Here is a 144,179-nt window from a genome sequence, read left to right as displayed (position 1 = left end):
CAAATTAACAAAATTAGAAATGAAAATGGAGAGATCACAACAGACAACACTGAAATACAAAGGATCATAAGAGACTACTACCAGCAGCTCTATGCCAATAAAATGGACAACTTGGATGAAATGGACAAATTCTTAGAAAAGTATAACTTTCCAAAACTGAACCAGGAAGAAATAGAAGATCTTAACAGACCCATCACAAGCAAGGAAATCGAAACTGTCATCAAAAATCTTCCAGCAAACAAAAGCCCAGGACCAGATGGCTTCACAGCTGAATTCTACCAAAAATTTAGAGAAGAGCTAACACCTATCTTACTCAAACTCTTCCAGAAAATTGCAGAAGAAGGTAAGCTTCCAAACTCATTCTATGAGGCCACCATCACCCTAATTCCAAAACCAGACAAAGATGCCACAAAAAAAGAAAACTACAGGCCAATATCACTGATGAACATAGATGCAAAAATCCTTAACAAAATTCTAGCAAACAGAATCCAACAACATATTAAAAAAATCATACACCATGACCAAGTGGGCTTTATCCCAGGAATGCAAGGATTCTTTAATATCCGCAAATCAATCAATGTAATACACCACATTAACAAATTGAAAGATAAAAACCATATGATTATCTCAATAGATGCAGAGAAAGCCTTTGACAAAATTCAACACTCATTTATGATTAAAACTCTCCAAAAAGCAGGAATAGAAGGAACATACCTCAACATAATAAAAGCTATATATGACAAACCCACAGCAAGCATCACCCTCAATGGTGAAAAATTGAAGGCATTTCCCCTGAAATTAGGAACAAGACAAGGGTGCCCACTCTCACCACTACTATTCAACATAGTGTTGGAAGTGCTGGCCACAGCAATCAGAGCAGAAAAAGAAGTAAAAGGAATCCAGATAGGAAAAGAAGAAGTAAAACTCTCACTGTTTGCAGATGACATGATCCTCTACATAGAAAACCCTAAAGATTCTACCAGAAAATTACTAGAGCTAATCAATGAATATAGTAAAGTTGCAGGATATAAAATTAACACACAGAAATCCCTTGCATTCCTATATACTAACAATGAAAAAACAGACAGAGAAATTAAGGAAACAATACCATTCACCATTGCAACAAAAAGAATAAAATACTTAGGAGTATATCTACCTAAAGAAACAAAGGACCTATACATAGAAAACTATAAAACACTGATGAAAGAAATCAAAGAGGACACAAACAGATGGAGAAACATACCGTGTTCATGGATTGGAAGAATTAATATTGTCAAAATGGCTATTCTACCCAAAGCAGTCTATAGATTCAATGCAATCCCTATCAAGCTACCAACGGTATTTTTCACAGAACTAGACCAAAGAATTTCACAATTTGTATGGAAATACAAAAAACCTCGAATAGCCAAAGCAATCTTGAGAAAGAAGAATGGAACTGGAGGAATCAACCTGCCTGACTTCAGACTCTACTACAAAGCCACAGTCATCAAGACAGTATGGTACTGGCACAAAGACAGAAATATAGATCAATGGAACAGAATAGAAAGCCCAGAGATAAATCCACGAACCTATGGACACCTTATCTTTGACAAAGGAGGCAAGGATATACAATGGAAAAAAGACAACCTCTTTAACAAGTGGTGCTGGGAAAACTGGTCAACCACTTGTAAAAGAATGAAACTAGAACACTGTCTAACATCATACACAAAAATAAACTCAAAATGGATTAAAGATCTAAATGTAAGACCAGAAACTATAAAACTCCTAGAGGAGAACATAGGCAAAACACTCTCCGACATAAATCAAAGCAAGATCCTCTATGACCCACCTCCCAGAATATTGGAAATAAAAGCAAAACTAAACAAATGGGACCTAATGAAACTTAAAAGCTTTTGCACTACAAAGGAAACTATAAGTAAGGTGAAAAGACAGCCCTCAGATTGGGAGAAAATAATAGCAAATGAAGAAACAGACAAAGGATTAATCTCAAAAATATACAAGCAACTCCTGCAGCTCAATTCCAGAAAAATAAATGACCCAATCAAAAAATGGGCCAAAGAACTAAACAGACATTTCTCCAAAGAAGACATACAGATGGCTAACAAACACATGAAAAGATGCTCAACATCACTCATTATTAGAGAAATGCAAATCAAAACCACAATGAGGTACCATTACACGCCAGTCAGGATGGCTGCTATCCAAAAGTCTACAAGCAATAAATGCTGGAGAGGGTGTGGAGAAAAGGGAACCCTCTTACACTGTTGGTGGGAATGCAAACTAGTACAGCCGCTTTGGAAAACAGTGTGGAGATTTCTTAAAAAACTGGACATAGAACTGCCATATGACCCAGCAATCCCACTTCTGGGCATACACAGTGAGGAAACCAGATCTGAAAGAGACACGTGCACCCCAATGTTCATCGCAGCACTGTTTATAATAGCCAGGACATGGAAGCAACCTAGATGCCCATCAGCAGACGAATGGATAAGGAAGCTGTGGTACATATACACCATGGAATATTACTCAGCCATTAAAAAGAATTCATTTGAACCAGTCCTAATGAGATGGATGAAGCTGGAGCCCCTTATACAGAGTGAAGTAAGCCAGAAAGATAAAGAACATTACAGCATACTGACACATGTATATGGAATTTAGAAAGGTGATAACGATAACCCTATATGCAGAACAGAAAAAGAGACACAGAAACACAGAACAGACTTTTGAACTTTGTGGGAGAATGTGAGGGTGGGATATTTGAAAAGAACAGCATGTATACTATCTATGGTGAAACAGATCACCAGCCCAGGTGGGATGCACGAGACAAGTGCTCGGGCCTGGTGCACTGGGAAGACCCAGAGGAATCGGGTGGAGAGGGAGGTGGGAGGGGGGATCGGGATTGGGAATACATGTAAATCCATGGCTGATTCATATCAATGTATGACAAAACCCACTGGGAAAAAAAAAAAAAAAAGAGTCTATATGATCAATCATTGTTCTTGGTACACTTATGTAAATAATCAGGCCAAGTTTATTGAAAGCAAATTTATTTTGTAAGCAAAGTAGTCTTAATCTGGCTACATTTGGTAGAAGTTTGCAATATTTTTGAGAGAAAAATTATGTTTCAGTAATATGTGTTTGTGGATATTTTAGTATTAATTGTCTCTGAGGTTTTGGTATTTATCTAAACTGGGCTAGATCCTAAATTCTTCTAGTTACCTCCAATATGTGGCTGTGACTCTCCAAACTAATGTTTCCAGTTTTTCTCCTTGAAATCATTGAGAACTAAAATTGCCTTTTCCCCAAAGCCATACAAGCTAAAATTATACAACTTGATATAAACCCCAGAGAAATCACTGTCACTGTCTTCATGTATAGACAATCCTCATGACTCTTGGTGTATGAGACATTCAGAAAGTTTACCTAAACATCCAATGACAGCATCAGAGACATTTAAAACTGCAAAAGATGCTTTGAACTTGACATTTAGAGATCTTTTTCCCCACTGGACTTGGTATCTTATTGAGATCTAGATTGCAACTAATTATACTGATAAAAATTCTAATTTGTTTGTTTAAATGTTGTTGTTTTGTATCTCATGTTGCAGTACTATGATGCCCTCCACAGGAATAATGATAGCTCAGTGTCTGGTGATGATTAACTACTCCTATGAGATTCCTCCTGACGAAGATTTATGAACTTCTCCGATTTTGAGTGCTGGCTAAGACTCACTTCCTGGATGGTTCCTTGTTGCTCACCTGTGGCCATAAACTCTCTAACAGCATACCTTTCACACAGCCAACTCTTTCTCTCCTCCACGGTATATGCCACTCTGGGAACGAGCCTTCTCAGTGCTGGGAATTAGATGCCAAATAACTAAATGGTTGATCATCAATGCTTTCTAAAGGAAGATTTTAATCAAAAGGGAAAAATGTGAAAGGAAAATAAAGCTGGAGTCAGTATTGCTAAGAGCGCCTTCTAAAATGCATCTAGAAGGCCATCAAGGATATGTGGCTTATGCACACATCTCAGTCTGGATGGAACCCCATCTTTTGAACACTTTTTGTCTTAACATAAACATCCAAAACAATGTTCCAGAAACTCAAGATACTTATTGGACCCTTACCCTAAATAACTCATGACAGCCTATTCCTCAAGGAGAAATATTTCCTTTCTTGTGTCAGATTACAATCTCATAGCTCTTGCCTTTATAAGCCCCTGAAGCCCCTGATACTTACTCCTTCCTACAATACTCTTAAGGTTTTAATCCAAATCTGTGTCTCTTGAATTGCAATTCTTAAGACCCAAAATAAGCTCCCTTCTTATTTGTAGCCTTCTGTGTTTGTTGGTTAACAGAGGAAACTATAGTCAAAGGTTGCAGTTCTTGAATGCTCTGCTGTGCTTAGTCACTCAATTGTGTCCAACTCTGCAGCCTCATGGACTGTAGCCCACCCGGAACCTCTGTTCATGGGGGTTCTCCAGCAAGAATACTGGAGTGGATTGCCATGCCCTCCTCCAGGGGATCTTCCCAACCCAGGGTTTGAACCCAGGTCTACAGCAATACAGGAGGATTCTTTACCAGCTGAGCCACCAGAGAAGCCCAAGAATACTGGGGGGTGTAGCTTGTCCCTTCTCCAGGGGATCTTCCTAACCCAGGAATCGAACCAAGGTCTCCTGCATTGCAGGTGAATTCTCTACCAACTGAGCTACTAGGGAAGCCCCGCAGTTCATGAATACATTGTTCTAAATAATGTTATAGATGATAGTCTGCCTAACATGATTTGGTCTTGAGTTAATTGATATTTAGTCATATTTTAGCTATAAGTTCTGCTGTGTTCCTGTTTGTATACTTAGTGTGAAACTATCCATTTTCTCCAGAGGCAATTCTCAAATTTTAAAGGCTTGTTATTCTGCAGTTGGAAGCAGGCGGTTAAAAAGTTCAGCAAAGTCATAGCCAGGAGAAAAGTGCAATTTGTATGCCTGGTTAGGATATGGATGGGTGATTCTTATCCTACACATAAAAGTAAGTGAAGTAAAATAAAATGGGCCACAGAAATTGTTGAACCAAGTAAATGTCATCCATGACTCCTTGTCAGTCCTGAATATGGATTATTTTCAGAATAAAAATCTTCTTTTTATGTTTTTAAAGAGTGACATTAAAAAGATGAGACACAGAATAAAAGATGAAATAGTATAGACAAATTAAACTAGGGCAAAATAAGTCCCTTCACCTATGATAAAGGTTTTCAAATTTTAACATGCACCAGAACTCTCTAGGAAGTTTATTGAGCATGCAGATTCCTGACCCCACCATATGGCTTAATAGATCTTGGGAAGACTCAGAAATCTGCATTTTTAAGAGACATCTAACTATTCTTATTCAGGTAGTCCAGAGATCATGCTTGAGAGACAATGAAGCCATACAAGAGGGGATTAATGTTGGCAGATGCTAATATGGCATTTCTTCAGACAGTGAAACTTATAGAAGTTGGAAAGACAAACCTGAACACAGAAACTTTGGAACCCATTTGTTGACTAAGGCTTGTATATTGTTTTATTCCTTCTGACTTATAAAAATTATATTCAGGAAAAGCAGAGAGCAGCAACAACACTCTACACACATGCACATCTATAATTTCTAAACTAAATATCTTCTACAAATATATTCTGAGATGCTTATTTCCTCATTAGTAGAGGAAATGTCCATAAATAAACCTTTGACCTTTCTTACTTTCTTCACATCCAGAATGTATAGAACAGTCCGAACTCGAGAACTGACAAAGGACTTTCAGTTGAGCCTTACACTGCCCCAAGACTGAGAGAAGCTGCAGGTCTTTTCTTCCTTTCCTTTCACCTACCTCTGCTTTGACCAGACTCTCCTGTCTAAATCCTTTGAGGCAGATGACATCTATAAGCTCTAATCTGGTCCAGTCTTGACCCCATTTGTTTGAAATTAGCAAGATGTGAACGGATTTAGATTCCTACCTCAAACCAGCAGAATTTAATGTTTAAATCACCTTCCATTTACTCATCATAACTTGAGTGCTACTCAGTATTTGAGTGCCTACAAAGTGACACATATGGTTTTAAGCCCTGGGATACATCTGTGAACACAATAGAAAGACTCCTGACCTTGCAAAGCTTATCTTCCAGTAGGGAGACAGTCAACAAGCAATAAACTTTACCCAGACAGCAATTGTTAAGAGGAAACAAGAAAACTAGAGCAAGGGACATCTATGTATATGTGTGTGTGTCTATGTGTGTGTGTGTGAGTGGTGGCATTACATAAGAGTGGTCAGAGTAAGCCTTAAGAAAGTGAGAATTGTGCAAGGATTAAAAGGGTGAGAGGGAGTTAGCCAGAGGATATTTATGGGAAGAGCTACAAAGAGCAAAAACCCTATGACACAGATGTGACGTGTGTGTTCAAAGAACAGTCAGGAAGCCAGGGTAGCTGGAACAAATTGAACAGGTGGATAATAGAAGAGGATAAAACCAGAGGTAATAATGGGGAAAGTCAGGAATATATTCAAATTTTTTGTCTGATTTACCAGGAGATTGGAGTTGACATCAGCTGAGGGAAGGAGGAGGCATGGAGCAAGTTTAGGGAATGAGGGGAAATCAAGAGGTTTGTTTTGGAGATGCTGGGTAGGCACTTGAGTATGTGAGCTTGGAGTTGAAGAGAGATTTAAAATATGGGGATTGTCAGCATACAGATTTTATTTAAATATACAGGACTGCCTGAGGTTATCAAGATGTAGATGAAGATAAGATTCAAAACCTGATCTCTGCAGTGCTCTAAAGTTAATAGGATAAATTAAGAGAACCAAATAGAAGAAGAAACTGAGAAGAAACAGCCAGAGTAGTATGAAAAAAGAGAATGTGACATGCTGGAGGGTATGAGGGAGAGGTAGGCAGGTCAAGCTGCTGACAGGTTGAGGCCTGAGGTCTGATCATTGTAATTAATACCAGTGAGCTCAGCCGGTAAAGAATCCACGTGCAATGCAGGAGACTCTGGTTCGATTCCTGGGTCAGGAAGATCCACTGGAGAAGGGACAGGCTACCCACTCCAGTATTCTTGGGCTTTCCTGGTGGCTCAGCTGGTAAAGAATCTGCCTGCAATGCGGGAGACCTGGGTTTGATCCCTGGGTTGGGAAGATCCCCTAGAGAGGGGGAACAGCTACCCACTCCGGTATTCTGGCCTGGAGAATTCCACAGACTGTATAATCCATGGGGTCCCAAAGAGTTGGACACAACTGAGTGACTTTCACTTTCACTTTTCACTTTGACAAAAGCAATTTTGGTGGAATAATGGGGTTAAAGCCTGAAGCAGGTTCAAGGGGAATCAAAGGAAAGCAATTGGAGACAGTAAATATAGACAATTCTTTTTAGGAACCTTGCTACAAAGGGAAAGGAAAAGAAAAGAGGCAGTTGCTAATAAGGAGTTAAATGAGATGTTTTTATGGCTGTCATTGTGTCATAGGCTTCCCTGGCGGCTCAGATGGTAAAGAATCTGCCTGCAATAAGGGAGACTTGGGTTCAATCTCTGGATCAGGAAGACCCCCTGGAGAAGGGAATGGCAACCCACTCCAGTATTCTTGCCTGGAAAATCCCATGGACCTAGGAGCCTGGAGGGCTACAGTCCGTGGGGTTGCAAAGAGTTGGACATGACTGAGTGACAGACACTTTCACTTTCACTTTTATGGCTGAGTTTTAAATGGGAGAAATATAAACATACTAGCATATCTATTAAGAATGATCCAATAGAGAGGAAGATCAATAGTATGGAAGAGACAAAAGAAAATTAGAGTGATATCCTTGATTAGATGAAAGAGGCTGGATCCCTCAAGTACAGAGACTGGCTTTGTAGAGCGTTCAGATAGTTCATCACGGTAACAAGCAGGAAAGCTGAATATCTGGGAGATGATGCTGGTTGGAGGGTACAAGAGATGGTGTGAGTCTAGGGAAGTTGTCTTCTGATGCTTCAATTATCTCAGTGCAGTAGGAAATAAAATATTCCCTTGAGATTGAAGAGGAGGATGAGGTTTTGGGGTTTCAGAAGAGAGAAGGTGTGAACAATTTGCTTGAGAGAGTGGGAGAATGAGTGAACTTGTAATAAGAGTTACGATTGCCTGCAGCCAGTAGGGACCCAATTGTGATTCCTGGTCATAAATTTAAAGTGCAACTTGTCAAGAGTTTGTGGTTTTTCTCCAGTCATATTAAGTTACATACTCAGGTGCAGGCACAGAGTAGGCTTTCAGCTGGATTTAACTGATGGAGAAAAGTGAGCTGACTCTCAAGAGGAGTGACTGAAGACAATTAAATGGTGGGACAGTCTTGAAAGGTAAGCGCAACATGAAGGGAACCAACAATGGTGCAGAAGCATCCTAGGGATAGCAACATCAGAGAGCTGTTACCACCCCAAGGCTGAAAGCACAAGAGGAATAACAGTCATCAGAACTTTCTGAGCAGTATGGCTGCAGGGAAAAGGCCTGCTGATCTGAAACTGTGGCCTAAGAGACATTTAGTCACTGCCGAGCTGCAGACTGTTACAAAGGGGGCAGGGAATTAATACCCCTACTTCTCTTTCTCCTGCCCTCCATTCTCTTGCCGGTGCCTCTCATTGGCTAAACCTAACTAGTAGCTAAGGGATGAGGAAGCCATGTTGAAGCATCTATAAAGGGCAGCTCCCAGTGCATGGAGCAGAGTGTACAAGGATGCAGAGGGGATCTGCAGAAGCAAACACAGGAGAGTACCCAGTCTGACCAGAGTTGTGCTTCGGCCAGATGAGGACTCTGAAGGGAGAAAGAGCAAGGGAGGCAAGTCAATATGCACAAGAGTCATTATAATGATTGAATGTGGGATTCAGGTATAACCTAAATCAAATCCCTTACCATTATACAGTGGAAGTGACAAATAGATTCAAGGGGTTAGATCTGATGGACAGAGTGCCTGAAGAACTATGGACAGAGCTTCATGACATTGTAGAAGAGGTGGGGATCAAGACCATCCCCAAGAAAAAGAAATGCGAAAAGGCAAAATGGTTGTCTGAGGAGGCCTTACAAATAGCTGTGAATAGAAGAGAAGTGAAAGGCAAAGGAGAAAAGGAACGACATACCCCTTTGATTGCAGAGTTCCAAAGAATCGCAAGGAGAGATAAAAAAAGCCTTCCTCAGTGATCAATGCAAAGAAATAGAGGGAAAACAATAGAATGGGAAAGACCAGAGTTATCTTCAAGAAAATTAAAGTTACCAAGGGAACATTTCAGGCAAAGATGGGCTCAATAAAGGACAGAAGTGGTATGGACCTAACAGAAGCAGAAGATATTAAGACGAGGTGGCAAGAATACACAGAAGAACTGTACAAAAAAAGATCTTCATGACCCAGATAATCACGATGGTGTGATCATTCACCTAGAGCCAGACATTCTGGAATTCGAAGTCAAGTAGGCCTTAGAAAGCATTACTACAAACAAGGCTAGTGGGGGTGATGGAATTCCAGCTGAGCTCTTTCAAATCCTAAAAGATGATGGTGTGATAGTGCTGCACTCAATATGCCATCAAATTTGGAAAACTCAGCAGTGGCCACAGGACTGGGAAAGGTCCATTTTAATTCCAAGCCCAAAGAAAGGCAATGCCAAAGAATGCTCAAGCTACCACACAATTGCACTCATCTCCCACGTGAGCAAAGTAATGCTCAAAATTCTCCAAGTCAGGCATCAACAGTATGTGAACTGTGAACTTCCAGATGTTCAAGCTAAGTTTAGAAAAGGCAGAGGAACCAGAGATTAAACTGCCAACATCCACTGGATCATTGAAAAAGCAAGAGAGTTCCAGAAAAACATCTATTTCTACTTTATTGACTACGCCAAAGCCTTTGACTGTGTGGACCACAACAAACTGTGGAAAATTCTTAAAGAGATAAGAATACCAGACCACCTGACCTGCCTCTTGAGAAATGTTTATGCAGGTCAGGAAGCAACAGTTAGAAATGGACATGGAACAACAGACTGGTTCCTAATCGGGAAAGGAGCACGTCAAGGCTGTATATTGTCACCCTGTTTATTTAACTTATATGCAGAATACATCATGAGAAACCTTGGGCTGGATGAAGCATAAGCTGGAATCAAGATTGTTGGGAGAAATATCAATAACCTCAGACATGCAGATGACACCACCCTTATGGCAGAAAATGAAGAGGAACTAAAAAGCCTCTTGATGAAAGTGAGAGAGGACAGTGAAAAAGTTGGCTTAAAGCTCAACATTCAGAAAACTAAGATCATGGCATTCAGTCCATCACTTCATGGCAAATAGATGGGGCAACAGTGGAAACAGTGAGAGACTTTATTTTGGGGGGCTCCAAAATCACTGCAGATGGTGACTGCAGCCATGAAACTAAGATGCTTGTTCCTTGGAAGAAAAGTTATGACCAACCTAGATAGCATATTAAAAAGCAGAGACATTACTTTGCCAACAAAGGCCCATCTAGTCAAAGCTATGAATTTTCCAGTAGTCATGTATGGATGTGAGAGTTGGACTATAAAGAAAGTTGAGCACCGAAGAATTGATGCTTTTGAACTGTGGTGTTGGAGAAGACTCTTGAGAGTCCCTTGGACTGCAAGGAGATCCAACCAGTCCATCCTAAAGGAGATCAGTCCTGGGTGTTCATTGGAAGGACTGACGCTGAAGCTGAAACTCCAATACTTTGGCCTCCCGATTTGAAGAACTGACTCATTTGAAAAGACCCTGATGCTGGTAAAGACTGAAGGTGGGAGGGGAAGGGGACGACAGAGGATGAGATGGTTGGATGGCATCACAGACTCAATGGACATGAGTTTGAGTTAACTCTGGGAGTTGGTGACCAACCGTGAGGCCTGGCATGCTGCAGTGCATGGGGTCGCAATGAGTCAGACATGACTGAGCGACTGAACTGAACTGAACTGTTGGATTCAAAAAGATAAAGAAGGACAAGAAGACGTGAATGGCATGAGGGACAGTGAGAATATAAAAGAATTGCCATCTGGTGAGGCGGGAATATAGTTGTCATTCAGGTAGCAGGAGGAATGATGGGAGGTTAAGGCAGGTGGTGATGTTCAAAAAGTGAGATGGATGGAATTGAGATTTTTAAAAATTATTTATTTACTTAATTAGTTGTGGCATATGGGATCTTCCTTATAGTGCATGGATTCTCTAGTTGTGGTCTACCAGCTCAGTAGTTGGTGGCACCTGGGCTTAACTGGTGGCGTGCAGGCTTAGTTGCTGTATGGTATGTGGGATCTTAATTCCTGACCAGGGATAGACGCTGCATCCCCTTCATTGCAAGATGGATTCTTAATCACTGGGCCACCAGGGAAGTCCTTGGAATTGAGATTATGCAGGAGATACAGTTACTGATGACAACAAATTCTAGATGTTATGATGTGAGTGAGTGGCTGGGTTAGGGTGAAAAACGAAAGCATCGCCATTATTTCAGAGGTTGAACAAGATGGCAGAGGAGTCGATGGACGTGGAATACATCTCTCTCCATGGATACATCAGGAATACAACTTCAGACACAGAAGTGAATACAGAACACCAGCTAAGAACAGACAGGAGTACTTGATCAGTGGAAAAGAATATACATAGAACCACCCAAAATTCGGTAAGACAAACAACTAAGGGGAAAAACAGGAGTGTTAGTTGGACTGGACCTGCCCTCGGCGGGTGGGGGAACTGAAGCAGGGGTCTGATCCCCACATCGGGGCAATTGTCTGAGTCAGAGGAGAAACATGTAAGAGTGAGGCAGCTGATCTGTGGCAGCCTAAATGGAATGAAAATCAGACAGTCCTTGTCACAGCCATACATACCCCGGACAGGGACGCAAGTCCCCTAGAAGGCGCAGTGGCTGGGAGGTGGAGTTCAGGGATTGTGGAGCAATCCCAGGGTGAGGGCTGCTGTTGACTGTGGAGAGACAGAAGGAGGGGATGTGAGGGAGGAGATTGTGAAGGGAAATGCCTGTGGAGGAAAGCCCCGTAGCCATGGATGCAAGGCAATGCTGCTGAGTCATGCGTAGGGGGTGAAGCCATCACTATAGCCTCTCTCATCCCACACGCCAGCATCAGCAGCTAAACAATAGAGAGGCTGGCCCATCAAATGCTTGATGCACTGAAATACAGAGTAGGACCCCAGCCAGGGGACCCCTCTTTGTGCCTGATGTGCAGAACAACAGAGAAGGACCCCAGGCAAGGGAGACCTCTAAGTGCCTGAAATGCAGGGCTACGGAGAAAGACTGGCCAAATAGGCCTTCTGATTGCCAGCTTCAAGAGGCTCAACAAAGACTCTGATGAGGCCATAACTCCTGCAGTGAAAGCACTCCGTGTCCCTGCACACTTGGCTCCGCCAGGGTCTCTGCAAGCCAAGCAGCTGCACCACCCTCACGCTCAATTCTCACTAGGGCAGAGCTGCCTCAGGCAAAAAAATGTCAAGGGTCTATGCGCACAGGGTCGCTTCGGTAGTGTCCAACTCTTTGCGGCTCTGTAGACTGTGGCCTGCCAGGCTTCTCTGTTGGGGCGGGGTTGGGGTGGGGGGATTCTCCAGGCGAGAATACTGGAGTGTATTGGCCAATACTGGTTGACATACCCTTCTAGAGAACTATGTTTCTTGCTGCCCTAGCCGCCAACTCCCCAGAGTACCTGTACTGCCAGAACCCCTGCAACCCAAGGAGCTGCAGCACCTCCACACCTGGCCCTCACAGGGCAAACCCAAGTCCTCCAGGGCAGCCTCAGGAGCAAACCCCAGTGAATGACCCACATACAGAGGTGGAAATAAAACCACAATCAAAACCCAGGGGCAGTGTGACTAAGGAAGAAGACCCAAAACCTTCCCACCAGCTGTATAAGCTGCAGATTAAATCCACACAATCAACTGGGCAGACTCTGTCTCTATGGAATATATAAAAGGTCATTGAGAGCTCCCACAAAAGATGCACTAGTTCTGATGGCTGTGGACATCGGAGGCAAGAACACACAGGAGTAGGACCAGGTTAGAATCTGAGCTGCCCCCACAGCAGGTCCAGACATCAGCAAAGCTTTGGAGGGCATCCTAGGGAGGTGAGGTGGACTGTGACTCCCAGCGAAGGAAAGGACTCTGATAGCAGTGATTCAAGAAAAACATTTATTATCCTTATGTTTTGACTTGTTCTGTAGATTCTTTGGATTTTTTTTCTTTTGTTTTCCTTTTTTCCCCCCCTCTGGTGTAGTTGTTGATTTTATTGGCACTATGAAGTCTAATTAAGCTTTTGAGATTTGCTTTTTTTCCCTCAGTCACATTTTTCATTGTTGTTACAGTTTTGTTTTCATTGCTTTATTCCCCATTTGGCACTTTGCTCTAGTTTTGTTTTCCAGTTTGTACTTAAGTTAGTTTTGTTCTTAACTGGTAAATAAAAAATTTTATTTCCTTTGTTCACCGGGTCAATATCCTGTCCTTTATTTTTGTTGGATTGTTTTGACTTTGCTCATGGGTATATATGTATATGTGTATGTTCCATTATTTTAATTATTATTTACCTGATTTTGTAACTGCCATTTTTCTGGGGTTCATCTTTGGTTTCTTGTTTTTGGATATTTGTTTTAATCTCACTTAATGCCATAACAAACCACTTGTGGAATGTTCATTCCTGACCAGAGATCAAGCCCTGAGCCTTTGGAGTGGGAGCACTGACTCCAAGACCCTAGACTACCAGAGAACTAACCCTAGGGAGTATCAAATGGTGAGAACTCACACAAAGAAAACCACTTGAATGCAAGACTGGCATCACCAAACCACGAGTAGCACCCTGTGCAGAATGCCTCATCTAAACAACAAACAAAACAAAAATACAAATCCAATCATCATCAGAGAGGATTACCACCTCACTCAGCCTTGTCTATCAGAGGGAAAACAAACACACAAGCAAAAACTCAGGACAAATCTCACCCTACATGAAGCTTTCACAAACCACTGGACCAACCTTAGGAGGGCGGAAACCAAAAGGAAGAAAGAATTCAAGCTTGAAGCCTGGGAAAAGGAGACCTCAAACACAATAAGTCTAAAAAAGTAATGAAAAGGGAGAGAAATACTGCACAAATGAAGGGACAAACTAGAAACACAGAAGTCCAAATAAATGAAAAGGAAATAGGCAAACTGAAAAAGAATTCAGAATAATGACAGTAAAGATGATCAAAAACCTTGAAAACAAAACGGAGAAAATGCAAGAATCACTTAATAAAGACCTAGAAGAAAGGAAGAATAAACATACAGAGACAAACAACACAATCACTGAAATTGAAAATACTCTAGAAGGAATCAATAGCAGAAAATCTGAAGCAGAAGAATGAATTAGTGAGCTGGAAGATAAAATGGTGGAAATAACTTCTGAAGAGCAGAATAAAGTAAAAAGAATGAAAAGAACTGAGGATAGTCTCAGATACCTCTGGGACAGTATCAAATGTACCAACATTTGAATTATAGGGGTCCCAGAAGAAGAAGAGAAAAAGAAAGGGTATGAGAAAATTTTTGAAGAGATTATAGTTGAAAATTTCCCCAACATGGAAAAGGAAAATGTCAATCAAGTCCAAGAGGCACAAAGAGTCCCATACAGGATACACCCAAGGAGAAACATACCAAGACACATACTAATCAAACTAACAAAGACTAAACACAAAGAAAGAACATTAAAAGCAGCAAGGGAGAAGCAACAAGTAATATACAAGGGAAACAACATAAGCTTAACAGCTGATCTTTCAACAGAAACTCTGCAGGCCAGAAGGGATTGGCAGGATATATTTAAAGTACTGAAAGGGAAAAATCTACAACCAAGACTACTGTGCCAGGCAAGGATCTCATTCAAAATTGATAGAGAAATAAAATTCTTCTCAGACAAGCAAAAGTTTAGAGAATTCAGTACCACCAAACCAGATTTACAACAAATGTTAAACAGATTTATATAGTCAAGAAACACAAAAGAAGAAAAAACATCTACAAAATCAACCCCAAACAATTAAGAAAATTGCAATAGGAACATATATATCAATAACTTCTTTAAATGTAAGCAGATTAAATACTCCAACCAAAAGACACAGACTGGCTGAATGGATACAAAACAAGACACACGTTTATGCTGTCTACAAGAAATCCACTTCAGACCTAAAGACACATATAGACTGAAAGTGAGAGTATGGACAAGTATATTCCATGCAAATGGGAAGCAAAAGAAAGCTGAAGTAGCAATGCTCATATCAGACAAAATAGACCTTAAAATTAAGAATATTACAAGAGATAAGGAAGAACACTACATAATGATCAAGGGATCAATCCAAGAGGAAGACATAACAATTGTAATTATCTATGCACCCAACATAGGTGCACCTGAATACATAAGACAAACATTAGCAGACGTAAAGGGAGACATTGACAGTAACACAATAATAGTAGGAGACTTTAACACCCCCCTCACACCAATGGACAGATCATCAAAACAGAAAGTTAATAAGGAAACACAAATCTTAAATGATGCATTAGACAGATGGATCTCATTGATATCTGCAGGACATTCCATCCAAATGCAGAAGAATACACCTTCTTCTCAAGTGCACATGGAACATTCTCCAAGATAGAGCACATCTTGGGTCACAAATCAAACCTCAGTAAATTTAAGAAAATTGAAATTGTATTAAGTATCTTCTCCAGCCACAATGCTATGAGACTAGATACCAATTACAAGAAAAAACTGTAAGAAACACAAACACATGGAGATTAAATAACACGTTTCTAAATAACCAACAGTTTGTTTCTTCAACCAACTGAAGAAATCAAAAGGGAAATAAAAAAATGTCTAGAAACAAATGACAATGAAAACACAACAACTCAAAACTTATGAGATGCAGCAAAAACAGTTCTAAGAGGGAAGTTTATAGCAATACAATCCTACCTCAAGAAACAAGAAAAACATCAAATAAACAACTTAACTCTACACTTAAAATAACTGGAAAAAGAAGAACAACAACATTAAAAAAAAAAACCCAAAATTAGTAGAAGGAAAAAATCATAAAGATCTGAGCAGAAATAAATGAAAAAGAAAACAATAGTAAAGATTAATAAAACTAAAAGCTGATTCTTTGAGAAGATTAAATTAACAAACCTTTAGCCAGACCCATCAAGAATAAAAGAGAGAAGAATCAAATCAACAAAATTAGAAATGAAAAAGGAGAGGTTACAACAGACAATACAGAAGCACAAAGGATTATAATAGACTACTATGAAAAATGATATGGCAATAAAATGGATAACCCGTAAGAAATGGACAGATTCTTAGAAAAGCTCAATCTTCCAAGACTGAACGGGAAGAAATAGAAATTATGAACAACCCAATTACAAGCACCAAAATTGAAGCTGTGATCAAAACCCATAAAACAAAAGCCCAGGACCAGATGGCTTCACAGGAGAATTCTATCAAATATCTAGAGAAGAGCTAATGCCTGTCCTTCTAAAACTCTTTCAAAAAATTGCAGAGGAAGGAACAATTCCAAACTCATTCTATGAGGCCACTATCATCTTGATACCACAACCAGACAAAGACAACAAAAAGAAAGCTACAGGCCAATATCACTGATAAACATAGATGCAAAAATCCTCATCAAAATTTTAGCAAACATAATTCAGCAACACATCAAAAAGCTCATACACCATAATCGAGTTTATTCCAGGGATGCAAGGATTCTTCAATACACACAAATCAATCAATGTGAGATACCATATTAACAAATTGAGAGATAAAAATCATATGATAATCTCAATAGATGCAGAAAAAGCATTTGACAAAATTCAGCACCCATTTATGATTAAACCTCTTCAAAAACTGGGCACAGAAGGAACCTACCTCAACATAGTAGAGGCTATATATGATAAGCCTACAGCAAACATTATTCTCAGTGGTGAAAAACTGAAATCATTCCCCCTAAGATCAGCAACAGGACAAGGGTGTCCACTTTCACCACTGTTATTCAACATAATTTTGGAAGTCCTAGCTACAGCAATCAGAGAAGAAAAAGAAATAAAAGGAATCCAGATCAGAAAAGAAGAAGTAAAGCTCTCACTGTTTGCAGATGACATGATACTGTACATGGAAAACCCTAAAGATAGTATCAGAAAATTACTAGAGCTAATCAGTGAACTTACAAAGTTTCAGGATACAAAATCAATACAGAGAAATCACTTGCATTTCTATGTACAAACAATGAAAAATCAGAAAGAGAAATTAAGGAATCAATCACATTCACCATTGCAACAAAATGAACTATATATCTAGGAGTAAACTTAACCTAAGGAGACAAAAGAACTGTACATAGAAAATTATAAGACACTAATGAAAGAAATTAAAGATGACATAAACAGATGGAGAGATATTCCATGTTCCTGGGTAGGAAGAACTGATATTGTGAAAATGACTATACTATCGAATGCAATCTACAGATTCACTGCAATCCCTATCAAATTACCAAATGGCATTTTTCACAGAACTAGAACAAAATATTTCACAATTCATATGGTAACACAAAAGACCCAGAATAGCCAAAGCAGTCTTGAGAAAGAAGAATGGAGCTGGAGGAATCAGCCTTCCTGACTTCAGATTATATGACAAAGCTACAGTCATCAAGACAGTATGGTACTGGCACAAAAACAGAAATAGAGACCAAGGGAACAAGATAGAAAGCCAAGAAATAAACCCATGCACTTATGGGTACCTTACTTTTGACAAAGGAGGCAAGAATATACAATGGGGCAAAGACAGCCTCTTCATTAAATGGTACTGGGAATACTGGACAGCTACATGTAAAAGGATGAAATTAGAATGCTTCCTAACACCATACACAAAGATAAACTAAAAATGGGTTAAAGACCTAAATGTAAGACCAGAAACTATAAAACTCTTAGAGGAAAACATAGGTAGAACACTCGATGACATAAATCAAAGCAAGATCCTCTATGATCCACCTCCTAGAGTAATGGAAATTAAAAAAAAAAAAACAAAAAACTAAGCAAGTGGGACCTGATTAAACTCAAAAGCTTTTGCACAGCAAAGGAAACTATAATCCAGGTGAAAAGACAACCCTCAGAATGGGAGAAAACAGGCAGCAAATGAAACAACTGACAAAGGATCAATTTCCAAACATATACAAGCAGCTCATACAGCTCAATACCAGAAAACCAAACAACCCAATCAAAAAGTGGGAAAAAGATCTAAGCAGACATTTCTCCAAAGAAGACATTCAGATGGCTAACAAACACAAGAAAAATGCTCAACATCGCTCATTATTAGAGAAATGCAAATCAAAACTACAATGAGATATCACCTCACACCAGTCAGAATGGCCATCATCAAAAAATCTACAAACAATAAATTCTGGAAATGGAGAAAAGGGAACACTCTTGCACTGTTGGAGGGAATGTAAATTGTCACAGCCGCTATGGAAGATGGTATGGAGATTCCTTAAACAACTAGGAATAAAACCACCATATGACCCAGCAATCCCTTCCTAGGCATATACCCTGAGGAAACCAAAATTGAAAGAGACACGTGTATCCCATTGTTCATTGCAGCACTATTTACAGTAGCAAGAACTTGGAAGCAACCTAGATGTCCATCGACAGGTGAATGGATAAAGAAGTTGTGGTACATATACACAATGGAATATTACTCAGCCATAAAAAGGAACACATTTGAGTCAGTTCTGATGAGGTAATGAACCTAGAACCTATTATCCAGAGTGAAGTGAGTCAGAAAGAGAAAGATGTTTTTAGTTTTAGTTGTACTCTAACACATATATACGGAATCTAGAAGAATGGCACTGAAGAACTTATTTACAGGGCAGCAAACAGAGATGGAAAATAGATTTATGGACATGAGGAGAGGGTGGGATGTGTAGAAAGAGTAACATGGAAACTTACATTACCATACGTAAAATAGATAGCCAACGGGAATTTGCTGTATGGCTCAGGGGTTCTGTTTCAACCTAGAGAGGTGGGATGGGGAGGGAGATGGGAGGGAGTTTCAAAAGGGAGGGATATATGTATACCTATGACTGATTCATGTTGATGTTTGACAGAAAACAACAAGATTCTGTAAAGCAATTATCCTTCAATTAAAAAACAAAAGCATTGACGGTGGAGAGGTCAAGTGACTAAGAGGCCTGATTAGGATATATTCCTAGACCATCACTTAGTGTTATCACACATGACATCCGGGCCCTCCTGTTGCTCTATAAATTTCTTAGGAATAACTTTAAAGGGAAGGTAGAGAACCTATATGAAGCAGATTGTAAAATCTTTCTGAAAGATATACAATAAGATCTACATAAATTGAGAGATATTTTTGTTTTGGATGGGTGGAAGTCTTGGGCTCCAAAATCACTGCAGATGGTGACTGCAGCCATGAAATTAAAAGACACTTGCTCCTTTGAAGAAAAACTGTGACAAAACTAGACAGCATGTTAAAAAGCAGAGACATTACTTTGCCGATAAAGGTCCATCTAGTCAAAGCTATAATTCTTTCAGTAGTCATGTATGGATGTGAGGGTTGGACGTAAAGAAAGCTGAGAGACCAAAAATTGATGCTTTTGAACTGTGGTGTTGGACAAGACTCTTGAGAGTTTCTTGGACTGCAAGGAGATCAAGCTAGTAAATCCAAATCAGTCCTGAATATTCTTTGGAAGGACTGATGCTGAAGCTGAAGCTTCAATACTTTGGCCACCTGATTCAAAGAACTGACTCATTTGAAAAGACCTTGATGCTGGGAAAGATTGAAAGCAGAAAGAGAAGGGGATGACAGATGATCAGATGGTTGGATGGCATCACCAACTTGATGGACGAGTTTGAGAAAGCTCTAGGGGTTGGTGATGGACAGAGAAGCCTGGCATGCTGCAGTCCATGGGATTACAAAGAGTCGGACATGAACGAGTGACTGAACTGAAGACTCAATATACTTAAAGTCTATTCTTAATACTCTAAAAAATAAGATTAGTGTACTGCCATTCCATCATGAATTCCAAAAGGCTTTTAAAAATCTAGGAAAATTTATTTTAGAATCAAGAGGCAAGATTAAGTATCTAAAAGTAACCAATACTTTTTTAAAAGAAGGATTAAGAGGGACTTGCCTTCCCAATTATTAAAGCATGAAATGACTGTAACTATAGTTGATAGCACTGTGTTGTGTAATTGAAATTCACTAAGAGAGTAGAACTTATCTGTTTTCTCTTTCACACACACAAAAGGATAAATATTCGAGGTGATGGGAGTGTTAATTTACTAGACGAGAAGAATTCTTTTGCAATGTACATATATGTTTACTCGTGATGTTACACTTTAGATATATTACACTTTTGTCAATTTTACTTCAACAAAGCTAAAAAAGGAAAAATGTCATAAGTAAATTCAAACTGTTTTTAAAATAAAAAATAAAACAACTGGGACTTCCGTGGTGGTATAGTGGCTAAGACTCAATTCTCCCAGTGCAGGGGGCCCAGCTTTGATCCTTGGTTGGGAAACTAGATCCCACATGCTGCAACTAAGAGTCCTCATGCCTGCATGCCACAACTAAAGATCTCATGTCTGCAACTAGGATTACATGCAGCAAAGTAAATAAAAAATATTTAGAAAATTAAAAAATGTTAAGATGGTAAATTAGAAAAGAACAACTGTAAATTAGATGACTTTAGCATAGGACTAGAAAATTGATGGGAAGAATAGAAAGCCCAGAAACAGATCAAAGTATACTTGAAAACTTAACAAAAAGTGGACAGAGTGGTTTATATGATAAGTGGTACTGACTTACCAACCCATTAATCTATATGGAAAGTTATATCCCCACCTCTCACACACACAGATTTACTTCACATGGGTTGAAGACCTTAAATATTCTAAACAAAATATGAACACCAAACACATTAGATGAAATTTTAAGAAGATATTTTTATTACTTGGTATTAAGAGAGAATTTCTTTATAAAGTCTAGAAATACAGAAAAACCTAAAGCCATTTAGTAAAAATAGCTATATTTGATTATATGAAAGCAGAAAATAAAAGGATTCAATATATCACAAAGTCCCAAAACGAACACAGCAGCCTGGGAATATTTTACAATACATGTAATAAATATTTTGCAATACATGTAATAAAGTGTTCCTTTGTTCTTTTTTATAGGAATCAATTTTTAAAATCCTATTGGACAATTGGTAAAGAATATGAATAGGCTTTTCATTAAAAAGGAAATGAAAACTGCTAATATATGAAAAAATGATGAATTTGATTAACAGTTTAGAAATTTAAAATAAAAACAAGATCCTATTTATTGGTTACAACTTGGCAAAACTTCAGAAGTGTCCCAGTATCAGACTTCCTCTGGTGGTTCAGTGGCTATACCTCTCAGTTCCCAATGCGGAGGACCCAGGTTTGATCCCTGGTCAGGGAACTAGATCCCATATGCTGCGAATAAGACTCTGCATGCTGCTACCTAAAAGCCAGCATGCTGCAGTGAAGACCCAGTCCAGTGAAATAAATAAATATATATATATTTTTTAACGTGTCCCAGTATCCAGTTCTACTGAAGATGCAGAAAAGGGACAGATATATATTATTTGTGAGGAAGTGGATTATTATAATAATTTAGAGAGTAATTTTTCAATTTCTATTAAAAATAAATAAGCACAGACTTTTCAGCCCAGCAATCTCACTTTTGAGATTTTTATCCTAGAGAAATAAAACATGAATTGTCAAGGACGTGCAGTCTTACATATTTATTGTAGTCCTGTATATACTGGTAAAAACTGTAAAAATCTGTATGTCCATCATTAGGGGAAAGACTGAAAAAAATTATTTCTCTGGCTTTTCCATACCAGGAATTGCTATGAAATTACTCACAGAATGAGTTAAATCTATAGGTACTTTGTTGAAGGGATATCCAAGCTCTACTGTTAAGTGGGGGAAAAAATTAGATAATGTACTTTGTATTTACAGTACAATATATACTATTCTAAGTTTTGGTTGTTGTTTTAATTAAGTCATTTAATCCCCCAGGAAGCCTATGGAATGGTTCTGTCATTACTACCCCAAAGGCAAAACCAAGCATCAAAATATTAAGTAACATGTCTGAGCTTGCAGAGCCAATACATATTTTTGGAATCTATGTGTGTAACCGCCATACTTAAATGTGTATTTCTCATGCTTAGTACTAGTCTAGTGGTCTAAAAACAAATTCAGCCCCACATCTATTTGAGATCTGTATGAGTGTAAGGAAAAAGTATTAATTACTACTGCCTCAGAAAGCAGACTATAAGAGAAGATTGTTAATTACTTCTTAATGCATCTGTACAAAGTTTGCCTTGTTGCAAGGAGGTGCTGATAATTTTTAAAATAGCTATCAAGAAAAATATTTCAAGTTAAATTGAAAGATTTTGTAAAGGGGGAGAAAAACACATCTGGAAGCATAATACTGAATGCTGAATCTAATTATCACACTTTAAGGAGGAAAATGATATCATGTAAACACATTAATTTACTCATTCAACAAATATTTATTGAACACCTACCCTGTTCCAGTTGCTGGGATTACAGCAGTGAATGAAATAGACATAACCCTGCCTTCTATGCCGTGGATGAGGAAATGGCAATCAGCTCCAGTATTCTTGCCTGGAAAATCCTATGGACAGAGGAGCCTGGTGGTCTCCAGTCCATTGGGTCTCATAGAGTTGGACATGACTGAGCAACTGAGCATACTTGCACTGCCCTCTATGAGTTACATTTCAGATAGGGACAGACATATCTTAAACAAATGAACAAAATAAAGCATTTCAGATGGAGATAAGAATTCTAGCAACAAAAAGAAAATAAGATAAGTGATGTAGGGCAATGCCAAAGAATGTTCAAACTATCACACAGCTGTGCTCATTTTGTATGCTAGTAAGATCACGCTCAAAAGCTTTCAGTAGCATATGAACTGAGAACTTCCAGATTACAAACTAGGTTTTGAAAAGGCAGAGGAACCACAGATCAAATTGCCAACATTCACTGGATCATAGAGAAAGCAAGGAAATTCCAGAAAAATATCTACTTCTGCTTCATTAACTACATGAAAGCCTTTGACTGTGCAGATCACAATGAACTGTGGAAAACTCTTAATGAGATAGAATACCAGACCACCTTACCTGTCTCCTGAGAAATGTGTATGCAGGTCAAGAAGCAAGTTAGAACTAGACATGGAACAATGAATTGCTTCAAAATTGGGAAAGGAGTACAAAAGGCTGTATATTTTTACAGCCCTGTTTGTTAAACTTATATGCAGAGTACATCACATGAAATGCCTGGCTGAATGAATCATAGGCTGGAATCAAGATTGCAGGGAGAAATATCAACAACCTCAGATATGCAGGTGATACCACTTTGGAAGGACTGATGCTGAAGTTGTAACTCCAATACTTTGACCACCTGATGTGAACTGACTCACTGGAAAAGATGCTGAAAAAGATTGAAGGCAGGAGGAAAGGGGGACGACAGAGGATGAGATGGCTGGATAGCATCACCGTCTGGATGGACATGAGTTAAATGAAGAGGAACTAGCCTCTTGATGAGGGTGAAAGAGGAGAGTGAAAAAGCAGACTTAAAACTCAACATTCAAAAAGCTAAGATCAGGCTGTCTGGTCCCATCACTTCATGGCAAATAGAAGGGGAAAAAATGGAAGCAGACAGATTTTCATTTCTTCGGCTTCAAAATCACTATGGACGGTAAATATAGCCATGAAATTGAAAGATATTTGCTCCTTGGAAGTAAAGCTATGAAAAACACAGACAGCATATTAAAAAGCAGAGACATCACTTCGCTGACAGAGGTCTGTATAGTCAAAACTATGGTTTTTCCAATAGTCATGTACAGATGTGAGAGTTGGACCATAATGAAGGCTGAGTGCTGAGGAATTGCTGCTTTTGAATTATGGTGCTGGAGAAGACTCTTGAGAGTCCTTTGGACTGCAAACAGCTTAAGCCAGTCAATTCTAAAGGAAATCAAGCCTGATAGTCACTGGAAGTCTATTGGTGAAGTCAAACCTCCAAATACTTTGGCCACATGATATGAAGAGCTAACTCACTGGAAAAGACCATGATGCTGGGAAAGATTGAAGGCAAAAGGTGAAGAGGGAGGCAGAAGATGAGATGGTTTGATAGCATCACTGACACAATGGACATGAATTTGAACGAACTCTGAGAGATAGTGAAGGACAGGGAAACCTGGTGTGCTGCAGTTCATGGGGTTGCAAAGAGTCAGATGCGACTTAGTGACTGAACAACAATATAGAGTGAGGTAGGAGTGTTAGATGAGTTGCTATTTTTAAACAGAATGGTCAGAGAAGGTCTTAGAGAAAGAGATCTGAAAGCAAAGAGGTTAACTTCCATGTGGATAAGTATGAGAAAAGTATAACAAGAGAAAGAATCAATTCAATTCAGTTCGGTTCAGTTCAGTCACTCAGTCATGTCCGATTCTTTGTGACCCCATGAACTGCAGCACCCCAGGCCTCTCTGTCCATCACCCACTCCCAGAGCTTGCTCAAACTCATGTCCATCCAGTCGGTGACGCTATCCAGCCATCTCATCCTCTGTCATCCCCTTTTCCTCCTGCCTTCAATCTCTTTCAGCATCCGGGTCTTTTCCAGTGAGTCAGTTCTTCACATCAGGTGGTCAAAGTATTGGAGTTTCAGCTTCAGCATCAGTCCTTCCAATGAATATTCAGGACTGATTTCCTTTAGGATTGACTGGTTGGATCTCCTTGCAGTCCAAGGGACTCTCAAGAGTCTTCTCCAACACCACAGTTCGAAAGCATCAATTCTTGGATGCTCAGCTTTCTTTATGGTCCAGTTTTCACATCCACACATGACTGCTGGAAAAACCATATCTCTGACTAAATGGACCTTTGTTGGCAAAGTAATGTCTCTGCTTTTTAGTAGGTTGTCTAGGCTGGTCATAGCTTTTCTTCCAAGGAGCAAGAATCTTTTAATTTCATGGCTGTAGTCACCATCTGCAGTGATTTTAGAGACCAAGAAAATAAAGTCTCTCACTGTGTCCATTGTTTCCCCCTCTATTTGTCATGAAGTGATGGGCCTGGGTGCCATGATCTTGGTTTTTTGCGTTGTTTTAAGCCAGCTTTTTCACTCTCCTCTTTCACTTTAATCAAGAGAAAGGATAACAAGTGCAAAGGCCCTGAGGTCAGAGCATGCCTGATATGTTTAAGGAACAGGGAGGCCAGATTGGGGTGGATAGATAAAATTTAAAAATACCATAGAAAACCTCATTTAGAGAAGGACTTCAGCTTTTTCTGTGAGTAATACAGGAAGCCACTGGAGAATTTTAAACACTGATGTGACAGCTGCAACTTCAATACTTTGACCACCTGATGTAAAGAACTGACTCATTGGAAAAGACCCTGATGCTGGGAAAGATTGAGGGCAGGGGGAGAAGGGGATGACAGAGGATGAGATGGTTGGATGGCATCACCAACTCAATGGACATGAGTTTGAGCAAGCTCCAAGTGTTGGTGATGGACAGGGAAGCCTGGCATGCTGCAGTCCATGGGATTGCAAAAAGTCGGACAAGACTGACCTATTGAACTGAACTGTGACTGGTCATTAACTTATGATCTGAAGGATATTTAGTTGGCCATTTCAGTTTGAAGGCAATACAGTATTTGCCATTCACTCCACATAACACACACAAACACTGCAGTGTCTCCTGCAAGGGCATTATGTGAAAAGAGGATGTGGCCTAGGAAGGTTTCCAGAGGATTCTGAGAGGGCCCTGAGTGGGCTTGTTGGGGGTACTTGGAAATCCTGTTGTCATTTGTGTGGGCCCTTTCTTACAAAATGCATTGTTCTGTGTCATTTGTTTTGTGGCTATCTTGTTCAGAGAAAAGAAACTCTGGAAAATTGATAAGGATATTTCATCATCGTTTTTTGACTTTGAATGAGGGGAAGAAGGTCCCCCAGGACTACCACCACTCCCCTCCCCAAAAACCCAAAAGAACACAAAATCCCCAGGATTTTCATTTTTTAGAAAGCTCAAAAAGCTCAGATCATGTATTTTATAAAGTGTGTGTGTGTTAAGTCACTTCAATCTTGTCCGACTCTGAGACCCAGTGGACAGTAGCCCTCCAGGCTCCTCTGTCCATAGGATTCTCCAGGCAAGAATACTGGAATGGGTTGCCACGCCCTCCTCCAGGGGATCTTCCCAACTCAGGGATCGAACCCACATCTCTTATGGCTCCTGCATTGGCAGGAGAGTTCTTAACCACTAGTGCCACCTGGGAAGCTGAGGCAAACTTAGTGTCTGAAGTCGGGTTCCCTAGAAGCAAATTCTAAGCAGAATTTGTGTAGGAATGCTTTATTAAGAAGTATTCTTAAGAAGAACCCTCAGGGGGGTCAGGGAGTAGGACTGGGAAGGGAAGGAGTCAGGGAAGAAACTGGGCAGAACTGATCACAGATGTCTGAAGGAAAACTGCCCTGGCCCCCAGAGGAGCTATGCAGAGAGTAGGCATCCACATCAGGCATCTGATTCCACAAGGTTACAAAGCTGTGGTACGTCACACCTGCCAGTCATCACTCATACGCTGTGGGAAATGGGGAGATTCTGCCTCCTCAGGCCTGTAGGCCACACAGAGGGCTCCACCGCAAGTCTCTTAAGAGAAAAGATCTAGGAATAAGGACATTGTGTGCCAAAGAGATCTTTGGAAACTTTCAATGAAAACTAGATTTCACACTTTCCTTTCCACTCTTCTAAACCTTCATGCTTTTCCACAGGAAAACCTACCTATACCTCAGATGTAAACTTTGATGTGTGAAAAGTGAAAAGTAAGCTGCTTCCCCAGGCTGAAAAGACTGCTTCTCAACTACTGAGAAGAGCCATCTTCTCAACAGGCAGGGACAGTACATTCTATTTCCTCTGACATCCAGTTTCCAAGTGCTGAGATAGTCATATAGACCTAGTTTTTTCCCAAAGCCCGAGAAGGAAATAGGTACCAGCTAGTGGTCAGAGACCTATCTCGTTCTCAGATGTTTTGTTTGATCTATGTAATATGTTTGAAAATTGGACTTTCCATATTTGTCCATAAAAATGTATCAAAAATTTTGCCCACAAAAAAAGTATCAAAAATTATTTTGTGTCCAGAGTGTTCATATTATGAACAAGAGGTTGAGAATCAAAGATAAAAAATAATCCATGCTTGAGGGAACAGTGAATATGGTAACATAAAATATCATAACAGTGGTAGGAATTTCACATCTTAGAGTTTTCTTAATAGAAGTAATAAGCTCAAGGTAATACACAGCCAATCTGAAGTAAGATAGTAAAACCAGTTTAAAAGGCATTTTTAGGGACTGGCTGTTTATCAGCATTTTAAAAAGAATGAAAAGGTGGCAAGAATACACAGAAGAACTGTACAAAAAAGATCTTCATGACCCAGATAACCACAAAGGTGTTGTCACTCACCTAGAGCCAGACATCCTGGAGTGTGAAGTCAAGTGGGCCTTAGGTAGTGTACTATGAACAAAATTAGTGGAGGTGATAGAATTCCAGCTGAGCTATTTCAAATCCTGAAAGATGATACTGTTAATGTGCTGTACTCATTATGCCAGCAAATTTGAAAAACTCAGCAGCGGCTATAGGACCGGAAAAGGTCAGTTTTCATTCCAATCCCAAAGAAAGGTAATGCCAAAGAATGTTCAAATTACTATACAATTGTACTCATTTCACATACCAGCAAGATTATGCTCAAAATCCTTCAAGCTAGGCTTCAGCAGTACATGAACTGAGAAATTCCAGATGTACAAGCTGGATTTAGAAAAGACAGAGGAACCAGAGGTCAAATTGCCAACATATGCTGTATCATAGAAAAAGCAAGGGAATTCCAAAAAAAATCTACTTCTGCTTCACTGACTATGCTAAAGCTATTGACTGTTGTGAGGCGAGAGTAGGCCTTCCTACTTGGTAAGATTATCAGGCCACCTGGATACAACCAATTAGCTTTCGCTTAACACTGACCGCTGTTTGCCAATTAGGACCAATTAGCTTTCACTTAATACTGACCGCTGTTTGACAATTAAGAAATTAGGAACGGGGCAGAAACCGCCAGGAAAGTCCCACGCGTGCGGAAGTTTTGACCAAGGAAATTGCTTTGCAAACGTGTAACCAATCCGCTTCTCACCCTACAAATTTGTGTAACCGCTTGGGCTCGGGGTTCTCTGACCCGCACCACTGTGTTGGTTGCGGCAGAGAGTCCTGGCTTGAGTCAGTAATAAACTTCCCTTTCTGCGAGTTGCATTGTCTTGGAGGCCTTCTCTGTTCCCGCTCGGGGATTCGGACATCGGGTATAACATTTGGGGGCTCGTCCGGGATCCCTTTACCGGGGGAAGAGAACACTTCCAGGACAGAGGGGAAGGATAGATAATAGCACCGGTGCTCAGGAAAACTCAGGGGGCCCGAAAACCCAGCACTGTGTTGCCAGCTGTCCATGTGTTTGTCTTTGGCTCTCCGTGTTTGTGTGTGTGTGCCGGCATTGTCTCAGGCAGGACAGGAGAAGTCCAGTGTAAATCCGGGGCCCTGCTGTGAAGCAGGAAGGTGTCTGGCACAGGAGAAAGCTTTCTATCTGGTGAGAAAACTCAGGGGGCCCGAAAACTCAGCACTGTGTTGTCAGCTGACGTTTGTCTGTCCGTGTGTTTGTCTTCGGCTCTCCGTGTTTGTCCGTGTTTGTGTGTGTGCCGGCATTGTCTCTGGTCTCTTTCTGCCTTCAACTCCTACTCTCTTCAGGAGTTTCAGTGAACAGGCAAATGGTTGTGGGCGCAATTGATGAGTCCTGGCCAGGGCTACACTCTGGCGGACTCTGAAGACCCTACAATAAGTGAGCCTCAGTAACTAGAAGCCCGACCAGGTGAAACCCTCCTTTCACTACGATTGTCAGCAGCTGTTGCACCACAGAAGAATGGGAGCGAATTCTGGCAGAAGCGCGGAAACGGGTCCCAGGGGCCGACGGGAGGCCAACCGCCCAGCCTCATCTCGTGGACGAGGGGTTTCCTCTGTTGCGGCCTAACTGGGATTTTGAGTGAGCGGAAGGTAGGGAGCGTCTTTGAGTGTACCGCCAGACTCTGATGGCAGGCCTGCAGGCCGCAGCAAGAAAGCCGACAAATTTGGCAAAGGTAAATTTAGTCCCACTGAGAGCCCGTCAGCCTTCCTAGAGAGGCTGATGGAAGCTTTCAGGCAATATACACCTATGGACCCCCAGGCTGAGGAGTCACGTGCTGCAGTTCTGTTAGCGTTTGTAAATCAGGCAGCCCCAGATATTAGGAAGAAATTACAAAAGATAGAGAGATTGGGAGAACAGACGATACAGGATTTAATAATAGGGAGACCCCAGAAGAAAGGGAAGAACGAATTCAACGGGAGGAAAGGGAATTAGCTGAGAAGATCAGGAAGGAAGATAGAGAATATAGAATGAGGGAAAACCGGAAGAACCAGAGGGAGCTAGCCCAGATTCTTTTTGCGGGGATAAAAGCCGGAACAGAATTGAGGGAACCTCGAGACCTCTGGGCGGGAGAAAAACAGAAAACAAAAAGGCAGGCCCTAAAGAAAGATCAGTGAGCCTACTGCAAAGAACAGGGGCACTGGAAAAACGAGTGCCCTAAGAGGGACCCGAGGAGAGGAACGACCCAGAGAGAGAGACTCTCCCCTGGAACTCGAGTTCTATATGCGGGGGAAGACAGTGACTAGGGGAGTCAAGACTCGGCACCCCTCCCCGAGTCCTGGGTATATGTTGGATAATTGCAGTCATGAGGAACTGGAAAATTCTGCTGAAGATTACATGTTAGATCTGAGGTGTGGGGACCCTGAAAATCTGGAATGTTTTCCTATTAGCCTGTCAAATGTAGGCTTTGTACCTCTCTATGGTGGAGCTCAGACCCAGAAAGTTACTTGCCACCCAGAGGTCCTTCTGCTACACAAATAGCCCGGCAAGAGGTCACCTGTTTGGGGTATAAGATCAGGCAGGGGCAAAGGTGGCTAACCCAGGCCATGAAGGAAACAATATTGCAGATACCAGAGCCCAAGACCCCCTGCCAGGTGAGAGAGTTTCTGGGGACTGTTGGATATTGCAGACTGTGGATCATGGGGTTTGCTGAGAAGGCCTGGCAAAACTGGACTTGGACTGAGCCAATGAAACAGGCTTTCCAGACACTCAGATGGGCCCTACTAGAAGCCCCAGCCCTTGCCCTGTCTAACCCAAATAAGTCATTCCAGCTGTTTGTAGCTCCTTGATTGTAGCGAGATACTGGCTGAGGCCCTGGCGGCATGAAAAGACTTAACTGATGTACCCCTAGACAACAGTGAGCTAGTATGGTTCACCGATGGGAGCAGCTATGTAAAAGATGAGCAAAGGAAAGCTGGAGCTGCCACGGTAGAAATACGGCTCCGCGAAGTTTTATGCACTGTGTGGCTTTGGTGGGGTAAATGCCATAGGCAGGTGGACCCACAGAAGTACAAGGGTATTCTTAATGGATTTTCAGTTAAAAGGATGGTTTCCGTGGTTTGGCCAAAGGATGGGCCCCGACCCTCATTGGCTACTCCCTGCAGGGGCTCTGCAAGTTTGGCTTTTATGACATGCTTGGAGAGGAGAATGCCTATCTATGGCGCACATCACTGTATTTGGCTGCCTCTGCCAGTGCTGAATTCTTTGCTGACAATTAACTTGGACCCGCCTCCCACAGGGGTTCAAGAACTCCCCTAATGAGGCTCTGAGTGAGGCTATGGAAGTTGCTAAGGTTCAAATTATGAGACAGATACCATACACCATGATGAAGTTTGCCTGCTTTGAACGTACTGTTGAAGCATTGTACAAGTTTGTGGTTCCCAAGCCCCGAAGTGAATGTTCAAAGCCAGAGCAGCTGGTTGTCACATTTGTGGCAGGTTACATAGCTGGAGTCTTCTGTGCCATTGTTTCTCACCCTGCCAATTCCGTGGTGTCTCTGTTGAATAAAGAGAAGGGTAGCAGTGCCTCTCAGGTCCTCAAGAGACTTGGATTTAGAGGTATATGGAAGGGACTCTTTGCCCGTATCATCATGATTGGCACTCTGACTGCACTACAGTGGTTTATCTATGATTCTGTGAAGGTCTACTTCAGGCTCCCTCGCCCTCCTCCCCCTGAGATGCCAGAGTCTCTGAAGAAGAAGCTTGGGTACACTCAGTAGATAAATGAAAGCAAATATGGACTGAATCTGCGTGTTGATCAGTGTTTGAGGAAAATGCAACTGGACGAGAGATAATCCAGGCTTGCAAAGCGTGCCAGCTGATGAGGACAGGGAAAAAGCAGCACACGGGAATGAGGTACCTAGGGGAAGAGCCAGGGCAACACTGGGAGATAGATTTCACTGAGGTAAGGCCAGGCAAGTACAGGTATCGCTATATGTTGGTTCTGGTAGATACCTTCTCGGGGTAAGTGGAAGCCTTCCCCGCTAAGGGAGATCTTAGAGGAGACAGTGCCTAGGTACGGGCTGCCAGTGACAATGGGCTCTGATAACGGACCTACCTTTGTGAGCCAGATTGTACAAGGGCTGGCCCAAGCTTTGGGGATGAAATGGAAATTACATTGTGAATATAATCCCCAGAGCTCAGGACAGGTTGAGAGAACAAAGTTGGCAATAGAGACTGGCAGGGACTGGGTGACCCTCCTTTCCTTTGCACTCTTTTGGGCGCGTAACACCCCTTATAAGAGATTCTGTATGGAAGACCCCCTCCTGTGTGTATTAGAACCTAGATGGAAAGGCCCTTATGTTGTTCTCCTTACCACTCCTACTGCTGTCAAGGTCGACGGGATTGGACCCTGGGTTCACTGCAATCACGTGCGGCAAGCCACACTGGAAGAACAGGAGCAGAATGGAAGGCGAGTCCTCACCCGTCAAATCCTTTGACTCGTCCGCCGGGAGGTCTCCTAATTCTCCTGCTGATTATCGCAGGAGCTGAAGCTGTGTAACCTCTTGTGATGGGCCCTGGGAATGGGATGTAGGAAACAGAGATTTGGTAGCCCTGAGTGTGGCACAATCCACAGGGCCAAGTACCTCAGATATGGGGGCAATTTAACCAAGCTTCACTATCTCTGCAAGGCCAAGAGCTTTCCTCCCTATGAGCCGCTGTAGATGCAATCAGTCACTTAGAGAAGTCTTTGACTTCCTTGTCTGAGGTGGTAGAATCTATGGCAAAAGTGAGAGAGGGACTGGCACAATGAAAGAGAGAACAGGAAGACCAGCAGAGATGGTTTGAGTCTTGGTTTCAACACTCCCCCTGGCTGACTACCTTAATGTCCACCCTCCTGGGTCCACTTACAATGTCAGTGGCCTAAGATAGAAAAGAGGAAGATTCCTCTACTTGAACAACAGACAGGGGGGAATGTGAGGTGAGAGTAGGCCTTCCTACTTGGTAAGATTATCAGGCCACCTGGATACAACCAATTAGCTTTCGCGTAACACTGACCGCTGTTTGCCAATTAGGACCAATTAGCTTTCACTTAATACTGACTGCTGTTTGCCAATTAGGAAATTAGGAACGGGGTGGAAACCGCCAGGAAAGTCCCGCGCACACGGAAGTTTTGACCAATGAAATTGCTTTGCAAACGTGTAACCAATCCTCTTCTCACCCTATAAATTTGTGTAACAGCTTGGGCTCGGGGCTCTCTGACCCACACCACTGCATTGGTTGCGGCACAGAGTCCTGGCTCGAGTCAGTAATAAACTTCCCTTTCTGCAAGTTGCATTGTCTTGGAGGCCTTCTCTGTTCCCGCTCAGGCATTCGGACATCGGGCATAACACTGTGTGGATCACAACAAACTGTGGAAACTTCTTAAAGAGATGGGACTCTCACCTTCCTGCCTCCTGAGAAACCTGTATGCAGGACAAGAAGCAACAGTTAGAACTTGACATGGAACAACAGACTGGTTCAAAATTGGAAAAGGAGTACATCAAGGCTGTGTATTGTCACTCTGCTTATTTAACATATGCAGAGTACATCATGTGAAATGCCAGGCTGGATGAATTACAAGCTGGTATCAAGATTGCCAGAAGAAATACCAACAACCACATATGCACAAATGATGCCACTTAAGTGGCAGAAAGGGAAGAGGAACTAAAGAGTCTCTTGATGAAGGTGAAAGAGGAGAGTGAAAAAGCTGACTTAAAACTCAACATTTAAAAAACTAAGATCATGGCATCTGGTCCTATCACTTTAAGGCAAATAGATGGGGAAAATGTAGAAATAATTCAGATGGTGACTGCAGCCATAAAATTAAAAGACGCTTGCTCCTTGGAAGAAAAGCTATGACAAACCTAGACAGTGTATTAAAAATCAGAGACATCACTTTACTGACAATGTTCCATATAGTCAAAGCAATGGTTTTTCCAGTAGTCATGTATGGATGTGAGAGTTGGACCATAAAGAAGGCAGACCACTGAAGAATTGATGCTTTCAAGCATCAAGTGGTGCTGGAGAAGACTCTTGAGAGTCCCTTGGACAGCAAGGAGATCCAACCAGTCAATCATAAAGGAAATTAACCCTGAATATTCATTTGAAGGACTGAGGCTGAAGCTGAAGCTCCAATACTTTGACCACTTGATGCAAAGAGCTGACTCATTGAAAGGGATCCTGATCCAAGGAAAGGTTGAGGACAAGAGGAGAAGAGGGTGACATAGGATGAAATGGGTGGATGGCATCACTGACTCAGTGGACATGAATCTGAGCAAACTCAGGGAGATAGTGAAAGACAGAGAAGTGTGGCCTGCTGCAGTTCATGGGGTTGCAAATAGTTGGACACAATTTGGGACTGAACAATAATAACATAAAAGAATGATAGAATAAGATTGCTAAATTAAATATAAAGCTTTTGAGGTTTTATTTTGACTGGGCAGAAGTAATTTGCTTCTCAGACAAAAAACTATAAATTAACACTTAACATGTGATATTTAAAATTATTATTTCCAATATTTACACATTATATATATAAATTATGCATTTCATATATAAATATGCAATTACATATTATAAATAGCATATGTAAGTATATAGTACATATTACATTTAAATATTACAAATGTAATTATGTATATGATAATAAGCTATGGACTATCACAAAATCTGGGCCTATATAGTCAGTAGTGGATTTCCCTAGTGGCTCAGATGGTAAAGAATCTGCCTGCAATGCAGCAGACCCAGGTTTGATCCTTGGGTTGGGAAGATCTCCTGGAGAAGGGAATGGCTACCCACTCCAGCATTCTGGCCTGGACAATTCTATGGACAGAGGAGCTTGGCAGGCTACAGTTCATGGGGTCACAAAAACAGTTGGACACGACTGAGCGACTAACACACATAGTCAGTAGTACACATTCTTATAGATGATTAAATAATCTGTGGGTGGCACTGATAAATAATGTCCCAGTCTGATATCATGTCTTTCTTTTCTTTGTCTTATTTTTAAGTTTTGGATAATTTTGAAAATATCTCTGGTTATACCACTATAGATTTTTATGATTAAATTGGCCTGAGGACAGACTCTAGCATAAATCCTCTGGAGAAGGAAATGGCAACCCACTGTTGCCTGGGAAATCCCATAGACAGAGAAGCCTGGCAGGCTACAGTCCATGGTGTTGCAAAAGAGTCCGAAAAGACTTAGCAACTAAACAACACCAACAAATTCACAAAATATATAAAAGCTACCCATCCTGTTTTGGAACTAGCTATGAAGAATCAAGCTTTGGTTGAACAAGACTCTTCCAATTAAAATTTTCTGGTGCATAAGATCAGAAAATGTCTCTAATTTCTATCTGGAATGTGGAGCTAGGCTAACTGGGAGCCTGAATATGAAAAATAGGGAGGTGGGGCTGGGTTTACTTGTGGGGAAGTGTTAACATAAGGACTGTTCAAGAGTATAGTATGAAGAGACAAATAAACAGCCTAAGGGAAGCAGAAGCAGTGAAAAAAGAGAGACAGGAATATGAACTGAGATGAACAGATGAGAATCTGTTAGTATATTAATCATTTATTTTTGTACCTTCCTGTGAGTTAGAAAAATTCAAAGATGTGGAATTGATGGGCAAAAGTTAAAGAGTATTTACAATATTAATAGATATTGCCAAATTTATCTCTAAAAAGTTTGCAACAATTTACACTGTCATCAGTTGCATATCAAAATGGCTGTTTCTTACATCCTTACCAGAATTACCTTACTGGCTTTAATCTTTGCCAGTATGAAAGTAAAATTTTAAAAGTTATATAAATGTTCTAAACTACATTTATTTACCCATGAGTTAGATTATAAGATTGGGCACCATTTCAAGTGTTTATTTCTTTTTCTGGTAGCTCCTTTTTACATTTTGGTAGCCCATTTTTCATGGGGATTTAAATTGTTTTCTTACTGATTTTTAAAAGCTTTTGATTCATTAAGGAGATTAGCTCTCTGCTATGTAGCCAAGGACTGGGTAGGCAGAACTTTAAACTGTTTCTTTGTGAATACAGTTTAGCAACTTTCAAACAAGAAAAAGTCAATGGAATGAATGGCCTCTTTAAAGTTCTAAATAGGAGCCAAACATACAGGCATCACCTCAAGGGAGAACTGTACCGGAAACATTTTTGTGGTTTAGTGTGACTGTTTGAAGCCAAACATCCCTTGAGGTATTGAAACAATAACAGTTAGAAAGTCAGGCAAATTGGCAGAGGCATCACAAAGAGAGGATTAATTTTGCTACCAGTACCTTCTCTTTGGAATTTTACTCCTTTTAGAACCTCGCTCATAGATTTCCTAAAGGGGAACTCACCATGAGGGACATACAGAATGGAGATCTGGCATCAATATCAGGTTTAAATACCCAGTGGGGTGGAGGAGGGAGGGAAAGAGTTGACCCTGATGCCCTGTGCAGTCGTAACTGGAGTCCTGCCTAAGCCAGACAGCCTGGAGGGCATGAGTTGGGAACAAGCTTTGGCAAACTGCTCTTCCTTGCTTGGGCTCCCAAGGTGACAGTCACCATAGCACTGCCCGCACTAGCCATCCTTCCTCTGTGGCTTCAACCCTGTGAGTCGTGGACCAGTGAGTGGTTGAGGCAGGTTAACAAGCTGTGCAGTGCCAGTGTTCAACAGCGACACCGTGTGGCGGCAGCAGGAACTGCACCGCAGTGGGATGAAAGCCTGCTGTGAACAGATTAAATTCACTTGGAAGTTCGCTTTTGCCTGGAGTTTGGAAGCAGGTACTTCCGGAGCTAAATGCCTCAAGGGTTCTTGGACAATTTGGAATGGGGACTATCAAGAAGGAAGCATGGAACATCCTGGTAATACAATCAAGGGAATACTTTGAAAACTTTCCACCTCAAATTTGAGAGTCAGGTCATAGTAGTCGCAACTGGCAGTGTAGCAAATGTTAGTTTCATCTATTTGAATTTTTTTTTCTGCACTTTGCTACTTTGTAAGTCATAGAGAGTTAAAAAATATTTATAGCTCAGTTACCTTCTTTGTGACCTCTGCATTTTGTATGCAGAAAGGGCTTCCCCTCTCCAAGATATTGTATATATAAGGTACAGACATCTGTGTGTTGTTTAATCATGTCCAGCTCTTTGCAACACCATGGACTGTACCCCACCAGGCTACTCTGTCCATAGAATTCTCCAGGCAAGAATACTGGAGCGGGCGGCCATTTCTTTCTCCAGGGGATGTTACTAGCCCAGGGATTGAACCCGGGTCTCCTGCATTGTAGGCAGATTCTTTACTATCTGAACTATAGGGAAGTCCCACAGATATATAGATAGTGATAGGAAAACTCTGAAAGGCTTTGGAATAGGCAAAAAAGTTTACTGGCTGTCCTTTCAGTGGAATACTACATAGCTCTTTAAGGTTTTCTGGAAGAATAATTAAGATAGAATGGAAACCATTAGTTACCTAGTAAATTAACCACAGCTTTTCAGTCTCATTATTAAACAGGTTCTATGATTCTTGAAAGTTGTCTGAGGCCCTGCTATAAGCTCCAGGTCAAAGTCTGGATCTTTAGCAGGCATTGAAGAAAGTAGGGCAAACCACTAGTATGACCTAAATCAAATCCCATATGATCATACAGTGGAAGTGACAGATAGATGAAAGGGATTAGACTTGGTAGACAGTGGCTGAAGAACCATGGATGGAGGCTCATAACACTGTACAGGAGGCCGTGTCCAAAACCATACCCAAGAAAAAGAAATGCAAGAAGCAAAGTGGTTGTTCAAGGAGGCTTTATAAATATCTGAGGAAAGAAGAGAAGCAAAAGGCAAGGGAGAAAGGGAAAGATACCAAACTGAATGCAGAGTTCCAGAGAATAGCAAGGAGAGATAGAAAGCCTTCTTAAATGAATAATGCAAAGAAATAGAGGAAAACTATAGACTGGGAAAGACTAGTGATATCTTCAAGAAAATTGGGAGATATCAAGGGAACATTTCATGCAAGGATGGGCACGATAAAGGACAGAAACAGTAAGGACCTCACAGAAGCAGAAGAGATTAATAAGAGGTGGCAAGAAAACATGGAAGAACTATACAAAAAAGGTCTTAATGACCAGAATAACAACTATAGTATACTCACTCACCTAGAGCCAGCCATCTTGGGGTGTAAGTTCAAGTAAGCCTTAGGAAGCATTACTACAAAAAAAAAAAAAAAAAAAAAAAAACTTGTGGAGGTGATGGGATTCCAGTTGAACTTTTAAAATCCAAGTGCTTCATTCAATATGTCAGCAAAGTTGGAAAACTCAGCAATGGCCACAGGACTGGAAAAAGTCAGCTTTCATTCCAATCCCAAAGAAGGGCAATACCAAAGAATGTTCAAGCTACCATACAATTATGCTCACTTTTTATGCTAGCAAGGTTATGCTCAAAATCCTTCAAGCTAGGTTTCAGAAGTACATGAACTCAGAACTTCCAGATATACAAATGGGCTTAGAAAAAGCAGAGGAATCAGAGATCAAATTTCCAGCATTCATTGGATCATAGAGAAAGCAAGGAAATTCCAGAAAAACATCTACTTTGCTTCATTGACTAGGCTTGACTATGCTAAAGCCTTTGACTGTGTGGATCACAAAACAAATTGTGGAAAATCCTTAAAGAGATGGGAATACCAGACCACCTTACTTGTCTCCTGAGAAACCCGTATGCAGGTCAAGAAGCAACAGTTAGAACTGGATATGAAACAACAGACTGCTTCAAAGTTGGGAAAGAAAAAAAAAAAAGTTGGGAAAGGAGTATGTCAAGGCTGTGTATTGTCACCCTGCAGAGAACATCATGCGAAGTGCAGGGCTGGACGAATCACAAGTGGGAGTCAAGATTGCTGGGAGAAATATGACAACCTCAAATATGCAAATGATACCACTCTAATGGCAGAAAGTGAAGAGGAACTAAAGAGACTTTTTAATCTTTAAATTTATTTATTTGTGTTTAAAATTTATTTTTTTTTAATTGAAGGATAATTGCTTTATAATATTGTGCTGGTTTCTTTCTGCCAAACATCAACATGAATCAGCTATAGGTAAAGAGCCTCTTGATGAGGGTGAAAGAGGAGAGTGAAAAAGCTGGCTTAAAGCTCAGCATTCAAAAAACAAGGATCATGGCATCTGGTCCCATCACTTCTTGGCAAATAGAAGGAGAAAAAGTGGAAATAGTGATAGGTTATAATTTCTTGGGCTACAAAATCAGTGCAGATGGTGACTGCAGCCATGAAATTAAAAGACACTTGCTCCTTGGAAAGAAAGCTTTGACAAACCTAGACAGCATATTAAAAAGCAGAGGCATCACTTAATGCTGACAAAGGTCTGCATAGTCAAAGTGGTTTTTCCAGTGGTCATGTATGGATGTGAGAGTTGGACCATAAAGAAATCTGAGCACTGAAGAATTGATGCTTTTGAACTGTGGTGCTAGAGAAGACTCTTGAGAGTCCCTTGGACTACAAGGAGATCACACTAGTCAATCCTAAAGGAAATCAACCCTGAATATTCATTGAAAGGACTGATGCTGAAGCTCCAATACTTTGGCCACCTGATGCAAAGAGCCTACTCATTGGAAAAGACTCCGAATCTGGGAAATAATGAGGGCAAAAGGAGAAGGGGGCGACAGAGGATGAAATGGTTAGATAGCATCACTGACTCAATGGACATGAGTTTGAGCAAACTCCAGGAGATAGTGAAGGACAGGGGAGCCTGGAGTGCTGCAGTTTACGGGGTTGCAGAGTCAGACACGACTTGGAGAGTGAACAGCAACAGCAAAGCAAAGACACAGAGGCCCATTGCGTCATGGAAAAGGACCTGCCAAGTATATTAGACTACTGATACTTCATAGAATAGACTTTGCTGTACAAGTTTCAGGGCTGACGTTACTTAGATAACTTTCAAGCTGTACCTGTGAAGTGAGTGTGACTTCCCATGACTCCTTTTAGTCCAGGAGCAGATAAGTTTATGTCAGCAGAACCTTAAACCAAGATCCAGCAGAGCAGAATTACACAGGATGGAAGGCACTAATGAGGGAAAGTTCTCTGTGGTTGTGTTGAGACTGTTTTAATACTCTTTTCCGGATGAACAAGGAAGTCATTTCTCTTTCTTTTTAAGCTATCTTTAATCTACATTAATTCACTAGACTCTGCTTTTGTAAAATGAAGTCAAACTCATTGATCTTCCCACCATCAATAAATTAAAAAGCTCCGAGTTCTTTTACTCTTTCATAGCAGTGTATAGTTATTTGCATAGCTTCCTTTCTACCAGTATATAATTGAAAAAAAAATTGTATATCAATTTCTGGGAAAAAATTGTTATCAATTTCTAGGAATGTATTTGTGAAGGATGTTCCTTTAACTGAATACCTTTAGTGAACATAGGTTGATTTTACTTATGAGGCCAGTGCCAACAAAGCCATCCCAGGAAAGCTGGCCTAGCACCATCCTTGTGAGAAAGGGCACTTTCTAGAAGACCAGGCTCCTTAGCAAATCTGGGAACTCACATAGAGAGGAATTCATTCAGATTTATAGGCAACTTGGGCAAAGTATGGTGGAATTCCTTGGGCTTGATTTCCTAGTCTTGAGAGTGAAAGTCACTCTGTTGTGTCCAACTCTTTGTGACCCCATGGATTGCAGCCCTCCAGGCTCCTCTGTCCATGGAATTCTCCAGCCAAGTATGCTGAAGAGGGTAGCCATTCCCTTTTCCAGGGCATCTTCCCAACCCAGGAATCGAACCCAGGTCTCCCGCATTGCAGGTGGATTCTTTACCGTCTAAACCACCAGGGAAGCCCTTCCTAGGCTTGAGCTGGCAAATAATAGAGACTTTCACAAGTGCAATTCAGAGCTCCAGTAGTTATACAATACAAACCCAAGAAAGCCCTTTTGTTGTTTAGTAGCTAAGTCACGTTCCACCTCTTTTGTGACCCCATGGACTGTAGCCCAGCAGGCTCCTCTGGATTTCATAGGCAAGAATACTGGAGTGGTTTGCCATTTTTCTCCTCCAGGGGAATCTTTCAGACCCAGGGATGGAACCCGAGTCTCCTGCATTGGCAGGCATGTTCTTTATCACTGAACCACCAGGGAAGCCCAAGAAAGCCTACCTGGTTAACTGACACCGCACCTATGTGAATTATCAGGTCAAACCTAACGAGGCCATCTTTTATTAATGACAAAAAATAATCTTAGAGACGTTTATGGTCAAAAGGGGGAAAGGTATTAAGAAAATTGGAAAGAATTTGAAGTTTTAAAAGGAGCAAAAAAAATTAGTAGGTTTTCTGTGCAATACTAGATGTCCCTTCTGAGTTCTGCTTCTAAATGAATTTTGCTCATTTTTTTTTGTCATTGAGTTTTCATAACCCTGTAAATTGTAGAAAGCTGATGGAGACCAAAATTATTATTGCCCAGAGAAGCAAATGAATTCTGTCTGATGGAGATGTAATTGATTTCTCCCTGTGGAAAGAACCAGTTTTGCATCTTTTAGCAAATTCATTTCAGCATCCCTGGTTGCTCATATATGTGTCTTTTCTTTGAATTCTCCTTGGAACCAGTTTAAAACATTTCATTTGTTCCTTTATTAATAATGAGCTAGATAAACATTTTGGCACTTGACTACATTATATGAGAGTCATAGCACTACATTTGTAAAAAAAAAAAAAAAAAAAGACATATTTACCTGTGTGTCTTAAAGTCTTTTAGATGAGCATTTTTTTTTAACATATAAGGGACAATATAAGGATATATCTTTATTATCTTCATAAAACTAAGTCATTTTTTTCATGATTTATTGAGTATCCCTTATTTTCCCCATTAATTTGAAAGGCCACTTTTCTGATGTTGTGTTCTCTATTATAAATCTATTCATTTCCACATCATAAGTCTGTTTTAAGTGCTATTGCTTTATAATGCATTTTGATAATTTGGCAGGTTATTTTAATGTTTCACTAACTACTGAAGAACAGATTGTCCTGCCAATTTGGATTAGTCTAAAATTTGAAATAATGAAAGATAAAGCACTAGTATACAAAAATTGGCTCAGTTATTTGGGCCTCATCAATTCCTTCTCAGACTATGCTAATGAGACAGAATCTAATTATAAATCTAAAAGGTAAGCAAGCATGTCTTCTTACTTATCAGTAAGTCCATAGTTAATTCCATTTTGGAAGTCCATAGTTTATTCCATTATGGGTTATTCTCCCCATACCCAAACAATTATGTGTAAAATAGGGCAGAATAGAACATTAGCATGGAATGGTAGTAGAAGCAGTCAGAGCATTAACAGTACAATAGGACCAGACCTTTTGATTCATAACAAAACCTGCTCATATTCTAACGCACTTTTACAACTGCTTGGGTTTGAAAGTGAAATGACTCATGCCCTTTGTCCCTGGGGTTTTGATTAATTAAGAAACAGAAACAGGAGGCACATAAGGATGAAAGTATCGGCCTTATTGCTAATGAAGCTAGGTTGGAGTCCACAGCTTGGACTCCAAATTTCTACCTTGAGATCCACATGGGCACGAAGGTGGCCCTGCAGAAAGAGCTATCTCTTGGGCAGCCCAGCGAGGGTCAACAGCAGCCTCACACTCAGTCATATCTTGAGGTGCAGGTTGTTTCTACCTAACCCTGTCCACAGATAAATGCATGCATCAGACTATGGCCATCTTGCCATCTTGGTCAGATAAACTTTCCTAAAATCATGGGGAGGAGCCAATGATGGACAAGGGAAAAATCAGGCTATAGGAGCTTTCCCATCAATAGTTCCTGGAGAAATGGATGTGTTGATAGGATTTCCTATTTTATAAGTGGTTACAATGTGGGCAGAGAAAGACTGGAGTCCCTCCTACAGGATGGCATAGAAACTGATACTCATAAAGATGAACTTGAGTTTAAGAAGAAAATATTATGTTCAATCTACTCTGATTATGAAGGATTGGAGAAATGTAATATGCTTCAGATCAGATAGATTCCTATTGGAAGTATTTTTCTTTTTTTTTAGAATCCTCATTTGTCTTTAATCACCGAGTTTTAGCTTTTACAAATAATCTTAGAACAATGCAGTGAACTGAAGTTTGGGGGAACCACTTCTTACTGGTACATGAAGAACTATTCAGATCAGTTCCATCGCTCAATCATGTGACCCCAGGGACTGTAGCATGCCAGGCTTCCCTGTCCATCGCCAATTCCTGGAATTTGCTCAAACTCATGTCCATCCAGCCGGTGATGCCATCCAAACATCTCATCCTCTGTTATCCCCTTCTCCTCCTGCCTTCAATCTTTGCCAGCATCAGGGTCTTTTCCAATGAGTCATTTCTTCTCATCAGGTGACCAAATATTGCAGTTTCAGCTTCAGTATCAAGTCCTTCCAATGAATACTCAGGACTGATTTCCTTAAGGATTGACTGATTTGATCTCCTCGCAGTGCAAGGGACTCTCAAGAGTGTTCTCCAACACCACAGTTCAAAAGCATCAATTCTTTGGCATTCAGCTTTCTTAATAGTCCAACTCTCACATCCATACATGACTACTGGAAAAACCGTAGCTTTGACGAGATGGACCTTCGTTGGCAAAAGTAATGTCTCTGCTTTTTAATATGCTGTCTAGATTGGTCATAGCTTCCTTCCAAGGAGCAAGCATCTTTTAATCTCATGGCTGCAGTCACCATCTGCAGTGGTTTTGGAGCCCCCCAAAATAAAATCTCTGTTTCCATTGTTTCCCCATCTATTTGCCATGAAGTGATGGGACTGGATGCCAGGATCTTGGTTTTCTGACCAAACATGGTCCACTAGAGAAGGGAATGGCAAACCACTTCAGTATTCTTGCCTTGAGAACCCCATGAACAGTATGAAAAGGCAAAAAGTTATGACACTGAAAGTTGAACTCCCCAGGTTGGTAGGTGTCCAATATGCTACTGGAGAAGAGTAGAGAACTTAGTCCAGAAAGAATAAAGAGATGGAGCCAAAGCAAAAACAATGCCAGTTGTGGACGTGACGGGTGATGGAAGCAAAGTCTGATGCTGGAAAGAACAATATTGCATAGAAACCTGAAATGTGAGGTCCGTGAATCAAGGCAAACTGGAAGTGGGAAAACAGGAGATGGCAAGAGTGAACATCAACATTTTAGGAATCAGTGAACTAAAATGGACCGGAATGGGCGAATTTAACTCAGATGACCATTGTATCTACTACTGTGGGCAAGAATCCCTTAGAAGAAACGGAGTAGCCCTCATAGTCAACAAAAGAGTCTGAATTGCAGTACTTGGATGCAATCTCAAAAATGACAGAATGATCTCTGTTCATTTCCAAGGCAAACCATTCAATATCATGGTTATCCAAGTCTCTGCCCTGACCAGTAATGAAGAACTATTACATGCTCAATTTTCTGTAAATAATTCAGCTGGTTGGAATAACATTGTCACAGGAACAAAATTATTTTTAAAGCCATAAACAAACACGCATTTCTGCTTACTAGTAGAACTGGAAGCATTTTTTAAAGTTTGGACACTTGAATATAAGCTTCCATGAACTCTCAGTGTCCCAAAACACTGACAAGTGTGGCAAATCTGTCTCCAACAATCCCAGATAGTGAGTATAGCAGGTACCCAATTACCCCCCTTGCCCTTTTAATTAGTGTGTGTGTGTGCGCGTGTGTGTGCGTGTTCAGTCACTCAGGTCCAACTCTTTGCTACGCCCTGGCTCCCCATCAGGCTCCTCTGTCCATGGGATTATCCAGGCAAGAATACTGGAGGGGATTACCATTTCCTCCTCCAGGGGATCTTCCCAACCTAAGAATCAAACCCCTGTCTCCTGCACTGCAGGCAGATTCTTAGCCATTGAGCCACCTTAGTATTGTACCCTAGAAGGAACACAAAAATTCATAAATGCTTTATTCCACATTTTAATGTTTAAAAACTATGTTAACAGAGCAATTATACAATAGAACTTCTTACATGTCTTTATTTACACCACATCCTGGGGTGGGGGGAAAAAAACCTATGTGTTTAATCAACCATGAATGACAAAGTTTTGTGACGGGTGACTCACTTAAATCATCCATCTGAAATCATTGACAAGGTTTTACATTAGTAAATCAGTGGTGTGCTATAGGTAGATGAAGTCTAGAATACACTGAACTCTAGAGAGTAGATTACATACCAGTGATCAAGATTCAAGTGTTTTTGGGGCAAAAATTACTTAAGACATCCTATGTTGGCGTGGACACTGAAAAGGGAAACATGCAAGACTTTCCAAAGTTTGATAAAATAATAGTTCCTTTTTTCTTTCTTTCATATTTGTGCTCACAGTTAATATTCAGGTCTAAGATTCAGGTCTTTCCCTTTCAAAGAGACCAAAGTTTGGGAAACAGAAATTCAATTTTGGAAAAAAAAAAAATTCCTCTTCCCCAACTTCTGTTTTCATAAATACTGTGTAGTAGTATCAGTGTTAACGCTGGAACAGTATTGCGAAGAAACAACTCATTATTTTGGGTATTCTATTTCTATATAGCAATAATTTGGGTCTAAAATGTTTCTTCTTATTTGTAGCTCAGAGAACTAGCTTTGAAATAATTAATCTTAATACCAGTATAAGAAATCAACGTAACATTTCTCAGACATTTCTCTCTCTAAACAAGTAAGATTTGTAGGTTCCAAGTTTACATTAAGAGAACTATGTTACCTGGGAGAGAATGTAAATTTTTCTAATTGCCAAACAAAACCACTAATATTAATGAAGACATTTATTCTTGATATGCAGATACTAGTGACTTCTATTTCAATGTGGATCAACAACTTCAAAAATATACAGCCTCCTATTTATTTACAATGTATTTACATACAAATGAAGTATTTCCTACAATAAGCCTCAACTGCATAGATTCTTCCTTTTAAAAACACAAATTCAAGCCTGTATGCACATGGGCCCAGTTTCACAGTTCTTCCTTACAGAAAACTCTAAAGAAAGAGGTCTGAGCCCTGTGAATTTTACATGCTTTTCAAGAACTTTCCCTTTAAGATTTAGTGGTATTTTTCAGCTGTCAGCCACCCCGTCCCCAATTTTTCATCTGAAAACCTTAGATCATTATAAATAATTCACTGTATTTTAGAGGAATGGTGTTCTGTTGCTAAAAGATTCTTAGATTTGCCATCCCTAAGGAAAACATTAACATCCTTAAATGATATAATCTCAATCTTTATTTTGAAAGTGGGTAGAAGTTTACCATGAACTGGAATGGAGGAATCATATTCTTAAGGTTTACAGCCTAAGCCTCAAGCCAACTTACATTGAAAAACAGAGGGAAACTGATGGCTTTTGCACTAAAGGCATAAAATCAAATACCTGATCATTTCATCAATCTCCTCCCCACCCCCGACCCAACAAGATGTGCCGTCCAGCACTCTGACCCGCTGAAACACAAGTGGAGCGCTAACCTTGTCAAAGCAGTCTGTAGCCCCTTTCAGCAGAGAACTCCCTTTAAAGGGAGGACAGGATTGATCATCACATGATGAACCCAAACATTCTAGAGAAACTTCTGACCTAAATTCAGAATTTCCTCTAACAAAGGGTATATCTTTTAATTGCTTTCAAAAAAGAAAAAAAAAACAACACCTAAAACACCTCATTTTCATTTCTTCACAGCTGCCAAAACCGTAGCCTTACTGTGTCTCAGGCCACGTGCAGGCAGCCTTATTTGCAACGATGCACCTGTACCCGCATTTCCAGTGGGAAGGCGGCTGCATTCCTCCCCTCCCTAAGTCCTGGCTCCCACTTCTTCTCCCTCAAGTCCCAGGAATCACCATCTGAGAATGACAGATAGGACTAGTGGGGAGAAAAAGGAGAGACGAATTTGCTCCGTGTGGGTCTCTAACTTGACCTGTGCCAAGATCATTGAGCAGTTTGCTGGACCTCCACCCTCATAGTTTCTGATCTTATTTGGTCTGGACTGAGGCCTAAGTACGTGCATCCCATCGAGTTCCCAGGTGATGCTGATGCTGCTGATCTGGGGATCCCCACTTTGAGGAACACTGACTTGGAGGCTTGAATCCAACTCTAGACAAAAGCTAATTCTGGGGTGACTGTCTGAGGTGTCCTCTGAAATACTATGACACCTTATCACAGCCATTAGTCCACCCCAAGCCCCATGGCCATCACCCATGTATGTCTTTCTCAACAGGGTCTGCAAATATGAGAGGAAAGGTGGGTAGAGAGGTTTTTACCCCTCTTTGACTACTGGGCAGTTAAACTATGGTTTCCTAGCACTAAATCCATTAAAAGTGCTGTGTGCTGGCTTCAGCGACTGGCATGCAAGAGAAGTTATGCAGTGACATCATTTATGGTAGTGGGAGTGAAGGAGATAAACTCCAGGAGCAAAAGGTTCTACAAACAGAAGCAGGCAGGCCAGGCCTGAGCCTCCAGAGAACAGAAGGGGTAGCAGTGGAGAATGTCCCTGGTGATGTACGGCCCACCGGAGGACCCCTCATCCTCCTTAACCCTCCTCTTCCTGTGAGGTCTCTGGTTGCCCTGGACCTGGTCCCCTTCCTTTGCTGGGGACCCAGCTGTAGGCCACTCTGGGCACTTCTAATTGGTGGCTTACTCTGGTGCCACCACCCAACAGGCAGTGTGAGGTTGGAGCGGTTGATCCAGATTCCACTAACAGCACGAGGGACGGATTCTCGGCAACTCTGAACAAACATCTGCTAGGAACAAAATCAGATTCATTGCTTAGATTCCTTAGCAATCTTGCTAATACAGTATCCTGTTTCAGCTAAATGATGAGTTTAGATCATCTTTTCTAGGTGGCCTGAGGGCCTAACCATCAATGTATAACTTGATTTCTGAAGGAAAATACATTCCAGGTTACAAACAACCAACGGACAATTCTACACTATACTCTGCCTGTAAGTTGGGGTTCTGCACTAGCTTATAAACTGGGGACTGCCTATGATTAACAAGACTGCATTTCTTCCCTGTACATATGCTGCTGTCCTCACTTCCAATAAGTAACATGAAGGAAATTAGGGATTTACAGTGTGCTATGTTATTACAACTAGAGAACAGGTCATACCCCAAAGTGTGAACCTAGCACTGTTCACTGGTGCTGAGGTCCTATCTACCCAAGGAAAACGTGCTGCTCCCAAAGGCCTGAGGTATAAAATTCCTTAGTCTACTCACATAGCAGAAAAACCTGTACAGCACTTGACTGTGTGATTTAAATTCTACCTAACATCTGTGGTACATGTATTTTTGGCGATGGGTTCACTACTCTGAACAAGAATAATAAGAACAGCACACTTTACAGCTAATCCCACACAAATGATGAAATTAATCACTGACATCTGACAAATTACACTAGGGTCTATTATATTCAGTCAACAATAAACTTAAATAAACATACAAAGAAGATTTTAAAAACCTGTAGTAGTGCAGACGTCAACAAGTGCCTCCTGTAAATAAGCATATTTTAAATAATAAAAAAAAATCCCTTGTTCTGACACATAAAATCCAGAGATCCAAAAATATCACTACACATCCCAAGACCTAATGATAATCTTCTAAACTGACTGTATAGGCAGAAAGTGAATTTTTATAAGTTAATGAAGAAAACAGGAAGTAGCCTAATAAAGCTTGCAAATAAATTTGTATTTTTTTAATGGAGGGTCATCCACTAGCTAGCTATTACATGATTGGGTGCCCCAGCCAAGCTCCAAGGGCCAGGCATCTTGTTTGGTTGAGTTTCTCTTCTGCTTATCTATGAAAGACTGCTGAGAAGGACAGAAATGGCTGTGGGTTTCACTGGGTTAGGAATTCATACATAGGTAGGTACTCATTTCTAAACACCTGAACTCTGATGTCTGTGGATATAATTCTGGAGCATGACATTAGAAGCTATGATGATACTACTAAGACAGGCAGAAAATAAACTTTCCTTTTCCCCCAAGAGGATCAGGAATGATCTTGATGCTTGCTTTCTGTATGGGATGTTAGTCTGTCAAGGGGAGGGGACAGTTCCGTGTTACTCCCGGTAAGTGTGGAGGCCTCCGGGGATCTCAGTGCGGGAGGAACAGAGCCCAGAGTTAAGTGCCTCGAAACTCTGCCAAGAGTCTGTGGTTAGAGGCTACTTATCTCTGGATAAGATATCTGTTCAGTGAACTGACGTGTTTGTTGAGTTCAACCAGGATGTAGATATAACACAAGCCCTGTTTCAAGAGACTAGGTCACAGGGTACACATGCTTCTCATTGTGTGATACAGACAATCCAAGCACAGGTGATGGTCCAGCATAGGGGGGATGTGGTGCTGGGTTCCTATCCTGTCCCCAATGCCTTTTCAAGCTACCGTGCCCCGAACTTCTCTTCTTTTTCAATCTCTCCGGAATTTCCTTCACTTGCTTTTAGGAGAGGGGCTGGGGTAAGAGTGTCAGCGACTCTGTCCCGATGTGGGTCACATCAGGTGGGCAGTGACGGCCCACCCTTGACCAGGGATGAGGAGAGGGACAGCACTGACACCAAAGTCCCCATCTTGGGGGAGAAGGGTACACCGTGCTTTCATCACACGCTGTCCTCAAAATCACCTCTGAAGGCTCTTTCTCTTTTTTCAAGACTGGATGGATGGCTAGTGGAGAAGAAATAGGAATGAGGCTTATTTAAGGTACAAAAATCTTGTATTTGCAATAACCTAAATTTATAGATACAAAGTGTTAGTCGCTCAGTTGTGTTCACCTCTTTGCAACCTCATGGACTATAGTCTGCCAGACTCCTCTGTCCATGGACTTCCCCAGGGAAGAATACTGGAGTGGGTAGCCATTCCCTTCTCCAGGGGATCTTCCCAACCCAGAGATGGAACCAGGGTCTTCTGCACTGCAGGCGGATTGGGTTCGCTTGGTGGCTCAGACAGTAAAGAATCTGCCTGCAATGCAGTAGACACCAGTTCGATCCCTGGGTCGGGAAGATCCCCTTGAGAAGGGAATGGCTACCCACTCCAGTATTTTTGCCTGGAGAAGTCCATGGAAAGAGGAGCCTGGTGGGCTACAGTCCATGAGGTTGCAAAAAGGTGGACATAACGGAGCAACTAACACTTTCACTTTCATAGATATAAAACAAATCTTTTAAAGACCCCCCCTAAAGTACCTAATATAAAACAGGACTTACTTTCCCTAGATCACCCTTGGTTAGAAACACATGATTTTCTGTGCAAAAAGCTCATGGACATGAGTAGAAGCTGCTGGGTTTATAATTTAAGAAAATGTTTTTCCCCCTTCAACAATACAGATGTAGGGCTGAAGGCTATCTGCATCTGAAAAACATTTCCTCATGCATTTTGGACAATCTTTTTGTAGGACTCTTGCTTCTCAATTTGTTATAAAGGTGTTGTGGGTCTTTCCCAACAAAAGCTGACTCAGATTATGTAGAGTAACTTTGACACAAAGAGGGAAACAAAACTTCATTTGCTAGATAACCCAGATGTGTAGTTCAGTATATTTACCAAGGTAAGAATCATTCCCACCCCTTTCTGAGCTGAGCAGAGAAGGTCTCTGCACAGAGTGGATGGAATGCCAGCGAGGCCACGAGCTGCTGAAGCTCGCCTGCCAGGTGATCAGAGCTGCCTCAAATATTGGGCATTCTCTGATCCAACAAGGGTATGTGCCCTGTGACTCTCATCTGATTATCCCTATGTGCTATATTAACCAAAATAGGCAAATTATTTACGAAACCATTTTTTTTCTGTAAAGCAAAATAAATATATACAATTCAAGATTCTTTTCTCTGCTAAAAAGGTACAGATATTATAAGCTGAACATCAGTAGGAAAATTATTTCAGAATCTGGATGTACAATAAATAAACACGATGGGTGATCATGTCTTCAAAGTTCTAAGAGACGATGAAATCACAAAAAAATAGTAGAGTGAAAAACAATCAACTGTGAAAAGTACTGGAAAATATGATTTTGCATGAAATTTGGAACCAAAAAAATCCACAATCCTTAAAATTGATCCCCAATCCTGGAGGGGCAAGAACCATGAAAGAAACAGGTCTCTTGTTTTGCTACCAAAGTGTTATTTCATTGTGTATCTTGTAAATTCCTGTTTGCTTCTGTAAACTTGCAAAGGAAGTGATGAAGGGTTGCTGATGCACGGTAACTTGACTGCTTCTTTTTCTCAGCTGGTCTCAGTGGCCATTTGATGAGTAGGCCCAGTCGTAGATGACCAAGGGAATGCTTACCAGGGAAAACAACACCCCCAGACCCAAGAAAAGGGCAGCCTGGAGTAACAGAAAGGCAAGGGTTATTTTCAGGGAAGCAAACATTTCCCAAACACACCTGGGAGAAAACAAAAATGTTTTCCCTCTCTTTTTGTGTCCCCTCATATTTGGTTTGTTACATCTATTACCAAACTGTGAGATTCTTTCTAAAGTTTTGTGCACCTGATTCTCCAAGGATGGGAACCTAAGAAAAACTAGCTATGCAGAACCATCCTCTGTATTCTGCTCTTTGATTTCATGGTCATCTTAGAGTGAATCTGCTCTACAACTGACTGGGTATTACTCTTGCTAGCTTCTTTCAGACTAAAGATGAAAATGAAAAAAAGAAAAAAGATCATCCTTAGAAAACATACAGGTCATTTCATCAACCAGCCTAGTTTATCACTGGCAGGTAAACATTTGTTTGAAAAAGTGTTAAAAGGATATCTAAAAGCAGAGTAGATTTGATCAAGTGAGACAGGAAATGGGTATACAAAATTAAGTGATTTCAAGGGTTGATGAAGGCCCAGGGGGCAGGTCAAGAAGTCTAAAATCTGGAGAACACAGCTTATAAATTGCTTGGCGTTGGGGGTTTCCAATGAGCTGAAATTCAGGGAGAAGGATGAAGCGGCATGAGAGCCAGGGCAGGCCAGACTGGAGTCTGGAGGAGGAGACAGAGTTATGGGAAGGGGAGGGGGCGGAGAGTGGGCTTGAGAGGGCTGCATCCAGGCTCACCATCACCGGTCTGGTGTAACTCCCAGTGAGCCCCTACATGGACTGGATCTCTTTGTCTAATGCTATTTGGTAGATCCTCCCAGCGGTTTTATAATGGGAGCAAGGCTGGAGGGGCCCAGAGAATTCATGATTAGTAGGTCTCTGCCACTGTCAGACTGAATCTTAAGTTTACTGTCAAAATTTAGTCAAAAACCTCCAAGAAAACATAAGTCCAGGACCAGAAGACTGCTCCTTCCTCTCTATCCTCATGAAGCCCCCACTGATCAGATTTAGAAGGATTTGAGATTTACAGCTTTAGGGATTGTCCTGTTGGGGAAGCAGATGCTCCAGTGGCATCAATGATGCTTCCTCTAAATACACAGGGATGTTCCCCCGTGCCTACACCCCCTCATTGGGGTCTGTTGACTCAGGTAACGTGTGCGATTGGAGTGCTTACACTATCTGGGAGGGCGGCTGAGAAGCCTTCTCCGAGGCCAAACATAATGGTGCTCCAGAAGGTACTCATGTAGCAGCCACTTCACCCCTGCTCCCCTCACTGTCTCCAAGTGCACCACCTTCAAGATGCCCTTGAGCTTCACCAGACCTGGAAACAAGAATTCCAATATAGAAAGGTAGTTTCTGAATCCAGGTCTGTTGCTCCAAAGCATTTCTGTCAAATTATAAAAAGACTCAATGCTAACTTAGCTGTTTCAATTAAGGCACTGCAGGTTCCCTGGGCTGAAGGATGGAGTTACAGGACGAGGGACTATACAGAAACAGTGGACTGCAGAAAAGTTTTGAGCCCCTTTCCACTTCAGATCTTGCTAATAACAAGGCATCACCCTGGAGAGACACAGGATGATAAATGTCTAATCTCTTGGCTGGCCACTCTGACACAAAAGGAGCAGAATCTGAAGATATTTTGAGGGAATGGAGAAGATCCTGATATGATATTTTAAATCTCCCAAATGAGCAAACACTAGGATGGCTGCCTCCTTTTGAGGTCACTGTAAGTACTAGATGGTGAAGATGGACTATTTATCTGGCATAGTTCAGTGAAAAACAAATTAGAAAAATGAGAGTGGCCGGCATGAGACATACCCAAATTCGTTGAGTTCCCTTATCTCCATCTTGACTTGTGATTTTTAAATAAAGAGATGAAGGAAGAATGAAAATAAGCATATTGGCAGATGTAACACCTGGAAAATAAGAAAAATTGAGGTTATCACTGTGAAAGCTTAACTTTCTAAACAGCTATCATGGAATAAGCGGCAGGTCAGAAAGCCATACCAACGACTCCAAAAATATCCTTCATGGAGGGTATGAAGATCACCAACAAGTTGATAATAACCAGGAGTATGAAGGTCACCAAGACATGACGACATAAATTAAACTTTGTTTTCTTAGCCAGTTCAAATAAGGAAGATCGAACCTGCAGAAAAAGAAAGCAAAAGGTTCTGCATGCCTCCAGCTGATGACTTTCGTGTTTCTCATCAGTTATGGACGGATTGGGGTGCAGGCATTTGGACTTGTTCAGGCCACACCTCGTGAGTTTTTAGATGGCTTAATCGTCTGGGAAGCCAGAGGGCTAGACATAAGATGGAAAGTCCTTTTCTTTATGAGTAGGTAGTTTTCTTTTGCAGGGGGGACAGTTTCTATTTTATCTACGACTGAGCACTCTCTTCTGGTCCTTCTATATTCCCGTCTTGGATGACTGGGATTCAAACAGTCTATCTACATTTCTCTGTAAGGAAGAGGGATAGATTAATCAGAATTGATTCATCTGTCAGAAGGCTACTCTAACTCACTGATCCCACTTTCTTTCCAAAGACCCTCGAGATCCTTCCTGAGGCAGTTTCAATGATGCAGGAGTTTCCACAGCAGCCTTGTTCTGCAAGTGGCTCCTGAAGGCAGCACAGAAGAGGAGCCCTCGGCTTTTCTCAGGTTGCACTGAGGCCTTTTACTCACCGTGAAAAATAACACGGGCACGGTGAGGATGACGGCCACGATGACTGCCAGCCGTACCGTCAGGATAAGGAGGTCGTCCTTACTCTGATACTTGTGGAGGAGGTCGGGCTGCACTCTTTCTAAAATGAGGCGGAATGTGAGAGGGCATTAAGACAAGACAAAAGCATTATCATGGAGTGAGGGGTTTTCTGAACCACAGAAGATCTGTAAACTAAAGGCGGCAAGGAAAGCAATGTTCTGGGAGCTGAAGTGTCTATTCAACCATTTATAAAGTTGAAGAGCAAAAATCCCCATATGAGACGTGCCCCACCTGTCCATACCTGCAGCAAAAAGGAGTGTAAGAGTAATCAGAAATTAAACAGAGTGGGGAGCTTCACTGACACTACTAAACCCAGGAGTGAGCTGAGGTTAGAATACCATACGGTTGAAACACAAAGCCCTTCTTCATCTAGATTCTCCTCAATTTGCTGCCACTCATACAACAATGCCCAGTGGCCTCAGTCTCACTGAGTGGGCTGCAGGCCACTTGGAGCCTCTTTCAAAGTCTTCTGTTATCACTCAACATCCAAGCAGAAGTGCCCATGGAACTTCACTGCTGCAAGGAACTCATTCTTCACTTCCAGATACGTTTTCCTCATAAAGCTTATATACCACTTTGAACTTTTTCTTAACACTGAACTTCAGAAAGTGTCATTTCAAAGACAATCAAAGCTAGAAAGGCAGTCACTGAGCAAGAAAAAGCTCACTCCTGCCTTTTTTTAAAGAATAACTGCTGTTTTTTTAAATATCTATTGTTATTTATTTGGCTACGTCAAGTCTTAGTTGCTGTGTGTAGAATCTTTAGTTGTGGCATGTGGGCCTTAGTTCCCAGACCAGGGATCAAACCCAGGCCCCCTGCATTGGGAGCGTGGAGTCTTAGCCACTGGACCATCGAGGAAGGCCACTCCTGTCTTTTTTTAATCGATGACTGTACAGCAGTTAGTTGTAATTTGGATGTGCTCTGGAGAGGAGCTAAGCTCAAGGTCCTTCTACTCTGCCATTTTGTCTTCAACTCAAAAATCCACTCCTTTGACAAGAGATCGTTCCCTTCCCATCTCAAGGTTCAGGGTGTGGAATTCCAGTTCCATTTAACAGTCTGGGCCAGAGACAGGTCTCAATTTTAGAAAAAGGATCCTAGATTAGAATAAAAATCTCCTTAGTTCTAATTTCCTTGATTCAAAATTCATAACCATCTAAAATTAGCTGAGCTTTTTTCCTTTGACCTAAGAGTATTGAAAGGCTTTGGTATTCTATTCTATGTGGGGGAAAAAATGGATTTGTTGGAAAAAAATCATAGCTTGAACAAGGCAACAGTGAGACCAGTCAACTAATACTAGGCTCTCTCTCTCTTTCCCTCCCTTTACCCACCCCCAAGCCCTGCAACTCTGCAGGAAACTTGAGAACACCATCTTTATGCAGAAATTAAAAGTGGTATTTATGGATTCATTAGACAATGCTCTTCTCCACTGCTTGTGAACATGGTAATTAGGGAATTCCCTGGAGGTCCAGTGGTTAGGACTCAGTGCTTTCACTACAAAACTACGGTCCCACAAGCTGTGAGGCTTGTGGTAATGGTAATAATACAACCGTATAATCAGGGAAGCCTTTCCAGGCTGAGTTAATCATCTCAAATGTGTTTAAATTTTGAGACATTCGTGTTTATGAAAAAAAAGTGCCCCCAAGAAATGTGATTTAATAGAGAATGTAATGTGAAATGTATGTATTCAAATTTAAACCAGGTCCCAAACTGTAATGATAATGAAAGATGTTGAATAAAATTGCAGGATGACTGGAATAGGAGAGGATGAAGAAGCAGTAAGGTAGACTATTCATATAGGGTCAATAAAAGTTACAAATGAAACTTCGTTCTTTTTCAGATTTCATTTAACTCTGTCATTGCTTCATATTGAAGCAAAGCTCCACCTGCCGCTGAACAATCAGGTGTTTTATTATTAATTGATGCTCTGTGTCGTGAGTGTAGCACTCTACTCTTTCTCACTTTCAAAATCTGTCTCTGTCTCTCTTTTCTATTAATGGAAAATTACCCAGTTCACAACAGCAATTAGGAAAGCCTTCTCTGATATAGTTCTAAACCTTCCATAGTAAAAGTGACATGCTTATAAAATGCATTTTTTTTAAGGACAGTATTAGGAGAAAAAATTATGGTATATTGTTTCAGTAATTATTCTATTGTATAGTCAGCATGAATATGTAAAGGAACCACAGCCATTTGCTTTAAGCAGAAGAGAAGATGAGTAAAATCAGTGGATAGATTTGTTGCTTTTGGGGGTTATCACACTGAAATATCAGTACATATTTTGATACTGATTTTTACTAATTTACTTACTAATACTTATATTTAGGTACTGACAGAAGATACTTACCATAGAATGTCAAGTAGCCAAAAATGGCAGTCAAGAAATACATAACAAACATGGCGAAAAAGGAGATATTTGAAACCATCTGCATCTTTTTCTGTGATCGACTAGAAACAAAGAAAAAGAAATTTGAAAAATTAAAAATCATATTATTGAATGTAAGCACAAATATTAACCCTGAAGAATGGAACTTAACTTTCTATCACGCTTGGACTGACTTGACCTGCTGTAATTACCCCCAGTAATTACAGCAAATATACCAGTTTCCAGTAACTTTCTTTACACTGATTGGGTATTGACAGAGAAAGAGCCATGGAACAAACAACCCCTTGAATGTTCTTCCCCATTCTTCTGAAAGATATTGAGTTCTCATCTGAAGGGCAGAGAGTATTTTTTTTTTAACATTTGTTTGATACTATCTCCACACTTAGGATGTACAGGAAAAAGGCAGAATAAGTTCCAATGCTATTCTCCTGGCTCCAGAGATCAGGCGCTGAGCTAGAATTTAACCTTGGGAATTTTGTCACTAAAGCTGCTATTTAAGGTCTGATTTTCCCATCGAATAGCCTCAGGGAGGGTTTCCCAGGTGGCTCAGTAGGTAAAGAATTCACCTGCAATGCAGGAGATACTGGTTCCATCCCTGAGTCGGGAAGATCCCCTGGAGGAGGGCATGGCCAACTGCTCCAGTATGCTTGTCTGGAAAATCTCATAGACAGAGGAGCCTGGCAGACTGCAGTCCACGGGGACGTAAGGAGTCAGACTAAGCACGCAGGTACTCAAACAGCCTCAGGGAAGCCTGTATGTCTCCACAGCAGTGAGTGCCCAGGAACTCACAGCTGGGATAATGAAAGGCTCTCTCTTTCTCTCAGGTCAACTTTATCCTGGGAGTTTGCATGAACCTCTAAGTTTCTTTAGCTGCCTAAACAATTAATCTCCAAGACTTGTACTCAAGAGTATGCCACCAAGCAGCATGACATTTGACTGTGTCATAACAGGAAGCATGGAAAACAAGACAAATTGAGAAGTATCCACATAAGAAAGCTTCAAACTAAAAGCAGAACTATTAAGTTTAAAAGATGCCAGAGACATCTTTTGTTTAATTATCTTATGTTTAAATACCTTAAATATAAGATCATAAAATAGGAGTAATGTATGCATAAATAGGTAGATGTAAATACTTCAAAACTTAGTCATAAATCAATTTAAAATGAAAGAGGACCAATCATGAGTGAATTCAATCCTGAATAACATCACCTTTCTTTCAAAATGGAAATAGATAACTATACTGTATATCTTTTCTGAGCTTAAGACTATGCCATGATGCCTATTTCAAGAAACAAGAAAAATCTCAAACAATCTACCCTGACACCTACAGAAACTAGAAAAAGAAGAACAAAGTCCAAAGTCAGTATAAAAAAGGAAATAAAAATGAGTGGAAATAAATGAAATAGAAACTAAAAAGACAATAGAAAGGATCAATGAAACTAAGAACTGATTCTTTGAAAAGATAAACAAAATTGACAAACCTTTAGCTAGGCTTACAAAGAAAAAAAGACAGAAGGCCCTGATAAATAAAATCAGAAATAGAAGAGAGTAAGTAGCAATAGACACCATAGAAATACAAGGGTGTATTATGAAAGTTATATGCCAACACATTGGACAACCTAGAAGACATGGACAAATGCTTAGAATCATATAACCTTTCAAGACTGACTCATGAAGAGACAGAAAATATGAATAGACCCATCACTAGTACAGAGATTGAAGCAATCATCAAAAACCTCTGGAAAAACAGAAGTCCAGGACCAGAGGGCTTCACTGGTGAATTCTACCAAACATTCAAAGATTTAACACCTGTCCTTCTCAAACTCTTCCAAAAATTTGAAGAGGAGGGAATGGTTCGTAACATGTCATGAGGTCAGCATCTTTGTGATACCAAAACCAGAAAAAGACAGCACAAAAAAGGAAAATTTCTGGCTAATATCTCCAATGAATATAGACGCAAAAATCCTCAACAAAATATTAGCAATGACAAACCCACAGCAAACATCACTCTAAAGAATGAAAAATGGAAGTTTTCCCTGTAAAATGAGGAAGAGGACAAGGATGCCCACTCTTAACCACTCTTATTCAACCTAATAAGAGAAGTCCTAGCCAGAGCAATTAGGGAAGAAAAAAAACAAAAAGCATCCAAACTGGAAAGAACAAAGTCAAACTGTCACTATTTGCAGGTGACATCATCTTATACACTGAAAACCCTGAAGACTCCACCAAAAAACAATTAGAGATAATAAACAAGTACAGTAAAGCTGCAAGGTACAAAATCATACAAAAATCTGCCATGTTTCTATATGCTAACAATGAGATAACAGAAAGAGAAATTAAGAAAACAATCCATTTACAAGTGCAACAAAAAGAATAAAACATCTAGGGATAAATTTACAAGGATGTAGCTCCAGAGAATAGAGTAGTGGTTACCAGCAGGGAAGGGGAAGAGGGAGGACAAGACGGGTAGAGGAGATCCATTGTGTGGTGATGGATGAAACTATATTTCTGTGAGCAGGACATATGTGTATGGAAGTAGAAATATTAGGTTGTACACATGAAACCTATAAAAGTTGTAAACCAGTTATCTCAAAAAAAGTGACTATGGCATGACAAATATTTTTATGTAGAAAGTCTGATAACAGTAGGCTAAGAAGAGAACCCATGAGGGAATTCATAAGCAGTCCTTTCATTTTCCTTAGCAGAGCAATCAAAAACAAATCCATAATCACTGTAATAGTTTAAAATGAACAACAATATTCTTCTGTCCAGGTTGTGGTCTTAACATTCATTTCTTCATGCCTGATTTACCAGCCTTTTCCAACTAAACCAAAAGGCAAATCACATTCAGCGTATTCAGTGGCTCACAGATCAATCTGAAGATTACCATTATTCATTTGCAAACTAATCACAAGTAATATAAAGCAATGCAAACACTTGAACTCTCTTGAGTAACACAGTATTTGAAAAACCAAATTAATAAGAAAAAGCCCACATAATAAATGCTTTTTATACATTTATGGCCAAAATACATGGCCACATATGTATAATGCAGGTTTGTGTCTTGCTCAAGAATGACAAAGTAAATGTTGAAGCTGGGCTGTGGAAGTTCATGATATGAGTCCATTTATTTTGATACAGCACTTGCCTAGTAACGAGGGGCTGTAAAATGATTCAGTCTGCAAAAAAAAATTAAACAAATCTCTTACTCTTTAAGCTCACTGTAAATTGGCAGGACCGACGGGTGGCAGACGAAAGCGAATGCAATTGTTGGTAAAGCATACACGGTCTATTTGAGAGGAAAAAATAAACGTTATGGAAAGGCATTTTTACCATAAAAACTGTAGAGCCCCAGTAATTCTGAGCTGTCTTTTTATCTGACAGCCCTTCAGAATCCTTGGATTATTTGGTTATTAGGGGAGCTTTGATATCTAAAATAGGAGCAGCTTTTCTAAGACAGCTTATCTAGCTTGAGACATCAGACACTTGGCAGAGAGGGGTTTTACAGCCAGGCTCACCTACAGAGTATTTTACTTCCTCCAGGCATTGCGTCACCTGTATTTATGTGGCACTAGCTGGTTACTAGCACTTTCCTCTGTTATTTCACTGAGTCCCCACCCACAATCCTGAGACAGACCAGTGCTATTCTCCTGGCTCCCTCCAAGACAGGCGAGGCAACACAGCCAGAACATGCACCTTCATTTCACTGCTCTGTGCTTTGTAACAGGGTGCGTCAGTCAGGCTTAAATATGGCATCTAAAAAGAAAATGACTTTCTTAGAAGAAAACTACTTCACTACTCTGGTGTACCTTTAAGAGTTTAAAGAGAACAAGTGAGAGATCAATCTAAATTAGCTTCTTAGAAAAAGGTAATTCAATATAGTAACTTCTTATGCAAAAAGAAGCTGGCAGAGAAGGGAAAAATAACATTTCTCATGCCATAATTTTGCCCAAGCAAAGTTATCAGGCACATTCTAAGAAATCCTGTAAGATACACAATAGAACCATCATTTTACAAATGGGGTTGACAATTTGCCTGAGGATTCAAATCCAAGCCTGACTGTTTCCATAGTCCACCCTTCCCCAATATGTTGTATGAATGTTCCTTAAGTGCCAGTTTGTGGTAGGGTCTATATTTCAACTGTACAAGCTGGGGAAGTTTGAGGTATTCCTTTCTGTCACCACGAGACAGAAGCAGTGAGCTGTGGGATGGGGATGGGTGGGAGGGAGGCTCAAAGGAAGTGGGTATACATATAGTCAGGACTGATTCAAGTTGTTGTATGGCAGAAACCCACACATTGTAAAGGAATTATCCTCCTATTAAAAAATTAATTTTAAGAAAAGAAGAAGCAGTGGGCTAAGGATGTTATTAATCTGTTTTTAAAGAACTATAAGAAATAGCAGAGCTGAGATAATTGTGCAGAAAGAGGTTTTCACAGAGAATACTTTAGGTTGTTCTACACTCAACCAGGTAAAAGGGAGCATGAAACACATGATTTGTGTATTTCTTCAAGGTCATTAAATGGACTGTGGCATTTGAAAACTGTGGTACCCTGTTCCTTTGAGAACAAATGCATCAAAGACAGTTTAATTAAAACAAGTTTAAGAAACACAATGTCCTTTTGTAAAAACACTCCTATTTTTATATCTAAAGGACCAAGAAACTTACCTTTGAATTGAAGGTAACATATTTTGGTGTACACATGTCTGCATTTGTTGAATTAGGACTTGTTGAATTTAGCTCTGGAACAAAACAGGGAATTTGAAATTTCTTGTAGATAACCTGGCATTAAAAAAAAATAAAGGAGAAACAATCAAACTTTATCAAATAAAGCCCAATAATGTATAACTGTTACACAGCATCATACTATGGCAAAACCAGGCCAACCATTTCAACCAGCACTTACCACAATTAGGAAAAAAACCATACAGCTCAAGGAAAATCCACTAGTATAGCCAAGATAACCTAAAAAGAATTTAAAGAATTATTACTATTATTTTATCCATCACCTCTTTCAATGCATTATTTCAAGCCCAGTTTGCGGTTCCAATAATATCCATATGTGCTAATATGAATATAAGATTTTCTATTTGATAGGGCTATCTTATTTGGCAAAAAATGGTGACTTCAAAGTAAAACAATACAGTAGTATGTGCTCTGATTCCAGTTCTGCCTGACACACTAGAGAATGCAGATTTCCAGAATCCAGGGGAAAAGAGCCTCCCAAATTTGGCTATAAGTCTCTGCTGCTGCATTCTAATGAATTCCTATAGCCAAATCCACTTACTCCTTGATCCATTCAATAGTTTTTGACTATGTACTTATTGTGTACATACTGAATATGCACAGAGGAGAGGAAGTGATTTCTAGGGATAAACTGAGCCCCGAGGCACTCGACCTTGTTCCCCTTAGAATGCCTGGGAGATCTCTAAGCACTGTAAGCTCCAGAAAGGCAGAGTTAAGTGGTCTCTGGGGGCTGCACGGTTCTCACCTCTGTGGGGGAAGAGTCCTTCTCCACTAGCACTAAAAAGAGCTATATGTACACAGAAAAGCTTGAACACAGACTCAGAAACCAGAAAATTAAGTAGCTTTAAAAAAAAAAAAAATCTACTTATAGGTCTAACAGAACAGCTACAGAGGTGTGGTAAGAACTTGAAATGTCTCCCTTGAATGAGCCCAGAATTATAAGGAAATGCATTTCAGAGGCACTGAACTGGATAGAGGTCTGGCTGCATTATTTCACACATGAAATTTTCATAACATCAGGGATTCCTGTCTCAAAATATAAGCACACACGCAAAAATGTCAAAACCAAGTGGATACGGCTTAGTGATTATCTACCACTTTTCATTTCTCTCTCTCCCTTCAGGGAGGCAAATCATTGAGACTGGTTAGACTCTGATCATTTAAGACTGATTCATAATATAATTTTTGTCTGTTCACTCAGTCTTGTCCTACTCTTTGGGATCCTATGGACTGCCAGACTTCCCTGTCTGTCACCATCTCCTGGAGCTTGCTCAAACTCATGTCCATTGAGTTGGTGATGCCATCCACCCATCTTGTCCTCTGTCGTCCCCTTCTCCTCTGGGTAAAAATATAAGCCACTTTCTGTCTGTATTAGATGTGAAATTTTGTCCATCTAAACAACCAGAGTGTGTAAGACCTTCTATGAGGAGAATTCCATTTTTTGGACTTTGGGCTTTTAGACAGAGCATTTTCTGCTGCTGGCCCCAGGACCCCCTTTACCCCTCCATGGTTTAGTAGAGGGACTGCTTACAAAGTCACATACGAGCCAGTGTTTTTATCCCCTCTTAAAGTCATGCCTCATTAATACTTATAATTTTTTACTCAATCTTTACCCTGCAAGTCAAAGTAGGGAGCAAAGCTGTTTGTTTTTATTAGGTTTCTGATTCATCTGAGTGCTGTAGAGACTGTGATAAAAGCAAGATCTTACCTAAGTTCTTCAAGAGACACAGAGGGAGAATTATGCCAAAGGTAACTACCACCACCAGAAGGCGGCCATCCACGTACCAGGCTCTGAAAGGCATTTAAGCAGATAGCCACATTTTCTTAGAGAGTGACTTTTTTCCTCAGGTGTAAAATTTCACAATATTTAAAAAAAAATTTATTATTACTAATGTTTACCATTAATTGTAATTTTTATTCAGTTTTATCCAAACACTTTAAGCCAACCACTAGTCATTTACTATCATCTCTCTTTCCATGTGACTGAGGAAGAGATACTGCTTTTCCTCTGCTCTCCCCGACTGGCTAAGCGTGCCATCCCTCTGAATTATTTATATGACTTCAAAGCTGAATGCCCACATTACATTCTGTCAGATTACAACTTGTCTTATCAATTATTTAAAGAGAAAGTTCATTTTTGCTTGGCTTGGTGAATATTGTCAAAAAATAAGTCACCACAGGTAGGCATTGCTTTCTCCCTAATCGCTTGTATTTGACCTTGAATCCTGATGCTAGAACACTAGGAACTCTGGCTTCTACAATTCTCCCTTGAAAGAAGACAGAGGAACTAAGACTGACAAGAACTGCTGAACAGAGGTAGACAAAACATAACGGTGTGCCAAGTGCAGAGGCAACATTTTCCAAGGTTAGCTACATCTTTAATGAGGTTGGCTCATGTCAATTCTGCTCCCAAAATGTTCTGTCTCTTCTTTAGGGAAGAGTCTTGGGTCTTAATTTTGCATGTTCTATTTCAGCGTTAAAAATACTCCATATCTGTTCTATTTCACAGAAAATAGATGTTGATTTCAAGCTCTTGGGAAGTTGCAGGACTTAGCGTCTTAGCACGGCCGATTAATCTATCTTTTAAATGCTCAGATTCAAACGGTTCTCCTGGCTTCCTTCATTAATATATCCCCAGAAACAACAAACCAAGAAAAAACAGCCTAGGAAAAATTCTGTTTCTGCAGTCTTAATAAAACAAAAACTTAGGTTATTAGCCCACATTTCAATTAAAAACATTTTAGTTATCTTTTAAACAGCAGTCTATAACTTACGAAAATTCCTCTTCCTTTCCCATTAGAAACTTTATGGCAGAAGGTAGCTCATTTTTTACTATGAAGAGGTAGCTCAGCATTGCTAGAAGAAAATGAGAACATTTTTAGAAAGAAGATACTGAGGCTCATGTTGCAAGCTATACAAAAGGTGACCAAACTGTCTCTAGACCAACCTTCAGTAGGACATAAAGATGACTATAGACACTGTCCAAGTACCCCTGGTTCTAAGTGTAAGTGGTTATAAGTGACTACTGTCTCAGCTTCACTTTCATTGCACAATTTTAGCAATGAAAATGATACTGCTTGAATTATGTTAAAATTCATGTGGCCACCCAACCACTGAGATTAGAAAAAATAGTAATAACATTCACAACTTTAATGCATAGAACAAACAATATTTTTACCTCCAGTGTTCTGTAGGGAGGTGGCTCCAAAGATGACGAGTTTCCCTGTGGTGCCAAAGACCTGTTCTCCCAGCTTTTCATAAACCATGCAGCCTGTTTAAAAAACCATAGTTGAGAACAGAAAAAATGATGAGTTTCCTACATTAAAAATAGCCAAGATTTCACCATTCTATTGGCTATTTCCCAAGTTACTGTGTCTTTATCAAAAATCATATACATAGTCTTCTTGGCTTTGCAAAGATTAAGGCATTCTCAGTACAAAACAATAACAACTTGTTGACTTTTTTTTTTTTTAACTTGTTGACTTTTTAAAATGTCAGATATGACCACCATTTTTTTTTCAGGTTGGCTACAAAAGCATTACAAGTAAATGATTAGGTCATATGCCTTATTTTTATTTTAATTATCTCAAAAATCTCCCTACTTTACTGGGGGGAAATTCCTACTCTAATTTTATTCTCATGTCTGGTGTATATCATTAAAATAAAAATTTGATTTAAAAATAAAAACTGATGGCTGGAAAGAAAGGTTCCTTTTGAATGAATTACCTGAACTGATGAGGCTAACAAGGAATAATAATATTCCAACAATGCCTTGTGGGTTCTAAATATAATAACATAAAACATGTAATAACCACAACATTAGAATTTTGATCTTTATTTCAAAGATTTGACACTCACAAAAGAAAGCAGCAGATAACTCTTTCGAGAGAATAATTTGGCTATAGCAAAATTCTAAAGTCTTCAACCGGCTCATCTCAACAAATACTAAAATGTTAAACCGTTCATTTAAAAAATGGCTTTATGTTTCTTTGTAACAGTTCAGCTCACATTTTTCAAAAGGTTCACAGAAAGAAATTGGGTTAGACTATAATTAAACTTTTGTTTATTCTTTCATAAGACTGATGTTTAAACTAGACAATGGTTAGATCCACAGTTTATTACAAAATGTTCCAGTTAAATGGAGTCATCTATATACAGTAATGGTTGGCCAATGTGGTTTTAGCTAACGTAAAAGTCAAAGTATTACAAACATAATCCAGTGTCCCAGGAATAGAAAATAAACACTTCAGGTATAACACTGCCCAGAGAACTTGAAGTCTTTTCACAGCACACTGACGCCCACATTGCTTGGGAGTCACATTTTCTCCTTGGAATATGCACAAAAGAGAATGAAAGCTCTGTTTATTCTTAAAACCTTGGAGCCTATAATATAAAAGCATGGGATCCTCGGTCTGAATTTATAAATACTTAAGGAAAAACCAAGGTCTTTAAAATGAAGTCATCTTAAACTAGAAGAGCAAGTATATTTGAGGATTCTCTTTAAATTTCAATGTTTAAAAAATAAATAAATAAATAAATAAATTTCAATGTTATTTGCTTACTATTCATAACAAATGCATTTATATATTCCTGTATTTACTCTAAGTAAATAAGTAAATACCACTATAGGTCTTCCAGCGACAACAGGTCGAAGCACTGTTTTTCTTTAATAAACAAGATGTTGAACAGGGAGAGTATCATTTGTTCAAAATGTCACTGTGAGAATTTATCACTCTGGCTTTACAAACAGCTTACCTGTTTCCTTTGAACAGATCAACAGCAGGTTGATTGAATATATAGACAGCAGTGTTACTGAAGTCAAAAGTACCCTAAAGCAAAGAAAATAAGTCTTGTGATAACTATAAAAACTCTAACCTTAAACTCTAGAAAGGTCAAGGCTGATTTATAGGTTAACACTATTCACTGATAGGACCCAAATACTGGAACCTATTAGTCACACCCTCCTTAACATCTTCAATGGAAATGTTCTACCAAGTAAAGAACTGCTCATTGGACTGTAACTCCAAGAATTCAAATCTTTTACGTAATTCTGAGCTTAAATATAAATGGCACTCTGGGATCATTTCAATGGAGGTGACTTTTAAAACAACACTATGAAAGAAAGCTTTTGTGGTCTATGGTACACTTTCTGTGATATCTGAGAGGGGAAGTGTGAGAAGGGAGGGGTGGGGGCTGAGAGAGGAAGGCATGAAGCGACCTTATAGGTCAGCGACATGACTTTGGACACCTTGCTTGAGGTCTCCCATTCCTACATTCCTTGCCTATAATATAAAGGCAAATGGTGTCTAGGGTTCTTTCCATCTAATTACTCTACGGCTATTTTTGAATCTATAAATTAAACCACTGAGATAATTCACTGTTTTTTTGCTCCCAGTGTCTCTTAAAAGAACCTCCTTTAATGGATGGGAAAATTCTGACAATCAACTGTAATGAAAAGACTTTGTTGAATGATGAACTCATGTCTTTGTTTTAGTACATCTGGCTCATTGCCAAACCTTCCTCAAGAAAAAGCACAGTTAAAAAATGATGTGGGAGATGACATAGATTTCGGAATCATTTGGTTAAAACAGACATAAGAACTGCAAATAAAGCTTATTTATTAACAAGAACAAAATTCCAGTCTCCGAGATGAAACCACTCACTTCCTGATGTTGGGAAAAATGTCCCGGAAACAACGCATTCATGCAACTGATTCCATGTCTGAGTAATTAAGGCAATTATTTTTCTGGCAAGTACTGTTGGGCAGTGCTGGGCATCTTGTGCAGTTCTCTCTGCAAGGGCCTCTTCCCAGACCACCCCACATCCCGCACACCTGCTGAACCCCTGCTCAGATGTCACCTCCTCAGGTGCCTGCCCTTGCCCCAGGCAGAAAGACAGCTTCTGAGCTTTCCCCTGTCTTGCAACATTTTGTTTTGCCCATGTTTCAACCATGGGGAGATAAATGCGGCGGGGGGCAAAGACAGTCAAGGGCAGAGAAAATGAACGGCCAGAGACTGGCCAGAAAACATGAAAGAGTGACAGGGCTCGGCAGAGGTAAAACAAATACTGGGAGAAATATCAGAAAACCTAACCCTTTGGGTGAAGGTACAACTGACCGGCTAATAAAGGGAAATTTATGTATGACTGTAAGGAAGTGCATCTGGATATATACTGACTCAGATCTCGGAGTAAGAGGGTGAATAAGAGGGTAAGTCCCTTATTACTTATTCTGGTTGAGGGACATGAAGAGCTGAGAGCAAGCATTTATTAAGCAATGGAGCAGCTTTGAGATAAGCAGCGGAACATGACTTGATATGCCACAGAGTAAGACACAGGACACAACTGTGCTATGATCTTTGTTTCATCTTGGAAGATAATGTTTATGTTGAGGAAGCAGGCCTTGAGTTTCACTCAGAGTTCACTCACGGTGACACTGAACCCGAAACGGCAATTTCCACATGTGCCTGCGCCAGGCCACAGAGGATTTATTTCTGTGTGGCACAGCGAGCTTGGGCTTCCCAACTGGGGGCTGAGTGGGCAGAATTTGAGGATTAGCCTTGTGCTCTTCTGGAGTGACTGTGTCCTCTGCTCAATTGACTCTCATGGGACTGAGCTGGGGAGAAGGGTGCATGTTACCACTGGCCCCAAGCTATTGAGTAAAGAGCATGACCTTTCAAAATACGTACCTTGTAGGAGGCATAATTACAAATGTCTACCTAATGGTTAACCAAAGGCCCTCAGCAGAGAAGAACTGGGTCTTCAGAAGCAAAAGAAAGATTCAAAGGAAACATCTGTTCCCCCAGCTAATAACCCCGGGACCACGTGGTGTTCTCGGACCAGCTGTCTCTTTGCCTTTCTTTCGGGTGGACTTTCTTTGGAGATGATTCACTTGTATCAGGGCTCCCCTGGTGGCACCAGTGGTAAAGAACCGGCCTTCCAGTGTAGGAGACGCAAGAGACTTGGGTTCGATCCCTGAGTCGGGAAGATCCCCTGGAGAAGGAAATGGCAACCCACTCTAGTATTCTTGCCTGGGAAATCCCACGGACAGAGGGGCCTGGAGGGCTACAGTCCACAGGGTCATAAAGAGTCGACACCACTGAAGTGACTCAGCACACACGCATGCATATCGCTTCCTTTTCTTTTCCAAGTGGGAGAAAAGGGCTGATCAGGGAAGATTTCAGCAGGAAACTCAGCTATCTTCTTCCCCACACTTAACACTGGCAAACTGACATCATTTCCACAGTGATGATAAGCCCCTTGCTCCCATATCTGAGAGCCATCAGGCCACAACCCCAACCAAATGACCCCATGGTAAGTCTGACAGCCAATCCCTGAAGACCCCTTCTCCATCCCTTCCAACACATACACCTTCCCTTCCAAGACTGAAAGCTAATATAGAGCAAAAAGCTTTTTCTAAGTTGTCACTAAGAGGCAACTTCTGTATATATTAAAATTCTAAGACTGCTTTAGCCTGTAACAGAATCTAGCACTAATGGGATTAAAACTTAGAAAAATTCACCTCCCTATTTAGATTCTTAGAAGAAGTGATAAGGTATCTAATTAGTTATCACAGATCCCAGAATAGGTTAAGAGGCTCCAGTGGAAGCTGGCGTCTAAAAGAAAGAGCAGGAAGAATGACTTTAGATACAAAGATGACTTATTTGAACATTTATTTTGAGCATATCTGTGCCCCTATTTGGGCTTTCCTGGTGGCTCAGTCAGTAAAGCGTCTGCCTGTAATGTGGGAGACCTGGGTTCAATCCCTGGGTTAGGAAGATCCCTTGAAGAAGGAAATGGCAACCCACTCCAGTACTCTTGCCTGGGAAATTCCATGGATGGAGGAGACTGGTAGACTCTGGTCCATGGGGTCACAAAGAGTCCAACACGACTGAACGACTAAACCTGTGCCCCTATTTGTCCAAGTAAACATCTGGACACATAGTTTGGTTTCCTGGAGGAGAAACATAAACTGGTGTTCCTGAACTAAGAGGAACAGAAGTGATTCATGTTGTTCATTTCATCTGGGCGTCATATAAGCTTTCATGCTGCTATGCGTGTGCATGCTCAGGTGCTCAGTCGTGTTCAACTATTTGAGACCCTGTGGACTAGAGTCCACCAGGCTCCTCTGTCCATGGAACTTTCCAGGCAAGAATACTGGAGTGAGTTTCCATTTCCTACTCCAGGGAATCTTACCGACCCAGGGATTGAACCCGCATTTCTTTGCATCTCCTGAGCCCGCAGGGGGATTCTTTACCATTGCGCCACCTGGGAAACCTTTCCCATTGCTAACCACTGACCAAAAGTTTTCATATGGCTGGGGCAAAAGCTGCCTACTGAAAAAGGCCTGTTTCAATGGGAAGCAAACCTCAGCCCCAGGCAGTTGGCAAGGTATGAATAGTCCAGACTGACGTTCAGCCTGAAAGAGGAGGGGATCTAGAACATGACTGCACACAGGCCCTGGGGAAGCAGTGGAGGGGGGTCAGTCTTGTGAAGAAGGCGGTTAGGAATTTTGAGAACCCTCAGGCATCAGCGACACTTTGTAAACATGCTGCAGGGACATCCCACTAGATTGTCTGTCCCCTGAGAACCAAGAGGCTGGTTAGGAAACAGAATTCTAGACTCCTGGACTCGGGAGAGACCTTGAGAGACTACCCTGCCCAGCTTTTCAGCCAGGATGGGAAACCTCTCTGCTCTGTGCCAGCACAAAGGCATCTAGGTCTGCCAGGTCTTCTGTCAGGAGACACAAGTTCAACGCATCCTGATTCTGGAAAGTACTGCGCACTGGAATTGCAGCTGGGCTGAAAGCAGTGCTGCAATTTTCATCCTGGGTCCTTATTTTACCCTCCAGACCCACTTGAATCTACTTGAAATCTAACCCTTCTTCCAACTCAGAGTCCATCTAACGGTGTTCATTTTACAGTGCTCATTTTAAGACGGTGCTCGTTGACTTGAACATCTCTAGTACTTTCAGCTGTTCATCCATCCTTTTTAATGGCTGTGTGCATGATGGTCTCACATTAGTTTTGGTCCAACAAGTGCAAAGCACAATAAGATTATTAATCTGTGTTGTACACCCTGCTTCTTTTAAGGCGACCTATTTTGGTTTCCATTTTTACGGAAGCAGGTCACACTTTTCATTCTTATTGAGTTTCTGGTAGGAACTGCTGTTAGGCCAATCTTCCTGGTTCCATCCTGTGCACTTTTTGAAAAGTCAAGTATAAGGGTCTGCACTTATTTTCATTACCTTTTATCTTTCCAGTCTCCCGTTATTTTTTAAATTCTTGATCCTTTTTGCTTATGTATCAATTACCTCGTCCAGCTTCCTATCTTGAGTCTGCCTTCATCTACGTCTTCACCCAAGAAGACTCAAGCTTCATCCTGAGTGTGGTTCTAATTCTGAATGGAACAAGACCATCTGGAAAGTGGCCCCTTGTCCAGACAACTGTTCCAAGCAGACATCACCCCTGACTTCTCATCTACTCTCTCGTCCCTTGTGTCTAATTTATTGGCAAGTGTCTGATCGTTTCTGCCTCCAAAGTATAACCCCAATCCATACATACAGTTCTTTTTTTTCCTATCTCCACATCCACTACTCAAATCCAAGTCTCCATCATCTTTAATTTCTGGGCAGCTGTGATAATCTCTGTGTCTCCTTTTTCTTGATTTTCTTGGATCCAGCAGCCAGAGGAATCTTTCTGTTTTATTGCTTTATTATGTGTCTCTGCCACTGGACTGTAGGACAGGCCATGATGGTTTAATTCATAGCCATGGCCTGTCCTAAGGCTTCCCTGGTGGCTCAGATGGTAAAGAATTCACCTGCAATGCTGGAGACGTGGGTTCAATTCCTGGGTTGGGAAGATCCTCTGGCGAAGGGAATGGCTATCCACTCCAGTATTCTTGCCTGGGGAATTCCATGGACAGAGAAGCGTGGCAGACCACGACCCATGAGGTCACTAAGAGTCAGACACGAATGAGTGACTAAGTGCACTCATGGCCTCTCCTATTTACCTATACTTACAATATCAAACACAGCACACAGCAGACTCTTAGCTAAGAATAAGTGACTTCACAAAAGTTAGAATCTCATTTTTAAGTCATGTGAGATTCTGCCAAATATCTTACAAAAATCAAGGTACACTCTGCTTAAGCCAGTCCTGTGACCTACCAGTTCATTCTTCTTAAAACTTTTATTGGAGTATAGTTGATTTACAATGCTGTGTTAATTTCCACTGTACAGCAAAGTGAATCAGTTATACATATACATGTATCCACTCTTTAATAAAGATTCTTTGCCTTGTAAGTCATTACAGAGTATTAAGAAGTATTCCCTGTGTTACCAGTTCATTCTTCAAAAGATAAGTTAGTTTAGCATGACTATTTAGGATATACTTATTTGCCCCATGGAGCAATATTTTCTGCAGTAATTCCACATAAATAAGCTATTTAGTAATTTGCTCTGAAATGATGTTTGGGCTCTACTTTTCACCACTTTTGAAACCTGGGATGAAATTTGTCAATTTTCAGTCCTCTGGCAATATATTTAGAGATGTTTTTCCTCTATTTGCTGCAAGAAAATTTTGTCTCACACGTTAAACAATGAACACCTAAACATCTATTTTAAAAACATTTATCTGTCATTGTTTGAAACATATTTATAGGACTGTGATTCTTTGTTCTTCTATAATATATACAAATATTATATGACTGTTTTAAAATTTTTCATTTTTAAAAATATTTTTTGCTAATGAAATGGAAAGCTGTGACAATAAATAGAACCAACGCTTAAGATGATTGAAATGTTCTATACCATGGCTGTAGTGGTGATTTCACAACTGTATTTGAGTAAATTCATCCAATCCTACATCCTTTAATTTAAATTAGGAATTTTATAAGGTATACCTTCAAAAAAAAAGAATAAAACCCAACCTCATAGCACTTGAAGGCAGATGAAACTATCTTTTTAACAGCCCTGCTATATAACAAGAAATCATATGACATCCTCCAACCGAGCGTCAGAGCCCTTGAAAGAGGTGAAGATGAAGCAGCCCGCACTGCTGTGGATCCTGAAATAGCTCAGATGGGGGTGTTCAAGGCTGCCAGGCAGGTGAGGGCTTTCAACTTATCCAGGCCCCACTTCTCTCAAAAAAGAGAGAACCCTTACCAAGCCTCCCAGAAGGACTCTCCCTGCCCTCTCCCTTGCCAGAGTTTGAAGCAGTTATTCTCAAGCTTCGAGTCTATCTGAATCTCCTTAGGTTCTTGTTAAAATGAAGATTCTCAGTCAGCAGGTCTGGGGTGGGACGTCAGATTCTGTATTTCTCCCAAGCTCCCAGGTAAGCTGATGCTGCTGGTCCATGGACCGCACCTGGAGTAGCCAGGATGTAACGCTATGAGCTCTGGCCCCCTGGCGTGTCCACCTCAGTGTTTATTTCTCACAACCTCTGATCCAGCGCCACCACATCACCTGCCACACTGTCTGCTGGTGCTCAGCGTGATTACCTGGGACATGGACCCCACTGCTGCCCAGGTGAGACTTGGCTGAAGGGAGGCATTTACAACTGAACCAGTGCCATTCCTGTGGGACCCTGACCGACTCTCAGTGTGAAATTGAGTCCTGTCTGTTTCCTTTGGTCGACTTCATAAGGGTATTAGGGCATGACTTACTTCACTAGGATAAGTATATTTTAAATTATTTTTAACTTCACATTCCTCCCCAACTGCCATGTCCTTTCTTCCAAAGGGGCCCTGAGGTGGACCACACTATCTAGTTCCCCCTCTTCTATCTAAACCTGGTTGAGAGTATAAAACCTCTTTAAAAAATAATGTCCAGAGATGCCTGTTTTATTTCTTACCGGGTGATGGCATTTCAGGCTGGTGACATAAAGCAACAGACTTAGTATAGCAACTACTTTTGTACCTCTTTAGTACAAATCCACAAGCCAGCTCAGCAAGGAGCAATGGTGTCCACACCTAACTGGGAGGGCTAGGTATGGGGGTGGGGGTCAGGGAGGGGTTGCGAAGCTGGATCTTCCAAGTAAAGGTCTTGGTTGGCAGGGTGCTGTGACTGGAATCAAGGGCTAGGCCTGAGATTGTTTGAGAGACCCTGACACCTGGCTGAGACAGGCTGAAACCCTGTGAATTTCTAGGCCTAGTCCTCCAACCCAAACCTTAAGAGAGCAGTTATTATCTTCCTTTTTGTAGTCAGTTCAGCCCAAGCAAGGAGCTGAGCTGGTCCTAGGAAAGTGGATCTGGGGCCTATTTTTGGCTGACTTGTCCTCTGCCTGCACTCCCAACCGTAGGGCACTGCCCTTTCTGCAGGTTCTTAGGAAAAAGCTAGGCTTCTGGTAATTTCCTGTCTCTTTTCAGTTCTGCTTTCAGAAGAAAAGAGAACATGGGGGTAACCAAGGCTGGGCACAGGCATCTCGGCAGAGCGCCGGCGGCCCTGGGCCCAGAGCCACGCAGAGTCGAGTAGTGCTCTTCTGGGAACACAGGGCCAGGGCACCTTCCTGGGAGGATGTCCAAGGGGAAGAATTTACTAACCACATTCTACACTAGTAGAGGCTGTTCATCCGAGAAGGCAGAGGCTGGGAGAACATCAAGATCAAGGAAGAAGAGCTAGAAGGGAGGAATGAACAGCTCTTTTTTATCACAAAGGAGGCCATGAAAGTAAGCAATTACTAGGTGAATCATTACTGTAGCTCCTCTTCTTTCCTCACCAGAAAAGAACACCAGCTTCCTGTGAGATCTGGAGAGCCCCTGCCTAAGAACCCAACGACAAGCTGGTGTTTTTCTCTCAGACCAAGTCACTCAGGAAACGATGCTCTTACTAGCATCCCTACACTCAGGCCTCAGGCGGCTGCGGACGCCTCTCTGTTCTGCATGCATGTGTCTCTGAGCTGTGGGGCTCTGCGCATGCATGCGGACACCTGCGGTGGAGTCAGAGCACCACTGCTCTGGGACTTGGTACCTGCGGAAGCTTTCTTGAATTGAAAAATATTCTGACATTCTAACGTTATTTTATCACACAAGTATCTCTGTTTCTATATCCTTTGCTATCCCCAGTGCCTAGGAGAGTGTCTGGCACATAAAATGTACTAACAAATATTTGATGAATAAATGAATTATTTCCTTAAAAAAATATAAAACTTTGGTCATCCTCATCATTAGAATAGTCCACATGAAAACTCCTTCGCTGGACAGAAAGTGGTCTTTATTACTCATCCTGCTTTTACCTAACATCGTGTCCCACCAAACCGCAGCCCCTCACTCCCAAACTCACAGACAACAGACATTGATTGAAGCAGAATATTTGCAAGAAGATGTAAAACCCCAGGACAAGGGGATTGAACAAAGTGTAGGAAAAGCTCTGTTTCCTGGCCAATCCTCTTTCTCCAGTCCTTCCCTGTGATGCTGGCCTCCCTCAAGCTCTCTTCTACCTCCCACCTTTCTTCCACGTTTCCAGGCTGTCTCCACTTTCCCCATTTTCTCATTCACCTCTCATCTCCACGGACTCTCCCCACTCTTTCACTCCACCCTCAACTCTTCATATAAGAAATATCTCTATGAAGTGAATTCAGCTCAGTCACTCAGTCATGTCCGACTCTTTGCGACCCCATGGACTGCAGCACACGAGGCCTCCCTGCCCATCACCAACTCCCGGAGTCCACCCAAACCCATGTCCATTGAGTCGGTGATGCCATCCAACCATCTCATCCTCTGTTGTCTCTTTCTCCTCCTGCCCTCAATCTTTCCCAGCATCAGGGTCTTTTCCAATGAGTCGGCTCTTCACATGAGGTGGCCAAAGTATTGGAGTTTCAGCTTCAACATCAGTCCTTCCAATGAACACCCAGGACTGATCTCCTTTAGGATGGACTGGTTAAATCTCCTTGCAGTCCAAGGGACTCTCAAGAGTCTTCTGCAACACCACAGTTCAAAAGCATCAATTCTTTGGCACTCAGCTTTCTTTATAGTCCAACTCTCACATCCATATTTTAAAATACTGCTGAAGAGAGCAGAATGCCTGCTGGGGATGAAGGAAGGGCTGGAGAGCCCAATGAGGAAGAATTTGAAATGTCATTCATCTGTGTGGTCAGGGAGCTCAGGTTCAGTGCTTTCCAGGCCAGCGTGACACAGCACCAGGGGAGGAAGGGAGTTTCAGGCGTGGGGAAGTGAGGAGTTTAAGTGAAGGGCTGTGACATCTAAGCTCGACAGGGCAGGAAGCACAGAGGTCTTAAATGACATACAAGGCACAGTTGGGAGTATCCAAAGGAAAGCCCCTGGAGGGAAGTTGAGGAGGCTATGGTCTGAAGCAGGATGTCTGGGGGGTACGTGCAGAGTGGGTGGTGCAGTATAGCTTCTGGTCTGGGGAGTGATGCCCGTGGGAGAGGCTTATGTGGAGAGGAAAGGGCACACAGAAGAAGTTTCTTTTTGATGAGAGCTTAAATGGAAGAAGACACACGCCTGAAAATTGGGAGAGAGGGACAAGCTGTTCTAATTCACGAGGAAATTTTAAATATTTTGAAAAATTCAAAATTACTTTTTACGTAACAAATGCACCTCCTAGAGCTTTCACTTACTTCAGTGAGAATCCAGGATAATTAAACACTTTGTTGATCACTGCCAACAATAAATTTATATTAACAATAAGACCCTGATGCTGGGAAAGATTGAGGGCAGGAGGAGAAAGGGACGACAGAGGATGAGATGGCTGGATGGACGACAGAGGATGAGATGGTGGGATGGCATCACCGACTTGATGGACATGAGTTTGAGCAAGCTCTGGGAGTTGGTGATGGACAGGGAGGCCTGGTGTGCTGCAGTCTGTGGGGTCACAAAGAGTCAGCTGCAACTGAGCAACTGAACTGAACAGAACAATAAATTTAAATATTCACTCTGTCAGGCCCACACTAAACACTCTTAATAGCATTTTACTTATGAATAGTACTATTACTACCTATTTTACAGATAAGGAAACTAAAGTTCAGAGATATTGAATATTTTATCCAAGGTCACAAAGCCAGCATCGTAGCCCTCAAACTCTGGTAGTTGAACTCCAGAGTCTTTATCCACCATGCTTTACTGTCTGTCAAAGTCAAATGTCCACAGAAGAATACCAGGGTGAAAAGCAAGACCCTAGCAGAAGACAAAAAAACTTAGATTAAAATATATCCAAGTATTAATAGCCGAGCTTGTTTTAACAGACTTTGAGTGATTTTTTAAATATTTTATACATTTTCAAAACGGCCTTTAATGATTATCTTACTTTTACAATAATAGTATTAAAATAAAAAATATAAAGAATCTTTCAAATGCCAGTATCATTATTCCAAACCCTTTTTTGGGGGGTGTGCATCTGTTTAAGCCCAAAGCTCATTATTATAATCCCTATTTAATTTAAGGAACTCATGAAATACTTATGGAAAAGAGCAGAAACATCTAGCTCTTCAGTCCCGAAATGGACTTCTTAGTCACTACATTCTGATTAAATTTCAACATTCTGAGGGTCAGAGGACCAGCACACTAGGATCTGGTAGCATGTGATTATTTGTAATATTTACAAAGTGAACAAGAGAATTAAAGGGAAGGTTTTTAAAGGCTGGGCAGGGAACAGGTGAGGATCAATTCTTTGTACAATTCCATTACTTTTCTTGTAGGCAAATATAAATTCTGCGGTGCAAAAGTTCTTTTAAACTAGTCTCACTGTTGATTAGGTACTTTGCTTTGTCTAAGGCAAGGAATGTATATCACTGGTGATCAAATCAAATAATATCTAATATAATCCTAAAAAGAGAGAAGTATTTAAAAGAGATATGCAGATAGAAATAGAGTTTACCAGTTTCGTTGACGCTTTTGAGAAGCTAAGAAAGTTAGCAGGAGGTCTGGGTTTAAATGAGGAAGTTGTACCAGCAAGAAAAAAAGCCATGTGCCACCACCACTTCCTGTTTTTTGCCTATAGTCGTTGATAGAAGGCTGCGGGTTTTGTGGGTGCTCCATTTTTAACTCAAGACATGGCTTCCTTCCTCTCCTTCCATTCCACAAGGATCACTGGCTTCCCTTCTCCTCAAACCTAGATCCTTACCTTTCAAAATGATGCCGTCTTTATTACACTCCAAAGATGTGACCCCTGACTGACTAAAGAATTCCATATAACCACTAGGTAAAGAGCCTGCTGTCCTTGACGGGCTGTGTGGACTTCCATTCCAGTAGGAACGGTGCAATACAGGCTCAATTCACACTTTTTCTGTTTCCAAGGTAACCACCCATTCACTTAAGGTGAGTTAAGAGGAATAATACATCATCGTCGCCCTCCCATCCCCCCTCCCACTCCCAACTGGTGTCATCCTGGGCAAGTTACTTGGCCTCTGTAAATCTTAGCTTCTTTATTTGTAAAATGGGATGATAAATAGAATTGTTACAAAGATTCCAAGAAACAATGCATACTTTATAAGTATCTTCATTTTTTTAACTCTTAAAAAAAATTAAGCCATTCTCGTCTAGCAAGCCATACAAATAGAGGCTGCAGCTGGCTTTTGTCTGTAGACTATGGTTTGCCGACCCTGATCCCGATGTAGATCCCGATGTAAATCACAGGCACAGTATGCCTGACAAAAGGTAGAGCCTGGGGCCATAGAACAAAGCCAGACTACCTGGCCCACACTGGGGCAGTTTTCCAATCTACTAAACTACCTACTACCCTGTGAGTTCAAGCTAATCTGGAAAACCCAAATTTCTGGACTATTTGGACCTACTGTGTGACACATCTGTCTTACTGTAACCCAGAAGAGTAAATGTTAAAGGCATTCTATGCATCATGGCCATGAATAGTACTGTTAAGACCTCAGACAGTTTAGTTAAGCTGCTTCATGCAGACTAAGAAAAACACAGGGCTCCAAAATGGGGCCACACTGTAGTCCTTGGGTAGCACCAGGGCTCTGGATGCAACTCAGCATAGGAAGATCTGAGTGAAGACTCAGTGTACATGCTGCATGTTTATGTACACGTGCACAGTCACACACACACACTGCACACCACTCCTATTTCTCTGGGGCCAAGAGAATTGACTTCTTGGAAGCCTTTATCAGACACATCTCAGATGATTCATCAACTAAGTATAACTGCTCAATTTTTAAAAACAGTGGGTGGGACCTATCTCTTACACTTGACAACTCCTTCTGTTTACAGAATAGGCACTCACTTTTAGCCCAACACTAACCCGTTTCCTATTTCCCCATTTCTGAAAAGCTTCCTCATCCAGTGAATTTCAATAGAGTTCAAGGGCACTGCTGCTGTCCTTTCTACATGTATTTCAAATGCTGGCAAGCTTGAATGTGCCACCGCTCCCCTTCCAGTATCATTATTCCCAAACAAGAGACTCTGAGGCCAATAATATTTGCTGCCAGCTGAAGGACAACAATTTTCTCTTCAAATCATTTCTAAGGAACAGAGACCATAACTCAAAGAATTTTGAAAACAAGTAAGTGACTGACAAGATGGAAGATGAGTGAGCCTCTACCCAGGGACCTCCTAGGATCATCAGAAGAGCAGCATTTCCTATTGACTTCCTCTTTATTGTGCCTGTTTTGATATCACAACATCCAATTTGGTCTTTCCTTAGGAGCAAAGAACTGCCTGCTTCAGAGCCCCCAGAGAAGACAACTCAACATTTACCAGGAAAGACTTGATAAATATCACACAGACCATCTTTGTTATGGCTAAGAGCAAAATTATCATCTTTGGTGGGTGTGATTCAAACTTTTAGGAATATATCTAAATGAATAAAGCAATGACAGTTCAAGATCATGCAGAATATTTGCAAAGGTACACTGCAGTCTCACTGCAATTTGGTAAAATTTGCAGAAAAAGATTGAGAGACTCCAGAGAGCTATGCTGAGGCAGTTGTTTAAGACAGCAAATCTGCTGATAGAACAAGAAGCCCATATTTGTGACACGACAGTAATGATCAAATAACCGTAATACATGAACAGGACTTAGGGCAATGTGTTGATGAGTCTGTTGTTCTAATTCCATTTCTGCCTACCCCTTATGCAGGCTGAATTGTAAAACACTAGAGAAGGCATCTGGTAGTCTGATCTTGGCTTATAGCATTCCTCATTTTTAAGATTTATCTTTACTGAATGGCTATTTACTGATTTGTTTGCAAACACTGTGATTATAGACAATAGTGTGTTGCATCTTTCTGGTGGAAGGATAATGATAACCCTCTACAAAGGTAAATATTAAGAGAGGGACTTTACCTACAATTGGAACAAACAATCCACCACAAAGTGAAGGTAATTGCTATAAATTGACAATGAAAATTACCGTCCTTTCTGCAAACAGCAATTTAGCAACAAATGCCCTTTTAGCAACGCAGTGCTAACCTCATACAGTATTTCTTAACAGTCTCTATTTTGATTTTTCAAATGAAGGAGGCATTCCCAGGAAAGTAACCAAAGGGTGGTGAGTCTCTTGCTAACCTTCTGTAATTTTCATTACATCTCCACAGCCTACTTAAAATTGGAGGTTGAAAAAAAAAAAAAATTGGAGGGTGAACTAAATCTCATAGTTGGATTTTTTCCTTCTGATAAGTTTGCAAAATTATAAGGGACATTGTTTGCCCTAAAGCCTTTGTAAGACTAAGCGAATTCTTACACAGTCATTCATTCATTTCAGGAAAACTTTATTGAGATCAGCTATAGGCAAGCACTGTTTTGGATTTTGTGGTGGGGAGGAGAGATAAGGAAGAATTAGACATTAATCCTGCCCTTGTAGGGATCAGTGCTCAACAGGAAACAGAATCTATCTGCCTACATAATGGGAGTAAGGGTGCTGTGCTGAGTTGCTAAGTCACGTCCGACTCTTGGGTGATCCCATGGATGGCAGCCCACCAGGCTCCTCTGTCCATTTTCTAAGCAAGAATACTGGAGTGAGCTGCCATTTTCTACTCCAGGGGATCTTCCCAATCCAGGGATTGAACCCATATTTCTTCTGTCTCTGACACTGGCAGGCAGATTTTTTACCACACTGCGTCACCTGGGAAGCCCTAAATAATGGAAGTGCTATTTGCTATAGAGGCTATATCAAAAAAAGAAGAAAGGGAGATCGTTTTTACAGATGGCATCTGGCCTGGGTCTTAGAGGCACGTCAGGATTCAGAAGCACAGGGATGGTATGGGAGTGCAGTGGCCTCCACTGGGGAGTGGAAAGGCCGAGGTGATGCACAGAGTCCTGGTGGCCTCTGTGGCCGATGCAGAGGCAGTCTGCAGGGAGATGAGGGCAGAATGCACACTGGAGCCCGTGGCACTGTACTGATGGCTCACGCTAGCTCTTGTGGTCTAAATAACCACACTGAAATTTTTTGTTTTCTCAAGTTTTCTGTAGGTAAGAGAAAAAGTCTCATTGCAGTGGTTTTAAGTTCTTTAAAAAAACAATTTTCTTAACTAGTTTCTTCCCCTAAAGCATATGGTGAAAAAGATACTTTAAAGAGTGTAAACTTTCCACTCCCATTCCACCCCCAGGCCCTGTGTCACACTCCCGAAGTAGCCACTGTCAACAGTTCTCTTGTGAACCCTCCCCATAAAGTCTATGTAATATACGTACATATACGTAATCTATCCCCATGCTCACTTCCACCCAATATTCAGTTTGTTTCTACATAATAACATTCCTAGAAATTTTTTCCATACCAGAACATATAAGTCTGCTGCTGCTACTGCTAAGTCACTTCAGTCGTGTCCAACTCTGTGTGACCCCATAGACGGCAGCCCACCAGGCTCCCCTGTCCCTGGGATTCTCCAGGCAAGAACACTGGAGTGGGTTGCCATTTCCTTCTGCAATGCATGCAAGTGAAAAGTGAAAGTGAAGTCGCCCAGTCGTGTCACTCTTTTAAGTAGTAGTCTAATATTCCATTTCATGGAACTGCTATGGTTATTTAACCAATTCCCTAATAATGATGTTATTTGACTTTGCTATTTCTTGGTTTTCAATTCTTAATTACAAAAAATTTAGTTAAAGTCCTGGAAGGAATTAGGTTCAAGGGCAGTGAGCAATCTTAAATATCACATGAGGCAAAGGCAAGTACAGATAAAGACAAATATGAAGCAGTTCAGAAGCCTACTGGTTTTACAATATCCTTGAGATTTGTATAGGGTTTCCCAAGCGGCTCAAGTGGTAAAGAATCCACCTGCCTGTGCAGAGCCACAGGAGACCCAGCTTAGGATTTGGAAAATCCTCAGGAGGAGGACATGGTAACCCACTTGAATATTCTTGCCTGGGAAATCCCATGGACAGAGGAGCCTGGCAGGCTACAGTCCACGGGGTCACAAAGAGTCAGATATGACTAGGCAACTGAACATATGAGGCATGTATTACACTTGCTATGACCAGGAACTTGACCACCCCTGATACGCGATTTGGTATCCTTAGTATTCCTGAACTATTTTTATTACAAAAAAGGTGGGTGATGGTTCTTGGTGGGACAGCAGTCAAGTGGTTCAAGAATACTGTCTGATTTTACAAGGTGGTTTTTAAGAGTTAAGGGATATACTTGCAAGTGCCCATTGATAAGAATAAGATTTGTCTCAAGAAGTACATTAATAATGTAAGTTTGGCTTCTGAAGGCATCACTAAAAGGTGGTACAGTGCTTTAGGTCACTCGGCTTCTAGAGTCAAGACTTCCTGAATGCAACTCTGGCTCCCCTACTTTCTAAGGTGTTATTAAATATCAGTTACTTCATCACTAAAGTGGAGGTAATATTTACTTCATAGTGTTGCTGTGGGGATTAGATGAGATAATATGGTATATATAGTTACGGTTCAACAAATGTTACCTACTATTTAGTAGCTACCTAGTCAATACTTTAGCAAATGCTCAGTACACAGTGTTACTATGTACCAGGCACTCCTGGTTATCTCTCCATCTCCCCTGCCCGTCTATACTCACACTCATTAGTTTCTAAAAGGAGCCTGATGGGGTCGTTATTATTGAATACATGTCTTCTTGCATGTCACTTTTCAAAGTGTGCTTTTAGACACATTATCTTTTTTATTCTCATCACCACTACCTAAGTGAGACAGAAAATGGAAAACACCAAAAATAGGCAGGAGTAATAATCAACCAAAATAAAATTTAAATTATTATTCCATACAGATTAGAATGTTATTTCACAATGATCATTCTGAACAGACAGTTTACAAACTCAGTGTTTACAATAAACTGTGATATCTCTTTGAGCTCCTAGGAATATCATGAATTACATTCTTCTTTTTCATGGTTTTAAACTTAAAGGTTACATAATTAATAATAATACATGCTAAGAAGTTAAGGAAAAATATAAAGCATTTATTACTTTATCAGCTTCTATATAGTGTAATTAACCTCTCATTCACCTGGCACAGTGAGGAGATGACATGCTCTTCAGAGATTAATTTTCTATAAAATGTAGGCCTTTAATAGAAATCCTCAGAAAATGCAACTTTCCTGTTTTGGGAGATGGTAATGTGAAATAGCAAACAATACAAAAGCCATCATTCTTCCATGCTAATATTTACTTTTAATCCCTACTTTTGCTATGATGAAGTTATGGGGAAGCTGTGCAAAGAGATTAGCAAGAGAGGAGGAGGATACAGTGCAGAGAGATTTCTTCAGCATCCATTGCCTTTCCCTTGGACCCCACTCTTAGGAAAACTCGATTCGACAGGAGCATCTCACCCTTACTTTGACGGGCTTCCCTGGTGGCTCAGATGGTAAAGATTCTGCCTGCAATGTGGGAGTTCTGGGTTCAATCCCTGAGTAGGGAAGATTCCCTGGAGAAGGGGATGGCAATGACTCCAGTATTCTTGCCAGGAGAATTCCACAGACAGAGGCTACAGTCCACGGAACTGCAAAAAGTTGGATACGACTGAGCAACTCACACTTTCACACTGTGCTTCAGCACATCCCCAAACTGCTGCTTCAGGGAACAGCCCCATTATATATATATATTTTAACAGAGAATATATACATTTGGAACAACTATAAGCTGAGATTCCCCGTGACCATATTTCCTGTTTCTTAAGATGCCAATATAAGGCCTCAGAAAGGCTTTGGATAACACAAATCCTCACAGTATTCTTATAATAGGGCAGAATTCACTGAATCTAACTCAATCAGATGTGCTTTAAACATGAATGATAGCCATTATAGTCAGGTCCCCCAAATAAGCCCCAATCTCATCCAAGAAAGAGCAATCACCCCAGCAAGTTTCCAGATGACCCCAGTGAAGAGTCCAGCACCCAGCCTCAGTGAGACACAGAGGAGCCTTCCCAGCTGCTTTTCTAAAGAAGCCTGGGCAGGCTTGGACTCATTCTCGGCATTGGCCAATAAGTCTGGAACAGGGCCCTGTACCACATGAATTATCTTCATCCTGCCAACTGCTTCTTGGCTTTGAGCAGCTGTGGGAGCAGCTGGTTTTACAACACAGAGTGAGCCCTTGTTCTGAGGTAGGAGCGTTCTGTATTCTGTGAAAAACTTCTAAGTCTGGGTCTCTTTACAACTACCTTCATGAGCTTTACCCTGAAGATTTGGTGTGTGGTTCTGGCTATTCATGGATCTTGCAAAGAACCAAATAACCTATAATGGTTTTATCCAGAGCAGATCTTCCTACAACTATAAAAGTCACCTTTATCTAAGTCTTTGCCTCAATCAGAAGCTGAAGAGTCACAAGACAAGACTTATCCCTGAACCAGTGTAACTAAAAATCAGCCACATTTCAGGAATGGTTGATGGAACACTAGAATTTACTCCTGCTTCCCCTGCCCCAATAAACCTGTAAAGGGATTTTTTTTTTAAAGGCACAAAACTGCTAGGATAGTAAGAATAGGAGAGAAGAGACAATTACAAAGTTTCAGAAGCTGGAAAGCAGACAGATCTGAAACTTAAATTTGCAGTGGAGAAAGCCAAGCCGGTTTATACCAGAGAATTCCCAAAAGGCCCTGGTAGCATTACTGGAAGTGGACAACAGTGGACCCGATGAGCTAAAATAAAGAGGATCTGTCAAACTTCAAGAAATAGATACATTCCTCAGACCTACTCTGTAAATTGAGCTGACTGCTCCTCTCCCATCTAAGCAAAAGATATATAAATATATTCCCTGAAAAGCATAAACTGTAAGTCTCTAAGTGAGAGGCCCAGCACAACTTGTGGGGGACGGGTACTGCAATGAAAATCAGGATTGGGTGCACACATGCACAGAGATATTCTCCCAAGCCATTTCCCTCTACTTGGTCCCCAGAAAGATGGCAGCAATGGCAAAGATGGCCCAGGCCTTACAGGAAGATCTCTGGGAGAAACTGACATGGGTGGTTCCCCAAGAAAAGGGCTACTGACAGCATCTTTAGTTAAGCTATTTCCAACAAGCCCCACTCACGTATACCAGATTTCAATTAGCCTCGTTCTCCCCCCACCCCCAGGCAATTCTTGAATACAGCAGACAGAGAGGGAAAACCCTGACATCTAAGGAAAGATTCTAAAATGAAAGAGTCCAAAACAGAAAAGTCAACTTTCATCACAAGAGGACAATCAGCAGAACTCAGATTATAGAAATTCTATAGGACCAATGTCTTAGTTTCAACAAATAAATTGCACAGAAGAGGACAGAAGAGAATGGGGGGCCTACAAACTCAAAGAGACTTAAATCACATACCAAACGTTTGTACGATATGGACCTTATTTGAGTATTGATGTGAACAATCCAATTGTTTTTTTAAAAATGAGATAATCAGAGCAATTTAAATATTGTTTTGATATTTGATGATATTAAGGGACTGTGGTTAATTTTTGGGATATGACATATTATGATTATGTTTTACAGCCCCTATATATTAGTGAAATAACTGAAATATTTTTTAATGAAATGATGGCTTGGATTTGCTTCACAACAACCTGGGAAAGGGGCTGAGTAAACAAGCAGGGTCATGAGATAAAGGGAACAAGGGAAGCTTTCAGATTCTCTACCTGGTGTTCGAAATTTTCCAAAATAGAGAAAAATGATCACCAGAATTCTCAGGGAAAACAAGGAAATCATAAAACAGAAAAAAAAAATAATATAAAAAAAGGAACATTCAAAGAGGGTTTAAAACCTCCTGTAAATAAAAAATAAGAAGAAATAAAACACTCAGTAAAGAGTTGGAGAAAAACTTGATGGCGTATCCCAGAAAGTACAGTGAAAAAGTACACAAATTAAATAAAGAAAAGAATAAAAAGTTAGAGGGCTAGTCCAGAAGGTCTAAAATCTTGGTAACAGTTTTAGAAAGAGAGAAAAAGAGAAAAAGCAGGAAGAAATTCATCAAGACAACAGTGTAAGAAGATGTTCCAGAACTGAAGACCATGAATTTCTAAAAGAAAAGCTGTACCAGTTGCCTGAGACAATGGATGAAAAGAGATGCATAGCAAGACACATCATTGTGAAACTGCAGAACATTAGGAACAAAGCGATTTGGCAAGTTTCCAGGAAAGACAAAATAAAAACAAAAGCCCTGGCTATATATAAAAGATCTGGAATCAGAAGCATTTGTGACTTCATAACAGAAAAAAACTAGGAAAGAATGAAGAAATGCCTTCCAAATTAGGAAGGAAAATGACTGCCAATAGAGAGTTTATATCTAGCCAAACTACCAATCAATGATGAAGGCAGAATAAAAATATTTTTCAGATATGAAGGTCTCAGAAATTTTATTTCTATTTACCCTTCTCAGCAGCAAAAGCAAGGAAGTAAATCCAGAAACAGCAAGAAATGAAAATACAGGGAACAAAGGATCTAGCAGAGAAGAAAGGAGGAGGGAATTACCAGGATGGTGACAAAGAGATTCCAGAATAAAAGTCTATACTCTCCAAGCATCCGGAGAAGGCAATGGCAGCCCACTCCAGTACTCTTGCCTGGAAAATTCCATGGATGGAGGAACCTGGTGGGCTGCAGTCCATGGGGTCGCTAAGAGTCGGACACAACTGAGTGACTTCCCTTTCACTTTTCACTTTCATGCATTGCAGAAGGAAATGGCAACCCACTCCAGTGTTCTTGCCTGGAGAATCCCAGGGACGGGGGAGCCTGGTGGGCTTCTGTCTATGGGGTCGCACACAGCCGGACACGCCTGAAGCGACTTAGCAGCAGTAGCTCCAAGCATCAGTTCCCTTATCTGTAAAACTGGGAACTGACAGTGGTACCTGCCTCATAGACTTGTCAGGACTCAGCATAAAACACTCTGAGTAGTTCCTGACATACAGTATAAGCCACAAGAGTTTTCTCATTATCCTCATTAAGAATTGACACTTTGTATGTTACAACAGCTAAAACGAAAGAAATCAATGTAAAACACTTACATCTGAACCAAACTTATTTCCAGCTTTGGAATAACTGAAAATTTTCACAGAACCATAGGGTTTTGGAGGTAAATAGGGTTGTAAGGTTTTTTTCTAGTGCAATTTTCTTGCTTCAAAGCATAGGGAATTCCAGCTCACAGTAGCTAAGACTGGACTACATAACCATTTAGAAGGAGAGACTAGCAGTCAGGTGTTTCATGTCAATGCACTGAAAATCACAAATGCAGCTACTCAAACTCCATCTATGGTAGCCTCACAGGGTCAGAGTTTCACATATACAAAAAAAATATCACCATAGAAACATTTTGTTCAACTTCTGTCATTTTAAAACCTGGCACTTGGCTCAAGATATACATACACAGAAAGACCACCTAGGAAGATTCAGTCTGGGCAATAAAGAGAAGAGGGTTTCCTGAATCAGGCTGACAAAAGGAAGGCAACATATTAGATTCACTGTCCTATGCAGAGCTGCTCTGATTCTAGGAAGGACACCTCTAGTGGGTTTACACACAAAAGTAAGAATATTAATCCCTATAGCACAGCCTGGATGGGCAATTTTGATGCCTGAGTAGTGGGATGGGTAGCAATGTACTTCTGTCACAGTTGTCTAAGTTTTTCTAAAGAAATAAACACAATGTGCAGGGTTAGTAGTCTTTTCGGAACTGCTTCCAAAGAAATGATGGATACAACAATGAGGACAATTGGGCAAACCCAATGAACAGTGGGAGTGTCATCAGGGGCAAAAAGGCAAAAATGCTCAGAAGAAGAGCATTTTGTACCAGCCTCATCAGGCAGAGCACCACTGATACTCCTCTGAGGTGCAAGACGGGAATCAGACTGGGTAGGAATTTTCCTGGTATAAATGATGATTTCTATGATCTGCCATCTCATTCCAACTGAAATTAAGCCCTCTGTACATCTGCAGAAAGTCTTCTTCAACGGTTTGAGATGAACTTATTGTGAAAGAAAACTGTCCATTTTCTTTTCACTGAATCTCAGGGGGAAAGTACACCCTATTTTCTCATCTTTAAAACACTGAAAACTTCTGTGCTTCTTGAATATTTCTTACAAACAAAGTTGCAGTTACCTTTGGATGTAGTTCATGCCCCACAGCAATTCAAATGCCAAAGTGGTGACTGGATGGATTAAATACCTCTTAATATTTTCACCATTTAGCTGAGATTTAAGGTGACAAGTCAAGAGTCCAAAAATACAAGTGCTATTTTCAAATCTTTTATCCTTTTCACAAGTGCTTATTTTGGTATTTTTGATTAATAAAACGATCTTCTATTTTCTTAGGTATACAAACATTAGGGGCTTCTTGGAAAAAAACCATTCAAACAAACAATACAAAAGTATGCATTAACTTAGTCAAGCTAGTAAAACATAAAAAGAAATAAGAACCATTTAAAAATATTTCCAATGTCTTCTGGGTATGAACAGAAACATACAGAAAATGCAGTTTTTAAATGGAAAGTATGGCTGTGTCAACACTCACAGAAAAAGTAGGATTCCAGTGTTTGCCAGGGCAAAGGCGAGTCCTAAAATCCCACTGCCCATAATGGCGTTGCTTAGGTTAAAAACAGACATGCCCAAGGAGGTCGTTCCTGGAATCTGAACAGAGACACAATCACACTAAACAAAACAGTCCTCCAGAAAGATCATCACTCCAAAGCCTTTAAAGCACTATCAGGAACCAACAGGGAAATGAAACTCAAGGAATTCTTTCTTCGTGGTCTAGTTCTTTTTTCAAATGGGTTTCAGGAGAGAATACACAGGCTCTGAGGAATGTCTTGGTGAGTAAATAGCTATGCTTTCGGTACTATGCTGAATGAATCAAAAACATCTGTTGCAATTATCATAATTTAAAAAATAAGCAAACTTTATTAAAATGACACTTACATAGTCATCACATTTCTTTTTTTCCAAGTGGCTGTTCGTGAGACTTCTTCTACTTTCACGATCGGAAATAAACTTGCTGTAAAGAGAGGCATAATGATTTAATCTCATTATAATGACTTGGGAGCTTAACATCATGACTGAATGATTTATTATTTACCAAAACATCATGCATGAAAAGTTACCAATCAGTTATCTAAGAGTTTATCGTCCTATCCAACTGCTCTCACTAGCTTGTTTGTTTTTCTTTGGTCAGGATTGTTCTTGTTGTTCAATCACTAAGTTGTGTCCCATTCTTTGTGACCCATGGACTGCAGCACACTAAGCTTCCCTGTCCTTTACCATCTCCTGGAGTTTGCTCAAACTCATACCCATTGAGTTGGTGATGCCATCCAACCATCTCATCCTCTGTTGTTCCCTTCTCCTCCTGCCCCCAATCTTTCCCAGCATCAAAGTCTTTTCCAATAAGTCAGCACTACGCATCAGGTGGCCAAAGTATTGGAGCTTCAGCTTCAGCATCAGTCCTTCCAATGAATATTTGGGCTTGATTTCCTTTCGGACTGACTGGCTTGGTCTCTTTGCTCTCCGAGGGACACTCAAGAGTCTTCTCCAGCACCACAACTTAAAAGCATTAATTCTTCAATGCTCAGCCTTCTTTATGGTCCAACTTTCACATCCGTATATGACTACTGGAAAAACCATAGCTTTGACATTATGGACCTCTGTTGGTAAAGTAATGTTTCTGCTTTTTAATACGCTGCCTAGATTTGTCATAGCTTTTCTTCCAAGGAGCAAGCGTCTTTTAATTTCATGGCTGCTTTTAATTTTTGTCAGGATTAGTTGCTCACATTCTTGTTTTACCTAATAAACTAAAAGTGCTCCAAGAGCAGACACTTTGCCTCATTCCTTTTTACATCCCTCACTCTACTTAGTAGCAAACAATGCAAACAGCAGATGCGCATCTTTAGAGGAAACAAAAGACAACTCTAAGTCAAAAAGAGTTATAAATTTTGGGTAATTTTAATACCAATAAATTAAAACACTCTATGCAATGCAAGTTAACTTTTATATACATTTTTCTCTAATGGAACATTACATAATGTCAAAAATACTATAAAGCGGGCATTTAAAAAGAATACTGGAGACAGGTCTCTTCATAAGCTCACATTCTTGGAGTACAAAGTTATTACACAGGAATTCCCTCCTCTCACCCCTGCAAAAATGGAAAATAACTCTTTCCCCATGAAACATTACTTTAGCACCTGCTTATATACGGGCAAGGTGGGAGGCGTGGAGATGTGTCGTAAGTGATGTAGACACTAGCCCATAGGAGTTCAGATGAGGAAATTATGGTAGAGGAGGAGGGGCATATGGTCCATGGTCAGGGGCAGAGTTAGGGCTTAGAGGGATTCAGAACTTGAGTTCAATCCTCACTTGTTCTGAGGGCATGAGTATGCTACCCCAGTTTCCTCATCTGTGAAATGGGAATGACACTATTGCATTATCTCAGTGTTACTGGGACAGTTAGATGAGAGCACGTGTAAAATATCAGTACAGCTCCAGGCACAGAATGAAAGGAACACTTGCTGAATCTGGGGAAGATTCAGACAGGCTGAGTAGAGTCAAGTATATACAAAACATACAGAAGGAGGCAATCAGAATGCTCTAAGAACCAGCAAATATATTATTGGGATTAACATTAGAACTTTATGGCTTAAATTTCTAATTTAAAAAATTTCCCATTAAAAAAAGAAGTGCTATGGTCAAGGAAAAGTTCATCCATAAGTAAACTGCTACATGTAATAGTAAAACATGTTAGGAATTCTTTCTGGCTTTTCCGGAAATTTAATTATCTGGTTTTAGTAAGAACTAATCCATGAATTTTTCACTAATAAATATAAAGACACTTGAACTAGACTATTTTAAAGAAGCATGTATTTTTGAACTATACATTTTCAGATGCTTTTCTGAATGAAGCTGTATTTCACAATAAACCATTTTTTAATGAAAGATATATATCATCAATGTTGGTTTTATTTATCTACCTCTTTCATCTTGAGGTTTGCTTCAAACCATATTCTTCAGGTTTCCTTTTTTCACCTGGATAAACCAAAGGCAAGCAACATACAAACTATGAACCTCCCCTGAGGCCACCACCTGCTATGAGCAACACAATCTGTGGTTTATTTCCTTCAGCATCTGCATTTGCCTAGGACCTGTCTGGTGACTGTCAGAAATGAAAAGGAAGTGAAGAAAACCTTGGTCTCCTGAAACATAGGAGGTGCTGTTCCAGTTGAGGAGCATTTCCTATAGTCCTGTATGGATATGAGACCATAAAGAAGGCTGAGTGCTGAAGAATTGATGCTTTCAAATTGTGGTGCTGGAGAAGACCCTTGAGAGTCCAAGGAGATCAAACCAGTTCGTTGGAAGGACTGATGCTGAAGCTGAAGTTCAAATACTTTGGTCACCTGATGCAAAGAGCCAACTCATTGGAAAAGACCCTGATACTGGTAAAGATTGAGGGCAGGAGAAGGGGGAGGCAGAGAATGCTGGATGGCATCAACCAGCTCAATGGACATGAGTTTAAGTCAACTCTGAGAGTAAAGGACAGGTAAGCCTAGCGCCCTGCAGTCCATGGGTCACAAAGAGTTGGACACGACTTAGTGACTGAACGACAACAACGGACCGAAACACCAGAACAGGAACATCAGACCATGCAAAACGGAGATGAGATAAGGGAGCCAGAAAAGGAAAAACCATTACTGGGTGGGATCAGCCAGAGGAATCTTAAAGGCTGAGGTCTGGGAAATAGCATGGCAGGGTCTTAGCAAGAGAATGACATAAAGAAAGCCACTTCTCTGGAGACCCACCTGACAGTACTCTAACCTTGGCCCTTTTTTTACCCTTAACATTTTAAATCTTTCCACAGAACTGCGGTTTACAGATCTGGCTGGAGAGGGACAAGGGAGAGCAGCCTTTCTTTTCATCCTGGCAGCCCAAGGAAACGGGGGTGCTGGACTTGCCAAAATGAAATGGACTCATATTGAGTGCTTCTGTTAAATAAAAGACTGCATGTAATCAGATTAATTTTAACAACCAACTTAAGTCTGCCAAATCATTATCCAGAAGGTCCCGTTTGCCTTTCTTGTGGAGGGACTTGCTTTCCAAAGAGAATTTTCACTATTTTTAAATAAAGGGGAAAATCCCCAACATTTTCAAATCAACTAAAGCAAACACCAATAAGCCTCCTGTTATGGCAGGTCTAAGCTCCTGGCCTGCCCATGCTCCCCAGACTTGGGGCAGAAAGCTGACAGAGAAAAATGGATCAAGGCACCAGGATGCAGGGGCATTCCGCAGGGTCAGAGGCTGCAGCAGAAGGGGAGGAAGAAGAGGCCCCTGCATGCCTGCTAGCTCCCTGCTGCAACGCTTCCACAGGAGGAAAATAATGCATGGGACTTGCAGAGCTGTTGCGATGAGGAACCATGAAGAAGCTTATTAAAACACATTATGCCTCAAGTGCCTCCCAATTCTGCCTCTTTCCGTCTACTTTATGCAGCCAAGCTTAATAGGTTCTCCCAAAAATCTTTACTAGCGCTCCTACTGAAAAAGTTTTCAGAACAAATTGCTTGGCCTGCAAATTCCAGGTACTGCAGAATTTGATTTGGCCTCGCTGTTCAATCTTAGCTTCCCCTGCTATTCTGAATGGTCTTCCCAAGAGGCCGTGAGGATGGAGATAGGACCAGGGCATTCGGAGAACAGAGACTGAAAAACAGTACCACTAGGAATGCACTCTCCCCTCAAGAGACCCTCCATCCTCCTCTAAGCCAGTGTTTTCCTGCCTGGTTCATGACCCTCATCCACTGTGTGTGTGCTGGATATTCCAGATTGAATGGACTTTTCTGACTCTGACCTACATATGATTTTTCTGTGGCATCAACCGTGGCAGTAAGCACTAATCTTGCATTCAGAGTGGTGGTGTCATGTTCTCACTCCTTCTTCCATGTACCTGCCCCTCTCATTAGCAACTCAGAAGAACCCTCCATAAACCTAAGGCTCCTCTTCCACTGAGGAACTAGACTGGGTTAGGCTATAGGGAAATCTTGCTTGGAAAGAATGAAGTACTCAAAGAAAGTCTCTGTATTTTCTTTATGGTGTTTCCAAATTTTCTTCTTTTTTATTTTTCATTCTTTGCTTTGTATTGCTGTAAACTTAAACACACATACACATAACAAAAACAATCTTTTTATGGTGGAAAAGTCCATTTATAATAACTAGGTCAGCAGCTTATCACAAGTTTCCGTTATCTCACCATTTTAAAAATGCAATTGCCTGTTAAAAAAGCACTGACCTCTGGCAAAGACCTCTTTATTGACTTAAAAATGGGCTATTGGAGAAGGTGTCTTTGACATGTGGTCTCAGGATAAGAGTATTATTAAGAAAGAGTTTTCGCTGGGTCAGTCTGTACCCATAAAGCAGAATTCGATCAACTCTTAGGTAGGCAACTGTTCTGTGGACAAAACAAAACAAAAATCTACAGTGGCTGTCATGCTGACCTTCAATAGACAAAGCCTTAAAAAAGGATGCAGGCATTATACTGAGGTATGTGAAGGAGGCAAGCAATATAGAGCAGTTATTTAAAACCAAAAATAAACCAACAACAACAATCCAATTAAGGATGGGTTGTACAATGGGAAAATAATCTTCCTATTTTAATCTCCACCAGTCAGGTTCTTACTACATTACAGTGTTTCACTGGAGGATTCATAACACAAAAGAGATGAATAGCTGAACTTAAATAACCTTTCCTTGCTGTCCCCCTGAAACACTACCTTCTATACGAAGGAAAGAGAAAAGGAGGAAAAAAGCATGTATGAAAGAGGCTGGAAAACATGAAAGAATTACAGAAACAGCAGGTATTTAAAGAGAATACTGAGAGGTGAACAAAGCCTTATTTGGTGGATAAACTCTACTGAAAATAGGAGAAAACAGACTTCTGTTGCAGCAGGAATGATTAAAGCCAGGGAAGAATTTTCCAACATGAAAACTGAATATAAGAAGAAGTTATGGCTTCTTCTTCCCAAAGGTACAGAAAAGACATTAGAAGAAAAGAAGTGGTAACTTTTCAAGAGTCCTCCCAACGATATAAACGTAGTTCATCAACTCTGAAAGACAAGGGACCAAGAGGAAAAAGGCTGATGCAAGTGTGTAGTGACAAGAGTTTCTCATTAAGGAAAATCTTAAGGAGAGACTCTCAGATTTTGTTACAAGCTTCCTGGGTCATAACAACAATAACTATACATGGAGATGAGAACAACAGTATATAAATGTTAAAATATGTGACTATTTGCCTGGATACAGTTAATATCATCTATGAATACTTCAACAACTTTAGGATAACAATAACCAACAATCACCCCAAACCTAAAACAGTTTTGTCAGTACTTGGTTGGAGAAGAAAGATGTGCTTGCCAAAGAAAGAGGTCTGTACTTTTGTTAGAGACTTTCCCATATCTTGCCAGACCCTGTGCCAAGTACTTTATGAGTTTTCTCATCTCTTTTCACAATAATTAGCTCCATTTTACAGAAATCAAGTAACTTGACTAAAGTTACATTACTAATAACTAACCCATTGAGCCAGGATTGAACTTAAGCCGGCTGACAGTACAGCTTGAGTCCTTAACCTACAAACAGCATTGCGTTTAATATTCCCCAGCAATCCCAGGAGGTCAGGTATTATTTTCATGCTTGTGTTATAGAGATGGAGCCAAGGTTTAAGCACAAGATCACACAAGACCTATGGATGGAGCCAGCATTCAATACAAGTTGAAATTCAAACCATGTACTTAACAGCTCGCTCTGTCTGTCTCTTTCATTTAACAAATACTTTGAGATGTTTGCCCTGTACCGGACACCATTACAGTATCATAACAAGGTACAAGAGATATAAAGACGGTTAAGATGGTTCCTCCTCTCCAGAAGATCATATCTAGAGGAGTGTCTAGAGCTCCTTACTCAAAATGTGGTCCATGGACCAGTTGTAAGGGCATCACCTGGGAGCTTGCAGGAAGTCAGACTTTCAAGCCCAGTTCCAGAGCTGCTGAATCAGAATTTGCATGTTAACAAGTTCGCCAGGTGTTTCATATGCACATTAAAATACTGGTCCAGTGGACATTTCGAAAGGTTTTGCTGTTCCAGGGGTAGACGTCTATGACTGCAGAGCTTCTGCTGTCTGGCTCAGACAGTAAAGAACCCTCCTGTAATGCAGAGAACCCAGGTTCGATTCCTGAATAGGGAAGATCCCCTGGAGAATGGAATGGCTACCCACTCCAGTACTCTTGCCTGAAGAATTCCACGGACAGTGGAGCCTGGAAGACTACAGTCCATGGGATCACAAGAGACTCGGGCACAATTTCTATGACTACAACCCCCAAAATCAGGGCATGAAATAAAACAACTGAACTGGAAGAAGGGCAGGAGTCCTAATACCCAAAGGGCTCTACTCTATTTTTAACTAAACTTTAAAAAATGCTTCTTAAAGTATCCTAGGGGGAGAAGTTTCCAGGCTAGGCTATCAGTTGGATGCCAGGTAATCAGGGTTCAACATTTGCTTTCAACATTTTCTCTAGCTTTCTTACAAAGACGCACTGTTACCTAGAAGTTCACTGTTTTGGGAGAGGATTCTCTTAGATTCATATAATCAGGCCTACCTTCTTCCCACCAATGTGAAAAAGCTACCAGAAGAGTCAGAGGTACTCAGGTGTAGCTCTGCAGAAATCATGGGGGTGGGGGCTCTTTTCTGAAGTTTATTTACCTTTTTGGCTTCATGCTATAATACATTATTTTTAATTTTTATTGGTCTAGAGCCAGAAATAAAACAAGATTCATAAACCATGTCAACCAAAGAGGGGAGATAAATAAATGCATCACACTGCATCTGCAACAGTGGAATCAAATTCCAAAAAATACGAGGCTGTACAGCCCATGCCTAGTAGGCAAGTGGGCTCCCTTGGCAGGCATCCAAAGGGGTGAGAAGCGGTGCCTTCTCTTATGGGCAAGGGGTTATCGCCTCCAAAACAATGCTTTTTCATAGTAAAACTCTTAAAGATCAAGTTCAGAGCCTGAGCTGAATATTATAAAAGACTCTCATTTTAAGGTCCTTAAGGCTTACACTGATTTGGGAATGAAGTTGTTATAAACCCAAAATTTACTTGTGAAACAGCTGATGGATGTCCCATCCATTGTTCAGTAATGACTAGAGGAAATCAGTAGTCAGGAAATCGATAGTGACTACAGAACACCCCAGGAACCCAGAGCAGAAAACAGCACTAGTAGAGTTTGGCAGGGTTTAAACTGAGAGTAGGAACTATCCTTTTCATTCATGCTGGAGCATTTTAATCAGAGGTAGCAGAAGTGGGTAGAAAGACATGGATTTCTTACAGACCTGTATGTGCCCTTGAGCAAGTTATTTTATTTCTCTGAGCTTCCACGTTCTTATTGGTACACTGAATTTCTAAATTTCCTTATTTGCAAAACAATACATTGCATGATATTGTAAGGATTGTTATAAGGATATGTATAATATATAATCACAACTGGCACTCAAGAAATGGCAGTTATTCTTAATAATTATGCAGAAAAGGTGAAAGAAGCAAACTTGGGTCCAACAATAAGAAATATCACTGCACGGTAAATGATACTTGAATGGTAGTGAGGAAGTATTTGGGTTGGAGACTTAATCTCTGAGAACATTTAAGGAAGAGAATAAAGAGGAAGGGGGGCTGAAACTTCTGAGTGTATGTAAATGAGGGCAGCCCAACCCTACCCCCAACTTTCAATTATGCATTGTATCAGAATGGAGAGTTTATCAGAAAGGATTGCTGCAGAGATGCCTGGTTAGCTGACAAAATGTTTTCATCCTCCTCCTTCCCAATTTCCTTTTGACCCTGCCCTCCCAAGTGCAGTATGGTCTATGTTCTCATAAGTAGTCCCCATATATTTCACTTTTCTCCCAGCCTTTTAGGAGGCCTCAACTCCAAACAAACCACACATAAACACCCAAGCTGCAAAGCTTTCTCATAGGGATCTACATAAGCTGCCAGCAACATGGATGAACCTAGAGATAATCATACTAAGTGAAGTAAGTCAGGCAGAGAAAGATAAATGCCATATGATATCACTTACATGTGGAATCCAAAAATATGACACGAATGAACTTATCTATGAGATGCAAACAGACTCTCTGACATAGAGAACAGATCTGTGGTTGTCAATGGGAGGCGAGTAGGGGAGAGAAGGATTGGGAGTTTGGGGTTAGCAAGTGCAAATTACTATATATAGAATGGATAAACAATAAGGTCCTACTGTATAGCATAGGGAATTATCAATATATTCAATATCAATATATTCAATTTATCCTATGATAAACCATGCTAGAAGACGATATGAAAAAGAATGTATATACATGTAAAACTGAATCACTCTGTTATACACTAGAAACTAACGTAATATATAAATCAACTACACGTCAATAAATTAAAAAAAATAAAATCAGGTCAGATAATGCCCCAAATCATTAAAAAAAAATATATATATATATATATACACATATATATTTATGTTTAGTCCTATTCTTGTAACTTAAGAAACACATAACTCAAGGGCTGGAAGAACTTGTTGCGGTCACAGCTGAGGATGAGAGCCTCCAGGCCAGCATTGTTCCTATCTGCCCCCTACCTCCCCTCACTCACAGTATCTCTTCATCTCTCTCTGTTTCATGTACTCTTTCTCTAGTTTCTCACAGAGGCATTTAGGTCTATGTTATTATTACTTAAAATCCACGTTACGAATGATGCTTGTAATGACATATTTGTCGTTTCAACATGGGAACGCTGGCAAACGCGACTTTGACCGTTTCTTAATTAAAATGTGGGCGAAGCCAGATGACTGTAGTACACATTCAGATATGGTGTGCAGCTAAATTCCAACAGTTGGTCTAATTCATAAGCATAAAGCTTTTGAAAAGTTAGGGCTGGTTGAGGTCCAATGTATTTATACATTTTTATTAGACTCAATTGAAAGATTCGAAAAGATGAATAAATTCCTTTCCTATTTGCTTCATCTGCTATTGCAGACTATGCCCAACAGATGTCACATATGAAATTCAAATTACATCTTCAAATGGAGCATAACTTTAGTCATGAATAATTCAAGAGAATAACTGAAAAACCAGAATAATATTTTAGAGACACTTCTTTCATTGGAGAGAAAGTGTCAGTGGAAAAATACTCACCTGTTTATCTGACCATTCTCTACTTCAGTGAAATCATTGGAGTCATTGCTAATGTTATCATCTTCGGGTACCGTCATGTTTTGCAACTCAGTTAATTCGAGTCCACTTTTGAAATGCATCATGTTTAGAAACTACCTGTCGTCAAAAACTGGGTCCAAATTCTCTTTTTCTGAGTGTATTTACAAGTGGATAGCAGCAAAAATATCAGGTTGACACTCCTAAAACACAACACAAGGAAAAATAATTAAACACATAAATACCACTGATTAAAAATAAACAATTTACACACAATTTACTGATAACATAACTTTTACATTTTGTTATTCAATGTATTAAAGCAATCTTGGTTCATCAAATTATAGACTGTAAATTTTATGTCCTTCATAAATCTCCCTACATTTTTAACTATAAAATGAGTCTTGTCCCATAATCTTTTATGTTCATGTTTATAGAAATACCATGTCATCTTTAGGCAATAGAGATGCCCTTTTATGAAGCAGTAAGTTTAAAAGGAAAGCGATTCAGTTATTTTAATGTGTCAGACCACAGGGCACACACAGAGCTGGGTACAGACTGAACAGACACAAAAGCACCTCTGATTTAGCAATCCCAGTTTAATAAAAATGCAAATCCTCAATAAATGGCATCATGCAGGATCAACCACCCAACCTGGAGGTCAAGCAGCAAAGGACAAATCTGTGTTTTGAAATTTAGCAAACAGTTTATCCATCAACTGCAAGAGATTAAATCAATCTCTTCAATGAAATCACTCCATGTCAGGGAATTAGGGAATTAAAAACTCATACTCTGGGGATTTAGGTTAATCCACCTGAAACTATATTTCCTCACAGAAATGAAAGACTTGCCGAGTTCACATTTTCCCCTACATGGATGATTGTGATTTAAATTTCAAAGTGTTGACCATTAATATATAAGAGTTTCAGGCTTCCCAGGTGGCTCAGTAGTAAAGAATCCACCTGCCAAAGCAGAAGACACAGAGGATGAGAGTTCCATCCCTCAGTTGGGAAGATCCCCTGGAGGAGGAAATGGCAGCTCACTCCAGTATTCTTGCCTGGGCAAATCCATGGACAGAGGAGCCTGGCAGGCTATAGTCCATAGGGTCACAAAGAGTCAGACACAAAGAGTCAGACATAAGTCAGGCTTAGCAACTGAGCACTATCACTACAGAGTTTCAGACACATAGCATCACAAATCAAAAAGCAGGTGGCCACAGAGGTGTGGTACTGTGATTTATCATAAAGTGAAAGTCACTCAGTCATGTCTGACTTGATAGTCCATGGGGTTACAAAGAGTCAGACATGACTGAGTGACTTCCACTTTCCCTTCTCCAGGAGATCTTCCCAACCCAGGGACTGAACTCAGGTCTCACACATGGCAGGTGGATTCTTTACCAGCTGAGCCACAAGGGAAGCCCAAGAATGCTGGAGTGGGTAGCCTATCTCTTTTCCAGCAGATCTTCCCAACCCAGGAATCAAACCAGGGTCTCCTGCATTGCAGATGGATTCTTTACCAACTGAGCTATCAGGGAAGCCCCGATTTGTTATAAAGAATACATACTTGGTCTTCGTTCCTACTTCTGGCTCACAGCTCACCAAACCCTTAGAGCTCAGATAGTTAAGGATCTGCCTGCAGTGAGGAAGACCCAGGTTCGATCCCAGGGTCAGGAAGATCTCCTGGAGAAGTGAATGGCAATCCATTCCAGTATTCTTGCCTGGAGAGTTAATGGACAAAGGAGCCTGGCGGGCTATAGCCCATGCAGTTGCAAAGAGTTGGCCATGACAGAGCGACTTACACACACTGTAAGAGTGATAAATGTCTTTTATTATGTTAATGAGACAACTCTGGGAAAGCACCTAAGGATGGGGGCTGGCAGCCAGTGGAGTCAAACAGTTGATTAGAGGACTTTAATATTCAGTCCCATCCATGATTTCTGGGGAGAGGAGAGAACTTGAATCAATCACTCATGGCCAATGAGTTCAATGATGCCTATGTAATGGAGCTGCAAAAAAAAAATTAATAAAGGAGGTTCAAAGAGTATCCATACCAGGGACCCAGAACTCCCCCACATCCTGGACCCCACACTCCACAAGGAGAGCAGCTCTTTTGTTGAGGACCTCGCCACTGTACCTCTACATTTGGCTGTTGGTCTGTATCCTTTCGGGCTTCCCTGGTGGCTCAGCTGGTAAAGAATCTGCCTGCAATGTGGGAGACCTGGGTTCGATCCCTGGGTTGGGAAGATCCCCTGGAGAAGGGAAAGGCTACTCACTCCAGTACTCAGGCCTGGAGAATTCCATGGACTGTGTAGTCCATGGGTCCATGGGTCCCAAGGAGTCAGACACCACTGAGTGACTTTCACTTTCCCTTCACTTGTATCCTTTGATATCCTTTGTAACAAATGGGTAAGGTAGTGAGTAAACAGGTTTTCCCGAGTTCTGTGAGCTGTTCTGGAAGATTAATGGAACCCAACGAGGAGGTCATGAAAACCTCTGATTTATGGCCAGTCAGGAGCACAGGTAACAACTCAGACTTGTGATGGTGTCTGAAGTGGAGGGCAGTCTCATGGGATGGAGACCTTTGACCTGTAGAATCTCATTCTATCTACTGGTAGATAATGTCAGAATTGGATCGACAATTGTTGGTATGGGGAAGCCTACACACACGCACACCCATGCACATGCACATGTTGGTACTGGGTCCAGGAACCCTTTCAAGAGAGAAATGCAACTTCCAAAGTCAGGCCTGTAAAGGTATGGGAGCCTCACTTGGATAATCTCAGTGAGGTGACGGGGACCAAGGGATGAAGCAGAATGTCATGACATTTTTTTTTTTCACCTCCAATGGTAAACCCCCTTGGATGATGTTTTGATATTTTGTCTGACCCTGAATTCCACAACTGTAACCTAGTTAAGAGTGAAAACTCCAATGTGCCCATGTAAGCATCCTACAATACCCAGGAAGTATTTTGCTAACTGATAATATTTTCTGGACCCTCAGAAAGTACCCTGGAATGATAATTCTTCAAGAATTTCTTTCTTCTCTTCCTAACAGCTGGGCCACACATTACTCCTTTTCATTCACACATTTAGAACGCGACTTCCCTGGTTCCAGGATCCATTAAAGCTTCCACAAGATAAATACTAATACCTCGGGTCCAGAAGGCTCACCCTTTCTGCAGAGCAGGGCCTCTTCTGGAAACCAGGATGCAGGGACAAGAGACCAAAGCTCCTTGAGCTCCTGATCTAAAGCCAGCCTGGCAGCTCGGAGTTGATTCTTCCAGCCAGGGTGGCAGTGCTGGAGCTTGGGCCATGACTAATCACTCTTAGTGCCTTCACAGAGCAGCAATGTCTACAGCCTGTCTTTTCTTTGCAAGAGCTGAAGTGCATTAAAAAGGCTAAAGCCCCCATCACCCTTTGGCCCCCCTCTAAAGCAAGCCACACAAGTGGACTGGACTGGGTCATTCCTAGGAGTCTTGCTACCCTGGCTCTCACCTAAATGATGCCCTTAGAGGCTACTGAAGCGATCCTGCAGGGCTTCTAGAAAGTTCACTCAGTGGATGGAGTTTCAAATCTGGGCTAAGGAGTGCTTTTCCCTCTGTAAATTTGTAGGAAATAGGGTACTAGACAAAAAATTTCTAAGGAGAGGAGAAAGTGACTAACAACAGATTTGGGTCTACCGTTTGTATTCAAACTTGCAGTGCGCGCACGTGCAATGGACAAAAGAGGAAAAGAACAGAAAGAAAAGATGAAGTTTTGGCCACTAAAATGATGTCAGTATGAGGCAAATGCCAGTCCTCAGTTAATCGCATAGGATACATTTATTTTTGCCTTTGGCTTAAAGAGAAATTTACTTTTTCACAGTTCCAGAAGTCCAAAATCAGGTGCTGCCAAGTTTGGTTTCTCCTGAGGCCTCTCTCCTTGCCTTACAGATGGCTGTCTTCTTACTCTGTCCTCACATAGTTTTTTGCCAGTCTCTCTTTTGTCTATGTTGTAATCTCCTATATATTTTTTTTTAGAAGAAACTTTTATTGTTGTGAAATAGCCTATCTGAAATCTAACTTATTCTTGAAAACAAAAACTGGAAAAATGCGGAAAAGTAACAAAATTCGTGACATTTGTCACTAAAAAAGTTAAGGGCATACTTAGAAAATACTACCCATTCAATTTATCGTATATTTACTGAGTGCTAGGTGATGCAAGGATTTTAAAAGCTTGAAAAGGTCAAATTCAGAGATCTGAGGCAGTTTCACAGAAAAGTCACATTTGAACTGGCTCTTGAAAAAGGAAAAAAAAAAGTCCTGGTTCTAGAGCTAATATATACCCATTGCAGAATCTTTAGAACAAACATTGTACAAGAAACCCAACACCCAAAATGGGCCACTGGTAAAGTTTAATGTGCTTCTTTTCTCCTTTTTCTTTTCCTTTCTTTCTTCCTTTTTAGCTCTCTTTTATTAACTTTGGAATTTTAGTGTTTTTAGTCTATTGTTTTTCATGTAATACTACATAGTACACATTTGAAGAATAGACATGTTTTTTAAAAAATGTTAGTTCCATATTAATAAATAATGTAAGTGTAGAAAAATGAGAAAATACAAGCTTGCAAATGAAGGAAAAAACAAATAAAAAGAAAAAAATCACCTGTTATCTCAGCAAGCAGAGATGATCACTGTACATATATATTGGAGCATGAGCTCCAGGGGTTTTTCTATGCACACAGATATAGTGCCTGGCACACAGTAGACCCTTGATAAGTATCTGTTAAATGAAAAGAATGAGTACAGATTTTTTAAAAATATGTATACATTTACAAAAACGGATATCATACCATAGGGTTTTTAAGACTTTTTTTCACTTAACAAGATACAGTCTCCCATCCTGAGACATGTCCATAACATCGTTCTACATCATTACTGAAAATGCTCCTTCACCGCTTGACTGTGCCATGAATTGACATCCAGCCTGCGATGGCTGGCCAGTCGCAGTGGCCCTAAGCTGAGACTTCTCAATGAAGGGGAACGTGGCCAACGACAGAGAGACAGGAAGGGCAGGTCAAGTTTAAGAAACAAAAGAATTATAGTTTCACTGAAGGACAGAAGCAATTATCAGACTGTACAGTTAATTTAAGAGTGGATGAGATCATCATGTGAAGATCTTGATGTTAATCTAACTACAATGACGATCCCCCAGCATCTATAACAGGTTACAAATGACAGTTTACTAAGCACAGAACATTTCTGATCCTTCACCACAATCTTCAGAGATATTCTTAAGAAGCAGTATTATCTTGGTATGCTTATTGATACATTTTACTAATAGTACCCATGTAGAAAACATAAACTTCTCTACTCTTCATGGTGATACATATCAAAGAAGAGGATATACAGAGAATTTAACATTGCTTACAGGCTTCCTTGGTAGCTCAGCTGGTGAAGAATCTGCCTGCAATACAGGAAATCTCTGTTCCATTCCTGGGTCGGGAAGATCCCCTAGAGAAGGGATAGGCTACCCACTCCAGTATTCTTGGGCTTCCCTGGTGGCTTAGATGGTAAAGAATTCACCTGCAGTGTGGGAGACCTGGGTTTGATCCCTGGATTAGGAAGATTCCCTGGAGAAGGGCATGGCAACCCACTCCAGTATTCTTGCCTGGAGAATCCCCATGGACAGAGGAGCCTGGCGGGCTGCAGTCCATGGGGTCACAAAAAGTTGGACATGACTGAGGACTAAGCACATACAGCCTACTGAAACAAGCAAGACCTTTTCATATAAAGTAACAATAATAACACATTTGCATGATAGAGACCAAACTGTACAGCAAAACAAAGAATAAATTCAGAAAGATTTCAGAGACATACATATGTACATATGGGAAGGAAAGAAGGAAGGAAGGAAGGTGGAAGGAAGGAAGTTGGAGCCTGGAGAAATCAGGTAAGATTTTATAGTTAGGATATGAACTATGCTTAGAAATAGGATTTAGACTGGAGTAGGGAAGGCATTCCTTGCACTAGAAACAGCACAGGCAAAGACATGGTGGCCAAGTGTGCACAGAACACCCATTCAGATGAGTCTAGCTGAAGCAGAGAGATCAAAGAACACATTCCTGAGTAAGAAGAGGTTATACTGGTTTGGTAAAAGCTGGCTAAAAATTGTAGAGAGGAAACTAAACCAAAGAATATACTATAATTTAAACATTGCCCAAAATTACTTTGGGGGATAAATAAGCAAAAATACATTTAGATTCCACTAACAGAAAGCAAAATTGGTAGAATCTAAATCCTCTCTAGAAGCATAGCTGCAAATGGAATGTGGGAAATGTAGTTTTCAATTTTTCATCCTCTGCAGAACTGGACTAGAAAGAAGTGGAAACAAATACTGACTGGGCCAATCTGTCACAAAGTGTCTTAGCAACTGAAATTTTATTTTTGCTTATTAATCCCCCAAATTGGAAGGAAAGTTATGACCAACCTAGACAGCATATTAAAAAGCAGAGACATTACTTTGCCAACAAAGGTCCGTCTAGTCAAGGCTATGGTTTTTCCAGTAGTAATGTACAGATGTGAGAGTTGGACCATAAAGAAAGCTGAGCGCCAAAGAATTGATGCTTTTGAACTGTGGTGTTGGAGAAGACTCTTGAGAGTCCCTTGGACTGCAAGGAGATCCAACCAATCCATCCCAAAGGAGATCAGTCCTGAGTGTTCATTAGAAGGATCGATGTTGAAGCTGAAACTCTAATACTTTGGCCACCTGATGCGAAGAACTGACTCATCTGAAAAGACCCTGATGTTGGGAAAGATTGAAGGCAGGAGGAGAAGGGGACAACAGAGGATGAGATGGTTGGATGGCATCACTGACTCAATGAACATGAGTTTGAGTAAACTCCGGGAGTTGGTGATGGACAGGGAGGCCTGGCATGCTGCAGTCCATGGGGTCGCAAAGAGTCAAACATGACTGAGCGACTGAACTGAACTGAACTAATCCCCCAATCTACTGATTAGCAAGGTGGGATTTCCAGGTGGCTTAAACAGTAAAGAATTTGCCTGTAAATGCGGGAGATCCAGGTTCAATCCCTAGGTCAGGAAGACTCCCTGGAGTAGGGAGTGGCAACCCACTCCTATTCTTGCTTGGGAAATCCCATGGACAGAGGAGCCTGGTGGACTACAGCCTATAAGGTCACAAAGAATTGGACACAACTGAAGTGACTTAGCACTCACACAACAGAGAGCAAAGTAGTGGGGACCAGGAACCCATTTTGCTGGTACAATTTTAGCAGGTGCTGCAGACACCTCTGCAGCCAACAACTGTGGTGGTGAATTCCTGACCATCAGATTTGGCCTCAGTGATGTGTTCCCAGAGGATGCAGTTCAAACAATGAGAAGCTGGCTTCCTGATGGAGGCATAAGAGAAGACCTTTAGGCGAGCTGAGTGGTGGTACTCTGTGTTTATTCCTAGAGACTGAGCCCAAAGCCTGGTCTGCCATCTTTTCTAGCAATTTTACAGGTTTTAATTCCCTGTATTCAATCCCTTTTGCTTAACATACAAGAGATCTCTGTTTATATGCAGTTAAACCCTGACTGATATTCTTAATTTTATTTTTTTCAACCTCTGAAATTTTTTATTATGAGAACTTTTAAACATATATAAAAGTGAACAGAACATAATAATGAACCCCCGTGTACGAACTTCCATAATGATCATTTCAGACCAGTCTTGTTGAAGTTTTACTCCCAGCATCACTTAGAATTATTTTATAAAACATCCCACATATCATCTATAAATATTTCAATACATATTTCTAAACAGTCAGATCCATTTTAAAAACAATACCACCATATCACAATCACGTCTAAAACATAACAAGAATTCCTAAATGACACTAAATAGCCAGTCATGCATATGTGTTAAGTCACTTCAGTCATGTCCGATTCTGGAACCCTATATACTATAGCCCGCCAGGCTCCTTTGTTCATGGGATTCTCCAGGCAAGAATACTGAGGTGGGTTGCCATGCCCTCCTCCAGGGGATCTTCCCTGACCCAGGGATCAAACCTGAGTCTTTCATCTCCTGCATTGGCAGGCAGGTTCTTTACCACCAGCACCACCTGGGAAGCCAAATATCCAGTCAGGTACACTTAACTTCAAAACTGCTATGAATGACTACTGGTGATGAAGAAGAAGAAGAAGATCACACCTCTCCTAGTTCAGCTCCTGGGAATGAATTATGACAGCTAGGTCAGTGATTTTGAGAATGTGTTAGGTATAAGGCCAGTTATGGTTCTGTCTTCCTGAAAACTCTTCCCTCGACATCTCTTCCCACAACCAACTGAGTCTATTTACATACTGGGGGTCCCTGGCTCACCGGACTCTCAGATGGCAATAATATGATCTATGAGCTGCTTCACTATATTTCAAAAGGCCTCAAACAGGCTAACCAGGTTAATTAAAATGCCATGAGTCCTTACTTTTGGCAAGACTGCCTTAACTTGGTGTGAGAGTCCTAGATTCTGACTGGCAATGTTACATATCTTAGAGTAACAAAAGTGAGAAGTGAATTAATATAATTCAAGTTATAGTCAAAACTCGCTAAACAGTATGCTTAAGATTCAGCTGTTGCACTGCATATAAATTACACTTCAACTAAAATAAAAACTTAAAGTGTATACAATCTTTGAAAGCCCAGGGTCCTCGGGAGGTGGGGAATGACCTCTGGTATGAAAGACTGGGATCCAGTAAGCAGTCTCAGAAAAGAAGGTGTTTTCTCTCCTCTTACTCAAAACTCATGACTTAGCCAGTGCTCCTGGTCTCAGCTCCGCTAGGACCTGGCCTCCCACTCTCCCTCTGCTGGCTCCCCCAACTGCTGTCAATCACGCTTAGCTCCATATTTGAAACGTGACTTTGAACAACCAGCCCACTCCTGCCTCTACTGCCAACAGTCTAAACAACTTGTCCCTGTTCTCATCACTCCCTTGAACCCTGGTTCCACTGGCAAATCCTGGCTCCACCCCTCAGGAGCTGTGCTGACTCTGGGCAAGGGGGTTAACATCTCTTTGCCTCAGTTTTCTCATCTGTAAAATGGAGATAAAGCAATATCTACCTCAAAGAGTCGCTACAAAGCTTCCACAACTGGGTCCGTGCCTGCCCTGGTTCTGGTAAGCGAGGGCGACTGTCATGCTACTATTGCTACCTCTTTCTAATCAAGGCAAGTGGCCTTTTCTCAGTTCTCAACCTGGGCAGGAGGGACAGTATTTCCTGACCCCCACCACCTTGCTTCTCACTGCATCTGCAAGCATCCGCATTCTCAGAGGAACTGTTTCCAGCCCCCACTGCCAGCTCCTGTCCTCCTCCCATCCTCTGTGCTCTGGGTGGGGGCCGCCCTACCCCACCCCCCTTCCCTCCACACACTCCAAACTCTTTCCTTTCTAAGTTTCAAGCCGGAAGTGTCAGTCTTCATCCCACAAGGGCGTCTTTCAGATCTCTTCCCCCAGGCCTTTTCGTTTTACAAAACTAGAATTCCTCTAGAAATTAGGAGATAGGATCTCTGTCATACTTACCACTTGCTGATGGGCACGTCACTTAACATGCCATGTATTTCTTTATCTGTAAACTGAAAAAGCTGGAGGATAGAGACAATCTCTCAGGTTCCCTCCTCCTGCTCAGAAAAATTTTCACAAATTCTTTTCAGACCCCAGCCGCCTGGGAGACCTCTTCACATGAATGTGTGTCGTGACCTCCAACTCCACATGCCCCACTGAACAAACCATCTGACCTCACACATCAGCGTTTCTATTTCTGTTCACGATAATGTTGGTTCCCCTCATCACTCAGACTTGGAACCCAGGTATCTAATCAGTCTCTGAGTCCTATCAACATTTCAAACCATCTCTTCCTTCCTCTTGTTCCTTCTGGCTCCACAATCGTACCCTGGCTGGTTGCTTCCCCCATGTTGCCTACTGAGCCCAACCTACTCCATTTACAGATGCAGATTCTTCCTGAAAATCCATGTCTTGCGTATTCCTCTTTTCCCCTTGCCAATTCTAAGTGTTTCTACTAGTCGAATCCCTGGAACAGCAAATTCAAAGCCAAGATTGCCCTTGACTCTTCTCTTCCCCTTAATATTTATTTATTTATTTGGCTGTGCTGGGTCTTAGACGCAGCATGTGGGATCTAGTTCCCTGACCAGGTATGGAATTCAGGCCTCCTGCATTGGGAGCATGGAATCTCAGCCACTGGATCTCCAGGAAAGTCCCCTCTTAACTCTTTAAATTTCTCTCCCAGGATGTTCCTTCTGAAACTTTCACTCCTGTAATGGATCTGCTTTGCAGTTTTCAGCTTTCCTCCCACTGCCCCCCCACCTTGGCCCTGAACATACTTCTCAGCCACTTCCTTTCCCATTGAGCCTGTGCCCACTGAAGTATATTTCTTTCAAAAAGCCCAGCTTGCTGGCTTGTGTGGGTTTTTTTTTTTTAAAGATTATTTCAAGCCAGCCTTCTTTGTAAGGTCTTCCTCCAAAGACCAACTTGTGATTATTTACCTGTGATGACTTCTCATAGCACTTCTGTATATTCATTGGATTAAAGGAAGGGGTCTTATATGTGTTCATGATCTCTTTATGGAGTTATCCTCTTTCCTAATTACATTCTCAACTTCTCGAAGACAGGGAGCACAGACCTCTTAGCTCCCTAATACACAGTGATAGTTAAAACGTTAACAATAATGATGACTAAACTGATCATCTGCCTGCAGACAATATAGCACAATCCTCACAAACACAATTTCTCAGGAAAACAAAACAAAGATGAAAAGTTAAAAGAAGCAACATGTACAGCTGCTCCACATAGTTTTCATTAACTCTGCCACATTATTTTACATTTGATCTGAGCATGTACAAAGTATGTGATAATATATTTAAAATTGTCAAGTACTATATTAATGAAAGGTATCGATCATTAACAACCCAGTCACTATGGCTGGAATGTTTAAGAATTCTTGGTATGATTTCTACAAGCCCACAGAAAGGGTTATATTAAAGTAGTGGTTCTCAACTAGGGGTCATTTAGGCCCCCGCCCTCAATGGACATTGGCCAGGCCTGGAGACGTTTTGGGCAGTCCCAAGTGAGAGGGTATTGTAGGCTTCTAGCGGACAGAGATCAGAGGTGCTGCTAAACATCATACAATGCACAGGACAGCTATTCACATCAAAGCCTTATCTGGCCCCAAAGGCCAGGAGCCCTGGGGATGAGAAGCCCTGTGTTACAGGGAGCTCTCAGGGCCATAAGGACTGACCACTCCTGCGTGGGGCGGAGAGGAACAGCTCACTTCCTTGTAATGATGGACCCTTGGTCCTGTCGTTTATAGTATCCCAACAACTACTCCACAAGAACTCTGTTCAGGTTCCTAGATGATGTTTTATTTTTATTTTTGTATTTAACTATTTCATTTTATTAGAAAATATTTGACTCGGTAATACATGTACACAATACAGCCTTCATAAAGCACAAAAGCGTCTACAGTGAAGAAAAGCCTCCTTCAGTGCTGTGCTGTGGGCTCAGTCGGTTCCAACTCTGCGACTCCATGGACGGTAGCCCGCCAGGCTCTTCTGTCCATGGAATTTTCCAGGCAATAATACTGGAGTGGGTTGCCATTTCCTACTCCAGAGCCTTTACTGCCTATCCCCCCAAAAGTTCCCTCCCATGTTTTCTTCTATAACTTTCACAATTTTATTTTTTACATTAAAATCTTTGACTCATCTAGATGGATTTTTCAAATGTCTCTTATCAACATGCCCAGCCTAAGATGTCTAGGAGTTAACCTTCCCATTCAGATGTTTTGGAATTATTCTGATTTCTCAAAGAGAGAAAATACTAATCAACTTTAGAAGTTAATGAAGTTAACCTACAACTCTGGATACAGGAGGACAGATTGTATTGTATATTACATTTAAAACTTTAACTTTAATTAGAACAGTGAGTGTCTTTGAGCAGTGTGAATACCAAAAGTAAAAATCTTTCTCATCAACTGAAAATTAATAGATTTAAGTAATTATGTACAGAGTTCAAAAACAGTCCCAAATATATTCCCATAACCTTTGAGAAAGTCTCTTTCTCTGCACATGTACTTTTTGCTCTAGTAATACCTCTGATCAAGAATTACTCCTGGACTAAAAACAATGAATGGTAACTTATTTTTTTTTTTTTTTTCAGTTCTAGCTAACTCCTGGAGAAGGAAATGGCAACCCACTCCAGTATTCTTGCCTGGAAAATCCCATGGACTGAGGGGCCTGGTAGGCTACAGTCCATGTGGTCGCAAAGAGTCGGACACGACTGAGCGACGTCACTTCACTTAGCTAACTCCAAATAAAATACTCTAGGAAAAATAGAAATCATGACAAATTGAAAGCACCAGAGAGTGGTGCATGTGAAGAGGATCACTTATAGACATTTAAAAATATACCTTTATTTGAAAAGAGAAAATATAATAAAACACCATAATTCATACTAAATGATGTTACAGTCTTTGAACAAGCTTTTTTTCTTTTTGGACTTTTTCTCAGAGAGAATGTGAAGTTTGGATTAATGGATGCACTCTCAAAGATCTCTCTTGGTTCTAAAATCCTCTGGACTTATCATTCTATATGTTGTTTCTTAATGGATCACCTTCAGAGATAAGATGGGCTTGTAGACAAGTCTTTTGAATGGGTGACTCAGACTAGTAGTCCTCAATTCTAACTACACATAGAAATCACCTTGGGAGCTTTGGAAAAATAACAGTGATAACATGCCCCCTAACACACACCAGTTTCTGATTCAGTTCATCTAGAATGGAATCTAAGCATGGATATTTTAAATGCTTTGAGAAGATTCTAATGTGTTGCCAATATTAAGATCTGCAGATTATATTAAAAGCTAAAAACAAATGTAGCTGGAGCCCAAGTAGGTAAGACAAATGAGCAAAGCAGATTGGGTACAAGAAACTGGGGAACATGTGTCTCATCTATTTCAGTAAAAATAAGACAGATCTTTTTATTTCTTTTCAAGAAATGCCAGAAATCAAGTTTTAAGTGAAATTCAGATACTTAAATGTTGACAACTAATTCCAAACAATTTTAAGAGAACAAGTCCTACAAAATACACCCACAGGTTTCACTTGGTTCTATAGTCACCAACATAATAAAACCAGTTCAATAAATCAAGCCCAACTTTTCCTCTGTGCTCTGTCCTGCCATTCTCCCAACTCAAAGCCACCTCCTCCCAGACCTCAGGCCATAAACTCTCCCTTTCCTTTTCCTTTCCATTGTTCCCTTCTTTTCCAATCTTCTTTGTCTTGTATCACTCCTAAGAGATGGAAACTGAGATCCACACATTAAATCTTTATGTTGCCCTGGCTGCATCACTCTGACGGGCTTCTTTACCTGGGAAAATTCAAGTCATAAATTGTAACCAGAGGCTGTGACTCCATGATGTCAACAACCAGTTGGTTTCGTGAAGTCAGGGAAAAAGCCCATCAAGCTCGTAACTTCATATTACCAAGAGGTTTAATCAAATGATATATGGAAGTCGTCATTTAATTTCTGCTTTTGTTTGGGTTGTTTTGAAATCTAAATCACTTATAAAAATTACTCTGGTGTTGTTTTTAAAAAATTCCCGTCTGAGCTCTATGCCAGGCCAACTAAATCTGAATCTCTGGAAATGGAGTCTGGGCATTGGTAGCTTTTAAAAGACTTTAGGTGAATCTCGTGTGAAGCCTGCTTTGAGAATCATTAATCTTGACCTATCTCCTAAACCTGCAGATTAGCAGAGTTTGAAGATACACTATGGCATTACCTGAGGCAGAGTTCCTTGACAGCAACCTGGGTGCTTGCAAAGTTTACCCAAACCATGGTACTCTCCTATCACTGGATTCCTTTATGTTTAGTAGGTAACCCTAACACACAGGTGGTGAGCTGAAAACCAATGACTAAAATGTGATCAACTTCCAGATATAAGTTTTTTAAAAAGACTCAATTTAGGGCCATTGTTATAAGGTGTCCTTCTCTAAAGTCTATGATGCTATTTGGATTTCACTTCCTTCAATGCACTTGCCTCCCCCACCTCCATACTACCTTTCATAGATGCACATTCACCCAGAGACTGAAAAGTTTCAGGTAGTTTCCATTAAGACATTTTCAGAAAAATATTTTTAAATGATTAAATATTCATTGAACAATGGAGGTAAGGGGAACTTTCCTGATCAACTTCCCCTACCTCCTCTGATAGATGAGAAACCTGAAGTCTCTTTTAATTCAATACCTATGGAGCACTAACAGTGTGCCAAGCTCTTCACATCTGTTATCCTCATTAACCCTTCAGGATAACTCAATAAGTACTACTATCATCACCATCATCACTACCATTTAACAAATTGGGGGGGGGGGGGGGGGCGGGGACTGAGGCTCAGAGATGCTAAACAGTTTGCCCAAGGTGTCTAGGCTCGTTAAGTTGAGACTGGGCATTTAGATTTGACTCAAAGTATCTGTCCTTACTTCACCTTCCATCACCTGGACTGATAGTACAAAATGTGAAAGATAAATATGAAAAGGCTAGGAGGTGATCAGTGAACACTTATTTGAAGAGGCAGAAAGTGGCATTTGGGCTAAGCCTTTTACAAATATACAGCATTTCAGCAGGCATTCCAGTTGGGATCAGGATCAATACTGAGGCAGAAAGTGACAGGGAGGACATAGGGTGAACTGGGAGAAAGTGATAGAAAGAGGTGAGGAACAGATCATGGAAGGTCCCAGGTGTCTGACTAAGGAATTTAGACTTTAACTGTAGGCAACTGATTTTGAAAACCAGAGGTTTTTGAAAACCACTGAAGGTTTTCAAAAGAAAGATTAGTTAAAAATTAGTTTTAAAAATACAGAGCCCATGAAAGTGTTGAGACTGAATTAGGGGAGCAGAGCTTGATACCAAGGAGGCCAACTAGAAGCCCATTACACCTCCTCTGCTGGCTACTTCACTCTTTACCCTTCACTGCGCTTGCATCTGCTCCCCTGAGTGCTGGTTTCTTCAAGGCACCTCCATGTCTGTTTCACCATTTCTGAATTACAATAAACTCCTTAAACTGCCCTGTCTAAATCAAGTGATAGAGACCTGAACCTGGGCAATGGGAATGGAGATGAAAAGACAGGTTTATGAGTCATTTGCAGGTTCATGGTAACTGCTCAGAAACAGAGAGAAGGTAAGAGAGAAGGAGAAGGAGAGAAAGAGACTCCGATGCTTCAACTTAGCAGAGGAACAAATAATGAGATCTAGAAACAAAGGGATGGTCAACAGTAGCAATAAGTGGTGAACAAGATGTTTTGACTAAGATCTCAATCCAACAGGCATTTTTTAAGCAGTTATTCTGTGCTGGGCACTAGGGAAAAAACCGTAAGACTAATTTTGCCCTCATGCATCATCCAGAGACAGAAAAAGACAGTCTAGCAATAATCAGGTGCCTGGTCTCTTAGTCTCAGGACAAATGTACCCTCTTACAAAGACCCACCTACAGGGTCATCTATCTCAGGCATCAGCCTTCCTCACAAGATTTCATCTGGTTTTATTTGTTCACTGCAAGAACAAATCTCCAACATTCATTTATAGATGTATTTATTGTCTGTTTCCCCCCCCAGGAGAAGGGACATCTCACAGAAACAGCAACTTTACCTTGCAGTTTCTAACTGCCACATAAACTCTCAGCAGGAAACACTCACTGAATATGTTCAGGGGGAAAAAAGTGAATTCACCTCATCAAGGTTAAAATCTCAAGCCAAACCAGGTGAGTTTCCTGATGTCTAAGGGACTACTTAGAGAACTGAATAACTCTAAGGAGAAAAGCCAATTTGAGGTTGGGGCCCAAACTGAAATCCAGGGGGCCTACCATGGATCAGAGCCCTGACTTGGCTGATAGATTTCAGGAATACCCAGCCGGCGAGAGATTCATTTAACAATGAGGCCAGCCAGCCACCTAGCTCAGGTTTTATTTCTGTCGTCGTTCTGACGTCAGAAAAAGCACGAGTTGCCGCAGTTTCTTCTATCAAGGTGACAAATTACAGTCTTGTTGGGCCCTGGAGTCTGCAAACGATGGATTTATTTTCTCCTTCCCCTTATATTAAAAAGTCTTAGACCTACGGCAGAGATGTCAGATCCTTTTCCAAACGCAAATAAATACGGTTTCCTAGCGCTCGGGTCTTTTTCAACTCATGAAATACATCACCAGGGATTCGTCGGCGAAAGTATGTGATCCTGGTGGCAATTAGGTTTTCACCGGAGAACGAGAGCAATAAAAACCCGGTCAGACACAAAGGACTCTCAATTGTAGCACCAACTTCCCAAGCCGAAAGCAGCCTACGAAAGGCACCAGCCAAACGCCGTTACCGCGAAGTTCCTTTTGCCGCCATATGTATACTTGGACCTTCTAACTACAATTCAGTCCAAACCCAGGGCTGGGCACTTCCACAGGGAAGCGGCGCCCAGGCAGCACTGGAGCCTGGGGGTACCAGTGGGTGCTGAAGCTCCGGGAAGGGAATGACGGTAGTGGGAGCGTGCACCGGGGCGAAGGAGCACTTTCCTTCGGGCACCCGCCCGGCGAGGTTAAAGGACTATTGTGGTAACATTTAGGGACGCGAGGGTGATTCGGGGGTCGGGGGAAGAAGTGGGAGTGCTGGGGAGGACCCTCGGCCCCCGAGCCCCGCGCAATCGGTGCCCTTTTGTTCGCCAGCTCCAGCGGCTCCCAGCCTTCAGAACCGCACTTCCCTCTTCTCTCCTTCCTTGGGGAAAGAAGCTCTTTGGGGCGGGAAAGGGCAGTGAGTCACTGCCAGCATCCCTTAACAACCCCCTCATCCCTCGTCCCCCAACCTCACAGCCCGCATCCTCTCTGTTACGGAGAGCCGGGCAGAGCTCGAGAAGGGCCGGCGAGCGTGTTCCTGTTTACTCGGGCTCCGCGGCCAGTCCCCGAGACCCAGCCGGCCGCACACTCAACGCCGGGGACATCACATGCCTTCCCTGGGGCTCCTAAGACACAGCAAATTCCCCACAAATGCCCAGCACTCAACCACTCCTCGGGAATGCAGGGCAGCCCTCACCTCGGCGCGCGCTCTAGACCCGCGTGGTCCCTAACCCGCGAATGATTTAACCATATCTGGCACCACAATCTCCCACTAAGAAAACAGACCCCAAAAGTAAGCCGCAGGCCACGCAACGCTGGAACCAGGAGCTCCGCGCCTCTTTACACTGTCGCAGGCGGTCAGCAGAACCGTGGATCTGACTTTTCTCCTGGTAAAAGCAAAATCCGAAAGCATCCGGCTCAGCCGCGCACTCCTTCCTTTCACGCTTGCAGAGATGACTTCTACGTTACCGCCTCCTCTCACATCTAAAACGTCCCTTTCCTCCCCACCGCTGCTCCCTCAGCTCTCCCTAGGAACAGGAAATCCTCTTACCTCCGGCAAAAAAAAAAAAAAAAAAAAAAAAAAAAACGGGGGAAAAGTGGTATCCGCCCTTCCCGGATTTTCCCCCAGCCTTGCGGTGTCCTTTGTGTCAAGGTCTGGCTGCCTTGGCGGATGAAAGGTGCCCTCCGTCAGCGAGGGCTGGGCGGGGAGGCTCGGCGTGGCGTGGCGGATTTCCGAGGAAGGTGAAGGGCGGCGACCTTCTGGCGGAGCGGCGTGCCGCCCCAGCCCGCGCACTCCTGGCTCTCCTCCTCCTTTCGGGGCCGATTGCATCAGAAGCTCCCCCCACCAGCAACCCTTACCCACGCGGTGCTCGCCAGCCTCGCACTTACATCCGCTCGCTCGGCCGCAGAGGGTCGCGAGTCAAATCACAGTCATTCTCCTACTGGGGGACGCGTCGCCCTTGCGCATCCATGGCTCGCGATGGTTTAGCTGTTCCGGCTAATCATCCGCGTCTCGCGTGCCGTCGCCTCCCCTCCTGCGCGTCCGCTCTTTAACCGAAGCTGCGTGTCACTGAGCGGTGCCCGTCACATGGTGTCTCTTGCCTAGGCGGCCGCCCCTGGCTGCCTCCTTGTCGCCGTCCGCCGAGGATGCGGCGAACGCGGCCGGCGGAGGTTGAGCATCGGAAAGAGAGAGGGAGAGAGGGAGCGAGGGAGGGGTTGCGGGGCGCTTGTGCGCCGGGAGCGCCGGCGGTAGCACCGGGAGCTGAGTGTGCGCGCAGCCTGGACACCTGCCCCACGCCCTCCTGGTGCCCTGCGGCGAGCCCAGAGCCCAGCTGCAGCGGTGGCCGGAGGCTGGCAGCCCTCGGAGATGGAGGGGGGAGGGGGCTTGGAGGGCGCGGAAGGAGGCGAGGAGGGCTGTGCGATGGGGGCTGGGGGTGCACTGGGGGTACGCCGGGGCCGGGCCGGGGCGCGTGAGCGAGGGGAGTTGCATTGTGGGAAGGGCGCCGCGTGAGGATGGCCGCGGGAGTCGCTGCTCGGCTCACAGCCCTGCCGGTGGCGTGGGAGCCGCTAGCAGCGAGGGAGCGGCGTTGGAGGCTCCCTAAGGACGGCGCGGAGGAGGTCGGGGTCGGCGGGGAGCGCGGGCACCTCTGGAGAGCCTTTGTCCGTCCCCCGCAGTGGGAGGCGCCTCCCCTCTTCCGGATCCAGCGCCCGCAGTCCCGGCCAGCCCCTACCCCGAGATCTATGCTGAGGGGCTCTGTTGAGGGGACTGGGTAGCTTTGCTGAGCTGGGGCGCGCCATGGACTAGGGGGGAGACCCCACGTGATCGAGCCCCGGGCGTGGTGCGTCGGGGGTCAAGAAGCCGGGCGCTGGAAGTCGGGGGTCAGCGGGGAGCGAGGGCGCAGGATGGAGGGGTCTGGGGCCGCTGGGCCCGTTTCCCTTTCCTTTGCTCTCTGTTCCGGGCACAGCCCCTCTGAACTGACTGGGCACTTCCTTGCAGGGCAGTGTGTTTCCTTAAAATGGCGACAGGAAATCCCACCTGCGCGTCAGCCAATGAGACAGTCAGCGCCGCGCGAATTTGCGGGGTGGAAACTCGAGCCTTCTATTGACAGGAATGGTTGCGTCTCCATGTTCCATCAAAACAGGAAAAGGAAGGTGAATCATCTTTCAAAAATTAATCTACCCGGCGCATTTCAAAAGGGCAGACGAAGTAGCCTCTGATGGAGTGGCTATGGCTTTTTAGTCACCGCTGGAGAAGCGAGAGGAAAACCAGACGCCTCATAACTAGAATACTCGTTCCGTCGAGTGGCAGAAATTGGTTAGTTCAACAATGGCTGTCTGAGAACCCTATTCAGAAGGCCAGCTCTTGAATAAACCGGAAAAACTGAAAGGCAGTGCTAACAGAAAGGGGAAGATGATGATTGGGGAGCCTCTCTCAAACAGACCTGCGATCAAATTCTGCCTCTGACACTGCTTCTCTCGCCTGCTTAACGTTTGTCCTTAGTTTTGTTCCCAAGTTTGTTAAAAAAAAAGACAGTTGGTAGTACCCATATCATAATAATATTATACATGTCGCCAAAAAGTTGGTTTTTCTCCCCCCTCCCTTCCTAGAGGAAGCTAATTTAGAATGAAATTGCTAATTGTAAGTAAAGTGCACTTTGCCTGGCAGGGATAATTCTTATGAATAAGAACATGCAAGATGATAGCCCGAGCATGGTTCCATCAGCTGGTTGAAATATTTACCTTATTATCATCACTGGTATATTTCCCAGTGTTTAGAGAGCATGTCTGATCCTCTGATGGAAAGCTTATCTTTTGATGAGAGTTTTAACTTATTTCTGTGCACCTAAGGCTGCAGTTAGGTAGCATTAAAAAAAATTTTTTTAATTGTGGTAAAAGTCACACAAACATACTATTTTAACTGTATTTAACTGTATAGTTCAGTGACACTAAGTACATTCACGTTGTTTTGCGACTCTCACCATCATCCATCTTCTGAATTTTTCAACTTCCTATACGGAAACTCTGTTCCCCTTAAACACTTAACTTCCCATTCCCCTTCCACTCCACCCACAATGTACTTTCTGAAAGCTGTTGTAGCTACCTTGTTTAAATGGAATCAAGCAGTATTTGTCTGCTCTTAATATATATTGTAATGCATTTTTAAGGTTAATTTATGTCCTATAAACAGATTGTACCTTTTTTTTCCCTCCCTGCTATCCCAGTAGACTCTCAGTTATCTATTTTATACATAGTAGTGTATATGTCAGTCTGAAACTCCCAATTGATCCCACCTCCCCTTTTCCCCCTTGCTGTCCATACCTCTGTCCTCTGCATCTGTGTCTGTATTTCTGCTTTGCAAACAGATTCATCTGTACCATTTTTCTAGATATGTGTGTTAATATACAATATTTGCTTTTCTCTTTTTGACTTCACTCTGTATGATAGTCTCTACGTCCATCCACATCTCTGCAAATGGCACAATTTCATTATTTTTTATGGCTGAGTAATAACTACTGGTGCCAATCAATGAATTTGGTAAAGTTGTAGGATACAAAATTAATGCACAGAAATCTCTTGCATTCTTATACACTAGCAACAAAAGACTGGAAAGAGAAATTAAGGAAACAATCCCATTCACCATTTTAACGAAAAGAATCAAATACTTAGGAACAAACCTACCTAAGGAGGCAAAAGACCTCTACTCAGAAAACTATAAGATACTGATGAAAAGAGGACACAAACAGATGGAGAGATATACCATGTTCTTGGATTGGAAGAATCAATATTGTGAAAATGACTATCCTATCCAAAGCAATTTACAGATTCAGTGCAATCCTATCAAATTACCAATGGCATTTTTCACAGAATTAAAGCAAAAATTTTTGGAATTTGTATGGAAATGCAGAAGACCCTGAACAGCCAAAGCGATCTTGAGAAAGAAAAGCAGAGCTGGAGAAATCAGGTTCCCTGACTTCAGACTTCAGGCCACAGTAATCAAAGTAGCATTTTACAAACTGGATTCAGTAGTCGAACTGGGCTTCACTCCTTGCCAACTATTGTGCTAAGCACTTTACATATAAATATTATTACATGTTATCCTTTAAACCACTCAATACCATATTAGCCTGTGTGTAAACAAGAAAACAGGTTTGAGGAGGCTAAGTTCACACTAAGACAATAATTGGTGAAAGGGGGGCATGAGGGAAGTGATTCTTGTTCAGGCCCAAATTCAAAGTCCACACTCAGACTTAACCATGATTCTACAACCATTTGCAACTAGACACTCTTGGGCTTCCAGTGTGGAAAGATCTTCACCCCTCATCTGGGTTTTAGTTGACAATCTAGAAATGGAGTGTGGATATCCCCTTGGTGGCTGAAGTGAAGAAGCTGCTGTGGAGAGGACTGCAGGGAAGGAGGATGGGGATGGTATTCAGGAAGAGTGCCCAGCCGCTTCAGTGTGACTTTTCCTCCAAAACCACTTGTAGGTGAAACTTCCTGTGATAGGTCCTTTCAGTAGCTCAGCATTTAAACCCAATTGCTGTGGTCTCAAATGGAGGCAGGGGGTGTTGTGATGATGACTTTGCTGTTCTCTGTATGCCTCTCAAGAGCCAAGCAGCAACATAAGCACCTAATAGATGGTCTCTCATTTAATCCTCACATCATTCCTAGGAGGTGCAGTCTATTATAACTGCTGATTCAGAGTCTAATGAATTTATTCCAAGTCCACTCAGCTCTAACTGGCATATCTAGGTCTTACATCCAGCACTGATTCCAAAGCCAGTTTTCTATGCCTGGCTCTAAAATGTTCCCTGATGCTGGAACAACCCCTTTGGAGGACCAAGAGGATAAAGGATCCCCTGCCTTCACATGGGGACCACTGTCCTATTTCCAGGCAGCCCAGGAATCAGTTTGCTTTGTAATAGAGTTGTGAGCCGCAAGGGCATTGTTGATTGTATCTAATATTACTGTGGACCTTTGCAACTGAGTAGATTTCCCCAAATGATACTCATAGTCAGGACACATTGATGGGTTATACAGTGGGCTGCCCTATGATACTGAGAAAAGAAACATTACTGTATCTGAAAGTGAGGCTGGAGCAGGAATCTCTAGTGTGAAAAGAGAATTGAATCACCTCAGGTCACCTGGGAGTTTTCTAGTAGCTCTCATGGGCCCTTTCTTGAAGGTTCCAGGAAGGAGGGGCAGCTTTGTGAAGAAAGATTAATCACATCCCCAACAAGATTCAGCCTGAACTTGAGCCACACCTGCGCTCACCACAGCTTCACCCTGCACTCACCTGGGTTGCACATGCTTGCTGTCTGGGTGCCCAGTAGGAGAGCTGTGTACTTACAAAGAAAAGGTGCTTTCCCCCATGGGTTCTCAAAGCGTCCAAATATATTGGTAGGTTGATCTATATATATTTTTTTCTTGTGGATGAATTTTGAAATGGGATCAAAACTATCTTCTGAATGTGTATAGTTTTTTCTTTTTGATCAGTTATAGGACAGTCTGAATTTTGACAATGATGGAAAATAGAAAGATCAGTAGGTACAGTTTTTGCAGAATAAGTGTCCTGAATATCTTCTATTTATAACAGAAGTAATATGGCCATCTATGAAAAAACCTTACCTCATTAAAAAATAAGTTATTTATTCTGAAATCAGTCTTTTACTCCAAGTAATATGGTCTAAAACATCAAATGGTCTTTAAAATTACCTAGTTTTTCTTTTGATGGATGTAATCACATTTCTTTGCCTAATTAACCCATTTTACCAACTTCGATGTTCTTTGGATCTCATTCATAGATGACAATATTTTAACAATAGGAGTTAGTTAAAGCAGCCACAACAAAGAATAACTTTGCAATTTGAAAGAGTCCCCAGTCATCTGGGCCATCCTTGGAGCAGATACCCCCTCCCCTCAATAGAACTGTGACAGGGTCTGCTGTCATCTCTTCCACCATCTCAATAGACAGTCTACCTCCCGAAATTTGTAACTGGCTCTGGCAGGAGGTCAACAAATTCTACTGAATCTAAACAGAATTTAAAATAAAATCGCAGCGCAGTCCTCTTTAAAAATGTCTATTGTTCCTGATTTTGGCCCAGGTTAGCTTTGTAGGGTCACTTAATTTTCATCTGTTAGGGGAACAGAGAGTAGGGTTTGTTCCATACTGTGACTGTATGGCAATATGGTCTCATTCACTGAAGCTAAACTAAAGAACCAGAGCCAGTGATCAGTCCCAGAGGTTTATTTACCTGACCTTTATGCATTGTTATGCAGATCAACATGCGTGGATCTCCCTAGCTTCTTACGAAATGAGGTAATGATACCGGTCTGATGTTTGACTCTGTGTCTCCAGAATCTTCACCACAATGCTTGGCACATGGTAAGTGCACAATAAGTGGTATCTCTTACTTTCTTGCATGCTTTGCAGAAATAAGCACAGGGCAATGAATTTTCAAAGCCCCAGTTTACAGGCATGAGTATTGCATTATGCTCATTCCATACTGAGACAGCTGTCAGACCAACACCTCTAATCCTATTCTTCTACTAAGGGAGTAAGGAGACAAAGTATTTATTGGAAAATAGTCCCTCATGTCCCCTCCAAACCTTAATTTTAAAGTGACAAAGGGAAGTTAAGCTCTACATACGAATGTGCTAATCAAAAAGTAGAAGTGTTCCAAAGTTGAGTATATTATCTACACTTGTTAAAGGTGCCAGTATAAGTTACTACAACTTTTTTGTGATAAAATTAAATTTAATCACATTTAATTTAGTGATTAAAATGTGGGCCCTGAAGCAAAATTTTCTGAATTCTAATTCTGATCCCACCGTAATAACTCTGCGACCATAGGTGAGTTGCTTAACTTCTCTGTTCCTCAATTTCCTCATCTTTAAAGTTGAAATAAACAATAACGCCTACCTTATATGGTAATATGAAATATGTTTGTTAATATGTGTAAACATTTCAAGTAAGTCATAATGTATCTTAAGTATTTAATACATAACAATATTTGTTACTGAAAAATAATTTGGCAATAAATAGGAAGAACTTAGATCCCATTGGTGTCACTTCTGGGAATCTACATCCTAAAAATAATACACAGAGATGTTCACTAAGAGCACAGGGTTAGGTTTGGAATCAGGCAAGTAAGGTAAAAAGCATGTTGGAAAGCATCCATTCAAAGTAAGGATAACATAAATTTGAATGACAGGTCCAAATTAAATACTCAGGTGGCTAGACTCAGGGAGATTTTTAAACCCTCAAACCCTTAGAGATAGTTTGAGAAATGGAATACAGGGCTGACTGTTCCTTAGTTCTGAACCAATATGATCATTCTTACTTTCTTATCAGTTTGGGTGTCCAAGAGCAAATACAACGGAGAAAAAAATCTTCATCCAAGAGCCAGAGAAATGAAAGCAATAGTAGGGAAGTCATGAGAGATATCAAGGGAAGTGAGGATAGAAATAAGAAAATGGGAAAATGAATGACAAAATCAGAAGGCGTGAAAATTTGAAACAAGCCCTAGATGCATAGAGTGAGCTAGTTCTGGTGAGAACAAGGGCACCGTCATCTCAGAAGTTAGAGGGAGGGTATATGATGCTGAAATCTTTCTGAGCAGAAATATAGTTTTTGCCTTTTCTGCTGAGAAGGTAGCTTTGGGGAGGAAGGGGGTTTTTTGTCTTTTTTTTTTTTCCTATTCCTTCTGGCAAGCAATAAAAGGGGAAGAACCCCATTCATTACTTGAGTAGAGTAACACACTTTACTAAAATAAATTTCTATTTTAAGTAATTGTCCTTAAAATAGGAAATATCCAGTAATTTTCAGTGTGCTTGATTTTGAAGGACTGTGTATTCAGTTTTATTTTAGACATCCAGTGCTATTTCATCATCACAAATGGGATAATTTTACTGAGAGGTTTATTGATATGTTTCTAGTTAACTATACACACACATATGTATGTGCTTGTAAAATAAAATACTCCACAAGTTTTTGATTCAGATGCAGCATGTCCAAAATTGAGCTCATCCTTTTTTGCCCCCAGCCCAAACCCTCCTCTCCCCCACAGACCCCACCTTGTGAAACTGTACCGTCCTGGTCACAACTGTTCAAGCTAGAGGTAGTGGGGTATCTTAGTGTCTCCTTCACCTTTCAGATCCAGCTGAATTCTTTGCACTAACATTCTTTGCACTAACATTTAGTAAATGCCAGGCATTCTGCTAGTCCTTCATGGAGCTTGGAAGGACCAACATTCTGCAAATGATCTCACCAGTGAATGAAGTTTGTAGAGGGAGAGAGAAGTGCTGTGAGGGAGACGCCTCAGCATGACTCTCTGGGGTAACAGAGGCACATGCCCTGGGCTGGGAATCTGGGGAGGCTCCCCTGAAGACATGAGCTTTCCTTGGATGCTATCCTCTTTATGTAGAGGATTTTAGTAAGGAGCGGTGATGGACACGATCCAGTGAGCATTTTCAAAGGAATAATCACCAGTCCTGTCACTCCGCCCCTTAAATACTCCTGGCATTTGTTCCTTTTCCTTCCTCCTTATGACCATAGCTGGCATGAGCCTCCAGTAACACTTCTGGAAAAGTTCTCATCAAAAAACACTGATAACATATGTCATCCTAAAAACATTTATTTTTAAAATTAATTTAAGCTAAAGACACCTTGATTTTACTTCTGCAACATAATATGTACCTATATATATTTGTCAGTCATCTATCTGTATTATTGTCCTATTTATCATGTACATAAAAACATTCACAAGGCTTAAAGTTAGATAGCAGGATTTTATACTTACTTGTTATTTTTTTGTATTACTAAAATGTATTTCTAATTATTATTACAATATTAACATTTTAGTAAGATAAATTCGATTGAGTATACTTTATTTTTAAAATCTTAGTTGAACACTCAGTGATACAGCAATTCACAAATCTGGTTCCAAATTTGATTAATTTTGATTCTTTTATTTAATGGCTGTCACAGCTGGACAAGAAACCTCACAGAGACCTGGGGACCCAATGGAAGCCAAGTACTATCGGCTATACTTATCAAACCAAGTCACTCAGTTCTTAATCCTATCCACTAATTTGCAAAGATCTGTTATTTTGTTGTTACTTTATAAATGTACACTTAGGTAAAGGTCATCATCAATGGTTATAGAAGTGAACTCATGGACCTTACTTGATAATAATGAATTTGTTTTGATGGACTTCTTATCACATTTGATTGATAGTTATCGCTTTACCTTGCAATATGAAAAAGAACTCTAGGAGCAAAGTATGAGTTCTACTTTTTCGTATTTCCTTATGTTTGTATTACCATTATTTTTCATATGAAGTTTCTTTAGAGGAATCTTTCAAATTTACTTTGTCCATTTTTGGAGGATAAGTTAAACTAGATAAAACAGAAAATATATTTTATAAACTCACTAAACCGAGCATACACAAATGCAATGCATTGCAATATACTGAGTGGGGACAAATTAACCAGGGCACTGGTATCACCCTCTGTGCTCCTTCCTCAAGATACCTTGGATGCTGCAATTGATGCTGCATCTAATGTGTGAGCTGAGAGAAGGCCATCATTGATCTGTTCATCTAAACAGGAGGAGCAATATTGTCTCCCTGCCCACTTTGTCACCCCACTTTTGCTTTCCACAAGAGCCTGCAGCTGGAGGACCCCTCCAGCCACTCTTAGCCACTTGATTTTGTCATGGCAGTTTAGAAGTCACTTGCCTGAGATGACAGTTTCTGAAACCCACTGAAATGACCTATTCAGAGATTATCTCCCCCACCAGTCTGCAAGCTTCATAAGGGGAGATGGCATGTTTTTTAACTGTTTCCAAGCACCTTGGACATAATAGAAGCTCAATAAATATTTGTCCAATTAATGAATGTATGAATGAATAAATAGAACTTCTTTATAGTTCAGTAGCTCTAATTCTTTTCTATTGAATTTAAATTTCAAGTTGTTAAAATGACAAGGAATATAAAAATATTTATAAAATATTTATCAAATGTACATTTAGCTAAGTTTTTAAAGCCTGAGAGCCTATATACACAATGCAAATGAAGAGCCATTTTTGGAAACTTGTGGCTAATGAATTACCATTTTAAAACATCAAGGGTTGGAGAAGGAAATGGCAACCCACTCCAGTGTTCTTGCCTGGAGAATCCCAGGGATGGGGTCGCACAGAGTCGGACACGACTGAAGTGACTTAGTAGCAGTAGCAGTAAAGTCTACTACTACTTTATTTAGAGGATAGGTGTAAGTGAGAGCAGGAGTGAGTGGGGTAGACACACCTGTCCTCGCTTTCCTCATCCCAACTGGACCCTCCCTTTCCCCAGCAGTCTATTTATTAACTAGCAAGAGGGCAAATAAGGGATCTTCTAGGATTGATTTTGCTAAATTTTTTGAGGATACCGAACGCCATTTCACCATATTCTGTACCCTTATCTGACAGTCCCTCCCAGAACTGAGTTTTCTTTTCATCCAGGGTCCAGAAGGAAAAACAAAAAGCAAATCATATTGTCACGCACCAATAAAAAATAAGCTGTCCAGATGGAAATAAAATCTAATTAGGCAATAAAAGTAGAGATTTTGAAAAAAAAAAAAAAAATCAAGGGTAAGAGCTTATGGAATGACACTTTTAAAAGGAAAAAAGGAACTTCAACCTGTGTTTAAAAAGTAATGTGTTGGGCTTCCATGGTGGCTCAGTGGTAAGGAATCAGCCTTCCAATGCAGGAGACACGGGTTCAATCCCTGATCTGGGAAGATCCCACAGGCCGCAGGGAAACAGGCCAATGCATCACAACTTTTGAGCCTGTGCTCTAGAGCCCAGGAGCCTCAACTACTGAGCCCATGTGCCAGCAAATACTGGAGCCCGTGTGCCCTAGAACCTGTGCTCTGTAGCAAGAAAATCTACAGCAGGGAAAAGCTTGTGCACTGCAACTAGAAAGTAGCCCCCGCTCACCACAACTCGAGAAAAGCCCATGCAGCAGCAAAGACCCAGCACAGCCAAAAATAAATAAATAAACATTTAAAAAAAGTAATGGAAAACAATACATATATATTGGTTTCCCAGGTGGCACAATGGTAAAGAATTCACCTGCCAATGCAGGAGAAACCCACAAGGGATGTGGGTTTGATCCCTGGGTTGGAAAGATCCCCTGGAGGAGGAAATGGCAACCTTCTCCGGTATTCTTGCCTAGAGAATCCCGTGGACAGAGGAGCCTGGCGGGCAACAGTCCATCAGATCTCAGAGAGTCAGCCCTGACTGAGTGCGCGCACACACACACACCCCCACACACGTATATATAAATGAAACTGAATAAATTGGCTGTACACCTTAAACATTGTAAATCAACTATACTTCAATAAGAAATAAAAAATTTTAAGTAATGTATTTAGTTTAACAAGGTTCTAGCTCATGGGAATTATCTAGAAAATTCAGAGCCCCAACTCCCTAAAAATGACCATTCCTTCATAGCAAGTGTGGTTTTTCTTCCAGACTTGTCTGGATATGTGCCAGCATGTCTAATTCACATTTGCTATATGAAATTCACATTTGTAAATGGAGTCTAATTAAATTTTGTGATTTAAAAGAACAGTTTTAAGTTAATTTGTCCTGTTGTTCTTCCTTGCTCTTCTTATAACAATTACTATTTAGACATCATCCTATAGTTAAGATACAAAGCACTTAGCAATATCAACTTTATGATGAATTCAACAGTTCTTTATATTTATTATTGTAACTTAGATCAAAAAAGAAAGGCACTGGTTTTTCCTTTTCAATTTTGAAAAGGAACAGAATGAAAGAAAATTGTCTTATTGCTTGGCATTTGTTCATTCAATACTTGTTCAACGAATGTGTTCAAAGTTAATTCCTTTGGCAGTGCTCTTTATCTGACTCTCCTTGGGAAACTTACTCCTGCAATTATTTTTTTATTACTGTATTTTCATCCTCTTCTCTACTGACTGTAAAGTATTCAAACTTCTCCTATCATTAAAGAAAAAAAGAGGATGGAGGAGTTAAGGAGGTGGGAAAATTTGGAGGAAATTCCCCATGATTTTACATTTCTCTCTGGCTATAGCCCTTGTCTTCCATTTAAGTGTCAAGCTCCGCCAAAGAATAGTTAACAATATGTTCCAGTTCTTTTCCTCCCATTCACTTTTTAAATACACACATTCACATACAACTGGAAGATTTATTCTTACCATGGAAAAATTGGAAAATGCAGTCAAATGGAAAAAAGACAATCTAAACCATTTGTAAGTTGATAGATTCTGCTGCTGCTAAGTCACTTCAGTCGTGTCCGACTCTGTGCGACCACATAGACGGCAGCCCACCAGGCTCCCCTGTCCCTGGGATTCTCCAAGCAAGAACACTGGAGTGGGTTGCCATTTCCTTCTCCAATGCATGAAAGTGAAAAGTGAAAGTGAAGCCCCTCAGTCGTGTCCGACTCTTAGCGATTCCATGGACTGCAGCCTACCAGGCTCCTCTGTCCATGGGCTTTTCCAGGCAAGAGTACTGGAGTGGGGTACCATTGCCTTCTCTGTGATAGACTCTAGATAACCACTATTGACATTTAGTTCATTTTGCATATGTGCATACCATTAGTACAATCAGAATCATGTGCAGTTTTGTATTTTTGTGACATTAAATTTTGATGATTTTACTCTCATTAAAAATTCTTCAAAATCATGAAATTTTAAGATTACAAATTATTTCATCATATGGTTTTGCAATTGTTCTCATTGGTTTCAGATTTTTACTTTTTTATAGAAGTATATGGTACTTTTCCCCATCTCTGATTATTCCCATAGATAAATTTCTAGAAGAATTCTAGAGTTAAAACGTAGCAATGCTTTAAAATACTTGCTACAAGCTTAAAATCACTTTCTTGAAAGAAAGTATGCATTGAAACATTAATAGTATGTGAAGGTAGTTATGGTATTGCTTCAGCATTCTTGGGTATTATAACTTTACTCATTTTTATTAATTTAGTGAGTGAAAAGTTTTTGGGTTTAATTTGCATTTCTTTTGTTACCAGTTCTATTGAACTTTTTAAATGCACTTATTAGACCTTTTATTTCCTCTCTGAATTGTATATTATGTGTATTTTCTCCCAGTATTTTAGTGTTTTGAAATCCACTTGTGTATGCTTTTTATATTTTAAAAGTCATAAATTATAGCTACATTTTTTTCTGTTTTTGACTGCCTTTTATTTTTTTATGTTCAGAAGTAGAAATTTTTGTCAATGAATTGTTGAGTTTTTCTTCTTAAACTTGCAAATTCATTGCTTATACAGAGATAATATTCACCAGCGCATGGCTTTAGCTCTTAAGACTTAGATATTTTTCCACCTGTTTACTTCTTTAATCCATCTAGGGAGACTTAAGAATCTAAACTGATTTGTTCCAAATCACTAAACTATTATTCCAGTGCCAGCTGTGAAAATTCTTTCTCTCCTCAATTGTGGTGCCTCTTTTATTCAGTGTTATTATTTATTACAGTTTATTACACCAGATGAACTTAAGATTATTAAGTCAATAACACAAAACAATTCAACTTTTGCCACACCTATAATTCACCTTAAACACACACCTAAAGCATTTACGATGAAAACGTAGACTACCCAAGGATTCTCTTAACATGAAATATGTATGTTGTCTTTCTATATTTTTCAAAGTGTAAAATGTTGCTAATATATACATAAAGATCTGAATACATTGAGAAGTATACCACACTCCTGAACAACCCGACTATAGCAACTTTTCCTAAATTAATTTATAGAAATGGAACTTTGCCAATCAATTATTACTTTTTAAAATAAAAATACGAACTGTCCTAACTAAAACACCATGCACAGCTAAGACACCATTTTTAGGTAAATTACATTTCTCTATCAGGTAGGCATATATAGGAACTTTTCATGTAGTCAATTTTTAGCTATCCACAATATATTGATTGACATTCTTATTTTGTAGGTAAACATGGAGTAAAATAGATTCTTGGTCTAAGTCACCAAGAATGTTTGAAAATCAACCAATCAGACTTCTGTCACAGGTCGGGTTCCCTGCGAAATAGTGTGAGACTGAGATGAGTGAGTGTAAGGTTTATCAGAGATGCTCTTGGGGTCCACACTTGAGGAAGGGAAGGAAAACAAGCAAGATTCAGGAGGAGGGAGTAGTCGGGCTACAACACAGTTAGAGCGAAATCCTCAGCCAGCCCCACAGGGAGCTCAAGGCTGGGGTGGTCCTTTAGGGTTGTCACCACCGTATGGACCAGTCATGGGATGCAGACTGCCCTGGGAAAGGAGTGTCCACTTCAGACAAATCAGCTTTCTTTCTCCAGATTCTTCCACAAGGGGGCAGATAAGTGAGGGTTTCTGCCAGCTGCAGTCTTGAAGGGGGAAGGGAATGCTCTATGGCATAAACTTAAAGTAGTCCTCATCATTTCCACATTGCGAGTCAATTATCAGTGTCTACTCAGTAAGATTTGTAAAAGTAGAAAACAATTCTTGAGAGAAGTATTTTTAAAAACACACAGCCTAAACAGATAAGAACTTGATTAGAAAGGGTCCTAAAGTCCTCACTGTTGTGTCTTGTCTGACTCTAAGGTATGCAAAACCAGAACAGAAGAATTTCCATTCCCTTTGCTTCTCATTCCCTTCTTTAGTGAAGTAGCAAAATATAAAGAAGCCAGGAAGAAATAGGAGCAGATCAACGTACACATACATTCTTGATCAGGGAATGTTAATAATTATCTGTCCACATTAAGACAGAGTGCTCAGTTTTATGAGCTTTCTGAAGTGGGGTTGGGGGATGGTGGACAGGTAGAGATGGAGGGGGGAACGGGGGCATTGCAGAGGTGGCAGCTGAGGACGATTGCAGAGGAGGAAACAGAAGGAAAATGAGCAAAGCCCCACTAGTGCCCACTTTTAGGTCACCTGCTTGTGTGTTGCCTGTTTCGCCTTCACAACAACCCTTAAGGTAGACACCGGTACTGCTCAGCCACTCAGTTCTGTTAGAGTCTTTGAGACCCCATGGACTGTAGCCTGCCAGGCTGCTCTGTGTAATTTTCCAGGCAAGAAATACCGGAGTGGGTTGCCATTTCCTACTCCAAAGGTAGACACTATTGTGCCCAATTTTCAGAGGGATATGTGAAGGGCAGAGAGGTACTGTAACTTAGTCAAGGTTTCGTAGACAGTAGCTGAGCTGGAATTAAAACTCCTATCTGTCGGCCTTCTGCGCCTGTGTTTCTTTCTGTTATATTCTGTAAATATGAGGGATAGAATAGAAGAAAACAATTAGAAGCCATCCTGCCATTCTAGCATCATGCAGCTTTATCATCCATGTGGTTTAGTGAATATTTATTGAGTGATTATCAGGCCCTTTAATATTTGTTGGGATTAAAAAGAGTAATATACAATTTTAGTCATAAGATGTACTGAGTTTATCAGTCCTATTAATTACTAGCATGTTGGTTTTGCTATTTTGTTCCCTACCAGCTGCAAAGTAACAGAAATGATTATCCATTTAACTTCTTGAATAGCTTGCCTGAGTTACCAAGCTGCCTGACAAGCTAGCATTCAAAAGACATTAAAAACACAAGGTATGCCCTGACAGGTTTCCCAGGTGGTGGAGTGGTAAAGAACCGGTCTGCCAATGCAGAAGACAGGAGATGCAGGTTGAATCCCTGGATCAGGAAGATCCCCCAGAATAGGAAATGACAACCAACTCTAGTATTCTTTCTTGCCTGGCAAATTCCACGAACAGAGAAGCCTTTCGGGGCTTCCATGGGGTCTCAGAGTCGGACGCAACTGAGACCGAGCATGCACAGACCTTGACACAGATTTTTGGGGATGAAAGAAGCTGCTGGCATGGACGGGGACTCATCTTTCTAATGGAGGCAAAGTAAAAGATGTGATGTAGGGTTTTCCCTGGTGGTCCAGCCGCCAAGGTTCTGCACTCCCAAGACAGGGGCCTGGGATTGATTCCTAGTCAGGGAACTAGATCCTGTGTGCCACAACTGACACCCAGTGCAGCCAAATAATTAAATTTTTTTTTTTAAAAAGAATGTGATGTAAAGAGGGGAAATGAGAGATGAGGAGGACATTCCTCATTGTTTGTTGGCTTCATTGAGGAACCTAAAAGAGCAAGTTAGATACTGTTCATTCTTTTTCTTGGCATGGAGTCCTGGTTACAAGCAAAGGCTTTGCTACTAAATATTCCCAAGTTTCCGTCTGGTCCACATGCAAGATGCATGTGTGGGCAAGTGACTTAACTTCCGTTACCTTGAGTGTCTCTGTACTTCTCAAACAAAGAATATTCATAGTACCCATCTCATAGACTTGTGTGGGTTACCTGAGATACAGGCTTAGAGTCTGACACTTAGAGCTTTCTACTTATTAGCTCTGATTAAGAGTTACTATGCTTTACTTGAACACTTATTTAACTCTGTTTTATATTTAACACGGGAGACAGTTGAGCCTGGTGGTTTAAAAAATGGTCTCTGAAACTGAACAGCCTGAATTCAAGCCCAAGCTCTGCCTTGTGCTGACTCCACGTGTGACCTTGAGAGAGTTACTTACCCGCACTGTGCCTCAGTTCTCTTGCCTGCGAAGTGGGGATTATAACAGATCCTACTTCATTGTTGTGAAGATTGTGAGTTCATGTAAGTAAAGCCTCTAGAACAAGACCATCTTGAAGACCTATGTGTTTATAGTTATCTACATACACATATATATACGTGCTTCTAAAATAAAATACTCCAAGCTCTTGATTCAGGCATAACATGTCCAAAATTGAACTCATCCTTTTTTCCCAACCCAAACCCCCCACCTCCTCCCAGAGACCCCATCTTGGGGAACTTCACCACTGTGGGCACAATAGTTGAGGGCACACAAGCCTTGAGACAAACAGATACACTGGAATGTACGCACACACACACTGGAATGTACGCACACACACACACACACCAGCTCCAAATAGTCCGTGTCACTACAGTCCCTTCTCTGGGGAAGTGAGCAGCACATTTAATTCCTGTGCTGAATTTCCCTAGGAAAGGGACCTGACTTTTGTCCTAGAATCTAAGGGCAAGATAAGATGGCAGAAATGTGCAGCCTGCGGCACGGTGAGCCCAGGTCGGAGGTTCACCCTAGTGCCCTGCTCACTTCCCTTATCAGCCCGCTTTCCTTCCTTCCGTCATCCCACCTACCAGTGCTCCCCTGAGGCCTCTTCATGTGCCCAGTGCCTGGTTTCAGCCAATTTCAGCAATGAGCCTTCACAAAATATGAACTCTAATTAAAGTGTTTGCTGATAACTTCAGGTAGGAAAACTCCCCGGGGCCTTTTCATTTTTTACAGAAGGAAAAGGCAATGCCTCCTTCACTGCTTCTGCCCCTCCAGCCCTTCCCCTTCGTCCTGAATATCTGTCTGGCTCGGGAAAAGCCCACAGCAGGTGGAGCAGAGGTTCATGTGGTTTTGTTCTCAGGGCTGCTCCTCTGGGGACGCTGGGTTACAGGGCAGGGTTTGCCAGGACACAACCAACATCAGCTCTAGTGCTCCCTTCCCAGATGAGGGGGCAAAGCAAGGGTCCTAGTTTTGGTTTAGAAAAGGTTACTACCACTTACCTAGTCAGGTTCTTTGACTCTTCCCCCCTGAGACACTTTCACATTCTCAGTTGGGGAAAAGAAGGGAGACAGGGGGCATATTAAAAAGAAGAAGGAGACCTAGGTTTAGGTGAGGGCCTTGACAAGGTTTCTGAACAGGCTAGATGTGCCTTGGATATACCAGTGGCTAAATGAGTGCCCCAGTGGATCTTGAAAGCATAATAGAAACCTAGCATTTCAAGCTGGGATGCTGGAATTTCCTCCATAACATCCCTGATAAGGGGCTTCTAGCCTCCTGGGACTGTTCATTTCACTTTCAGTTTATCCTCTCTCTGTCCTTCACTACCCCCTTCCTCTCCTCTCCTGTGTCACATGACAAGCACTCCAGATATTCGAGAAGAGCTATAGGTAGCCACTACCCTCCCCCCGGGCCAGTGACACCCCAGTCTGCCTTGCGTTCTCTTTCTCAGCATAAGCACTCAATCATTCCCTATACTGATGTTGACAATATAATCTGCATTTTGAAATTTCAAGTATGTGATCTGTGCCCCCTTTTGCTATCTGCTGTCAAACCTATGTCCCAGACTTTGTTTGGAGAAGTTGTTACTCTGGACTCCTAGGCTATTTCAATTTCTCTCATTCTGACCCCCCAATCTTGCTATCTTTCTTTCCCTTTGACCCATTACAACTTCTTAAATGCTTCATACAGATACTTGTAAAATCTGCTGACTTCTAAAGAACTCTAACCATGATTCTAAAGTACTGATGGACATGGAATACAGGGGTGACCAGAACATACTAGGAGAGGGTACGAATAATAAATCTTACATGGTATACGGGTACAAGAGGGGAAGACAGAATGAGAGTCTAAAGTTAATACAAAAGAGGAAAAGTGCATCCAATTCAGTTTATACTTGAAATCCCTTAAAACTTTGGATCTTTATTTTTCTAGATCAGTATTTGTCTTTTGTAGATTATACTTGCTTCCTTATCTCTTTAAGTTAATATTTTTCTACGGTCCTCAATTAATTGTTCAACGTTTTCCTTAAGAATATCTATTCAACCTTTACTACTCAAGAACCAATACCACCCGGAGAACCAATACCATCACATGGGAGCCTGTTAGAAATGCAGAGTCTCAGAACCTACATTTTAACCAGATACTCAAGTGATTCCTATGCCCACTGAAGTCTGATAGGCACTCTATTAACCTTCACAGCCACCTGCAAATACTCCATGCCTCCTTGTCAGGGGCTGGAAAAATCTTAAAATTGTGTTCCAAAATTTCAGCAACACATACTAGTCATTTATCCTTGACTGCATGCATTGATTTTCCTCTCAAAGGTGGATATAGTTAAATTTGCTTCCCTGGTGGCTCAGATGGTCAAGAATCTGCCTGCAATGCAGAAGATCCAGGTTCAATCCCTGGATCAAGAAGATCCCCTGGAGAAGGAAGTGGCAACCCACTCCAGTATTCTTGCCTGGAGAATTCTGTGGACAGAGGAGCCCAGTAGGCTACAGTCCATAGGGTTGCAAAGAGTCAGACATGACTGAGTAACTAACATAGCATAACAGAATAGTTCAATTCAGGGAAATTCAAGACATGGGTGACATAAATACTCCAAGAACTAGAGAGATAGGGTACTTCACTGTACTTCTAGGAAAAGAAGGAGATTTAAATCTTTGTTTTAGGATAAATTTGGTGATGGGGAAAGGAAGAGACATGAGCAAAATCTAAAGTAACCTCAGGACTGAAGCTGAAAGGGCAGGTGATGGACTTGCAATGGCCGTATTGGGTGGTAGTGAGAATGAGTTTTCAGCCACTAACCCAATTTCCCTGGTTGAAAAGCAGAAGTAATGTAGGGGCTATTAAGAGACTATCTTGTAGATATTTAGCAAAGAAATACTGTGTATAAAAAGGATGCTATAATGTCTTAAAGAAGTTGTAAAAGGTGGACTGGGGAACTTTCCTGAGCCTCAGTTTTCACATTTGTCAAATGGAAGGTCATTTCCAGTGTGAAGATTGTAATAAAGAATAAAAGCAAACCATGAAAAGTGTGTAGGCCAGGGTTGGCACATGGAAACACGCTGAGTGGGCACAGAGGTAGCTGGAGTTATTCTCTTACCACTCTTCAGAGGCTGAAAGCAGAGAACCCATGTAGGAAGCTCTTCTAGTGTAATAACAATAGCAACAGTGAATAAATGCTCACTGTGAATGGGGTGCTTTTCTAAAAGTGCCTTACAGAAAGCAGCGGATTACTCCTGACTGCAGTCCTCTGAGACAGGTACTGTTAGCCCCATTTGTCAGTTGAAAACTGAAGGACAGGGGACGCGAGTGACTTGCATAAATTGCCACAGACAGAATTCAGATGTATGGTGTGACTTCAAATCCAGCATTCTTCACCACCAGGCTATTCTACTACATGTGTTCCAGTGAAGACAAAGAAGAGAGGTTTGGAGGGGGATCTAGAAAAGAAAAGGATGAGCAAAAGCCTACCAGGGAGGAAGAGATGGCAGTGAGTGAGCAAACAGCCCTGGATGAATAGCCAAAAGCCAAAATAACCCTGAGCTGATGAGCAAAGCTGGGAGGAAAATGGAACTCTTGCCAGGGATGGAGGCTTGTTCGGGTTTTGGCTTGTCATGCTTGGAATGTTTAAGGTTTGATCGAAATCTCTGGGATCATTTTAAAGCCATAAAGAATTATTTTTTAAAAATAAGATTGCTTTTGCTTTGTTGAACAAAGGACACTCAGAACCAGCCATTCACCTGAAGCCTGTGTGTTTAGTGATTAGTTCTGTACATAGGTGAGCATTTCTCAAGTAGCACATATTTAAAGAGCATAAGTGGCTTTTTTTCACACCCCATTTAATTTACACTGGTTTTACCTTCCTGCACAGATGGTCTGCTTTTCCTCTTCCTGTGCTTAATTCTCACTGAGCCAGAGAATGTTAAATGCCCATGAGGATTCTAGTGGAGTGAAAGAATACAGGAAGAGAGTCAGATGGTGCTGATATTACAACAAAACTGCAAGGAATGGTTTCTAAAGTTATAATACTATGTACAAAGCATTAAAAAGATATTTTGCTGTGTTGTTAATAAGAAGATGCAAGTAATATTAACTGAAAATAAAGAAGGAAACTATATAGTATGTGCAGTATGATTCTTTCAAATGGTGAAAGCAAAATGTGTATAAATATATGTTTTTATTTATCACATATTTTCAAAGGCCAGGAATTTATTAAAAACGTATTAGTGGTTATTTCTAGGTGATAGGATTTAAGGTGATTTTATTCTTTAAATTCATTTTTATTTTTCTACACTGAGTAGTTATTTTATAATCAGAAAAATTCCATGATTCAAAAAAAGAAAAGTGACATTTAGAGTCTCTGTTTTTCCTGTTAGGTGTTTAAATCTGAAGGAAAGCTGTAGTTTCTACTGAATTTTTTGCCTAGCAGGGGTGGTATTAGTCCCCAGGATCTCTGCAGTTGCCCTGTTATTGGGCTGTTTGGGAGAGCCTTAAGTTCGGGGAAGAAGCGAGGAGCTTGTCATCACCAGCTGTTGATTGTTTAGCGACATGAAGTAGAACCGCTCTTCCTATTAAGTGGAAAAGTCAGCCAAGAGCGACAGAAAGAGGGGGTGGTAGGAAGGAAGAACCTTCAGAAAAGCCTTCCTCTTCAGCATTTTTCAGTGATGATTCCAGGGGCTCTGCCGGCTGCAGCCTGCAGCTGTGTTTCCAGCTGTGTTTGAATGGGACTGGGTGATGCATCTGTCAAGCGCCTGATGGTCCTTCTCCAGGGCATGGAGACTCATCATTGCATCCAGTGGGACTGTGGCTGCCCTGATGCTCTAGAAGCAGGGCTTTCTGGACAGCTTTCAGAACACTGAAGTTCTATGTTTCAGGTGTCAGAGAGATCAAGTGAGTCCATGTACATAAAACTGAAACCTACAAAGCACTATATTGATGAGATGATTTCCGTCCTTAAGCTCTACAACTTTAATGCTTAATCATGGTGACTTTCATAAATGCAGCAGACAAAAATTTTTATTGTTTAGCATATTTTAAAATTCTGAAAACAACATTACAGTGACCATAAAGTATGCTGTAGAGCAAGAAAATTATGATCCATCACTCAAGAACAAAATTACTTCCATTTGGGGGACTTTAAAGTGTTTATGCTTATAGTATATAAAAGTCAAATTGCATTACAGAAATTCTGAAGAACAAAAAGTATCATCCCTCTAAAATTCCATGACCCTAGGACAACTGTCGTTAATTATGTATATTATCTTCCAAGTGTTTTTCTAGAGGCAGCATCTTTAAAACCTAAGTTGTAGCAGATATAATAAAGTTGTAATCTGATTTCCTTTTGTTTTTCTGTTTAACACCATATTAGGTAGGAGTCAGTTTAGGATAATGGTTAAAAAATCTCATGCTCTGCAGTCAAGTAGGAGATTCTTTAAGGAGTTCTCCTTCTATTAAGTGGAAAAGGGAAGTCACTGAAAGAGATCATTGAAAAAGGGCAGGGGAAATGAAAGAAGAATATTCAAAAGAAATTTCAAAGGGGGTAATACCCATTTCATAGAATTATTGTGAAACAGCTATGAAGTAATATCTACAACATTGCAAATTTATGGTCTAGAACATAAAAAGCATTCAGTATATGGTAGTTATTGTATCATATGTTGTTATATAGACTTTAAATTAATTATTTTAATATCAATATAAGATTCCATAGATAAATATACTATAATGTCTCTATTATTGACTATTTTCTTAAAATTTTTCAGTGTTATAAGTAATGCAGGACATGCCTTTTCTTACATTTTAGATTATCTCTTCTTGCGACCATACACAATTTATGGAATTACTATGTCAATGAACATTTTTTGGTTCTTGATACATTTGCTATATTTATTTCCAAACATGTTCCAATTTACAATGTCGTTATCAATATTTGAAAGCAGTAGTTTTACTGCACCATTGCCAGGACTGAATATTAAAGTTAGCTTGTGTGTGGGCACATGCAGACATGTGTGTGTTTGTGTGTGCTCGCTAATTTGGTAAAAAGCTAATGATGATGTATGAGGATTTTTGCTAAGTCAGGGCAAAGCCTCCAATAGGCTGGCATGTGGAATTAGGAAGCAATGCTCCCTAGAGATATACTTATGGTCTGGGCAGAGTAACTTTTCTGACTATGGTAGAAAGTTCTAGAAATTTAACTCCAGTTAAAGTTAAATTTAACTCAAATTTAACTTTGTGCAGGATGGATGCCCAAGTGTGTCTCCTTACTTACACTGGTTCAGAAACTCAGTGGGAATGAATTAGTGTTCAGTTCATGAATGGGGTCAGCAGGTGTAAAAAGTTTTAATGGTAGAATATAGAACCTCCAATGAAGAAAGAAAGAAAAGGAGAAAGGAAGGAAGGAAGGAAGAAAAACTAAATTTCAGGAAGAGGCAACTGAGCCTTAGAGGAAAAATTCTCTTTGAATAGAGGTATATTCTGATAAAGGCAGGATCTGACTGCTGAAAGGAATTGGTGCTCTTCTGAGCACTTAGAAGGAGAACATGATAATAAGAAAAGGAAAAATATATCCCCTGGGGTACAACACCTCTGCTAGAGGTACTTTTCCTCTAGCCAGGAAAAGTGGACTTTTCCATCCCAGTGGAGAGCGAGAAAAGCCCTAGAGTGGGCGGGTCAGGCTGTATGTAGTCTGTGGGCAGCAGAGCATGAGCCCCAGTGGGGCAGGGATGGCCAACATGATGCACACGGAGGCAGGGACAACACTGCTCTGGGCACCATTCTGATAACATGTGAGGCAGCGGGCCTGCCTGTCGCTGCTTGCCATCCTCTTTCTGAATTTCTGCTTCTGAGCTAGTGTCTTGGACACTAGACATCCAATCTTATCAGAATCATCAGTGAAATAACAATAAAAAGTCCTGGGGAGATAACAGAGTAGGAAGTACCAGAAATGTCACCCCACCTAGAAAAAAATTTGCGCTGGCAGAATCTGTCTGATTAACCTTTTCAGAACTTAGGAATTTGTCAAAGGCTTGAAACTTTTACAGGAGGGTGTGGCTGTTAAATTCCAATTAATTTTAGTTAATTCAGCTCACTGCACAGCAGCAGCTACCTAGGACCCACTCCGCAGACCCTTGGTAGGCAGCCAGCCGTGCACACATTCCAGAAGCTTGTATATAGCTTGTAAGAATCAGAGTGGGCAGTAAGGATCCTCTCTTAGGAATACCGGAGATCTGTACTCTGATTACTGCTTCTGAGCACAGAAGTACAAAGAGGTGGGTGGCCACTTTTGTTGCACTTCTCCTCTTTGTTGCAAGATCCTTCTCCTCTTCCTGAAGTTACTTCCATGGGATTTAAGTGCCAGTGCCTTTCTTCACAGTAAGTTTTCTTTTTTCTTCCCTTCTGGGAGACAGATATTAAAGACTAAGACTTTCAAAAGTAACTGAAAAATAGGGAAGATTAGAAAGTTACTGTACATGCCCAGGGAAAGGCATAGGCTCAGGAGAGACCTGAGAAGATCTTAAGTTTACTCCTTGGCACAGAGACAGTCCACAATAATCAAAACAATAAAGAAAGAAAAAAATAAAGGAAATCAAGAGCAAAACCCATCAACCCTAGGGAAGGAGAAGAATCTGATCTCCAGAGTTTCTATATTATTAGATTCAAACGTCCAGTTTTCACCACCACCAACAAAAATCACAGGGCATACAAAGAAATGGGAAAGTCAGGCTCATTCGAAAGAAAAAAAATAAACCAAGTGAAACTGTTCCTGAGAAAGACTTTATGGCAGATCTTCTAGACAAAGTCTTTAAAACAAATGCCTTCAAGGTGCTCAAAGAACTAAAGTCAAGAAATGTACAGAAAGGAAAGAAAACAGTGTATGAGAAAAATGAAAATTAACTAAGGAAAAAGACTTCTGAAGTTGGAAAGTACAATAACAGAAATTTAAAATTCACCCAAAAGGATTCAAAGTATAATTGAACAGAGAAAGAATCACTGAATTTGAAGATAAGACAATGGAAATGATCAAGTGTCAGGAACAGAAAGAAAAAGATTGAAGAAAAGTGAGCAGAGAAAGCCTAAAAGACTTGGAATACACTGTTGAGCAGACCAACATATACATGATGGGAGTCAAGAAGGAGGAAGAGTAGGAGGAGAGAGAATATGTAAAGAAATAATAGTAAAAATCTTTCCAAATTTGAAGGCATGTAAACAAACATCAAAGAAATGCAACTGCTCCAAGTAGAATAAACTCAGCGACCCACACAAAGATACTTTTTTTTTTTCACCAAGATACATTTTAATTAAACTATCAAAAGACAAAGAGAATCTTGAAAGCGGCTTGAAAGAAGTGACTTGTCACGTAAGAGGGATCCTCAGTAAAATAATCACCAACTTTCTCATCAGAAACTTTGAAGGTCAGAAGGCAGTCGGCAGATATAGTTAAAGTGCTAAAAGGAGAAAAAAAAATCAAAGAATCTTACATCCAGCAGAACTATTTGTCAAAAATGAAGGGGAAATTAAATCATTTCCAGATAAACAAATCTGAGGGAACTTGTTATTACTAGACCTGTCCTACAAAAAATACTAAAGTAAGTTCTGCAGGTTGAAATAAAAGGACAATAAACAGCAACTGAAAGCCATATGAAAAAATAAAGAGATCAATAAAGATAAATATATGGGCAATTATAAAATCTAGCACTGTTGTAAAAGTGGTTTGTAACTCCACTTTTTGATTTCTACGTGATTTAAGAAACATATTTTTTTAGAAAAAGATTTATTTGTCTAAAAGCTACTATTGTTGTAGCTTTGGTCTATAACTCTACATCTTGTTTTCGACATAATCCAAGAGGCTGATTTATGTTTTGAACACACCATATATTAAAATGTAATTTTATGATAACAACTGATAAAACGGGGCAGAGATTTTGTATGTTATTATGGTCAACATGTCCAAATTAAAGTGTTATAATTTTAGGATGTTAAAAGTAATCCCCATGGTAACCACAAAGAAAAGAACAATACAATTCAGAAACGGGCAAATGACTTGAACAGACATTTTTCCAACATGGCCGAGAAGCATATGAAAAGATGCTCAACATAATTAATCACTAGGGAAATGCAAATCAAAATCTCAGTGAGATGTGACCTCACAGCCATTAAAATGCTGTTGTTGTTCAGTCTCTAAGGCCAACTCCTCGCGACCCCATGGACTGCAGCTCGCCAAGCTTCCTTGTCCTTCATCATCTCCCTGAGTTTGCCCAAGTTTATGTCATGAACAGTATATGTATTAAAAAGGTATGGCTACTATTTTAAAAAAACAGAAAATAGCAAGCAAAAAATTGGAAAATTCATGCACTGTTGGTGAGAATGTGAGCTGATGTGGAAACTACTATGTCAGCTCCTCAAAAAACTAAAAATACAATTTCAGGATGATCCAGCAAACCCCATTTCTGGGTACATACACAAAAGTGAAAGCAAGATCTTGGAGAGATGTTTCTACATCCATGTTCATAACAGCAGTATTCACAATAGCTACAACATGGAAGCAAACCAGGGGTCCATTGACAGATGAATAGAAAGGCAGAATGTGATACCTACATACAATGGAATGTTATTTAACCTTAGAAAGGAAGGAACTTCTCCAATATGTCACAACGTGGAGCCAGTCACAAAAAGACAAATAATGTATGACTCCACTTACATGAGGCACTTAGAGCTGTCAAATCATAGATATAGAAAGTAGATTGGTGGGATTGGCCACAGGTTGGGGGATGGAGGTAATGGGGAATTATGGTTTAATAGGTATAGCATTTCAGTCTTGTAAGATCAAAATAGTTCTAGAGATGGATGGTAGTAATGGTTACACAAAAATAAGAAGGTACTTAATAACACCAAACTTAAATGGTTAAGGCGGTAAATTTCGTGTATCTCATTATGTATGTTTTAGCACAATTAAAAAGTCTTTGGGAGAGAACCTGAGGGATTATCCTATAAGCAATGTGTATATATTTTACTGTATGGGGTTTATAAAATCTGTTTTGATCACATATAGGTCCTTTTAGTTTCTTTCCCACTCTTAGCTCTGTTCTATTCAAAGAAATTTGTCTAACAGCTGAGTTCTAAACAGGTGAGGTCCTTTGAAAAGTGTTTTTATAGATTTATTTTCCATTATCCAGGTTCATAACATAGAAAGGCACTATAAAGCAGTAGATAAAAATGTAATAGACTGGAGTCAAAAAAAGTCAGAAAGACTGGGATTGAATCTGAGCTCCAGAAGTAACTACCTATGTGACCTTGGGGAGTTATGCACCCTACATGCATATGAAATGATATGATGATGGTGCCTGGCACCAATAAGAGTTGGTGCTTGTTGACCTTATACTGAGAAGCCCCAGCAGGAGGTGACAGCATTCACTCGTTCTCATTCTGCTTGGTGTTGAGATGAATATGTCAGTGTAACACAGCCAGTTCACTTTGCTGTGGGAATTACACACAGAGCATTGCTTAATGGACAATCAGATGATATCAACAAAATGAGGATTTGTAATGGATTTTGTAAAATATGTATATGATTTTTTCAATTAAATTTAGAAACTAGTCAAGTAGAGGGAAAAAAAACCTTATTTTACCCGAATTTACCTGATAATCACAAACCTGGCCTGAGTAAGCTTATGGCTTCTTAGAGTAAGTCTTTCAAGACCAAGTTGTGCACAATTGGATTTCCCTAAAAGACCATAGCTTTGACTATACTGACAAAGGTCCACTGAGTCAAAGCTATGGTTTTTCCAGTAGTCACGTATGGATGTGAGAGTTGGACCATAAAGAAAGCTGAGAGCCGAAGAATTGATGCTTTTGAATTATGGTGTTGGAAAAGACTCTTGAGAGTCCCTTGGGCTGCAAGGAGATCCAACCAGTCAATCCTAAAGGAAATTAGTCCTGAATATTCATTGGAAGGACTGATGCTGAGACTGAAGCTACAATAATTTGATGTGAAGAACCGAATCACTGGAAAAGACCCTGATGCTGGGAAAGATTGAAGGTAGGAGGAGAAGGGGATGACAGAGGATGAGATGGTTGGATGGCATCACTGACTCAATGGACATGAATTTGAGCAAGCTCTTGGAATTGGTGATGGACAGAGAAGCCTGGTGTGCTGAAATCCATGGTGTTGCAAAGAGTAGGACACAACTGACTAAATGGAACTGAAAAAACCTGGAGATCAGATATTCAAAAGAGATACTTTTAAAAACAACACTAATATTTACATTTGAGATTCATATTTCTTAATTACTTTTAAAAAGTAATTTATTTACTTATTTTGTTTATGTATTTATTTTGGCTCTGCTGGATCTTCATTGCTGCATGTGAGGCTCTCTCCAGTTGCAGTGAGTGAGCGGAGGTTACTTTCTAGTTGTGGTGCATGGGCTTCTCATTGTGGTGTTTTCTCTTGTTGTGAAGCACAGACTCTAGGCGCATGGGCTCAGAAGTTGCAGCTCACAGGCTTAGTTGCCCTGCGGCATGTGGGATCTTTCTGGACCAGGGATCAAACCCATGTTCCCTGTATTGGTATGTAGATTTTTAACCACTGGACCACCAGGGAAGCCTCTCTTAATTATTTTTTATTTACCCTCTGGATGAAGCCTTTACACACACACACAGATATACATTCACAGGTTTATGTATATGTGTAAGTGTGTGTATATGTGTGTGTGTGTATTCTCAGTCTGCCTACTTAGTTTTTTTCACATGAAAAAGAAAAACATGCACTTGGAAGATAAGTGTGGTGAACTTACCGCTTCATTTTGTATCAAGAAAAGAGTGTTTGGGGCTCTGAGTGACTCTCCCTTTACCTCCCTTACTTTCTCTCTTTTTGATTTAGGCTTCAAGAAAGAAAGTGTGAGTGTAAATGAGTATATAGTACCTTTCTCTCAGGAGAAAGCATACAGAAAGAAAAAGCACATCAATAAAACATCTATTTCTGCTTTATTGACTATGCCAAAGCCTTCGACTGCATGGATCACAATAAACTGTGGAAAATTCTGAAAGAGATGGGCATACCAGACCACTTGACCTGCCTCTTGAGAAACCTGTATGCAGGTCAAGAAGCAACAGTTAGAACTGGACATGGAACAACAGACTGGTTCCAAATAGGAAAAGGAGTACGTCAAGGCTGTATATTGTCACCCTGCTTATTTAACTTATATGCAGAGTACATCATGAGAAACGCTGGGCTGGAGGAAACACAATCTGGAATCAAGATTGCCGGGATAAATATCAATAACCTCAGATATGCAGATGACACCACCCTTATGGCAGAAAGTGAAGAGGAACTAAAAAGCCTCTTGATGAAAGTGAAAGAGGAGAGTGAAAAAATTGGCTTAAAGCTCAACATTCAGAAAACTAAGATCATGACATCTGGTCCCATCACCTCATGGCAAATAGATAGGGAAACAATGGAAACAGTGTCAGACTTTAGTTTTGGGGGCTCCAAAATCACTGCAGATGGTGATTACAGCCATGAAATTAAAAGACATTTACTCCTTGCAAGGAAAGTTATGACCAACATAGATAGCATATTAAAAAGCAGAGACATTACTTTGCCAACAAAGGTCTGTCTAGTCAAGGCTATGGTTTTTCCAGTGGTCATGTATGGATGTGAGAGTTGGACTGTGAAGAAAACTGAGCGCTGAAGAATTGATGCTTTTGAACTGTGGTGTTGGAGAAGATTCTTGAGAGTCCCTTGGTCTGCAAGGAGATCCAACCAGTCCATCCTAAAGGAGATCAGTCCTGGGTGTTCATTGGAAGGACTGATGCTGAAGCTGAAACCCCAATACTTTGGCCACCTGATGCTAAGAGTTGACTCATTGGAAAAGCCCCTGATGCTGGGAGGAATTGGGGGCAGGAGGAGAAGGGGACAACAGAGGATGAGATGGCTGAATGGCATCACCGACTCGATGGACATGAGTCTGGGTAAACTCCAGGAGTTGGTGATGGACAGGGAGGCCTGCGATTCATTCACAGGTGTGCTGCAATTCATGGGGTCACAAAGAGTCAGAAGTGACTGAGCGACTGAACTGAACTGAACTGAACCAATACAAATATATATTTAAAACACATTGGAATTGGAATTGGGATTGGAATTGAAAACATGTGTCCAAAGACTTGCACATGAATGTTGACGGCAGTATTATTCATAATAGCCATATTGACCAACCTAAATGTCCATCCCTTGATGAAAAGATAAGCAAAATGTATTTATGCATACAGTAGAATTAATTTATATTTCTATATAAATACATACAGATTTGTATTTGGTGTATTTAGCTCCGTGAATATACTTAAAAGTCACAGAGTTGTATACTTTCAAAGGGTGAATTCTATAGTATGAATTTAATAGTATGTGAAT

The 144,179-nt window shown here is 41.0% G+C and overlaps 1 protein-coding gene, 1 long non-coding RNA gene and 1 pseudogene across 8 annotated transcripts; 2 read left to right on the top strand and 1 right to left on the bottom strand.

Annotated features, from left to right (window-relative positions):
- The first annotated feature begins 28,886 nt into the window (after positions 1-28,886).
- Positions 28,887-31,329, top strand: LOC133043283 (solute carrier family 25 member 3-like; annotated as a pseudogene).
- A 13,108-nt stretch (positions 31,330-44,437) lies between these two features.
- Positions 44,438-115,157, bottom strand: SLC38A1 (solute carrier family 38 member 1). 7 transcript variants are annotated; one of them, XR_009690526.1, is made up of 18 exons: positions 114,419-114,613; positions 101,874-101,990; positions 97,219-97,436; positions 87,933-88,008; positions 87,529-87,644; positions 65,436-65,509; positions 63,859-63,951; positions 63,455-63,536; positions 62,389-62,471; positions 60,841-60,899; positions 60,603-60,716; positions 59,144-59,223; positions 55,896-55,996; positions 53,473-53,591; positions 52,795-52,936; positions 52,606-52,703; positions 49,622-50,811; positions 44,438-49,282 (listed from the first exon to the last, which is right to left on the bottom strand). XR_009690526.1 is itself a non-coding variant. In XM_061129390.1 (17 exons), the coding sequence occupies exons 3-17, from the start codon at positions 97,338-97,340 to the stop codon at positions 50,719-50,721; spliced, it is 1,452 nt and encodes a 483-aa protein (XP_060985373.1). In that variant the 5' UTR covers positions 97,341-97,436; positions 101,874-101,990; positions 115,022-115,142; the 3' UTR covers positions 44,438-50,718. The 7 variants fall into 7 exon arrangements, 6 of the variants coding, with proteins under 6 accessions (XP_060985373.1, XP_060985363.1, XP_060985392.1 ...); XM_061129390.1 differs by lacking the exon at positions 114,419-114,613 and adding an exon at positions 115,022-115,142 and having other exon boundaries at positions 44,438-50,811; XM_061129380.1 differs by having other exon boundaries at positions 44,438-50,811.
- Positions 115,158-116,245: 1,088 nt separating this feature from the next.
- On the top strand, positions 116,246-123,448 carry LOC133046560 (uncharacterized). Its single transcript, XR_009690532.1, has 3 exons — positions 116,246-116,447; positions 120,410-120,515; positions 123,120-123,448. It is a non-coding gene; the product is annotated as an uncharacterized LOC133046560 (long non-coding RNA).
- The last annotated feature ends 20,731 nt before the right edge of the window (positions 123,449-144,179 follow it).

Source organism: Dama dama, chromosome 3, assembly GCF_033118175.1.
Source record: "Dama dama isolate Ldn47 chromosome 3, ASM3311817v1, whole genome shotgun sequence".
NCBI classification, from domain to species: Eukaryota; Metazoa; Chordata; class Mammalia; order Artiodactyla; family Cervidae; genus Dama; species Dama dama.
The sequence above is the reverse complement of the archived record's forward strand: the minus strand, read 5'-3'. Positions and strand labels throughout refer to the sequence as shown.

What these genes read in the sequence shown, in the direction of transcription:
- SLC38A1 (XM_061129409.1), bottom strand. Translation starts at nt 97,340, where the DNA reads ATGATGCATTTCAAAAGTGGACTCGAATTAACTGAGTTGCAAAACATG. An exon ending in GATCTGTTCAAAGGAAACAG is followed by an intron (nt 63,952 to 65,435) that starts GTAAGCTGTTTG and finishes TTTTTTAAACAG; the next exon opens with GCTGCATGGTTTATGAAAAG. An exon ending in AGGGAACTCAACGAATTTGG is followed by an intron (nt 50,812 to 52,605) that starts GTATGTCTCATG and finishes CTGTTACTCCAG; the next exon opens with GCTGCCCTTTTCTTGGGTCT.